A 121896-nucleotide genomic window follows, 5' to 3' on the forward strand; every position below is an offset into this window, starting at 1 on the left:
AAACACCAGGGAGAAGTAAACAGAAACTGGCGAACTAGGTTGGTTAGTTCCCCAGCTACAGCAGTTCACTAACTAGTCCTGCCAATAGTCACTACATCACCACCCTTCTGGCCCCACCTATTTTGCGTGGCAGATGCCTCTTTGTGGTGTGAGCCACAGCTGAGATTACCGCTGCCACAGCAAAAAAACGTTGGGAGCCGTAAAAGCAAAATAATACAGTGAAAAAAGCTCAGACGCTCGGTAGAGTTGGGGGGATCCATGGTCTGTGGGCTCGTCAATTCAAGTGACCCCTTGAATATTACACATATTATCAAAAATGTATCTTTTTGGTACTGGTACCACAACTCAGATGTCATATATGCTCTAGTATCAAAAAATTTAAAACAATACCCAGCTTTACCCATACTGTGTCATTTGATTCTGTATGTTACTACCGGAGTAACTGCTGTGCCATAAGCTCCAGAAAGAAAAGTCACACCAAACCAACTCGACAAACTCAAATGAGGTGCATAAACATCATACAGCGTCACCTGCGCTGGTTTCAGGCTGTTCACATGTAAATATTTTGTTTTACATAGCTGTCTGTATTTTCGCCTATCAGTTAATGTGTCCTTGCTGATATCAGACCAGACAGGCTTGAAAGTAATGATGCTAAATTATTCTGCTTCATTATCATTTTATAGCCCCGATCAAACCAAAGTGTATTAGTCTGTCATCAATAATAGATGTGAGACTGCAAATATAACCAAATCCAGTTGCTCACTTTGTCTGCAGCAGTTCATTAGGCAGGAGGAGAGAGAGCTGCAGTCTGGTACGATGAAAGCCTGAATGACCTTAGCCACTTTTGTGGAGGATAAAAAGGCTTAATTTTGGAGATACTGTATCTGTCTAGTTAAAAGAAAAACTAGGCACTTTTGGCCTACTTAGCAAAACTTAGATAACTGTCAACACTCATCGATAAATTTTAGTCCCTGCTTTTACTTATCTATATATCTTTATATATACTGAAACCAGTAATAGATCTGGGAGTTAATCACGGGTGCTCTGAGATTACTGCTGCCACTGAAAAAAAGTGAACTATTTCACATTTCTTTTGTTACATGGGACACAATTTTGAGGGACACTGCGCATACAAAAAGGCTTTATTGTCAGATGAGGTTTAATCATCGGGCTGAATATATAAAGTGGGAATCAGTGACATGAGGAACAATGAGAAGGGACGTTTTGATTATAGATTGTGTGATTATGTAGAGTTCGTACAGTGAGAGGAGGCTGAGGCGTAAAACCTGAGCCGTACAGAATTTAAATTAAAATGTCGGACTCTATTGCCTCTATTCCGCATCTGTGGCCATACGAGCCATAGCAAAGACTGTCTTTAGGTGTAAAAAGGATTCAAGCTGGTGTTAAAAAGTAACTGGTTGCTATAGTGTTTTGACTCTAAAAAGATATATTTGGCAAAACACCTTCCTTTGTTAACAGGCTTAGTTACCAGGAGTAAAAGAAGCACACGGTTTTTATAAAGCATAGTTTACAACATAGATGCTGCATTCTGCATTTCCATTAAGTTATTCTCCCATTCATTGACAATGCAGCAATTCTATATTTAACATTTTTATCATCTCTCTAGTTTATGGTTTTAATAGAGACATGCCTCTGTTGATTCATGGACTCAAATACTGGGATTTGAAAACCCATTTAAACCAAATACTTGTATATGTTTAGTAATTATTAACTGTTAAAATGAGACGTTATATTTTAGCCCACAAACACTCGTAGCAAGCAGACTACACATCGCTAGACTCCTCGTGATTTTTAATAATTACATAATCCACAGACTGCTTTTTTTTCCTGGAGACTTCTTCTCTCGGGGATGAATGAAAAGAAGTGCTAAGGAGTACACTGGAATGCCCACAAGATCAGCTTTTCATTGAAAACCAAGGAGAGCTGGCGAAACACCTGGCTCAGACAACACTGACCATCGAGTCTAAACAACACGTGGACAGGTATGCACTAGAGCTGAAACAAGTAGTCGATTATGGTAATCGATCGGTTGATCCACAGAAAAATAATCGCCAACTATTTTGATAATCGAACAATAATTTAAGCAATTTTTCAATCAAAAATACCAAAATTCTCAGTTTTTTATAAATGGAAACTGAATATTTTCTTGTTTTGGACTGTTGGTCAGACAAAACACGACATGTGAATACGTCACTTTTGACTTCTGGAAATTGTAACATGCATTTTTCACTATTGTCTCACATTTCATAAACCAAACAAGTAATTGTTCAAATAAAAACGTACTTTCTACTCCTACAATGCACTTATTTAACAGCTATCATTACTAGTAAGCAGGAAGATTAATATTTAAAAAAAATATGCTAAACATATAAAATATGTTGCATTGTTATATTGTTAATTTAACTATCCAGCTACATAAGTAGTGAAAAATAGCTCCAATCTCACTATCAACTGCATTAAAATGCTGCTTTAATGTTAATGCATCAGCGATAATAATCCCATGATGTAATATGTAATAATGTAACACTGACATTCAGCCATTCTGTATGCATGTCAGTACACACAAGTACGTTTACTTTTAATACTTGAGGTACATTTTTCTGGTAATATCTACTTACTTACTCTTTACCTAAACTTTGATTGCAAGACTTTTAAATATCATGAAGTGTTTTTACACTGTTGCATTGTTGCAAGGATCTGAATATATTCCTCCACCACTGTAGCATCGTTCAAGCTAAACAGCAACAGCCATGTAACAACAATGTAACTCTTCACAGCACAGAAATGCGGGTTTATTTCTAATGTTTCACTTGCTTCTAAAAAAAAAAAAAAAAAGGGAGACCAAACTCAAGACATTGGCACATAAATCCGAATAAGTGACATTAAATCTTATTGCAACATGGCTGTGGACTCGAGGGCACAACCCAGTTTAAAAGGGGTCCTTTGACATGACCTAGGCAGACATGGAGCGTCTCCTTTCCGCCGCAGAAGTGCTTCCGATCAGCTGCTGCTGCTGCTGCTGCTGATACTGAAACACGCAGCGAGAGGAAACTTTGGCAATGACGGTGGACGTGGTGGATGCTGCTGGAAATCCTGAGCCAGCCTCGTTTTGATAGTGTGTGTTTGCGTGTGTGTGTGTGCGTGTGTGTGTGTGTGTGTGTGTGTGTGCGTGTGTGCGTCTTGGGACGGTGCAGCTGCGTACTCACGCCCTGGTCTTGGGGAAGCCCATGGACAGAAGCACGTCCAGAGTGGACCCATGTTTGACGGTGCTTGGCCGGCTCTGGCGCTGCCTCCGCGGGGTCACTTTGGCATACAGTTCCTCTTTAGCTGCCATAACTCACTGCTCCATCGGTATGTCAGGTCCTCGGCTCCTCTGGCGTATTTTTCATTTATTTAAAAAGAAATATAAATAAATAAAAAGCAGGAAGGAATCGTCAGACTCTTTAGACCGGGGTGACTTGTGTTGAGCGGAAGCACGTAGAAACCAGCATTTTGTCGGGTTCGGGAAACGCGCTGGGCTGGATCAAGCTGCCTCCTGACGGCTCGCACATGAAGGGGTCAGCCATGGGAAGTCACTTCTGCTCTCACAGCCGTGCCCCTGATTCACGGTCCCCGGCCGAGGTGAGCATGTCCGGTTCCTGCTCGCCCCTCGCCTCCGGCCCGCTGAATGAAGAACAAGATTCGCCTATATGAGCTTCCTCTTCACACGATGTCTTATTTATGAATGGATCCTGAGTGAGCGGGGCTTCAGCCTGTAGAGGGTTGACGCTCCAACTGCGCGGCCCCTTTTGTTAAAGGGCCACTGCACCGTTTGTGAGAGGACAAGAACCCGGACGACTGTGTGGCTGAACTGAGAGTAACGCAGTCTCCACGGTTTGACGTGCGGTGGCTACGCTTGGGCACCCAAACTAATCAGATCAGTGGAGGCAGTATAGAGCTGGGTGTCGGGGTAGGGGTGGATAGTGGAAAAGGTCGGTCACACTTCCTGTCTGGAAAAGTGGGTGTCGACACTCCCCGCATGCGCAGTGCACAGCGCACGCCATCATCAGTTGCCATAGAAACTTAAGGGCAGCACACTTAGTAAACCTATCTACTCCTTAATTTTGTAGTTTTTGTTTCATTAAGATACATATTTACGCCTAAATTTAAGCGTATGCATCTTATTTTGACATGTGGCGAGATCACAGACTTACTGCCCATAACTGGAAACTATAACTGGAAACTAGTGATATTGATGATTTAAAAAAAATAGCCTTTGGTAATTAAACGATCACCAGCCCATCAGGCTCAGGAATTGGGACTCATGTAGACCATGAAAGGCTGGGAGGGCTTATACAGCACTGTGCAAAAGTTTGGGGCAGTAAAAGTAAAGTGAGGATGCTTTAAAAAGTAATGCCATGAATCAAGGTACTCAGCAGGTAGGTTGTTCCACTCATCTTGTAGAAGTTGCCACAGTTCTTCTGTGGACTTAGGCTGTCTCAGTGTCTGCCGTCTCTTCATGTGGGCTAATTCCAGACTGACTCCTTGATGCTGAGGGCAGGGCTCTGCGGAGGTCAAACCATCTATTGCAGGACTCCCTGTTCCTCTTGTCGCTGAAGATAGTTCTTTATGACTTTGGCTGTATGTTTGGGCTTGTCGTCATGCTGCAGTATATTCAGACACCTCCCTGATGGTATCTGTGATGGATAAGGATCTAAAAATTGAGCGTGCCTAAAACTTTTCCTCTGTACTGTATTTTTTATCTTGATAGAAATGTAAAGATAAATTCACTATATCAACATTTGTTCTAAACTTCCAAATTTCAGGGTTTCTCCATCACAGGTGACTAGAAGTGTGTGTAACCAAAGTGTGTGTAAAAAGGTGGATGTAAGTTTCTCAATTCTGTTATTTTTTTTATACTTTGCGTTGTATTCACGATGTCTTAATACTAGTCCATACACCAAATGGGCACAAAGGGATTTTAGGGATGTGTACCGTGTCGAAAGGGGCTCCAGGGAAAATCTAGATGATGTATTTTACTTGGAGCCAGACTGCTGCTGATGCACGTGCGTCCGTATGCTTCATGCCCTTCATTGGATCATTACTGTTGGAGTGGTTTATGCCTTTTCTGCATGATTGTGCAATAGTATTTTACTGACGTAACAGAAGAGTACAGTGTTCGGAGAGCTAATGAGGCTGTTCACTGGAGTAGTCAAGTTTCAGTGATGAATAATATACTCTGTTTTTCTTGGATCCTTAGTCCTTAGTCAATTTGGCAGTAGGCCAAGCTCACCTCTAATTTTCTAATTTACAGCCAGTGACCTTGTCATAAAATCAGCTTGTGTCATTAACATGACACACCCTCAAAAAAAGAAAAACAAAAGTAGCAAAGACAAGCAACGTCTACTGAGGCTTTACAGTGTTTATGCAAAGCTGAATATTAACTTGTTGACACAAAAGAGTAGACTCAACTTAACAACTAGTTTTATTAACCAATATATAAAGCAAAGTTACAATCATCAGTTCTAAAATGTCAACAAAGGTTAGGAAATGTAGAAAACGTACAGTGTTTCCCAATTTAAATATTGTACCTGATAGATTACAGAAGCTCATGATATGTACTGATGTCAGACCTTATAAAAAAAAAACACCGATTCACATGACCTGAGATTTTGCGGATGTTAAACATAACAAATGATACAAAATCAATGTCTGTAATCATTTTAGCGTCTGGAGGTAGACAACAGGACTAATATTAGGACCATCACATCAGGACAGTTTGGGGAGTTAGTGATTATGATAAGACTCCACATGAAGCTTACAAACATGCTGGAAATCATCTAAAAACTTTAAAAAATTAATTGTTTGCTGATGACATTAATTTCGCCATTGAACTCTCAGCCTACACCCCCTTAAAGATCAACGCATGAGCTCTGCCATTGTGCACCTACAATGTTAATGTCATATAAACAGTCTCTACGATAGCCGCAAATGAAGCCAGTTAGTGTAAGGAAGCTCTGTGACAACTACTCCTGGTTTTTAAATTGTTCTAAATTACAAAACGTAAAATTATTTAATGTTATTTACAGGTAAGTACACCTTAATAAACCTTAACAGAAAAATAATATTTTACAACAGTTTGTGCTTTGTTTAAAAAAAGAAAAAAAGAAAAAGACAGACACAGACAGAGAGAGTTGCACTGGAGGAAATTAAGGTGATGGGTCAATAAACTCTAGAGTTTTGAAAAGTTCTATCAAGAGACAGCATTTGCAGAGAAAATAGTGTCTATCGTACTCATGTGTTAAAATCCCTTGCGAAGAAAATAACTGAATACATTTATATACCCAGATGTAGTTCCAAGTAGCAGCAGAGCGAATATCTGTACTCCATTTGACTCGTTGTTTTTACATACAGATGCATAATTTGAACCAAAGAGAAAAAAAAGTTATTTCATTAGGAGGCAGACAAAATCAGAAACACAGAATCACACACTCCAATTACGCTAAATGGTTCAGTAGTCGTCACAGCTCATTGTAGTAAAAAAAAAAACCAAAAAACTATTAACATATGAAAGAAGTCTCATTACCTATCTGTAGTAAAATTTTAAATAGAAATCCATCAGGAGAAAAAACACGCTGACAGAACTTTAAAACTCAATGCCTTTTCCTGTAGTGACATCTGTTTGCAGACTATACCACGAATGATGACTTCTGTTTGAAATCCCCCTGAAGACAAACACATCCAATAAACATGATCAAAATCTAAATAAACTCCCTTGACCGTGATATAAAGCTTTAGGCATAACAACTATACTATAAAGTTGAGAACAGGCAGGTTCATACTTACATCTTCATCTTCACCACCATACAATGATGGGGGCTGGTAGACCACGTTGGGCTTTGGTTTGCTGCAAGGAAAAAAAAATTTATAAAAGGGGGAAAAAAAACGTTGAGATAGTGACAAAGATAGTAGACCGGTTTATTGTTGATCTGCTTAAATCTGAAAATATAAAAAAGAAAATCCTCTTACCTTTCACTCTTCTCTGTAAAAGGAAAAGGAAACATCATCAGTATGATAAAGTACTTGGTATATATGTACATACTGTATGTGCCTAGTGTTGGTGTGTTCAGACCGGATTCAGACTAAGTTGTGACTGTGAGAAGAAGTATGAATTTTGATGGAAATTACTGCAATCAAGCACTAAGTATTCGAAAATAACTTAATAGTCCACATGGGTTGTGCGTCACAGTCGCCAAATCAGCAGGCCAGATAAGTTATTAATCTCACGTTGTTTTTGGAACACTGACATGCACCTGCCCCCATCACCCCGCGCAGTATCTTTGCCTCAAATCTTTTCCTCTCTACGACCTCCCTTCAGCTCCCCCTCACCCCCCTAGAAAACCTATATATAGGCAATAACTTCCATGTTAGAAAATTAAAACAAAACAATCTTGCCCTTTCAAATTTTTTTACTGCTGCCTGGGTCTGGACTATGTGCTGCTTATGATGAAAGCCATTTTTGTCTTTCAGTTTAATTTGAATTAATTTAATGCCCAACAAGCTGACTATTCAGGGGTCCAAGGTTTCTGGAAATGTCAACACTGAGTATGAGAATATTGATGATCACAATAAATGCCATGACTTTAATATACAGTAGAAAACTCACTGGGAAGGTATCCTTTCTTGTTGGCATACCAAATGCCAAAAACCAGTAGGCCCAGAAGCAACAGAGCCACAATTACCCCAGCAACAATTCCTCCTGTGTTTGGGTCACCTTAAAGGAAACATCACATGTTGAGGTTCGTTAGCTGAATCAGTCATACATCATGGTGTGGTAAACTAGTAAATTTTCATGAAATTATTAAAACTGGAAAGTTAAACTGGAAAACCGTTCCAGCACCCAAATTACTGAAAGATAATTGAAAATGAAGGTTGTATCTTTATGATGAAATTCTGATTATATACTCCTTTGATGCCAAGCAGCTTACTGCTCTCTAAGGGCATGCAGCCCACTACACCAGCTACCACTGGTTGAATAAATAACCTTATTTTAAGGTCAAAGAAAAGGTCATCAGTTCAGACTAAAGCATGCTTTTGAAATTAGAGTGAAGAGCACTTACGGACATCCATTTTCAAGGCTATACAGCGCTGAGGAGGACCAGCATCATTGGAAGCGACACAGTAGTACTGCCCTGAGTCCATCTTGGTTACTGAGGGAAACTCCTGAGGGAGCAAGACGGGGCACATTTTTAATTTTAAAAGCCACAACTGTCACAGTAAAGATGGTGCAAAGTAATGAGTTGTAGCTGACCAGGTTGCCATTCTCTTGGTTTATCCTGTAGGTGGCATTTTTGAAGCCAGAAATCTTGTTAGGCTCGAGGGGCAGCGGGATGCCATCTTTGTACCAAAGGTATTTGGGAGGAGGGGAGCCAACGCTGTCATGGCAGGACAGGAGGGCATTCCTGCCTGTCGTCACCGAGGAGGGGGCCCTACACAAAGGCTGACCTGGAGGAACTGCGGGGTATACACACAACATCCAGTTTTCAGCTGCTCTACTCATATACAGTACAACACAGCCTCCATTACAGCACGTAAACTTAAGATCTAAGAAGAAGTTTACTTTGGAGTATCAGTAATTTTATGGTGGCGATGTGAGTCTGGGTTGGGTAGAAATGGAGAGATGTGTTTTCAGAGTGTGAGTTTAAAAAAAAGGCCCTTACCCAGAACAGTCACGTTCACCTTGACTTCCCCATACTGGCTGTTGCCAGACACCTCACAGTCGTACGCTCCATTATCATTACGGGTCATTTTGGAGAATCTCAGATTGCTGCCGTACATCGTCACTCGGTTGGAATATGACGCTGTGGAAAAGTTGCTGCATTACGTAACATACACGAAAGCATTCAGAAAGCACAGATTTCTGCCAAAGCTGCTTCCTCTTCTAGAACTGTTCATTAAACACAAAACGTTTAGAAACTTTCAATATGAATCTGCATCATCAAACACACAGCGACAGGCCGTCATGCAATCATCAAATGAATTATTGACATTTAAAACTTGCTACTGCCATCAAATTTTGCAGAATCGCTTTAGGCTGATGTGCACGTGTCAACTAATTTTACAACTGCACAATGGATTTAGGAATTGCGACATGTTCTTTCATACAATATGAGTTTTTGGAATTTTGCATACACTTATTGTGAAACAGTACAGAAATATTAGAAAACTTCTTTGGGAGGTTCATTTAAGACTCGTTGAGATACTTTATGTAGAAGTGTTTTGAAAAAATATTTAAAAAATAGTGGAAAATATGAATGCATGAGCAATGCCTACAAGGATAGATACTGGGTGAGCTGACGTACTTTCCACCGAACTTCATTAAAATCTTTTAAAGTTTTTGAAATGTCCTGCTAACAAAAAGAGAGACTGAAAAGAAGATCAAAAACAAAACTTCCTTGGTGGAGGTAAAAGAAAAAAAAGCTAGCATTTTTTAACATGTTACACACACAGAAAAAGAACTGTTCATCTACTTACTTGTTGGTTTCCCATCAAAGACCACATATGTCTGTGAGCCTTTTAAGTCCCTAAATTTCCACTCAACTCTGGCTTTTGAACCAAAGTCAGCTGAATAAGCACATGTAAGGTCAGTCCCTGAAATAACAGAAATAACACAGTTCACAGTAAACCTGAGAAGAACACACCACTATACTGTGAAGGCTTCCACAATTATTATAATTATTATTGTTGTTATTATTATATTATGAAATAAAAATGGCTCTCTTAGGCCATCAGAGATATAAATCACAGGTATACTTAACTCAAGTGATAAGACATTAAAGATAACTTCAACAAAATGAAAAAATAATCACAGAACTTCTGCTCAGCTATGTGGATACGTATGTGTAATCTACCATTTTTAGAAAGATGTTCCCCAAACTACTCAACGATTTGTAAAATTTAACTTGTATGTTTCCCTGTTTTTTGTATTTTAGGCATTTTAAGTAAACTGGATTGTATCTGCAGTAAGAGGTTACAGCATAACAACACAGCCTTAGCCATGCACTGGCTAATAAGCACCTCCTCAAAAATATAACTATAATCTGGCTCCGACAGCTAGAGAAATGCCACGTGGTGGCCATAGGAGCTGTGACTGGCTGGTCTGGGTTGCTTGTCTTTTCTTCTACAAGTTTTCGATGCCAGCGGAGAGCTTTGATTGTGAAGCATAAGTACACCAAATTGGGAAAAAAAATGCTGGGTTACTATATATTCCTCTCTGCAGTTACACACATCTCCCAAAGCAACCACTGCAATCGTCGCAATGACCGCGAACATCGTTCTTTGTCACTAAATGATATCCAACAGTGAACCACAAATCAATTCCTATGCCGGTGACTCCTACTGCAGGACCACCGTACATGACACACAAGTAGAATTCCACCTTTATGCGCTGAATATATTTTTTGTTTAAAAACTTCTGGGATTTAAAATGATTGTAAGATTGTGCAAATCACTGATAAAATTGTTTATTCCCTGGCAAAATAAACAAACAATTAGAAATTGATTTCTATTTCTAGGACTCACCTTCATTCTCTTTCACCCTCACATTTGGAGTTGTGGTAGTGACTGAAAAGCCCCTTACACCTAGACACACAGACATGAACATAAAATAGGTAATAAGACTTTGAATAATGCGTCCTTGAATTTAGTGAGCTGTAATTAGTGGAATATATAAACATTATCTACATACTGTACGCACAAGAGACAGGCAAAGGGAAAACATTTTATACACAATATACAGTATATGCAGGAATAATAAACACAGCATGACTTGGCTCAGTCATTGTTTGAGATTACTTATGATGTAATATTGCCTCTAAAGACCTAAGTGACAGACACTCACCACCACATTTCTTAAAATGGTGCTATGCCTAAACTCTCACTTCCTTTATGTAACGCTAAGGCGTTAAGTCTTATCAGAGGTTATTTTAATACTTGATTCTTTTTTTTTTGGCATTTTGAAGAAAAACTCTTCATATTCCACGATAGTAAATTAGATATGTGAATGAATAACGACAGAATACTTAATTTAAGGCAATTTGAACAAGTCAGTTTGGCTTATGAGAAATTATTACGTGCAGTTTTTATTACTTTCTTACATTTTATAGACTGAATGATTGATCGATTAATCAAAAAATAAGTGGCATATGAATCATTATGAAAAAAATTCATTAGTTGCTGCCCTACAAACCAGATTTTACATCACTATCTAACTGTACTGTGCTTTTTCAAGGTTAAAAGATCTACCACTGTGCTATCAATTAATGAAAGGGTATGATGGAAGCTCATCATCCCCACAGAAGCAGTTCACAAAACTGATAAAGCAAAGATAAACTTAAAAGTAGTGAGATCATACACACAAGCCTTTAGGGTGTGGCTCTGCTCAGCCAGAAAACTTCCGGTGAAACCGTCAACTGTCTGGCTGAAACTGGGTCATTTCAGACACAGGAGTGCTGACACCAGACCCAGGTGACTGAATCATTAATGCATATGGTGACCAGCCTGTCTGTCACACCGTTTATGCATCTATTACACCACTCTACATTACATTACACCGATATTTACGTCATTACTTTAAGTTTATGGGAGTTGGACCATCCAACTACCACCTTGTTGTCTGACAAGCCATAGAGAGGCATCAACTACTGAGAACAACAGCAGGAGCCAGTTAATCATCAACTGTGTGCAAAGTCTGTCACTGTACAGGTCACCCAGCTTACTACAAATCGAAAATAGAAATAGAGCAAGTTGATCATTCAAATTTTCAGATGACATTTTTATGTAGGTACTTTATTGACAGCAGACTTCCACAAACCCTGCACACATTTCTCACAGGTGGTGTCAGCTGAGATAAGGCAGCACAGTCACAGTTTTGCTTTGGTAGAGAGATAGACCTCCAGTGTAAAATGAAACCAGAGCACCCCATGACTTCCTTGTTTGCATACTTGGCGGGTTTCAGGGTTGGGGAGATAAATGTCTTTTAAGGTAAGGCGAATATGTGCAGTTTAGAAAGCCACAGGAAATAACTTTAAAGCCAGACAGTAAAATGTCTCTGTTCAGCGCAGCAACTTTGAAGAGGCCTGCCAATAAGCTGCATAGTACAGGTTCATACAGCATGCTGCAGGTGCATCGATGAGAAAGACAAACAGTAATTTCACAATGTTTTCTCTGAAAATCCTTACACTGCTGCAAGTCAAGATTGTAGATTTAATGCTGCAAATTTATAGCGATGACGTAATTTTGTCTGTAGTATTACTGAAACAGTGCATTACATTTTAAAATATGACCTTGTCAATAACCAGGACAATATCTGCGGTTACATAATGGTTCAAATAATGGTTCATCCCTCCAAACAAATTTAATTCAAACACCTTGCTCATATGATGAGCGGCAGCTGGTTTTGTGAACATAAAGAGCTCACAAAGTCAGAGAGCATATCTTTTTTCATTGAAAATATCTCACAACTTGCAGACTACAAAAGAAATCCTTTTTTTACTGTCACTAATATCAACTTCAACTTATTACCAACCTCCTGAACTCATGTAAATAGAACAGTTTCGGGAGAAGGCCAACATTTGTGCTTCCTGGAAGAAGCCCCGGGCTTCATTTAGGGATAGTAACAACGCAACTGCTAACAGTGGTAGCAGTGCTAATAATGGTAAGCTATTTAGCTACCATTATTATAATTTTATTTATGGTTTTTTTGTGATTGTTGAGCTAAAACAGTGAAACAGTAAAGCCTCTGAAACGTTGTTTGTCCTCAAACTATAATAACTTTTTTTTTTGCCAAAATCACTCACCTGTGGCTACGTGAAAGAACAAAGCCACCGAAACCAACCCGCTGACAAACATGGTCGGTCCTTGCTTCGGCACACGACGCTGCCCCTCTTCAATAATACTCCCGTGAAAACGAGCAGAACTGGCACACAGACCTCCCTCGCGTCGAACAAACACCCGGTCTCCGATTTTCCCCCAACTTTTGGTTGACTGTATGGACGCTCCTAGCTGGAACAACCGACGGCTCTCACCTGAGGAGTCGGCACAGGTGTCAACACACTCGGCGACTTCCGGTAATAGGTTCACTCTCGGGTACCCGGGTGGCGTCAGAGTGGAAAAGCAGGTCTGACGGAAACGAACGTCTCCCAAAGCACATTCACGCCATTAGAAAACAGCCTCGGGACGGGTTGGGGTCAGGCCCCAACTCTCTCAGCTGGAGCTGTGCCGTGACACTGCTTTTCCTTTCGTGCCTTTAACCATGGGTTAACATCTTTCAGTTCCCTCTTCACTCTTGGCATAATGTGCGCCAGGATATCAGAAAAGAATTTTTTTTTTTCGTTTCTGTCCCTCTGTGAATTGCCTATTTTCTGTCATAGGCACATCACGTTTTTTTTTTTTAATTTTATCTAATTTCTCATCGATATTACAGCAGAATAGAAACAATCAAACCAACTATGAAACTAGCAGCCACCTTAAGTGGAAATAGGGCGACTTCTTAAAATGTTTCTTAAAACGCTGCGATAAATAAGATCATATCGATTCAGCCATACCATTAGAAACCAAAAATAATAAGCCAATATCCCACGATGATTACTGTGAGAACAAAATTCCTTGAGGCATATTAAGGGGGAATTTTATAATGATTATTAATCAGTGACAACATATCAGACATTAATGGCAATGCATACTGTTTTTATTTTTTTTCATTTATTATTTTATTTTTAAGGTATATGAAGCCTAATAATATAATTATAATTAGTGTTTCAAGTTCAAATTTCTTATACAGAATAAGACTGGGGAAAAAGCTGAAACTTGAAACAACAACTTTGTTCGAACCAGTGATCATAGACACAACAGATACTGCGGACAAATACAAACAAGTGCAACATTGCGTATCAAAGGTTCCGTAAACTTGACTTTGGTGGTTTTGCAATCTGTTACACCTCAGCTGGTTAAACATTACGCTTCAGTGCACTCTGGGTCTGTTTCTTCTCAGTTTATGAGTTATGACTTTGTACATAAATAGTGATGCAGGATGTAATTTAATTTCTACAAAGTAGTCAGCATAGAGCAGATATACAGTATTTCCAAAATCGGCATAGGCTATAGTATGTTTATTTTCTATGCATGTAAATTGCATTAATTCAACTGAAAGGCTAACAGCAATAATGTAAAAACATTACCACCTTATCACCTGTCATCTTCAAGATAAGGTTCAAGAGATACGAGTTTGAAAGAGAAACAGTTTTGCTTTTCCTTGTAGTCCTCTGGAATACAAGGTAACACACAGGTAGTATATCTTCAAAACCAAACAGCAGTACATTATTCTGTATTATTATCATGTATATTGATATTATTACACTCATTCATTCAAGCGCTCTTGAATGAATGTGCATGATTAGGCAACATGTTGACTCAAGTGTGTGAGGACTTGCTCTACTGTGTGCACAATGTGGAATTAGTCTCAAGGAAAATGTAGTTTTAACTTGACTACACACATTTACGGTCGTTGTGCTTACACCTCAGCTAGACAAAATATGTTCACTCTTCATCTTTAAATTCTGTCTGTAGGTTTATAATTACACTATGTGGGCAACAGTATGATTGCATTTCATGATTTGGCCTTGGCCCCTCATTTTCCATTGAGGGAAATCATATTGCTACGACACACAATGATATTTTAGACATTAGTATACTTCCTACTTTGTGGGACCAGGTTTTGGAAAGGCCCTTTCCTGTTTTAACATGATAATGCCCCCACAGTGAAGTCCGTACAAAAATGCTTCTCCCAGTCTGGTTCAGAACTTGACTGGCCAGCACAGAGCCCTAGTGTTGGCAGTTGTAGCAGCAAATTAATGCCCGTGGCTTTGGAATGGTAGGTGTAATGTTAACGCATTCACATACTTTATTTGGCTGTCAACATACTTTTGGCAATACGGTGTATCTATGGATGCCAGGGTGTCAGGTAAATCCAAGAAACTACAGAAGCATACGCAAATAGGGATAGAACTGTTACACTGGAAGTGCTCCCAGATGCTGGAGGGGGTGATGGGCTGGATTTGGATAAACGGCAACATTATACCTGATACTTTTGCTTATGTAGCCTAACCCTTTATTAAATTTTGAAAATTTTTTCGGAGATTTGTATGTATTTTTTGTTGCATTTGCTGCATTTCTGGGTCTGCAGCACGTTTCCCTTAATGTTTGTGCTTTCTCTCTTGCATGTGCTTTGTTCTTAGGGGGACACCGACTGTTCATCCCAAAACTACCTGCTCAAACAAGATACTCTCCTTTGCTGTTTTTAAACTCCGGTATTTCTTCATAACCGTAAACCCTGGAATCAATCACTTTCAATCACTTTTGTGGCACTTTCCAGTACCCTCTGCAGGAGATCACCAGCACCTTCAGGAAAAAGCAACTCAAGACACGCATGAAAGACTTCATGCACAAACACATTTAATTTACATTATATTTGTCTTTGAAAAAAAATTGCTCAACACTCGGTTCCACGTTTCATTTTGGTTGGTCTTATTAATCGAGCGTTGATTCGTCTAAATTTCAGTTCAGGTTTATTGTCATTATACAGTACATAGTACAGAAGTGCTTTTCAGTGCATTTAAATGATTGTGCACTGGCTACACACCACCTACTCAACTAAACTATATACATGAGTAAAAATCATTCACATTATCAAAGAAAACATTGCACCAAAAAAAGCATATTCAATGCAAATTTATAAATAGGACTCCATGTGTCAGTGTGGGTCAGACTTAAAGTCTTTAGAGACATACTGTTTATTCATGAGCCTTGGCTGAACACGCATCATGTGTCTCACAAGTGAAAGGCAAAGTAAACACCGAGTTTGTGTTTCAGTTTTCCTTGTCACAATGGTCGCAAGCTTTTATACAGTCTCCTCAGAATAGAATAGAATAGAATAGAGACTTTACTGCTCATGCATGCATCACTAATCAGTCAAAAACAGTTTGAATGTTTTTGTTTCTCTGCTTATCATTAGATTAAACCCTGCCAAAGCTAAAGGTGCTGCCCTGCCCACTTCTTATCGACAGATACGACACAATCTCCCTCTAGAGGACTCCTCAACCTCCCCTCATCGTTAGGCAGCCAAGGAGAGACACGGGGGACAGATTTCAGTAAGGCAAATTAGATTGCTTACCTTAAGGAGCGATGAAACTCAGCAGTAATGTCACGCTGTGGAGTGCAACGTTGCATCGCTGTTGAGCTGGGAAAATTAATATTGCTAGAAGGTATAGCAAAAGCAGTTTTATCTCTTTGTAAAGTCCCTCCTATTTGCAGTTTTTCCTGTCTAGTTATTAAGACTGGAGGCTAAAGCTCAATTTCTTTCATTACATTGAATAAAATCACTAAAATGATTGAACAGTCACATTCATGCTTTTTGTTCATCTTCCTATTAAGCAAGTCTTTGCGAAATGAATCCAGATCCAAAAGATTTGTACCGTACATTTCAACAACTGATTACATGTGTGAGAGCTGTAGAATATAATGTGTATGCAGTAGTGCCTGTGCTTAGTATTGGGGGCATGATGCTGAGTATGTAGGTCTGTGACATACAAAAATACAGCAAATATTGTACATAGATTCAGTTCAACTCATTGCACTTTGTGCATACACACAACGTGTGGGAAGGCCAATAGCAGTCAACAGATGATTATGGGTGCAGTGTTAACGTATACAGCAGTTTGGCGCCTTGTTCACAGCCAGTGAATTTCCAGCAGCATAGGAAGTGTCATCAAGGTCAGCAGTAGGCCACTGCAGCTTTGTAATATGACACTCCACGCGGAGCAGGGGAGGAGGAGCTCTGCAATTAGAAAAAATAATGCAAGTTCAGAAGGAGGAGAATTTTGTTTGGGAGGCCACTCAAATGTTTTTGTTTTTTTTTTGTGTGTAAAATAACAGGATGGGCACAGCTGTGGTAAACAATGTCCGTGAGCTTACTTTTCTCAAACACTGAGGTTTTGGATGCTGTGGCTGAGTCGGCCTGTTTGATGTTGCAGGTGAAGTTGGACTCTCCGTTGGGCAGGTTTTTAAACAGCAGGCGACAGTTGTTGCCGGGAAAGATGCGGACTTTGGCACGGTTCTTGAAGGGGGCATGCTGCTCCTCATCTGGATCGGTGGTGTCAAGGAGTCTTATCCCCTGTGTGTACTTGCAGAATGCTTCTGGTGACTCAGCGGGAAGTGCATATTTGCAATCCATCCTGAGGTGGTGCTCATCTATTGAGCAGTAGGTCAACTGAATCACCTTCTGGGCTGATGCAAAGCCTATGTACGGTATAACACGAGTAGATGATCAGATATTTACCACATCCATTAAAAACACATCATCAATGTCCGAAACTCACTTAGATGAGAAAAATATTCAAGATGAAAGGAAAAAAATGAGCAAATATTAGAAAAATATCCTCTATTAACATCATGTAAACCATAAATGATCTTACCAAAGAGTAAAATTGTGGTAAGGAAGAACATTCTTCCAACTTTCCTGAAAACAAAACAAAACGATATCGAAAAAAACAGAGTCAGAGCAAACTCAAACCAGGAAATTACTATTCAGCAGAACCAAACAGCTAGGCTTTTAAATTTGCTTCATGATCCTTACATTATCGAGGTTACTAGCAAATAAAGCTGACTATGCTGTAAAAAGTGGGGTCAGATTTCAGACATGAATACCAGACTTCTGCAGCTCTTATGCAAACCCACAGAGGTTGCTATAGAAAAGTCACTGTGCCATGATACTGAATCACTGAGAACAGACTAAAGCCTCACTGTTTACGCCGCAAAGAGATGAACTGCAAACTTCACTGGTAAATTGCCAACATTGACGTATTTCTGTGCTTAACGTCACTCGAGAACACGGGTTGATTATTTAAGAAAATACGTAAAGCAGTCCAGCAGTGTTTTGTTTGCTTGATGCAAACCTACTCTCGCCTTCATTCATAGATTTGCTGTAGTGCTGACTCCAGAGTTTAACCAAAGATTTCATTAGGAATGAAAGAAAGAAGACCATTCCATATGACATGGTGAAATATTTTATCCTAGCTCCGATTCAGCATATAATAGTATATGAATCCTTCTCACCTTGTCTGATGATGTTTGAGCTTTCCTCAGGGCTATGCAGTGTGATGCCAGGGGTAGATACAGTAGAGGTCGACTTATAGAAGAAACATAGGAGAGAGGGAGGGGGACAGAGAGAGAAGGGAGGGGGAAGAGAGAAGGCGGGAGAAAATGCTGCTCCAGTGGACTTTGTGGACATCGCTCAGTATTGTATGGGGATTTTTATTGATTTTCACCGTCCGTTTTACCAGAGGACAGAGGATCCTGTGTCAGTACACAAACTTCTGGCCACGTATCAGAAGACTGAGTTCAGGCTGCTGAATGAGAAAGAAAAAGGAAATGCTGTGATGAGGGTTTGATCAGCTGAAACCCCTCAGCATCTGTTCTACATTTCCTCATTCAGTGCTCAAGTAATAACTTTCAGCCGTTTCTCAGCTGCTTTTACCAACACACATTCTAATATATATATTTTATACACAAACGTTTAGAAAATTCAATTAAGATTTGTTATACTCCATTTAAATCTGATTAAAATAAAAAAAAAACACATCAAGGACAAAAAAAAAAAATAGCACACAGGATGATACAACATGTGTTTGAGTATTCTACTTATAGGCTTATCATTAACAACTACATTAATATGATACAGAAGCAGTAAAGGTGCCACAATTAGACTACTGAGGGGGCTATGCTGAAGCCACAACTGATCTATTGTAAGTTCCCCCTAAATTTGAAAAGGCATTGTTTTGTTTCCACCTTGGACTTCCCCTGCGCTAAGATGACGCTTTTCTCAGCCAAAAACCGAGCTTTACAAAAAACTGGTCGGACGCTGCTTGGCAGTAAGAAGAAGAAGAAGACTGATTTCAACTACAGATGGAACTGATCCGTCTGTATTTATGTTACATTTCGTAAGCAACTTTTATTCAAACAAGCAGCTGTAATGACCAGCTGTTGTTTGTGACTGAAGTAGGATGGAGTACAGATCTGAGGTGTTTTTTGTATGGATTTTTTACATTCAAAATGAATGAAAATGTTGGCTTTTTAACTAAACTAAGAATCTACAGCCATGCTAGCGGCTCTGTAAGGCTGCAGGCTATAGGCACAACAGTGCTTTGAGCTGAATGCCAACGTCAGCATGATAGCATGTGCAAAATGATAATGATAATATGCAGATGTTAGGTAATGTTTATAAACCGTCTCACTTTATCATGTTAGTGTGCTAATATTTCATAATTAGCACTAAATACAAAGTACCACTGAGGCTGATGGGAATAGTTTTACAAGTATTTGGTCATGAACCAAAGTGTATCTATAGCAAATTTCACCAATCTGTTGTTTAAATGTTTACAGTAACTCAACTCCACAAAACCACCTCATGGAGGTTCTAGATGAAAAGACCAAAGTCACGTTTTCACCCGGGTCCACAAATGTCCGTACAAGATCGCACGGCAGTCCAACTCGTAGTTGTTGAGATTTTTCAGACTGGACCAAAGTGATGGACCCGCCATCTAAGCGACATTGCCATTCCTAGAGCCACGCTGCTAGCACGGCAAAACATTTGCTGTAGCATCATTGTCTGGTAACTCACAAGTCTAACTCGGCAACCCACTGAACTAGTACCTGTCACATACAAACTGAAACCCAGTGAAGAGCTACAGAAAACACGGTAGGCGTTTTACTACCAGTATGATACCACACAACACCACAACCCACTTTGAAAACAGACATATTTGACCACACTCTTAGCAGTAGAACACAAATTCCATTTATTCAAGTAGTGAGTTGAAAACTAAGGGGAGTCAGTAATCAGCCTGGCAATGCTAGTCAACAAAGATGTACATAGCCACTGCTGCCAGATTCCTAATATTCAGTAGCACTGTAAATGTTGCTCTAAATATTAACTTCTGTGGCAATGTAAAATGATATAACATTGGCTTATATGGCATACAAAACATTAAGAACAGCTAGGATTTCTTTCCGTTAAATCCACTGAGCTAGACCAACGGTATCGTCTGCATCCACTGTATCCTCCTCACCCTCTTCACACTGCTCATCCATTGGGTCAAGGTCCTTCCGAAACCAACTGACCATACTGAAGCACTCTCCCTGGACACTGGCAGAAGTGTTGCGAAGGTCTCTAAAAGGTTAAAACCAGAGCAGGCAATGAAAGCAGAGGAAAGTTAGCACTTTACACTGTGTTTTATCAAATATATTAACAAAACAAATTTTTACAGTTTTGTCTCCTCCCTTTTGACTGTCAGAAGCAGAGAGAGCAAGTGTAGTGATCCCTGCCAAAAGTGTTCATTAGAGATTCTGGTGTGATCCCGGCTGCTCCTCTGCCTGCTGCTGGTACACTGCAGATGAAACACAGAGCCAGCACCTATTCCACTTCAATGATGTACACCATACCATGAGGACCATACTACCATTGTACTATCAAACTGCACCAAGTATTGATTAAGTCACTGGCTTTCAAAGCCCTGATTTGTACTCTTTTCCAATATTTTTGTCTTAAGGTCCATAAAAAAACTGTAGTTTCATGTTACATAAGCAATCCAAGTTTGTGTGTTTATTTTCTAGTATCTCTCGTACCCTTTGTGATCATTACTATTAACATTGTGTCTGATATGGCATGTTTTGGGGTAATTTAATTCTCCTTTCCTGTGCTTATCAGGCTGGCCTACGAGTGGTCGTCATTAGACACTGTGTAGTCCACACGCATCTGTCACAAAATATTTGTCATATTTAGATCCTAAAATTAAAAAAAAAAAAAAAAAAAAAAATATATATATATATATATATATATAATAGGTAGGTCCTCAATATCTTAAAATTTTGCATTTGAAAGAAGTTTTCACCATAAAAGGGTTGACCAACATGAATATTTTAATAATGCTTAATTTCCCCACAAAGCTTCATATTTGTAAAAAAAATATAAATGTTTTTTGAGGGAAAATGCTTTTATTCTGAGGGAAACGACAGTCTTACCACAGACTGTATGGTCCAGAGCAGTAATAACTAATGCCCTTGATCAAGTATCAACTCATACACTGCAACTGCACTGTTTTTGCCTTATTTCACTACCACACAGTGAGCAGGAACACTGGAAAAGGGGCCCTCTCTATCCCCCGTACATCACACCTGGGACACTTAGCTATACTACCACTAAATTACTGTTTAAATGGTATGTTACATAATGCAATTCCTATTCTGACACCTTTTTTCAACTGATTAATAATTAAAAATCTAATGTATTTTGAATAACAGTGTCATTGGTGTATTTAAGTTGTTTTTAGCCAGTACACTTTTGCACTACAGTGCAGGGGTAACCCATAATTGCTGTAACAGTAGAAATGTTTCTACCAACCAGGGCCATTTTGAAAACATCTCTAATTATTGCCATAACATTTTTGCATTTATTTTATATGAATTTTTATCATACAAAATAACAGCATTTTTCTTCATTAGCTTCCATCCCATTTTTCATTTTAAAATATATGTGCACATACTGGATATGAGTATCCATGTGTCACTGTATAACAATACCAAAATACATGCACCACACAGGACACAGCTCTTTAAATTTGATATTTGTGCTTAATATATATTATATGGCTATTTTTAACGTAAGAATAGTATTTTTTACGTCAGCTTGTTATGCGTCCCAGTGACCCAAAATACAGTGTACAGACACTGCATGAGTGTAGTCTCATCTGTAGTTTGTGTTGGGCTGCAGGCTAAAGAGCACATCCAGGCCCTGCTATTATTTCACTAGTGGGATACAGTAATATACAGTGTAGTTTGCACTTTGTGTCTGTATGCAGATTAAAGGCTTCTTGTGTTTTTCTGCTTTAATCACTGATGGTATTCTGTGGCTGCATGTTCCACTCTCTCATGTTGTACCATATTGAACTTTGCCAGGTAATAACGTGGGGGGAAGGTTATTACCAGTCTCCATGGAGCCGCACCTGATTGTCACGGCCTGCGGTTGTCTCAGTGTGGGTTCAAATCCTCTCATTGAACATTGGTCCTATTGTTCCTCTTTATCACAATTTTCAATTTTCACCACTGTAAATAAATTAAAGTAAAAGAAAAGAAAACGCATCAGTTAATTCTATGTACTTTCTAATAGGTGCTGGGTGGGTATTAGGGTACTGTGTGGTACTAGGCAAATAGAAGATTGTAGATTTGTTTGTCTTTGGTACTGCCTGCTATATGTATGCATCACAGACAAGCAAAACAGTAGTAACACAATAACTGGGTCCTAACTGAATTTCTATTTTATTTTTCCATCATTTTGTGAGGCTGAGCTGCTTAGAATTATTTGCAAAGACGTACTTTTAATGCAAATATTTTTATTTTTTATTTTATTGTTTTCGTAATTTACCACCAAAACTATACTAGATGCTACATAAAAACCACTGAAACAAACGAAGGAAATGCACAATAAAAGTTTCATGTTTTCTCTGTACAAGTCACTGGTGGTCATTCACAATTTAAAAAAAATCCCCGGCTTCAACTAAAAGTAAAAAAAAAATCTGTTTTTTTTTTTTTCAAGTCAACAGAAAATTCTGTTTAAATACACTACAGTGCATTTTCACATGTGCGACCTCTAAACTACAGAAAAAGAAAATTTTGCAGAAGGATCACATCAGCGTTTGCAGGTCACAGTTATTGCTCTGTCTCTAATGCAGCTCCACGGGCCTCAGATGAACGAGTGGTATGGCCAAATGGCTGGTAAAAAAATTCAGGTCTGAGAAAGACGACTAGACTCAAACTTTGAGGTGTGCAGGTGTGGGTGTGTTGTCCATGCGCCTCACACAGGCCTGCACCTTTCTTTTACACTACCTGCCAACCGAAAACCTTGGGGGCGTTGTCCTCTTTGCGATGGTGATTCCAGCTTTTGTCCTGCAGAGGGAGCTCTTCTTTTTCACCACAACGACGGCTGCCCCGATGAACAGACATGTGGGTGAGAGTGGGGGTAGTAGGAAAGGTAAATTGATTGGTTGCTTGCCATTATCTATATAAAAACAAAAAGACATCTACATCTCAGAACAGTGTCAAAAGACTAAAGTTAAAGTCGTTCCCTATAGGAACCTCAATATAAACACTTTACAGTCTCATTAAGCTCGAGTCACACATGAGAGGTCAACGAGCGTGAAATCCGGTAACTCCAAATCCCCCTGCTTCTGGATCCCTGCTCTGGGAACAGTGCATTGAATTTTTTTTTTGTTTTTTTTGTTTGTTTGCCCCCCCCGGATAACATCTGTCAGCCGCTATGTACGCGCGTGTCTGAGTGAGAACGTACGGAGCGAGAACCGTATCCCAGTCAAAGGGCCAGCACTGCAGATGCTGACGCTGATGCTGCTCTGCACAGCGGCACACCGGCGCAGCTCGACCTCGAGACAGGGACCAAATATCAGGTAAGACCTGGCTCTCTCATCTGCAGGCTTGAAAAAAAAGAAAAGAAAAGAAAAGGTTTTCAGATGGGTTCTGCATGTGTCAGAAAGATGTCCGCATGGCTGCCCCGCTCTTTCGCCTGCGGTAAGGACGAAAAGTGCGCATCTACAGAGAAGGGAGCTCGGCAGTTCGCTGCAGTGCAAGGACACTGCATGGGCGTAGTCCTGTCCGCATTTGGGCTGCAGGGAGAACAGCACATCCAGGCCCCGCCACAGTGGCCACATATATGGTGCAGCCTGTGCCTATAGTTTGCGCACAGTAGGCTGTTTACTTCGTGTCTCTACCGATTATAAGATCATTCTGTTCTTCTGCTTTACTCGCTGACGGTATTCTGGGGCTGCGTCTTCGACTTTCTCACGTTGTCCCGTGTTGAACTCTGCCAGGTAATAACGTGCTGTGAAGGTTATTGTTCTGATCGGATAGACACAAATCACCATGGAGCTGCACCTGTTCGCCATGGCCTGTCTCCTCTTTGGCAGGATCAGGATAACGCATCAAACCCACAGTATGTGTGACTCTGTATCCTTGTCATTGTTTATTGTCAGACTGGCATGTCACTGTTACATTTACTGAAGACACATGTGTTTGTCATTTGACTGGTCGACTCGTTGCAAAAACAGACATTTAGTAAACGAAGTAAAAATACCTGTGTTGTGATCTGGGATCAGGCCCAGTTTTAAAATATGAAAGTTGAATAATAATGCAGCAAAGGTGTCATTACCCAGTTTCACCACAGAGATTATTAAAGTTGGATTATGTAATCCAAATGTAGAAGTTTAACAAATAAAGATAAAGGGATGTAGTTACTTTCAACCTAAGTTAAACTTTTACACTGAATTGAATGGAAGATGGGAAGGTGTTGAAATGAGTAGCGACTGTAGGTTACATCCCAAAAGCTCTGTATTAGCTCCAGTGCCATCACCCTCTTGGACTTTTTCATGTTCATTCTCTTAACATGTGGATTTTCTTTTCTTCTCTTTTCCTTCCTTTTCTATCTGGCATCATCTCATTGATCATGAGAAAAATACTCAGGTTAAAATGAAAAAAAATATCTGCAAAGCCCTAGGATAATAACATACCGTTAATAAAACATAAAATAATTTAATCTAATAATTTGAGAAACTATTAAAGCTCAACTCATTATTATGAAATGTTATTTCTCATTTTATTTAGTTTTATAGTTCATTTTCATTTTATAATAAAGGAATTTTTATTTCAAAATGCACTTTTTTCAGAAGTCTGTTTTTATTTCACAATGTCCCTTTTTATGCCCATACATTTTTATTTCTTATACCTACCTGGCTGGCTAACCAGCAAGGCCGGGGTTGTGATCTTGGTCATCGAAGTGAAGCGACAGCGCTAACAGCTAACGTGAGCTGACACCCCGGCAGCATTTTGATTTTAAAGATGATCCTCAGAGAAAGACACACAACTCTGTGAAGATGAAAAAAACAGACAGACTTCTTCTGCAGGTGATCAAGCTGACAAGAGCTAGCTATCAGTGTTAATAACACTGACTCTTCACTTTGATGCTGAGAGATAATCCACGCTCACAAACTGGCCTAGCTATTTAGCCGGCAAGGCAGGTAGCGCAACAGCAGAGTTTTAATAATTGCTCCAATTATTTCACAAATCGATGGATTATATACATTATATTTTACACATTTCATTCATATATTATTACATTCATAATATATAATAATGCATTATATATTATTTAATAATGACTCTTATTTACTTTACATTGTTTGCTTTGGGGTTCCTTAAGTGCCTTTTTTAAAAACAACAATATTAATGTTTGTGAGAGGCCGAGTCAGCATCCAGATCTGAACACAATCAGGTGTGTTCACTGCTGATTCTTGTGCAACTCGACAGAGCATGAGCTGTTTTGCATAAAACATTTAAGCAAAAAAATCCTGTGTCCGATCCTCAAAACTGATACAAACCTATCCTCATAATAAATTCAAGACTTTCACACAACCGCCACGTATGTCTCTACTAAATACTGACTGAAGATACTGTGTAGCTCTGGCTTTCGATTAGGATCATTGTCCTGTTGGAAAATGAATCTTCTCCCATATTACAGTTCTGTTGCAGACTGAAACAAAATTTTATCCAGGATTCCTTAAGTATTTTGCGCCATTCATTCCACAATGAAAAAGAAAAAGAAACTGTAATACCATATACTTTTGTGTATTACAAGTCTAACTGTTACTTTATGGCCATACGGTAGTAGTGATTCACATCCCGTTTGAATCTCTTTCAGTGAGCTCAGTGTTTACGTTTCTGTTCACTCCACGTGGGCCTCAGATGTTTCCATGTCTAACTTACCTGGAGCGAAATGTCAGGGTAGACTGTGAGTTTCCACCCACCAACCAGGTCCCTGGGCCCTACTGTGAGTATCGGCAGGACAGCCGGCTGGTGGGCAGCACCTACCCCAACCCCGTCATCTACGTGCCCACTGAGGACCGCAGGAGGAGCAATGTCAGCCTGGTCACCCCCACACTGTGCCGCCTCACCTGGGCCCCAATGGCTGATGAGAAGCCTTACACCTACACCTGCAGAGTTTACCAGGGCAACAGCTGGAAAGAGAACAGCATGGCTGTGCATCACAGTGAGTGGAATTGACTTGCTATGTGTCTCTCTCTTCCCTCTGAACACCAGTAGAAACAATAACTGAACTCACATTCTGCTCTTTTGCAGGGACCCTGCCAATCTGCTCTGCAATCAGTGTTATGTTCAAATCTGCACCATGGCTTTTGTCCCTGGTGATGTCACTTCCTGTGGCTGTGGGTCTTCTGAGTCCATGAACTCTCACTTTCACAGGGTAAAAACTCAGTGGACACATTTACATGATTTTTGACTTACACTGGTTTGACGGTTGGTGGTTGAAACCATGTGGGACGATTGTGTTTTCTATAATTTTATTCTTTAGGCAGAGAGTAGAAGCCATGAAATAGATAAGACTGAATTAAATCAACCTCTCATTGAGCACTGGACTACCGTTTAAAAATGTATCTTTGAGGCGTGAAAGATTTTATGTAACAGACCTCATTCTCACCAATGTATTGTGAACACCATTGTTTCACAATGCTAAAGAAAGGAGACAGAAATCATGGTGATATCAAATTATACACAGTGTAAGCAAAGGCAGCGGTGAATAGTGTTTATTTTCTATTATAATGGCTATTAAAGAGCAGATTACAGAGAGCCTTTTGAACTGTTGTCTCAATCAGGTCTCCCTTGTAAATAAGATCCATTGGGACCAATCTATATTCAAACAATCATTTCATTAATGTCCAGATGAATATTAATTTTATGGTTTTGTATTTTTTTTAACAAATACAGATGCTTCTAATAGATTTATATTGCATCTCACTGCTGTGCTGAACACAAATGCGGTTGATTATACTGTATATAATGACATTAAAAATGGAGATGTTCCCTCACCATTTAGATCTGTTGCTCCTGCAACTTACAGTTGTATGATAAAGAGCGAAAGAACGAAAACACTGCAGCTTTTTGTCTGTCAGTTCTCCCCCTTTTTTAAAAATTTGGATTGTGTTATGTTAACGTCTCACCACTAGGTATTCAGAAGGATATTATAGCTTTTGAGTAATAGTAACGAATATCTCTATGGCTTTCCTGCTTGCAATGCAAACCTCAGACACCTTTAATTAGTACCTTTAAATAGAATTAAAACGTAATCTTTACACTGAACCCCATGTAAGGTTCACCTGGTTATAAAACAGCAGCTCAAATAAAACCGGTTTTTACCGATGGGCAGCAATAGGACAAATCCTTAACATGATTGGGATTATTTTTCTTTACTTGACGACCGTTTGAACTAGACTCTAAGGTCAGTGCACGATGTTTCACTCAGTGCTTTGATGCTAATCTGTCCACCAGCCTAAAAAGACATGTAAATGTGTGACTGTTTTAACTGTTTGCAAAGACTGCTTAATAATGCAGATGAGGTGGGGATTTTAGCTCTGCAGCTGAGTAACAACTGAGGGACATACAATGCCAAGATAGTATAAATTGAGAATAAGAGGTGGTGGAACTGTAATGTTTTGCACAGCAAATATTCACTGTAATAATCCTGGCGTGTTAAAATTACACAATGCTCTCCTCCTGTACAAGTACGCATGTGTTAATGTACACAGTATGTGTGTAGTATGAAAAGATATAGTAACAATTACGTGTTTTTTCAAAGCTGCTTCCATTTGAATGTTTTATGTTTACAGTATATACGCCTTTCAAACTGTTTGAATACACACATTTAGGGGCTTAGCAGGTTCTCTTTATGCTGCTTACTTAATTCAACCTTGATGCTTTTTTTTTTTTACTTCGATGTCACATTTAGAACTATAATTGTGTCTGCAGTGTATTTCTTTCTTATGTTGACTTCATTTTCTAATGCAAAGCTCAGTATCATTTGCACAATAGAACTTGTGATAAAGATTTCCTTATATTTTTCAAATTGACAAGTCGGCTCATTTCGTTTATTTTACTCGATTACCAAATGAGTACTAAATGCTTTAGCAAAACTATGGTAACAAATAAAGGTTATGCACAATAAAAGTTCCCTCTGTCTTCTCTTGTTATTGTTCAAGACAATCAAAATACGTAAAAATATTTTATATAAATAAAATATATTCAAATATGTGCAGCAGCATCAAAAAGACTGGAATAAGAAAAGAATCACACTTGAATCCCCAAACCACAGTATTCCTCTGTCCCTAATGCTGCCATAATAGAGTGAGGGGCAACTCGTCCAGGGTGCGTCCTACCTCTAGTGCATGATGGGTTAGAATCCAGTCGCACGGATCATGAAAACAACAGCCAAATCAGTATAAAATAATGAAAAGCTCTAAAACCTTGAGCTTTTGAAGCCCATGCTGGTCTGAAGCTCTGATTATGTATCTAGGATACATCACACACACACTTCCCTTTTACACTAGATGTCACCAAAACATCCGGTTGCTGTATTTGTCCTTTTTGTGGTGGTGCTTCCAGTTTTTGTCCTGCAGAGGGAACTCTTGCTCTGCACCAACGTTTGACAGTCCCCTGAAAACAATCCGTGCGTTCATGGTACTGAGGTTATACAAATGAGTCCCCATGTGCATCAGGATCTACAGGTCTCTTTGACATAACAGGAAAAAAAAACAGGTGTCAATGATATTAATAATGACTACATGATATTCAGTTCCAGGGTGCTGATATTGTTGACTCCTGATTTAATAGAACATTTAAACTGAAAAAAGCCACAATTAATATACATAGACATTAATGCATCAGAACCATTATTAATCATATTATCAATTGTAAATGATAAATGTAACATTGTGAATGGGGTCATTATGTATAACAAGCGATTTTAGTTTTGATACTTTAAAGGTGCTGTATGTAAGTTTTTGCTATCGCCACATAGCCAACATTAGCATTAACAGTAGTTTATTTCCCAAGAGCTTCAGCCGTTGTGTTTACCAGACAAGAGACATGCTAACTCCAGTAGAAGAAAAGAAGTGATAGAAACAGAAGCCAAAACAAGAGTCAACATTGTTCTTGCTTTCCACCGCTGGAGGCAGCTCTTGAGGAATAAAGGAATGAAGTTTGATGCTGAACTCGTAACATTTCTCCTTGACTGGTAAGTAAACAACTGTTAATGCTAACGTTGGATGTATTGATAACAAAAACTTACATATAGCCCCTTTCAAGTACTTTTTTCTGACCATACTTCTCTACTTATGTGTAAGTATGTGTAATTTCATGACTTGTAATGGAGTATTTTTACACTGTAGTATAGCTGCTTTTCACCTCAGGAAAGATTTCAATATTTCTTTGATCACTGCACAAAAATCCGACTATGCACTGTGAGAAAGGCCTATTACAGAAATGCAGTAGAATATCAATTCTCGGATTACTGTGAAGATAATCATGCACGTCACAGAAGGCTGAAACCAGCTTAGTTCATTTCTCTCAACATGTTTTTAAGCAGAAATCCAGATCAAGCAAGGAAAACTCCTCCTGTTTTGTAGTAGCCCTCAAGCAGCACAATGCTTGATGTTTGCCAATATGACACAATTTCACTCTCCGTTTGTCTTTCGTATGCACACACAGATGCTTCCAGAGTATTCATAAAACTAGGTAGAATTTCATGTTAGTTTCGAGAACTACATTCATGGTGATTAAATCCCACCAGTGGGTTTATACATTTTTAAATTTAATGAGGGAAATGAAGGCTGCAATTGTTGGGGAACTCAACGTGCATGAAAAGGGAAATACCCAATGGACTCTGGATAAGCAGTTCTACAAACTAGACGTAATTCATATTGATGCAGAGCTGAGGCTTTTAAAATGTTTTCCTTTAATGGGGCATGTGTATGAAGTGACAGTGTGACATACACTGGTGGTTGGTCACACTGTAAATTCTGCGTGTATTTGATCAGACACCTTTCTGGTGTCTCAGTCTTGTAAGGGGTCACATTTTAATCATTATCCAATTGCGATTGTTCACACAGGAGTGAAGCTAAAAGGGTGGAAATGGACAAAAGTTAAAGAAATGGGGCCCGTAAGAGAGAAAAGGTATCACATTTAGTTATTTTTGGCAGCTTTCTCAAAACTGTGCTGCATAAGCAAAAATCTGTCACTAACGGTAAAGACGTGAAGAATAACAAAAACTGATGCTGAAGTCACTTCCTGTGATAATAAGCATACTGCAGTTCAGAGAAACCGGTGGAAATATTTTCTGCATGGAAATGCCATGAGCTCTACCAAAGAACAAATAAAAATTTTGTGCTTGGCTTCCTGTCTTTATAAATAACCTTCAACTTTACTTCATCGCCAACAAACAAAAAAAAACTTTCAAGATAAACTGTGTGCTTTTCCTGCAGTTTGTTAATGAATGGAACAAAATTAAGTGTAAGCTATAATAACGTAGATGAATGCTCAGCCCTAACAGTTTAATGGGGTACTTCGACATTTTACTATGTCTCAGGAGGAAGCTGAAGGTTATCTTGGATTGCATTTGAGACTCATAAACTTGTGAAATTCTTCGGGTGTGGAGACATGAGCCTTAACCTGGCATGGGTGGTCTAATGAATATTTTGTTTAGTTGCATTATGGGAAATGTAGGATCCAGTGTAGGGACTACACTGCTTAACCACTTTTCACACTGACACAGTTTGGATCAATATTGCGCTGACCAAATACTTGGTTAACTTTTCCCAGTACCAATGGGTTGTTTTGACCCACTATTAGTGTTTTTATATTACTGTTGGGTTATTTACCCATAATAAAATATGAGTATCTTGACCCACAGTTAGAGAAGGCAACAAGCTGAAGTTTTACTTTAAAACTCTCATAAAATAATAATTAATTGTACAAAACAATGTGTATATGACATTCAAAACAACAAAGGACAGACATGTTATTAGTAAAAAAAATAGTTACATGTCAGTTTAAAAAGAGCCGGAATAGATTATAACAGTTCATATCCATACATTATTTTAGTTTGAGTAAATAACCCAACAGTTATAAATGAAATTACATTAACCCAGTTATTTAAATCTGTGTCTGAAGAGTCCCCGAACATTAAGAGAGAAAAAAAAATGCAATCTACCATCTTATCAACCATCTTCACCCTCTCAAAAGTTCTTCTGCTGCTTGTGGCTGAGGACCAAACTAAACATGCTGTAGCTTCCTGACGAAACAGCATTTTATTGGGGCAGTTTTTGAAATTGCAAGCATGCAATTCTGTCAGGATTCAGTCACCCCAAGCCAAGATCCAGCCCTGAGCCACAGGTAACCAGAGTTGTTTGCACCCATACACCTCACCAGATTTTCTCTGTTTCCTGTTCCAAGCAGTATGTGATTTTACTGATCAACAGGCTGCTGCCAGGTTAACCTCATCATGAACTGATGTTTATCTTCGCCTCCCTCTGAGAGATACAGAGATGTATTGCTGCTCTGACGCTGGGTGTGCATGTGCATACTGTGTTTTATATTAGCAAAGCCAGTGACCCAGGCCACGTAATTTCCTAGCTTTGTGCCTGGGCTACACAGATAAATTAGACTGGCCTCATCTTGCTGTGCAGCCCCTCCAGGCCACCGCCCCCCTTTGGGGGAAACTACTGAACAAAGGTCCACCTTTTTATACAAGCATGGCAGGAATAATGTAATTCAGCTCTGAGGTGCATTAAACAAACATTCATCTTCCACTCCATGCCAATGTTAATAGAGGCTCTGCTGCTTTTTCAATGAGTCAATTAGGCGCAACAAGAGCACAGCAAAACACCTTTAAACCAAATCTGTGTCGTGAGGTAATGTTTGCGTAACAAAAAGTAAATCTTTTTATCTTGTATGTGTTGTGCTGCAGAAACACCTCTACATTCAGTCTCAAAAACAAATGTGCATAATTAGTTGAATAAGTGATTAGTGATATATTAGTGATAAATTACAGCCATTAGTGACATTTTGAGAAAAATGCTATTTCTTGCTAAGAGTTAGATTACACAATTGATACCGCTACAGCCATGAGATGCTTAGCTTAGCTTAAAGACTGACAACAGAGGGAAACAGCTAGCCTGGCTCTGGTCAAAGTTAAAAAAAAAACCTCAAAGGCTAACTAATCAACACGTTATATCTTATTTGTTTAACTTGTTCATGAATAGAACTGTAAAGATGAACAATTTGTGGCTTCATGGGGACTTGCTAGTAAGCACATTTTTTGACCTTTAGACAGAAAGCCAGGCTAGCTGTTTCCCCCTGCTTCCAGTCTTTATGCTAAGCTAAGCTAATCGTCTCCCAGATCTAGTTTTGTAATTGATGGACGGATATGAAAATGGTATCAATCTTCTCATGTTTGTTCATACAGAAAATGAAGCCAATTTTCGTGTTGTATCATTTGCACAAATTTAAACTGCTTCACTGCCAATATACACTCACAAAACACTTTATGAGGAACACCTGTTCACCTGCTTATTCATACAATTATCCAATTACCCAGTTAGGTGGAACCGTGCAATCCATAAAATCATGCAGATACAGGTCAGGAGTTTCAGTTAATGTTCACATCAAGCATCATAATGCGGTAAAAATGTGATCTCATTGACTGTGACCGTGGCATGATTGTTGGTGCCAGATAGGCTGGCTTGAGTATTTCTGAAAACTGCTGATCTCCTGGGATTTTCATGCACAACAGTCTCTACAGTTTACTGAGAATGGAGCAAAAAACAAAAAACATCCAGTGAGCAGCAGTTCTGTGGATGGAAACACCTTGTCAATGAGAAAGGTCAGAGGAGAATGAGAAAGGTGTGGGAAAGGTTTTCTTCAAACACTTTGGGCTCCTTAATACCAATCAGTCATGGATTGAATCCCACAGCCTCTCTGAGTATCGTTGCTGACCATTTTTGTCCCTTTATCGCCACAATTTACCATCTTCTAATGGCTACTTCCAAGTCTATGCACCAAGTTACAAAGCAAAAGTCATCTCAAACTGGTTTCATGAACATGACAGTGAGTTCAGTAAATTCAGTGGCCTCCCATGTCACCTCATCTGAATCCAATAGAAAACCTTTGGGTTGTGGTAGAATGGGAGATTGGCAGCATGAATGTGCAGCTGACGGATCTGCAGAAATGATGATCATGTCAACATGGACCAGAATCCCAAAGGAATGTTTCCAACATATTTTGGAATCCACGTTATGAAGAACTGCAGCTGAGCTGAGAGCAAAGGGAGGCCCTTTATATATATATATATATATATATATATATATATATATATATATATATATATATATATATATATATACCAGTTTTAATGTTGTGGTACCCATGTATACCTCCAATATACCAACTCTACAGTCATTAGCTGTAAGCTAGCTAAAAACAGACATACCAAATCCATTGTTTGGGAGTGTTTCTGAGTGTGTTTGTGTCACAGCTGAACATTTTACTGATCACAGAACTCACCAGAAACTCCACTTCTCTATGTTCTTCCAATCTCTCTTCTTTTTCTTCTCTTCTCTGTATGTTTTATGAAGCAGATTCATAAAGGCCTGGGATACATGTTTTGTTCAACATTAAACATTTCTGCCATCTCTAAAATTTGCCTGGTGCTTTGTCTGAACACAAAGTAATTCTTGGCAAGAGAACAAAAAAAAAAAAGACTATTTCCCAAAACATTAAACTACTTCTGTAAACGTCTCATACTTGATCTTTGGTGTAAGTTGAGAAAGTAGTTCATATGTAGGCTATGTTAATGTGGATGTTTTGTAACCAGTGAGGCTAAAAAGATGTGCCACAGTCAAACAAATAAGTGAGAGCGGACGTCCCCACTCAGCTACCCACCTAGTTTCTCTTAACACACTTTATTGACCAGTCAAGCAGGAGAGGTGACCCGATGGTTCTAGAAAAAACAACCACTTAGGCAGTATATTTGTGATCTGCCTCCCTGCTGTTGAACGGCTCTCATAGTGTGATTGCATGTGCAGATGTGTGGGCTGTGTTATTATTAAGAGAACACATTTGAGAACGAGTGATGGAAGAAGAATGCAAGTCCATGTTTTTGAATTACTCAAAATGACATAAAACGAATATTTATTCATGACAGGAAGGCCTTTGAGATGTGCTGCTGTGTGTACTGAGACTGACTGTCAGTACTGATAAAGAATAGATCTTTCATTGACAAAAAAAATGTGTAATAATCGCTGAATAAAGTGAATATTGATGGTTTATTATCTATTATCTAAATGATTATGATCTTTTAATTGATTCTGCTATTAAACTGATTTACAAAGTTGCAGACACTGAACACTGCTCCTTTACACACAAGACTCCTACTGTAGCTGTAACATGGCCTATTTTCATAGAGGAAATAAACCTGCTGTCTGTCTCATCAAGTTTATCATGTTTGAAAGAGGCCAAAGTGTCAAAAAATGTTGAGGTACTTTAATGACCCGCTTCCCCTGTTTTTCCATTTGGTATTTCATTATGATATGCTTGCATATTTTTTTAGCTCAATCATTTACAATTTGTTGACATTTGCTGCCATAAAAGTTTTTATCAGTTATATACACACACACAGACACACACACACACACACACATATATACACAGTATATTTACAGTATATATTTTTTTTATATATATATAAAAATCAATTAAACATATTTCATCAAATATCTGCATAGAGACTGCAAAGACAAGTGAGGAGGCTATGACAGCAACTTTTTGTCCTGACTCTGAGTGTGGCCACTTGCAACAGGTACAAACACCTTAAGATGTGGCTGGATGACATATATATGACATTGTTTGTTTGTTTGAAGCATACTGACGCCTTAAGAGACCCTCAATCTGTTCTAATGGTTTCCATTTAAATTAATTAGGAAATGTTTAGACACACCTGTTAAGGCCCCAACTGCATGAACCCAGGTCACAGCTCATTCAATGCCAGTTAGCCAAGAAACTGTAGCGACTCAGTTAGTTACTGTAGGAAGGAATGAAAATGTGCCCTGATAGTGATCAAAAGTCACTGAGAACTTTAAGCTGGAGGCCTGCCCTGGGCCAGTAACCTGGAAACTGTCTGTAGGCAGTCTGTTAGAGATACAGTATGTTTTTGTTAGCTAATATAATGTGAGTCAACAATAACATATTTCATTCATTTATTGAACTTCCCACAAGTAAATGCTCAGATGTCATTTACGATTAACAATCGCATGACTCACTGGTTTACTTTTATTGCAGAAAGGCTTGCGCACACACATATTTATACAAGCTTTGAAAGCAAATGATGCTAGATAGTTCAAGGATTTAACAATGATCAAATCACCAGCCTTAATGAGCGTGTCTTTGTCAGAACTGAACTGAAGTAAAAATTAGGTTTGGTGGTGTTCTTGGTGTTAAATTTGACTTCCCGGGTGATAAATTTATCAAAGCCTACAGTGAGATATGATATCTGCATTGGTGACTCATACAGTAACTGTCTCGCTCACACATTGGAGGAAACATTTTCTAAAGGCAGCTCAAATACAAATACAACAGAAGAATGTGATGTTCCATGCATAAGACTCATATGACCTTGAATTGCTACTGACCTGTGACATCTGGCATGACCTCTGAAGATCTGGATCTGGAGAGCATGTGGGCTGCATACTGTATGTGCTTAATGAGGGGTGTTTATCCGGCACAAGTCCTCATTCCTCACCACCAGCCTCATTGTTTAAGAAGCTCTATGGCACTGGGGCTGCATACAGTAATGACTTCAAGTCATGCTAAGTCAAGCTGATTTTAAGAGTTACGGTCTTGGTTCTCCCAAAACCCACTATACAAGCAGTAATGAAATTCCGACAGGCTCAGACTGAGGTAAGAGTTGAGGACATGTGACATTACTTGGCATAATTTTACCTTATAACGCTATTATGATATAGACACACAAATGCAACTCTGTTTTTCTTCCTTTAATTGCAAGTTCACATGGTGATTTATGCATTGGAATGGGTTACATAGAAAAAACTGCATTGTTTCAAAAACACCTGGATGTGGATATCAAAGACAAAATAAGACATTCTGTTTTTCCTGAAAATAATTTTGCACATAAGTAGGTGTCATCACTTGTGTAACATCAAATATAACATATAAAAATGCATTATACTGTTTTTCATAATGAAATGTAAAAGGCTCAAGTACTTCTTAAAGTTTAATCTCATTTGTGCAAGGTAGCTATGTTGACCCATTATTAAAATGCTCCCATCACATATTTATTTTTAATAGACTTCAATAATTATAGAAGCAGTATTTTATGCCAAAGCATAATTAAATTATTTTTATTGAATTTCTTTCATTGATTTTTGACTGAACAGACTATGTGATATCATGGGATGGCATATAAATAGCACAGCACGTTTCAGGATATTTCGTGTATCATGTCTATGCATTTTAAGTTTTTTGCGTGTGATCTAGCGCCATTTAGGCTACGGTTAGAGGGAAGTTTAGGGGCTAGTCAATTAAGATATGACGTGGCATTAAATGACAGGCAAAAAGCAAAAAATGCGTAGTGATAACATAACAAATGACTTAAGAAATTGACGTGTTATTCACACGCCATACCAGGTTGGAACAAATTAATACAAATTTTTTAAAAATACTTTCAAAATGTATAATTTTACACAATTCATGTTTAATTTAAAACTTTTGCTGTGCTGTTACATAGCATTTACTATAAACTAATGGCTATAATCCTCAGGCACAACAAAACATTAGAAATGCAAAGACAGACAAAAAGGTCCAAATGTAACTGGTTTCAGCATTAATCAAATACAAAAAAAGAATAAAGAAAAAAAATGCAAAAAGCAATGTGTGTCAGAAATGAAGATGAATTCAATACATTACTCACTGAGGAAAATGGCAGGAAAAATCCCTTCAACACTTCAGAGGTAAAATATTTTGAGGTATGAGTGTTCATATATTTATTGATATAGGTTGGACTGAAATATGTAAACAACCATTTCTAACACAATCATACATAAGAGTACAATATTTCAGTACAATTCTTAAAAGTCATTTAAAACCTTCATATACAAAAATGTACTACTAAAGAAAATAATATGTACATTATTTCGTCTGCGAGACCATGTAGGCACAGTGAATTGGAACACTTTCTTTGAAATATGTTTGCTAGAGTAGAAAACTCTTCGGTGCATAAAAACTGTAGCTAAAGTTTGAAGACCAACATCCATTTCCAGTCAGTTTAGAATTTCATCACTTCCACCTGCTCCTGCTCCCCCTGTATCACACAACATTATTCAGGTGAATATCTCCACATTTCCCAAAATGTCCCTTTTTCAGAAAGTGATTTAAAAAAAACAACTTTGATTTTAACTTGATTGCCATGCCTTTTCAATTTATCCGAAGCAGTTTTGAACTGTTTTTCATAAATTCAGGCATAATAGAATTTCCTAAAGCCACAGAGGTTCATGTAATCATAGAGAGAGTTGGGAGGTTTTCCCAAGTTACATATATAATTAATGAGTCAAATAAGGCAAAATAACATGCTGAGGACCATTATTCTTGCTAGGTGTTCCCCAACACTCACATTTTCTAAACAGCCCTTAATTATTACATGAAAACACCATTAATGTAACAGGGAGCTTTCACATAGTGGATTTCTCTACATTAGTTGAGACTAATATGGACTCTCAGTAAACTGTTTTTAGAAGTCAGCATTTGTAATGTATCTGCAATTTCTTTCTTCGATATTACTTTGATGCAGCATAACAATATCATGTAACTCAAATACAGTATATACATTGTACACAGCATAGGCACACATATTTTTACAAGCATACAAAGTACAAAGCAAGAGTCCAACAGCTACAATTAGAATAAAAACATAAATAAATATTTCCATACAGTATACGATTGGTGAGTTAATTTCAGTCCGAGATGCAGCTTGTCTCACAGTCTTTATTGGCATTTATGATGAGCAGATATGGCTGTTATTTGACTTGAGCCCTCAGTTTGGCAGCACTGTACCATGACAGGTGTCAGGAAATATTTAAGATGTGTTTAGGCCAATCAGAATATTATCAGGATTCACTGGTCTTTGTTTCATAATCTGCCATGTGGTGTGGTCCAGAGGTCTATTACTAGTCATATCCTTTTGTTACTGTACATTTCCTCTGGATTATTTCATTCACTATTTTAATAATGTTAATATGGTTAACTATGCAGACGATACACTGCTTTATCTATCATTTAAGCCTAATGATCTAGAACATCAGATTTGGCAGTTTTTTGTATCTGCTAGAACATATCATATCATGAGATTTCAGTGCCATTGTCAAACCATACATGAAATTTTAAGCAATGGACCAAAAACCACTGCTTAATGAGTAAAGTCAAACTCGGTTTGGAAAGATACTGTATATCTATGCTGTTATCACTCTCTGAATATGCATATGCTGCTGTGTTGGCCATGTATTAATCCAGTCCTGGCTCCATTCACCAGATTATACCAGACTGTCCACAAATCATACGTTGTGAGAAATTTCTTAACATCTTCTTTGTCAGGCACTCTGATACTGCATTCTGTCTTATGTAATATACCGCACTGTATATTTTAATATACCATGAATCAGCAAAAATAAACAAATTTATACATATTTCCAGATTTTGACAGGCAATCGTAAACAAGACATGTCTGCAAATGCAGATTTGTCTCTTTTTCAGTTTATCTCTTAAAATGTCTTGAAGCATCTTCGATGCTGTTATATATGACAACAGTTGTGGCTGTTGTGTCTTATTTCAGTGTCTGGATCTGATTAATAACCTTCTTTTGTAATACCATACACTGTTATACACAGAGCTGCAACTCAAAATGTAATATTTTTGAACATGACTTTGTGTCAGATGCTCTGTGGAGAGTGATTGTGGCCGCTTCTTTGAATTTGCATTTTCCAGTCTCTGAATGAAGGTGAGCAGTGGCACGATGCTGAGAAAACCTGTGAGGGAGAACGGAAAATGTTCAGGGATAATAAACATTCGGAGGACATTCAATTTGTTGAAAGTTTAAATAATTGTACTAACTGCCAGACTAATTGTCTGTCTCACTTGTTTGTGATCCACCGTGCATCCTAGCCTGACACCCAGCTGTGCGTGGTGGTCTTCACCCTCTGGGGAATCCCATGAGGCCCAGCTGCAGGGTCAAAGTTAAAGTCCAGTGCCCCACCATCCATGAGGGTGTCATGGAGGACAGACTCCATGTCACATTCAAACCTCTCAATGGACATGTTATCCAGGTCACTGGGCAGCCGCTCTTGATGATGACTGTGTGGGTGACCTGCGTTAAGTCCCCTGTAACCGTTGCTTCTGCCGTAGATTGATGAGACATCATTAGTGTGCGTTGGGTGTTCCCGGGGCAGCTGCATGTATGTCCTCAGGCTGGTCATTCGAGGAGGGGCCCCTGAAAGACTAGTCAGGTTAGTCAGTGGGATCATGTTACAGCTATTCAAATCTCTTGAGGTTGAAGGACGCTGGCTATGTATAGTTTGTAGATTTACATGAGGAACTGGGTGACTCCGAGGAGGATTCATCATTTTTACTCCACTATGAGCTCCCAAATGGCTCTGGCTGCTGTAAGTGGGCATTGGGCAACCTCCCCTCCCAACATGAGATACCAGTGTATCCCTAGAGGGCATCATGTCCCTATGGGCATCTGCATCTGAGGTCAGCAACTCTTTGAGGAGGCCAGCAGAGCAGATATACTGGTTCTCATAAGCCCCAAAGCCTGGCTTGGTCTCCGGCAGAGCCTGCATAGGAGCAGGGGAGAGGGAGTTCATCCTCACTTGGCCATACATGCACTTTCGGTAGTCCTGCTGTGAGTGTGTGGTCAAGCCAGATGAGCTGTAGTGGCCACTCTGAAGCATGGCAGCATTTGAGGAATGTGAGGAGTCAGAACCCAGCGGGGGATTTTTAGGAGACAGTAGGTTTAGGTTATCCAGCAGACTCTCCATAACGTTCTCTGAACCATGTTGTCCCAAGGATCCAGCCACCTCAGACAGACTGGGCAGGGTGGAGGTTATCTTGGTCCCCGGCGCTCCAGGATACATCATGTGGCCATCAGACTCCCCCAAGTCATCCTGTTCAGAAGGGAAAGGTGAATGGTGACCACTCAGAGTGCTGGCATCAGAGCTGGTACGCGTCCTAAAGGAGCTCCAGGTTTCAAAGTCCTCGTTACTGTGGGAGTTTGGGCTTCCCAGCCAGTTAGAGTACTGGGAACCAGGGCTGCCAGCTCCTCCCTCAACCCCTTCTTGCAGAGCCATCTGGGCAGAGAAAAACATAAAAACCTTACATAGGCTGCAATACAAATACCAGTGTATTATTAACTTACACTAAAATTAACTTAGATTCAGCAGGATTGTGATGATAGACATTAATGATACGAGTATTGTGTTAATAAAAGGAACTCTACCTTTTTCTTTGTTGCCCTTCCTCTGCTCTTGGCAAGCTTACTGTTGTTGTCCATGGAGGCAGCTCTGCGTCGAGGTGACTTTCCATTCTTTCCCCCTTCTGGGTTCAGCATCCACCAGGAGCTTTTTCCGGTTCCTTCATTCTGTATACGCACAAACCGGCTATGCAGGGACAGGTTGTGTCTGATGGAGTTCTGGATAGGAAAAGAGTGAATCATTTGTAAATTGTTTGTGGACGTAACAGTTCTGTGTAGCCTACAATGCAGCTACAGGCATACAAAAAAAAATTAGGTCAGATTATTTTTGGTATTGGGCAACAACCTTACAAAAGACCAACTATTCCAGTGCATCTATTAAATGCTGCTTTAAGGTTTGAAAGACATGCGGTTCAAATAAATGCTGACATCCGGGTGCAAAAAAGAAGCAGTGGTCAGTTATCCCTGCTTGCTTTTCAATGGGAATTAAATGAGAATGTGTTTCGTCTTGTTGGGAAAACGGTGATGAACAACAAGTATGCATACATCCATATCCTCTGCTAACAATATTATGTCTACTAAGATTTTTCTATTCCTGTCGCACGCTCTCCAGGCTCTGAAATGGTTCACTTTGGTATGAGGGGGCGAGGGATGGATGGAATATGTGGTATAATTTATTTTACACTAAATAAACATTTGGTACCCTTGCAAAACAGATGACAACACAGACAAAACAAGAAAGAGGGTGATTTTAGGAGACACAATACAGAAAAAATTAAATCAGAATCACCAAAGATGTATCCAACATTATCTGTGTCTCATCTCAAACCCAGGGTCCTAGTTTGACAACTACACTACTGAAAGAGCTAATTCAGACTGTATTTCTTTGGTTTTACCCAAATTGCTCCTTTTTTTTGTATGTGGTCACATTTTTCCTTGCGCTAACACATATACACCTAAAGTCTCATTCAGTCCGTTTCTCTAATGCTATGTTTTGAACCCTAAAAAGGATGCAGAGGCACCTCTTGCGGTAATTCTTTAAGGAAGAAAAACAACGATGGTTGAGGAATAGTTAGACGGTCACACAGGACACAGACGTACTGTATTGCTTGGTCTCCCTGGACAAAATCTTCCTAATATGCAACTCAGGGCTGTGCTGGATGGAGGGTACAATAAAAGACCAAAGAGCAACACAAGATGAACTCGCAGGGAATTTCCCCTCAATACCCATGTGAACCCAAAAGCAGCTCCCTGCAGTTAGTAAAGCCAGATGTCCCCAACCACAGGATTCAACAGGGATATACAAAGCATGGAGATAAAGACACTCACATTCAAAACAACAGACAGATTGTCTGAGCTTGCCTCTGAAACGTTGGTCTTGGGCTGGGGTTAGGCTTTCAGCAGATGCATTCAGTGCTTATTAATCGTGACAATATGACTCATATGATAAAATTATATCTTATTAAATTTTGATTTTTTTACTGAATTATTTATTTTTAGAATATTAATTCTTATAACTTACTAATGGAAAAAACACCAGTAGTTGAAGAAATATTTCATATTAAGGATGGCTCTGTAAAGTACATTTTAAAAAAATATAGCATTTTAGGTGACTGCACGACAAAGACCAGAATTACACTTAAAATATTTTTAGAAACAGAGCAAACTTAAAACTATTTAGAGTAATATTTGGATGACTGTCCCCATACAAAGGCACTGGACCACACCAAGTTCAACCTCAAGCTATACATCAACAGTAGCCTTCTGAAGCCTGATCCTAAGAGTGGAAGCAGTGGGCTGTGCACGAATGAGAAATTTTAACTGGAAAAGAAAGCAAAGTGAGGTTACAGAGTTCGAAGTGAGGATGGGGAGGGTGGTAGAGTGAGATGTTTTTGCCGGCAGAGGTGGGGTCAATGAGTTCACTGTGTGCTGAACATGAGCTCCTCAGCCGGCGCTGACAGAGACATGCAAACAGGTTGGAGGAAGCAGGAGCAGAGAGAGGAGGAGAAGCATCAGATGTGAGGTGCTGGGTCGGACCGTCTGATCTCTGACTCACCACAACAGAACACCCCCCACACCCCTACCCCTTCCACTGACGTCTAAATGAGGCTTCCTGTGTCAGAGGACATCCTGCACATGCAGGTTTGAGAAACTTGAGGTGGAGTTAACATACCCTGCCACAAAATGCAATGCTTACTCTGACTTGTGTTCATTTACTTCATGACCTTTTCTCCCCATTTTCTCTCTTTCTATATGATCTCAATCTGTAACTGAAGACAGGAAATTAGTCATTAGTGGAGGACCTGAGATCTGTGCTGCACAGACTAAGTCTGTAAACCAACTTTGAAGCTACTAACCAAATGACATGTCTTGCTCACACAAGGGCCAAGATCACTGATGATATGCAAATGTCTACAGCCTCTGATTAGTGCCAACAATAGATCATGGGCTGCATGACTGGGCCCTGGGAAGGGGCATTCCCTACTCGGCCTGGGATAATCCTTGTCTGAGACAGACCTCACCTCAGCCCAAAGAGAACAAAAGACATCCCCTGGCTCACTATTTCATGAGGTGCCCCACTCACACATTATTTCTCTGAAAGCCTGACCCAAGGTGCCCTATACGTTTTACTGTTGCTAAACTTCTTTATAAAACATATTGTTATGGCCTTCACTTTTAACCAACTTTGAAGTATGTGCACCTGCAGCTGCATGACAGCTCATCTGAGCGAGGGGCTTTAAGAAATCTATATGATCTTCAATATCCTCTCTTAGCAACCAGTGCAGCTCCCAGGCACAGATTATGGAGGGCCGTAAGTGTCGTACATGTTTAAGAGAGAAGATCTATTGAGTAGTTAGAGCAGTGATCCAACACAAGCTTGTACAAGGGCTAAGATGCATTACATATAGTATATGTCATTACAATATTGCATTACATTATATTACATTATTGTAATATAATTCAGCTTTGCCTTTGCTCTTTACTGCTCTTGGCTTGAGGACAAAAAAAATTTGCATAGTGTTTGTGTGTGAGGGTGGTCATGTCAGTTGATTTTTGTGTGCTTAAAATTTATTTTCAACATCAATTCAGCATCATTCCTAGCTTTGCAGCAACCAAAGATCTCTTTAGATTCTTGCTACTAGCCTTTAATAAATATTATGCGCTAAGGAAATATATTGCTCTCTGTCCCATAAAAAAGAAAGAAACATTTCCTGCTGCATGTTGTACAGAATGATGCTGCATCTGACATAAACTGGCGCTACACTGAAGAATATATGAGTTTTAATGTCATACTGGTCCTAGGTCATCTGGTGCAAGGATGCCTGACATGGGAAAAGTCTTTCTGCTTGCGACAAAATCTATTTTCAGTTTGCCCACAGAGGGGCCATATGTTGGGCAGCTCAGATACATGGTTGCACTTAGAAGACCTGCATTAGATTATGGAGACTCTCCACCATCTTACGACTATTCCAATGTACCCGATGATCTCTTAATTGTGTGTGATCAGTATCATCAAGACAAACTGCTGCAGCATGAAGTGACTCCTCCTACTGGACTTCAAAACAATCAAATTGACACAGCTGCTGTTTCTTGTGTAGTGAAGCATGAGGCTTGCAGTAACGGTCACAGGATAAGTAAACAAACAAGGCCCAGTTGCAGGGACAGGTGCAGCCTCAGTGAAAGTGGCCTCACTTGCAATTGGTGCAAACATTTTACATTCAGCACCAGACAAAACCACACACAGCACAGAGGATCTCCCAGGAGGCTGACTGCTGGAGACCAGCAACTTCTCAAATCAGTAACTCAATGACGGAGTCTGATATTTAGTTAGTGATGAAAGATTGGAGACTTACTTTAAATTTACATTTACTACATGCAGCTACAGTTATGACAAAAATATTAAATGGGACTATGTCACTTTTTAGATAGGAACTGACATTATTTTTCCTCTTATAAGTAAAGAGTTGAAATGCTAAGCAATAAAAATACAGCCTTGCTCATTTCAGCACGATCAGAGGTTTTGCTGTGAAAGTCTTCCTTGGTCTGCTATGACCAGTACCTTATGGTGGCTAATGGTGGCAAGCTTTAGATACTTCTGTGTGTTAGTGACATTACCAAATCACTTTGCTGACATTAGAACCTTTATATACTTCTATAACATTTCAACGGTTTTATCGCAAAAAGAAAACAAGAGGTAAACACATCAAGTTTATTGAAATGTTCATCTGTAACATACCAGAACAAGTAACATTAAAACAAGCAAAGAAGACAGCAAACTAATTTAGTAATATCAATTACTCAAAAATGTCTGCTAAAGTTTGCTAACATTAGCTAATATTAGCTACAATTAGCCACTGGTAATACCAGACCGAGTAAGGCTGTGGCCGCAAATCCCCTAAGTGTAAGGTTCAATTTATTGCTCATGAGTTCATTTGTAAGAATAAGAATGTAGTATTTCTTTTTTTTTTTCTTTTTCAATTTTTTTCTTTTCTTACTTCCAATCAGGGCTTCATTGACCTCAGCAATGGGTTCAACCGCTCTCAAAGCATTGTTGAAATGCTTCTGCCCTAAGGTTTTTAAACAAAAGTTGTAAAGAATGAGGAAAAACGTGAAACAATTGTACATAAATCAAAATCCCATTAATGGTGAAATAAGGAAGTATGCTAATCTCTTTGGCTGCCATTAACCACAAAGAGTTCAGCTGCGGCAAACATCTTGTCCAGTTTGTTGACTACGTCAACGTGTTGGCTGGGTCTTCGGCCATGTAGGAAATAAATGGACTTCTGTTAACTAGCTGATTGTGTAGCTCACACTGTTGGTGCCAAAAGTGACTTCCTATTAGTGTTGGACGATGTGTCTGTAATCGGTATCAAAGTATTAATGATTATTTTTCCAATAGCGATATACTGTATATGTTCAGTGTGTTCCACTAGTATACATTACATCAGACAAAACTCCTTTCACATAAAACAAAAACTTGAATATCTAATTTTTTAAGGGATGGCACAAATGGTATACCAGCTGCTATGTTACCAGCTGCTAAATTTTAAAAAAAGTAAAAATCATGTAATTTGCAAAGATAATTTGTTGTAAAGGTAAATAACTTGGTAATCTTGTGAGACAAGCGTTAACACTGCTTGACCTAGTATGTATATGGGCAACAACACATTGCTTCTTTATCTTATACTGAATGATGGCTTTATCAGGTCACAGGGTCCAAAAATAAATCGAATCTTTAATAACTAGTGTCATACAGTACTACTACCACTGCAGAGCAGTCAGATATCTGGTGTAAATAAGAGAATAAGAGAGCACAGCACTTGCAGAGATTACAGTGAAAGGACAAGCCACTTCCTGACAGTGCCTTCCTGTGCACCCCCCTCTCCCCCCTATTTCTAGTCTGACCCAAGAAGCGCAAGTGGAGTTGAAAATGAGCATGGGACCTAGGTTTTCTGTTACAGGTCGGTAAAAAGGCGAGCACTGCTGCAGAAGGGGAAGAACCCACGCAGCTCAGAGTGGAGACCATGTCGCCTCTTCATGGCTCCAGGCACAATGCAGACTACTTCATTAACACTGAGCATCAAACTGAGTGACCCACTTCTGCAATGCCTTCAAAGTGAGACTGTGAAAGGGAATGGAGAGCTTTGTGTTAGGAGTTCAGGTTTAGGTAAACAAGGAGAGGGCAAATACAAACTATAGACACAGTTAAACATCCTCACGTGACATGCTATTGATTACAAAAAAAAAAATACACACAATCCTGCTTAAATGATGCTTAAATATTCAGAAATACCAAGGTGATTAGAAACTTAATCTCTAATCTTTGTCAGACTGATCTTTAGACTGAAACACATTCTCACATTTTACAGGCTAAAAAGGCCAACTCGTTTTCTACAGGATTGGACACTAATCTCAATCACTTTTGACCCCGTTTTCTTTTTTCGTACAATATTTCTTTGCCTCCCGCAGCACCCATGTCCTTTATATTTTGAATAATGGCTGTGAGGCCAGGTTCTTTTTGTGAACATAATATAGAGGGGGATTATTATCCTGCACAGGCTGGAGGACAATGCAGAAACCCACATGCCACAGATTCCACAGACTCACACATGTGTAGACAGCAGACTGTACACAGGCCTCAGCCCACTGCCAGCCAGTCAGCTGACTGTTTCCCTCCTTCCCTCAAGCCACAGTCGCTCCACTTTGAAAGCCCCTGCCCCAAGCCTCCCTTTCTTCATGGGGTTACTAGAAGCATTCAGTGGGCCTCTTAAGTTCACGGCGGCCTCCCTTTTTAACCTTGTGATCCCAAGACAAATAACTGGCAGTGATTAAGGTTTTTTTTTTCTTGCCTCTTTTAGTAGCTGTTGTCTCTTTTCAGCCCTGTGTCCCCAGACTGAGTTCATAAACCAATAATTACCAACTTCTTTGAAGATAATTCATTTTAAAATTGAACATTCACTCTATTAAAAAATGTAAAGTAAAACTAAATATTTTATAGAATTTCATTTTTATTATGATTTTATAGACTGCCTTGAAAGGTCTCCAGCCTGGCTAGCAACTCTGTGAGGCTATACTTATAAGCGCAGTAGTGCTTTGAGCTAAATGCTAACGTCAGCATGCTAACATGCTCACAATGACAATGCTAATATGCTGTTTAGCAGCTGTAATGTTTACCATGTTCATAACTTAGGTTTGCTGCATTTAGCATCCTAACAATTACTAATAAGCACTATGCGTAAAGTACATCTGATGCTGATGTGAATGTCATTACTTTTACAGGTATTTAGGTTGGTTGTATTATACAAACTGGATACCAGACTCAGCAACAGCAGCTATTAATTTTATTGAAGCCACATAAGCCAAAAGAAGTTGGCTTCTGTGCTGTGCAGCCCACTGAACATGCGCATTAGCATTTCTGCTGCTGACCTGACTTCCTGCTCAGCCCATAGATTTTACATCGGGATGACATCAAACACTGTAAAATAACTTTTTCTAGGGTCTGGGAAAGTTTTGCAAATATACAACCCTCAATGACTAAAAACTTGTAATACAAAGAATAATTATCAATAATAAAAATGACTGTCCTGTCATCAGTTTTACAGACATCTTTTTTATAATGGTGGTCTATGGGGAAAATCCTTTTTGAGTCCCAGGGGATTTTTTTCTTTACAGTACTGCAAGTGGCCACTTGGACAAATAAGCAGCATTTCATATCAAACCATCCGATAGTTATCGAAACATTTCACTCAAAATCACAAATGTAAATGTGAACCTCATAGAGGAAAAGTCAGGGAATCAGCAAAGTCAATTGGTTTCAGCCTCTGGGGACCATGAGTGCCGATGCAAAATTTCATGGCAAATCATTCAGTACTTGTTGAGATGTTTCAGTCTGGACCAAGGTAGAGGACCAACAGAGAAACTGACAGACCAACATTGCCATTCCTAGATCCATGTTACTGGCGTGGCAAAAATATAGCTTACTTAATTTGGCTTTAGTTCTAGCTACTGACAGACCCGTGGTAGTAATTGAGAGGTCATGTTTACCTTAAATCTACATAATACTTGTATATCCTGCATATATAAACTATAGTAACTCTTTTTTGGCCAAATAACTTCAGACACTTTAGGAAATTGGATCAAAGTCAGTGTAGGTACAACTGAAGTCACTGGACGGCAAATTTCAATTCATGGCACCATTACTCAGTACGTGACCATTACCTTAGATTTTCATGGAACTTGTACTCAACCGGGGCTGCAGGATGGTATGCATTTTGTTAATCCTGCAGTTCAACTAGTGGGCACTTTCATCAGCTGTCTCTTGATCTGGGGGATGTTGTTCAAGTGGACAGAGCAAGCATTTCCACTTAGCAGCTCAGCTCATCCTGAATAAATACTTTCAGTGTTATTTGTCACTAATTTCCACAGTGGACATATGCAAACATTAGGCACCAGCACAATCAACAGGCTACTGATTTGTAGTGTTGGGGCCCCCATCACATCCATGTTAGATGATATAGAAAGATAAACTCTTTCATAACAGGCAGCCTTTGCACACATTACTGCAGGCTGCAACCAAAACTTTCCATTCATCCATTAAGCACTGGTGTATAAATACCCAAACTGCCTTAGACCGGTGCAGCACTACAAACCAATGGCTTTTACACACTTCATAACCTTTGAAAAGTTAAAAAAGGTAGATAAAATACTTTCTCACTATTTACATATTTTGAAATGAATACCTCAGAACATCACAGCCAGTTAAACTCAGGCGTGCTACTTCCTGTTCCATTATATAAGGTCACAGTTCACTGAGAAAAACACTGGCAGTACCAGTTAGATGGTAAAGTACCTCATGTTCTGCACACCGCCACTCATACACCCATCAATATCCCAGGGGAACCAGTCCTCCCAGTTGGTAGGGGCCCTCTCTTGTGGCAAAGGCATTGTGATCACTAAGCTGCTTCACAATTTTTGGAGGGAAAACAAAAACAATTTCCCTGACATGAGGGAGACAGGAAATTCTAGCAGCACCAGCCTCGCCCCCATCCTGCCCTCCACCCATCTTCAGTTTTCTAGGTGGAGCTGTATAATCACTGAGGTTCAAATTCAATACCCCCACCCACCATGAGGTCTCTGGCGTATCTGTCATTACAATCAGGGTTCATGCTCATGCATGTGAATTCGAAAGTAAACACAAAGACCAGGATGCAGGCTGGGGATTTCTTTTACCGTATGGTGGGAATGGAAATGGAATAAAATGACTTAATGTAGAATTAGATGCCCAAACATGGTCCATATATGGTCTCTCCCATTGGTAACTTCTCTTTTTCCAGCCACGCTGACCTTCATGTTTTGCAGGGCGGGGATGTTAACACATGGCACTGTTTTCCATCTACTTGGCAGGAAATGCATCATAGTTCATTGTGGGGGGACTGTCGTTTTTTTAACAGGAAAGTCTAAAAATAACTAGTAGCCGGTGGTTCCGAGGCCCAGTGAGCATGCCAACATTTAGAAATGCGTAGGTAGATTGAAGTAGAGATGTGTTGATTTAATATTAAAGATAAACAGTTTGGAGCTGTTGTTTTTGATGAAAAAGGTGTTTGCAGTTTTATTGGATAGCACTCAGTGAACAGAGGAAAAGAATTAACGAGGAGTAAGAGATTATCAGCTGGATTCACACTGATGTCAGTACATGATATGTGCTCAGCCACTGTGGCACTTCAAAACTACTGAACAACTGCAGTACATGGTACAGAGTGCCTATATCAATCCCTTTTTCCTATAACATCTAATTGAGTAGATGCTCTCTATATTAATTTAGCAGTAAATCGGGATTCATCTATTATTTTTCCAAAGATGTATTCAACAAATTTGGCAAATAAGATGTTTATGTACATATACTGTAGTGATGTCTAAACAATAAGATTAATATATGGTCTATCTAAATAGGGTAGGAGGCTTTTTTTCAAATTTGTGCCATCAATAGTTTAAAAACTATTTCATTCCCAGTCTACCAGAAGGTCATAGGTCAGGATTACATGGACCCCAAGCACTCTCAAGCTAAATGGTGATCAAAGGATGGAAAATTATGCAAGTTAACAGTCATGTAGATTGTGCTTCAAATAGATTAAGTCACCAGCAACCCCAGAAAATCATTATCATTAGAAAATCATTATCATTAGATAGCAGTACCTTATGTTGCACCATCACTTAAGAGGTCCTCTGTAAGTGATGCACTCAAAAGAAATTCTAGACTGGGGCTTCAAACTGAAAAACATTGAAAAATTCTTAAGCAATATAGAATATGTATGTTATTCAAAAAGCTGCAGGGCTCAGTCCCATAGCTTACACAGCTTGGTGCTATATAACATTGGACTTAAAAGTGAAAAGTCTGTAATTCACCAAATTCTCTGGGTTTCTCTTGAACTAACACAAACACCTTCAGCAAAAGGCCTGAGAGAGGGCACAAAAGGAAGCGATAGGATAAAGAGCAGCAATCCCTTTCTCCAAGCTGTAGCATCCGCTGAGGAAACTCTAGAAGACAGGAACACAAAGACATGAGCGCAGAGCTCAGGAATGGAGGATGTTTGACGTTGTTCCCAGCATCCCCTTCTCCCACCCCCTTCCCCTCCACCACACTCCCCAACACTGATTGAGCTGTTTGTGTCGCCTCCTGTTATTGTCGTGTTAGCGCCGATCAGTTACTCCACGCTGCCTCCCTGGCAAAAATCTGTCTGCATTCCCACAAGCCAGTGCGCCTATATTTAAGAAAGTGCAGTAGAAGAATTGCAGAAAGAGTAAGAAAAGGAGGAGAGGGAGGTTCACCAGAGCCTTAAGTCGTAATACAAGCTGTGATCAAGCTTCCACATGGGGGTGTTTAACAATGGAAACTATATTTGATTGAGGTTCGCAAAGGCATTTCCTGACATAACCTCAAAATTACATCTCACCAGGATGCAGGGGTTACAGGAAGGGCTGCAAGTTGAAGTTTGAATTTGACTCAGATTTTGTTTTGTGAAGGTTTTAATTAGCGTCTGCTTTGGGTGCATCTGTGAATTTCTCTGTCTGCTTTTGTCCTATGTTAATTTCTTTCCTTCATGGCTAACTTCAACTCACCGGTTGAAGTTAGCCAGGAATCAAGACCTGGATTAACATGTTTGTGCGGGCATTAGGCAAATGTTTTTCCAACTTGTCCCTTGTACTAAATAGTTCCAATACTTTTCCAGTCCGGAAAACACAGCTTTCAAATTTCAGGACTTTACCAGGGTTTCCATGACTGTTGAAATGCTGCATAGACCATGACTCAGTGTGTTTTGCGGTAATACTGAAAAGACTGTTCCCGCTAAGGTTTGTTCAGGACTAGGAAAAGGCATACCAGAAAATCCGTGCTGATCTGCATCCTGTGTGATTTCAACAATCACTCAGTCAAGCCTCCAACACCTAGTTGACAGGTGTACAAGAAAACTGATGTGCCCATTCTCCATACTAAACATGTTACCAACCATTATTTTTGAAGTGCACTACTTCAGGGCTACATAGAGAGAAATATTCTCAGGCAGATGTATGGGATGTTTACATTCACACATGCTGGCTGGTGCTCGGCTGCTTTAGAACTGTATGTTTCCTCACTGATACAGCAGAGGGGCGTCTGCTACCACTGACAGAGGAGACCACTCCGAAACGTCAAAGTTTACCGAGATGTCAAAGTTGAGCGGCCAAATTTAAGAGTAACCGTTGTACATTTTGGAAACCATGTTCATGGTTCATTTTTTAACCTTATTACACAAGAAGAAATATTATACTTTCTCTCCCAGATGGGGAAATGGGCAAAATTATACGAATTACTTTCCTATTATTCTTATTATTCATTTTTAATGTATGACCATCACCACCACTGAATGTGCACTCCATATGAACCTGAAATAAGTGGTTTAAAATTAAAAACCAGTATGAAAAAATGGCATCTGCAGATCCCTGACTGGAGCAAAGCGTAGATCAATATCTGGTAGAGGCGACAGGTTGATTTGAGTACGTTTTTAATAAATCACCGCGCAAAACCAAGTACTTTTCTGTGCTGCCTGCGGACATAATGAGTGTAAAGTAATCTTAAGGATGCAGCCCTTACTGCATTACCGCTTTCCCAAACCAAGCTAACATACTGTTGTGTAGATGTAATATAGGTCAGAGAGGTGTTGATGCACTCTCTCTGTGAGGGTTCATTTTCTCAGTCATGTCCGACTGACCACATTGCACCTCATATCATCTTTTATTAATCCCTATATTTCCTATAATAGAAAGGTACTCAGCAGAGCTTGATGGAGACGTGCGGTGTTTAGAATCTGCATACTACTTGATTCACGAAATCCCCAACATTTATAGAACATTGCCCTCTCTATCACCATAATGTGCAAAAAGTGTTAAAAGGTCATCAGTGCAGCCAGACACTAACGAAGATCTGACATGAAAATGTTTGTCTTTTGGTCTCTGCACTTTTTCCTCTTTCTGCATATTAAGAAAAAGCAGATCAGGGATCAGTAACTGAGTCTTTTGAACAGAATTGTGCAGATGTGCTTCTGAATGCATTCAAAGACACTTAGAACCTACATTCACAATATATATGTATATCCAAACTTAAGATTGTGTTGGTGTCTTTAGTTTTGATTTGATTGGTGCGCCAAGAGTAAAAGGAGTTAAAAGATACAACCATCAGACCATCTCAGGTTCATCCTCAACAACTGGACGTTTACGTGCGCGCGCATCCACACAGACAATAAGCCCTCGCGTGCACGCTGACACTCACCTTCCAGCCCGCGGAGCTATTACTGTCTCCTTTATCCTTGAAGTAAGGCACACTTTTCACCATCCAGTCGTAAATCTGAGACAGGGTCAGCCTCTTCTCAGGTGAGCTGTCTATCGCCTTGGTAATCAGGTCAGCATACGACATGTTCCCCCAGGCGTTGCGACGAGACGAACTGTGGCCGCTCTTCCTCTGGCCGGAGCTGCCCAGGGGTGCGACGCCAGGAGGAGGCACCTGTTGCTGAGGCGGCAGCTGCGGACCCGGGAGCTGCTGCTGCTGCTGCTGCTGCTGCTGCTGAAGATGATGGTGGTGGTGATGGTGATGCAGATGCACACAGCTTCCGTCCCGACACTGAAAATCACCACAGGCCACATGCGGTTTCTGCTCTGCGTACTCCTCGTAGTCCTCCTCTAACAATCCGAGGTTACTGATGAACTCTGTGTTTCCTCCCGGCTCCTGCTGCACCGACGGTGCCGGGGAGGATGTGTTGGAGCCGGCCGGGTCGATGAGCTCCGGCCGGGGCAGCGGCCAAGTGCACGATCGCGGGCGAGAGAGAGGCTCAAAGTCCGGGTCTATTTCGACCGGCTGTGTCTGTGGTGGCGGTACCTCAGCCATGTCGGGGTCAAGCCGGCGTTAACTGTCACATAGACACTCACATAAAAAAAAGATATAAATAAATGAGAGAAAAATCACACGGGTAAAAAATAAAATAAAATAAAATAAAATGTTTCCTTCACACAGCAGATTCCAGTACTAGGCCAGACCAGATAAGAGAGGTCTGTAATTTTAAAGTCAGAGAACTGTTTTGTTCAAGGTCTTCACCGAGGTTCACACCTTCCTGCACCGACTCGATGCAACTCTCGAGTCTGCCGCTCTGTCAGTGTTAACTAGTAGTTCGGAGTTGGTGCTGCCTTCAGGGCCCACTCGCAGGTTCCATCTTCCGGTTTCACAACTTGACTGCGCATTCAAGTGTTCTCTTTGGTTGGAAATCATGCCTAAAGTGACCCGGTTTGAAATCAAATATGCATTAAATGTGTCATTTATTTCTTTCACATTTGCAGTCGATCTTAAAATCATTTATTTGGCTATCGTCAATTTGCAAATATTTATACGGGTCGCGGACGGTATGAGTTTGACCAGTGACCAATCATTATTAAATGCGGCTGTGTTCTTTCCACCACCTCAATCCCACCATGTCTTATTCAACTGTCATTGCAAATTACTTTCTGTGGTAAATCCAACGCGTTCTGGCGGCACCTAAATGCACCTTCGATGTAGAGGAACATGCAGACTTCCTCTAGGACTCCGAGAGATACAGTACCCACCTGTACCACCAGAGAAAGGTTTTTCTGACTAGCCAACCTTGTCCCCTTGTGCTTTCCATCGTCAGAATCTCGTAAAATCGTAAAACAGGTGTTTTTTTTTTGTGTGTAGCCAGGTGTTTTCCACAAATTGTCTCATTTCCACGAACAGTCCAGCCAACAGTTGGTGTTTTTGGCCTGTCACTTAGGATTCATATCCAAAACATTGCCATTACTTTACGAACTTTTATGACTCCTCTGTCTTTATAGGTTGGTCAGTCATATCCAGTTTTATGATACTAGTTAATACAATTACTGCATCACATTACTGCAATACAGCCTTGTTGGAAATCCTCGCTTTATATGGGGCCATAGCTGTCAATAGCGCCATCTAGTGGGTTACTTGCAGAAATTTCTGAGCATAACCAGGTGTCTTTCCACACGAACACATTTTTTGTACCTTATACGGTCCACACATACAAGTAAAGAAGTGTTGCCAACATCTTATCATGCCAATCCCGGCTGTGTTTAAGGAAAAGTGAACAAAATGTGGAAATGAGGCACTTTAAAATGTCAAGCTCTCAGTTTCCACACATGCTAAGACAATAGATTGCAAAGGGTGTTTTTAGAACAGAAGGAATCTGTGTAGTACATTGTTAGCATGTTTTTTTTTTTTTTTTTTTAAACTTTAAAAGCACTTCCCTTGCAAAGGACACAAGGTTCAAGGTCTAATTACTCTCCTACTGTAACCAAGATCTGGGGTCCTACATGCTGCTGTAGTTATACTGAATTCACAGCCTGCCTGGAAAAACACCATTAATCATGATCACAACTGTTTGCATGACTTCTGACACTATAAGAATACAAAAAATATTTTGATTAAACCTATTTTCTTTGAATGTGAAGGTCTTTATCTATCCATCAAACTTGGCAGTGTGCTGTTGTTTTTTTAAAGCAACCTAATCTGCAAACATGCCTCTATACAAAACTAAAGCTTTTTGTCATTTTTTTTTAATCAAGTTAAGTAGTATAATTCAGTTTTTTTAAAATTACTTAATACACCCGTGTATCACAAAAACTACTGCTTTGACATGACTGCTGAAATTGTTTCTGTAACAAATCTGGTATCCCAGACACTGAAAATCAAAATGTCTCTAACTGCGACTGTGGCACCTCACTCGTGACACATTAGTCAGTTAACTGTCTGCTTTAGCACTGGACTATGCAAATACAATGTGAACAAATGATCAGTGGCAGACGTGGTTGACTGAAATAAGCAAAAAGCCATGACATATCTTTGCTGCTTTATATTGTTTGTATATCTTGTACAAGCACTTGTATCAGCAACATGTCACTTCCTTCCTGCAGTCTTCCTCCATCATGCCACAAACCAGTGTTGAAGTGATTAAACAGTGGTTCTATGGTCTGATCAACATTTTACAAACAGTAGATACTGTACAATGGTTGACACTGTGACGCAGACTTTATGCAAATCCACACTAATAGGCCTCCTGGAAGAGTTTTTCTACTGTAACCTGTTAATCTGGGTAAAGATAATCATGGTTGCAAGGCCCCACCCTGAAAATGGGTATTGCTTATATGTGTTCAAATTCAACAAATGTTGAAAAAATATTTAATTGTCCTAAGCTTAGTTGAGGTAAACATCAGCCTCCTTGAGGATGTCTTCTTTTTGGTGGAAGTAGTCTCTAAACCAGGAAATGTGTTCCCTCTTCTGCTGGACCGTCAGGTAGGGGTTTCTGGACAGACCGGCCACCACGAGCTCCATGAAGTGACGCACTGGTCCCTGACGGGGAAAGCCCTCCTTCAAGTGTTTCTCTAAGAAGATATGCTCATGGAACGGGACACTGGCTTCCTCCTCCAGGCCTGACAGAAGAGCAAGAAGACACTTTCAGCGTGTCTCTTGGCCAAACTTCATTTTTTCCATCTCTATATACTGAACACAAACACAGCATTCATTACTCACCGGCTTCATTGTTGATTGGGTACTGCCACATTTTACCCTCTTTGGTCCACTGGATCATTTCCTCATACCCATTGCGGGGTATTTGGTTGATTGACAGAGACAACTGATTAGCAAAGTCCATGTCCCATAAAGTTGGCCGTGCTGAAAATGTGACAACAGCATTATTAGCAAATGTGCCAATAGTGTTTAAACCAAGAGATTTTGCAAGATGACTTAACACACCCTAGAAATATCTTATGGGACCAGAAAAAATCTATACAAATAACACCATAAATTGTCCACTCTCAGCAAAGACAGTCAATAATTAATAGCAGACTTTATAAAGAAAAATTGAAATTCATTATTACCAACTGTTGATTCAACTGCATCTCCATCAGTAGTGGGGGAGAAGATGTTAAGTCTTTTCCCTCTGAACAAGTTCCTCCTAAAAAATAAAACAAGTATAAAACACACAGTCCATCTCCTAAAACTACCTGAGTAAAGATGTGATGAAAGTATTTACCTTCTCAGAACACCGTCCAGCTCAGCAGTGATTCCTCTGTCCTGTGTGTACCCTCGCCCGTCATCATCAAACTGGATCTGATTAGCTGGCCGAGCATTCTGTCGGTTGGGATTCTTTCCTACCTTCATGTCAGCGATAATTACGCTGAGAAAATATTGTTGGAGTAATGTTTATTAGGTGGGAATGAAGCCTTTTATTTTTCCGTTATCCAGACTGATACCAAAAAAGAAATGTCCCATTCTGATTTAAAATATTCATTCGATTAACATTATTATACTGGAGACATGTACACACGACTCCAGGACACATACCCGAGGTTGTTCATGTCCCCTTTCTTCTGAGCCTCAGTGATGGCCTCGTGCTCCCTCAACTGCCTCAGCAGCTCAGACTCGGCCTGGGTGCGGTTAGGCAGAGTGGAGGCAGCAGCAGACGCAGCTGCAACCAGTTCAGAATCCAGTGTCTCACTGAAAAACACAATGCGCGCAGGCTGGAATCAGTAGATGAAGAGGGACTAAAGCCTCTGATATCCTCCCAAGACAAGGATGTACAATAAATGACACATTTTACAGGTACAAACTGCGAGTCAAACCCCCCTCTCACCTCTGTGATGAAGCCTCCACTGTAGCCTCCTGAAACATACTGATGGTGCTCTCCATAGTAGCTGGCTTTGATTTGGGGGTAGGCTCATAATTTTGTTTCGCTTTCATGATTTTGAGCTTCCTTTTATTTGTAACTTCCACCTTCATGGCTCCCAGAAGGTCAAGGAGACTCTCCTTCCCACTCTTGGCTGCATCAGTCTTTACTTGTTTCGGCTTTGCCACATTCTGTTCAATTTTGACATCCATCTGCTGCTGCATAGCACTTCCATCATCTGTCCTTTGTTCGGCCATCTTGATGACTTTGCTTTCATCTTCAGCTTTCTGTGTAGCCATAGCTGGACTCTCTGTTGGGTCCGCCTTTTCATCTGCATTTGTTTTCTCATCGTGATTAGGGAGGACAACATCGTCTTTCTTCTCACAAAGATTAACTGAACTTGTGCTGATTGCTTTGACTCCATCTCCATTTGCAACCCTTAAGAGCAAAAAACAGTTAATAATCATACGGGTTTGAATCAGAAAGGATCACATAACTTTGAATAATAATAATAATATTATTCCAATATTCAATATTAAAACATGACAATTATTATTAGGGCGGGCAATGCTGTCTTTAAATAGCATCATTATATGACAGGTAGTTTTCAAAAAATGATATTCTTTGTAATGTAATAAAACACTTCATACTTTCTTATTATTTTCAACACCAGACAAACTACATATCATTGAACTGTGTGTGTTTGATTGAGACGGTGAAATGATTTTATTGTGTTATCCCTTTTGCTGTTAACAGCTTCTTGAGTTGGTTTACAGTTAGAGTTTTTGGAACTAACTCATCCACAGTGAAGCCCGCAGCAACAATGCTTTTGTTTTCTGTCATGCTTATTGCTGCTGTACACAGTCGTGATGTAAATATGCATAAACTCATTGCATAATATTGTTAATACCCTGATGAATAACAAATTCTTATCACATTCAAAATGATTCCAGTATTATCATCAACAATATGGTACGGTGCGCCCCTAAAAGGGGACTTAAATTTAGTCTACAGAGGGAGTCAGAAATAACTTTTCCAGATTACAGCAGTTTCAGGAGCACTACCTGTAAACCTGTAAAAACAGTGGGGGAAAGAGATTAGAGGAGCAACATATGATTTTGTTTTGAAAACCTCCTCTCTGACCAAATAATACAATCTGCTTCTAAATCTCCTGATTAGGGCTGCTACTATCGGTTGTTTATATAATTGATTAACCTGCCATTATTTTTTTGATTAATCATTGTGTTTTAAAATAATAATAAAAAAAATCCCTCAGGCCAAGCCAACATCCTGAAAGGTCTTGTTTTGGCTACTACTGATTACACTGTGATCACCCACTGAAGCACTTTGCAATAATAAAAAGACTTGTGCTGTTCCGACAAAAGAAACAATATATTCATCATCTTACAAAACAGGCTGTGAGCCATGGCGTGAAGTATAGACCACTGTAGCTAAGATAAGCTTAGAATATAAAACATGAATGTCTGTCATTAGGATGTGAAGTTTCCCTGTCTGGGGTGGATGAAACAATCTTCTTCAGATTCATAGCAGCTGTACGTTTTTACACAGGTTACCATGGAAACGACCTGCCAGTGATGCACTTGAGCCACTCGAAGAAATGTCAATCAACATGCCCCACCCACCAGTGCAGGTTAAGCAAACTAATACCTAACTGTCCCTCCCTCAGCTTTTATGGAAACAAGTAACACTCAAGCTTTTTCGACTGTACGGAGTCAGCTTTTTCTCCATTAAAAATGCGTCACTAAATAGCAAGTGGCAGTAATTAGCAGACGTTCATTAGTCACTCTGAGTATGATCATGTGTCCCGTTCGGTCTCAGACTCCACTCACCTGAAAACTGAAGCCTTGTCGCATTTAGCTAGCAACTCATAGACACCGACTGAAGAACTTCGAGCCGTGTAAACAGTCCGGAATATAAATCTATACATGGTTGCTTCTTGCAATGTCCTTCCACGTTCCTGACATTTGTCTCTGTTGTTGCAACATAAGGTCACCCCCTTGAAATCGAGGATAACATTGGTTCCGAGGTCTTTTTTGTAAAGGGACGGTACAGTACTTTTCGTAGGGAAACTGACATTTAATTATTAGTTATAATGTAAGACTCTTTAATTGTGGCATTGAATATTTTCCAATTTAAAACACACGTCCTTAACTGATTATTGCTAAGTTACATATCAAGAATCTTGAGGCGGTCACTCTACTGTGTAAAGTCCTTAATTGTGGTCTCGCGATATCGCAACCGGAACGTGACTCAAAATGGCGACTCAACACAAGCGCTAATTCACGAACGGAGGTCCCAGCCGTGAATTAGTTAGTTATTTATATCAAGAGATGGATATTAATACAGAAGAATTAGCTTTGCGAAATAATTATTGCTGCAAATCTCATAATTGACTGTTTTTATTCCTATAAGTTCCTGTTTGAACTGAGAAAGGAGAAGACAACTTCTCACAGGTAAAAACGTCAACGGAAGCTAAGTTACTAGCATGCAAGCTAACATACGGCAAATCTAGCCTACTGCAAGTTAATATAAAAGAAATTTGCGGTCGCTAAAAAGCTGAACATTAACGCTTAAAATTATTTTGCAATGAAGTTGTTGCGTTTGAATAACTATACTTTTAATGTGGCTTGTGTGTTGCGTGTAGCTTGGTTGTTATTCCGTCAGAGTGGTTAACCCGCTTTCTGTGTAACTCTGTGTTTGTTTACACACAAGAAGTATGTATTAAAAGTGTTTATTTTTTTCATGTTTTATAACACCGAATCAGAGCTGATGTTATCAGGATTTGTTTCTCTAATTACAGAAAGGACTGTTTTTTTGTCAGTTTCTATACATTAATCTATAGTAAGTGAAGATATAAAACTTTTAAGCCTGCCCCTTAAGTCATTTAATTGAGACATCTTCTGCAGAAATCACAGCCTTCAGACTATGCGACTAGGACCGTGTTAGCTTTGCATATCTTGACACTCTTTTGCAATATTGCTTCCTTATCAAGTTGCATGATTGATTACGTCCTGATACAAATACAGTTGTATTCCAAACGTGAACTGTGATTTGGTCTAGACATGACCGGTCCCAGACATAAACATTATTGTTTTTAAACCATTCCTTACAGCTTTGGCTTTATGTTTGCGGTCGATTTCCCTTTGGATTCATGTTACCATATACCTGCATGCCTTCCGGGGCATGTTAGAGAATAATCCCATTGCATGATGCTTCTACCACCCGGCTTCATTGTGAGGATATTGTGTTTTGCTGATGTGCTGTTTTTAGCCTAAGCCAAATAAAACTTTTGATACTGATGGCCAAAAACTGTAGTTTTGTTCCCATCAGACCATAGAACCGAGTTGAACGTTGTGTATTTGAGTTTTCCTATGTGCTCTGTCAAACACTAGCTGAGATGTCGAATAAGATCCTTTTAACATTGACTTACTTTTTATCACTGTCCCCCAAAGCTGCAGTTCAACACTCAGCCATGGGAAGATGTAGCTCCCTCCGTAATAATATTGGCCTCCTTAGTGGTGTTCCCTCCACTGTGTCATTGTTGAAAAATATCTAAATGATGGGCTGCAATTAGACATCCTCTTTCTCATATTTACATTGGAGGAAAGGGGACTAATGACGCACTGCAAATTTACTTTCAGCTTAATTATATCTATAGAAATAGACTATAGGCTGTACATAATATTAGCTAAACCATCACATAACTAGGGTGATTAATTTTCATATCAGCAAATCTGCCAGTTATTTTTTCAGCTAATCAGTTAATCATTTTGTCTATAAAATGTTAGTAAGTAGTGAAAAATGGCAATTATAAGTTGCCACAGTTGAAAGAGAAGTGACATTTTTTGCTTAAACAATGACTAAAACGATTATAAGAATTGATAGTCGATCAACTAATTGATAAAACTTTTCATCTCTATACATAAGGATCAAGTTTGTCAATAATATGTCACTATGTTAAGATTAGTACTTCAGACCCACTGAGTGTCTATTATTGACAGTGAGTCATTCAAATTTTGTACAACTGAAAATTTGATATCAAAAAAATTGAGGCCGTGGAGAAAAACCCTCCTGAATAAGTATAATGCATCTGTGTGAACTTGAGTTTGTGTGTACAGGTGAGAGGTGATATTCACAGACCTGTGTACTTTGTTAGCCATGGCAGAGGAACGACGGCAGAAGCAGTGTTCGGTCATCCTGCCCACAGAGTCCATGAAGGCCATGGCAGAGTCTGTTGGAGTAGGGCAGTTACAGGAGGAGAGCTGCGTAGCCATAAGTGAAGAGGTCAGCTACAGAATAAAAGAAATTGCACAGGTAAATCAAGGATGAACAAAGCAGATTTTTTGGTTTGTGGGTCTGTAAATTGCTCTGAAACCACATTTTTGAATGTCTTAGTTTATGTCATATCTGATTTATGAGCTTTATATTTAAAATCTCTGCAATCTCTTTCTTTTCTCCCTTTAACACAGGATGCTCTCAAATTCATGCATCATGGGAAGAGACGTAAATTAACCACCAGTGACATAGATAATGCTCTCAAACTAAAAAATGTGGAGGTAAGAGAGAACTTGTACACTTAAACTATAGAAGACTGTTTTTTTTTTTAAAGCCTTATTAAAACCACTTATTTATTTGACATTATTTGAAGGAAAGCATGAAGTAGATCTTTTGCTCTGGTATCTTTCTAACTTCTGCGTTCTAAGTAAATTCCTCTTGTTACAGCCCCTGTATGGGTTCCAGTCGCAAGATTTTATCCCTTTTCGTTTTGCAAGTGGTGGTGGAAGAGAGCTTCATTTCTATGAGGAAAGGGAAGTCGACCTCAGTGACATTATAAACACGCCGCTCCCCAGAGTTCCACTAGATGTGTCTCTCAAAGGTACCCAGATAAACAGTATTTACATTCCAGGATATTGCATTGTCTTGTTTTGACTGTATGGTTTGTATGCTCATACATCACACTTTTCTGTTTATCCATAGCCCACTGGTTAAGTATTGAGGGGGTACAGCCTGCTATTCCAGAAAATCCACCACCAGGTAAGCACCGTCGTAAATTTTCTTCTCTCAAAACAAAAAAAAAATATCTGAAGGACAAACTTAGCATTATATTTTATTTATTATGTTTAGCACCAAAAGAGCAACAAAAGGCTGAATCTACAGAGCCCCTCAAAGTCATCAAACCTGGTCAGGAGGAGGAAGCTACAATTCAAGGCAAGAGTCAGGGGGCAACGGCTGCTGATGGCAAAGGTCAGTATCTTGTGTTATATTAAAATCTTTGTTTTCTTCTCCTGTGCCCCTACATTGCTTCCTAACTCCCTCCCTAATCATGTATGGTTATGTTTGTGTCTTATCTTTCAGGAAAGGAGAAGGGTCTAATAAGGTTGAAGCCACGAAGCACTCATGAACTGTCGGTGGAACAGCAGCTCTACTACAAGGAGATCACAGAAGCGTGTGTTGGCTCCTGTGAAGCTAAGAGAGCTGTAAGTCCTGCCCATCTGTCCTTATATGTTGTTTTATTTTATACATGCTGAGTAATAATGTGATTACTTTTTCTCATTTTGTTTTTGACAAGAAATTACATAGTGGATTTAATCAATCACCTAATAAAGTAATGGCAACACTTTGCAGCTAAAAGGAGATTGTCAGTGCAATTACAGAATTACGACAAATTTTTAGTTTATTGTTTTAATCTTGTTTGTGTCACTTTTGTTTGATACATTTTTTTCTCATGCTTCATTCAGGAAGCTCTGCAGAGTATTGCCACAGATCCTGGACTGTATCAGATGCTTCCAAGATTCAGCACATTTATTTCTGAAGGAGTGAGCATCTTTTCTGACTTCTTCTAATGTTCTAAAACATTACTTACCTCACATTAAATAGCTATTCATGTCTCTACTAAAAGTACTGACTTAATGCTATTCTCAAAGGTTCGTGTAAATGTGGTGCAAAACAACTTGGCACTGCTGATTTATCTAATGCGGATGGTCAAAGCTCTAATGGACAACCCCACCTTGTATTTGGAGAAATATGTGAGTGAAGAAAAAAAAACAAATTGTTGTATTATGATTTTGAAGGGTGTAATCTCAACAAGTACTTTTATTTTAATATATTTTTTCTATCTGTATTTGTAGCTGCATGAGCTCATCCCAGCTGTGGTGACGTGCATTGTGAGTAAGCAGCTGTGTTTGCGACCAGATGCTGACAACCACTGGGCTTTACGAGACTTTGCTGCTCGCCTCATGGCCCAAAGTTGTAAAACCTTCAGTACTACGACCAACAACATCCAGTCCCGTATTACCAAGACTTTTACTAAGGTGGGTTTTTGAGTTGGCCAAAAATATTGAGGTAAAGGCAAGTTTTGTTAATTGAGCGCAAACATACAAATACATAGTTTGAGTAACCAACTTAACATGACCTCCATGAAAACCAGATATTATTCTGGTCATGTAGTTAATGTCTTTAGTTATCTGAAACTTGAATGATTTTATAAATTAAATTTTTACATTTTTTAAGTTTCCTGGGCCAAAAAATGGTAAAACAAACACTCACTGAGAGAGGGTTTTTTTCTTTTTTCTTTTTTTTTTTCTTTTTTATAAATACTGTATGTTTTAGGGTAATTAAATTCAAGGAAGATAAATGTTAGCCTTGAATTTGAGTTTGACACCTCTGTTTTAAAAAAACACCTCACATACTAAACCAGACTGATGTCCTTCCTCAGAGTTGGTTGGATGAAAAAACCCAGTGGACGACACGCTACGGCTGCATCGCTGGACTTGCTGAACTGGGACCTGATGTGAGTGTGACTCTGTTTTCCTTGAGTCTTTTATAATTTTCCCACTTTCCGATTGGCACCAATATCCTGTTTTTATCCTCTGTAGGTGATTAAGACGTTGATCCTTCCTCGGCTTGCTGTAGAGGGTGCTCGCATCAAAGCAGTGATGGAAGGACCGGTGGTCTCCAATATTGATAAGATAGGAGCTGACCATGTTCAAAGCCTTTTACTGGTAATAAATAATGTACTACGAATTCTTCTCATTAATTTGCATTTAAAAGTAGACAGCTTCAGTCAAGGCATTTCACAAAAACATGACATTTATCTTTAATTGTATCTTAATTTGTATAGGACCAGTACTTAATTTTCATATAGACAAAATGTGTTTTTGTTTTCAAAGAAACACTGTGCTAGTGTTATTGCCAAGATACGACCTCAGCCTGACAACATGGAGCAGTATCGGGCAGACTACGGTTACCTCGGACCCATGCTTTGCTCCCATGTAGTGAAAGCCAGGACTCAAGCAGCACTGCAAGCTCAACAAGTCAACAGAACCACATTAACAATCACACAGGTACAGTTAATACTGATAATATGATAAATAAGTATGAATAAAAGTGTAAAAGTTCGGAGGAAGTTTTAGAAAAGACAAGAATAAAAGAATAAGATGTCACGAAGAACCTGATTATATTATATATCAATTAGGCATCAATCTTACAGTTCATGTGAAGCAGTGCAGTATGACACATGTAAGTAAACCAGCAACCAGTGGTTCAATAATGAACGATGACTTTCTCTTGCAGCCTCGTCCCACTCTCTCAGTCTCACAAAGTGGGTTAAGTGGCTCGACAGGGCCTCGCACTCCCAGCATCATTAAGGTCCCAAGCTCCCTCACCCTGATGTCCCCTCGACCAGGGACCCCATCACAGCCATCTCCCCCGGCAACAAAGTTCATTGTCATGGCAACCAGTGCAGGGGCCGCCTCAACTCAACAGGTACTTTGATTTTTCAGTTTTACCCTCATCGAAATGTTGCTGTACAGCGCAGCGGGAAATCTCCACAGGGTACTTCAGATGCCTATATTGATAAGATGATATGATGAAAATATAACTTTTTTAATATACTTAACCGTTTTATTGGCATCTTAACAAAACAGCTATAATAACAATGTAAGCATAATCAGTGATGCCATCTTATAATGGAATATATATAATTTATTGCAATGTAAAAGCAACTAACAAAAAAGCATGAATAAAAATGACTGAACATAGACGTGCAAAATATACAATTTTTATTAAGTGTTATCGGTGTGAACCTTCACAGGTCTCAAATTTAACTTGATGGGATTTACTGAAACCCTTCTCTGTAAAATTCACAACTCCTGAGAGTATGAATTTACAGCTCCCTTTGTGTCTTCCCTTTAGGTAATCACCCTCAGCTCTTCCCAGTCAGCTTCACCAGTAACTAGCACTGTTCCCAGTGCCACTTCAACTTTGCAGCCTTTGGTAAAACTGGAGTCTGGCAGTGGCGCTGGACTGACAGGTTCACGACCTCTGCAGAAATACATAGTGGTATCTCTGCCATCGTCTGCCTCTTCTTCTTTGGAGCCTAAGAGCTCTGTGCTACCAACCTCAATTTCCTCAACCCCACTAGAAGCAGGGATGAAGATAGAACGGTCCGAGTCTCCTGGAGCGAGCACACAGTCGCCACACTGAGACTTGTATAGGTAGTGGAGATTTTTACCATGTTGGTGCAGCTGAACACACAAGGAGGTTTGTTTGGGCTGAACTTTAAGGGTTATACTCTGGAGTGGTATGAAGGGGAATATCTGAAATCTTGACTGATGAAGAGCAAATCTGACCAGACATTGTAAATATGTTAATGCCCAAGAAAACTGAGGTCAGTCTGTGAGTTCTGTAATGTTTCACCTAATATTCTAATTGATTTGATGTTCTTTTTTTACTCTAAAATAAATCAGATTTTGTATGAATTCTTTTATCCGATTTGTGTTTTTTATGTTTTTATTATAATATAGAATATTATAAGCATAGCTATGTTATTTAAACTGATTATTTCAGACCCTCTTGTCTACATTCGCTAACTTTTTTTTTTTCTGTTTTCAGAGGGAATTTGAATAGATATTTCAAAACTCCCATCAAATCAGTGAAAAAAAAAGTTTGCTGTAGATATCTAACACATTTTTTTCTTCAGAGGTCTTGGTGCAAGTTTATTTGGAAGCTAAAATAATGGTAACTTTTCAAACAAACTGCTGCTACATTTTTCTTTGCAACTTGAAGTTTATATCCCATTGGTATAAAAGCTCAAACAAAGGAAAAAAAATTTATACAGGAAGTTTTATTTTTTTTATTATACAGGAAGTTATTCATGTAAAAGTAGCAATACTACAGTGTAAAAATACTCCTACAATACAAGTAAAACTTCTTGTAGTAGTACACATTGTAATCTGCGGTTTCGTGTGAAACTTGCCAGCGTGTTATTGATTTAAGTACAAATTTTCATTCAATTTTAAAAACTTCACCATAGTATACATTTATATGCACGTTTTAATTGATTGGCCTTTTACTTTGAAAGTAGAATGCATCGGAACCGCTTCCTGTGTCGTGGAGTAAACCCGGTAACATTTGTGATTCGGGTTTTGACCTAGACAGGTGGACTGTAAGCAAAGAAAGTCGAAACTTTTTTTTTTTTTGCTGCTGTGGATATGGATTTCAAAATACGTGCTGCAACAAAAGAAGACTGCAAAGAAATATCAAGAATGATAATGGTGAGTTATTGTCACCGGTATGAACTATGAAGCTAGCAAACTCCTCTACAATGTTGCTTCACAATGAAAACATGTAATATCCATTAGCTTAATAGATTAACTTAATTTAACTATTACATTCCCTTTGGTATAACTGTATAACAAATGACAGGCTACATCTACATTTACACATAACGTGCCTTTTTTCAGGAGTTGGCAGTTTATGAAAAAATGCCCGACCAAGTGAAGATATCACATGAAGGTAATTTTGCCCTTGCCTAATACATTATTGATATATAAACAGTATATAGTTAAACAAAACATAGAGAGACACTAAATCCCATTATCCAGCATAGAACTTTTTCAAAGCAGACATTTTGACTTGTCATAGCAGGTGGGATAAATAACATTTAATGATGGCTCGGTGTGTCCCAGTAAGCTGGGTGAGCTAACCCACAACAGCAGGACCTCCCCAGCCCTTATTAATGTTATTAAATGAACCTGTGCGTTTCAAACTGTGTGCTTTTTTTTTTTTTTTTTTTTTTTTCGAGTGTAACGGTGGTTTTGTTATTCATGTGCTGGCCCAACAGTTTAGTGACACACACTGCTAACAGCAATACGCTCACTAACTACACGCAGCTCTAGTCCTTTTTCACGGCAGGCATTTTGAGCAGGAAACACTCAGGTGATTCACTAATTAACAATGCACCAGTTTCATTATAAGTGTCCCAGGGAGCCATACCAGCGAGGCATCGTGTACAGAGCCTGGCAAAACCTAATGGTCTAACCTATTACAAATGTTTATATGTAAACCTGTGTTTTTCCTGCTAAGATATATCAATATCCGCTCTGAAAAAGTTGGATAGTACAACCACGGGAATCAACAGAAGTATTACTGGCTTTGTATTTGTTGTCTGACAGTCTTTGAATAGTATAATGTGCAGTGTGCAAACAGTTATTGTAGAGCAGTGAAGGCTTTGCAATCAGACATGGTATAATAATAATAATTGGAGTGCACTGATCAGTAACAGTAATGACACTACAGTCAGTTTGATAAGCAGGACCAGAGGTGAGCGGCAGTGCTGAAACTTCAGTAGGATAGGAACGCAGCCCTGAGGGAAAATTTTTTAAAATGCGGTTATGTGGGTTGGCAGGATTGATGGCAGTTCTTCTTACTTCCTACTTCCTACTTCCTACATCATTTATCATGCGAGATTAGTTCCTGTTTGAATTACACTTAATAGTATCAGTCTCTCTCCTCAAACTGTATCTTAAGATGTAATTTTCTTGAGTACCAAGTATCTCTTTAGAAAGCAGTGATTAACTTATATACAGCAGGTCTGTACATGGTATTACTGATCTTTAAAATACACACAGTAGATTTAATGGTATATTGTGGAGTTTTTGAACACTAGTGGCACTGTAGAACAATGTTTTGAGGAGCAGGTCCTCGATTCGTTTGCATCTTGTTTTTTTTTTTGTTTTTTTACCAGCATGCTCACAAGTAAGTCTCTCAGCACAAGCACAAGCATGACACCATACACAATTCTGCTGACTCAAGATCATTTATATCAAGTGCTGGTGGTGGTGTAATATGGAATATGGGTAGCAATGTGCAAATAAGAGACGAATACAGGAAGACTCTAAGCTGATGAAGGTTTGAAACATTCAGGACATGGCTTTGCAAATGTTTTATGAGGCATTCAACATGTTTTACAATTAAACAGCTGAATTGGGATAAAACCTGCAGATTTAGATGTAAAATTTTGAGATATACACTGGAAGGATGTGATCCACAGCTGGAGTAATGTCATTTCTTTTACAACCTGTTGCTTGCCTAATGGAATATTTTGTAGCAATGTCACCATGTGCCTGGAACTTAGCTGTTATTATTAGGTAAGATCCAAGTTGTAAAACTTTGAATTATTTGTAAAGTGTCTTAAGTATTAATATTTTTAATGTGTCTTTTGGGTGAGGATGAATACTAATATAACTTTTAGTGGAAAGAGCTGGGTAAGTGATCTGTCTTGTTTTAGAACTGGAGTGTGACGGTTTCTGCCAGCATCCCTTCTTTGAATGCCTCATTGCAGAAGTACCCGAGGAGCATAAATCAAAAGACGGTAAAGTGTGGCCGTTTATCAAGGCCTTTCGATTGTAGTCTTCCTTGTCAGCTGGTTTTGAACTTGTCGGCATGTTACGCAGATAATACAAGGTCTGTGCCCTTGCTGTTTAGATATGTTGATATAGTGTCCACCAAATCATGACTGTTCATGTGCCGCCTCATAAATCAACAGTGTCAGGTGTAGTACCTCTATTCCTTCTCACAGTTGAAACTGAAGGTAGGTAAGGGGTTGTTGCACTCGAGAAGAAAATCATAATCCTTGCTCAGTGACAGAGCAAATACGACTCAATGAATAGAATTTTCCTAGATTAGTGGTTACAGCTCACTGCACCACACCACACACACACACACACACACGCACACAGTCAATGTTAAATTGATTCAATTGTCGATTTTTGTCAGAAGTTAAAATTTACATCTATTTGCCCTATAAGCATTAATGGTCTGTCAGATTATTAACAAACCATGGACGTGTGTGTAGTTTAATGATGTTATGTGGACCCCGGACATGAAATGAAGTCACCATTTTTTATTCAAGACACAAGTGCAATTATATACCATATTTATAGAGATTCTCATTTTTCTGGTGTTCTTCCTGTTTATCTTTTTGATGGATTGTGTCTTCTGTCCATTTAGGATTCACAGTTGTTGGATACGCCCTTTACTTTTACTCTTACAGTACATGGAAGGGACGGTCAGTTTATTTGGAGGATCTATATGTGATGCCAGAATTCAGAGGTAAAATATGTGTTACAGTGTTTTAAACAAAGCTTATATAAAAATGTATAAAATGTGTTTTCTTGTGAATTGTTTCCTTACTTGTTATCTCTGAATCTCATTCTCTTTATATGTATATACAGCAATTAATAATCTATTTCATAAATGTTTTGCCCCCGAGTAAAAATATTTTCAACCACATGATTTTTTTAAAAATGATATCCTCTGCAGGAAATGGCATTGGCAAGGGTTTACTCAGCAAAGTTGCTGAGGTAAGAATGATTTTGTTAACTATTTGCGCATCATTTTATTTATAGTTGTGGTGTAGTAGCTCATAAAAGGTATGAAAATGTATTTTTAAAATTTCTTGTCAACTTTAAGCAGTTTGAAAGTATTGTTGATTCTTGTGTAAGACCAACTGTCCTGTGTGATGGAGTGGTAACGATGCATTAACTAAAGGACTGTTTTTTTTGCTCAGATTGGGAAAAAGAAGCACTGTGTGCGGTTACAGTTGTCCGTGTTGAACTGGAATACTCCTGCTCAAGATTTTTATGCTGCTAAAGGAGCTCAGGACCTCACTGTCAATGAAGGCTGGCACTGTATACGTTTTGATGGACAGGACCTGGACAATTTAGCAGATGAAGCACCTAAAGATTAGTAGTTTTCCAATGAACACGTGTGCTATTTCTTGTCGGTTTGTTTTCTTTTTGTTTTCTACTATAAACATTCATTGTAATACAATGCCAACATAAGCTTGTTTGTAATGATTTATCTCTACCTAGTCTTTGTCCTAATTTAACAGACTTATGTCTTAATTTAAAGTCAAACACATTTACTAGGACTTACATATGATTTATAAATATGACTAACTATCTGCATGAGCTAGTCTAAAAGTAGGAAGTCAGAGGCAGCCCGATTTGTTGTTTGTTCTTGGAAGATGTCCCTCTCTTGAAAATGGTCCATCTTTGATGAGTTCCATGTTAGGTGAAAAAGTACATGATATAATTTGTCAACTCTGAGAAGTGTGTGTGGGCCATCAGGGAATGCCATGGGCCATAGATTCAGTTCTCTGTTGGTTAATGGAGTCAAAGGAAATGGGTTATATAGCTTGGTGGATGATGTGCAACAGGCTGTGTAACCCAAAACTCCTTTATTTGAACATGAGAACTGGTGTTACTGTTTTATTACTAATATTGCTCAACAGCTCTGTTCATCACTCTTTGATGGAAAGCATAATCTTGCATTAACATGCTCATGATTTGGTACTTTCACTGAAAATGATATTTATTTTGTGTATAAAAAATGCTCAAATCCACAGGAACATATGTAAAATTACCCATGAGAAAACTGTGTAACATTACATTTGAAATATACACATGCGGAAAAAGGTTAAAATACAAAAAACCATGGGCCATACTTTCAGTTCTATGTTTACAATTGTTTCAACCCTGTTATCCAGGTGTTCTGGTTCAGAAGTGGGAATCAAAATCACACAGGGTGAAATCCCTGGTGTACAGCAGCTATTACTAGTCACAGTTGCAGGTTAAAAATGACAAATTTCCTTGATGACTACTGCACAGTCAAAGGCACAGAATGAGATCTACTTCTTATTGTGGCTATAAAACTGGAATATGCCAATGTATGGAATCTGAATATGTTGCAGAGTAACAAGATGTGTTTTATGAAACTGTCGTAGCTCTCATCTTTCTCGACCAGAAAACCTGCAGCAGGTTTAAGATACGTGGATATAAGAAACAATTACATATAACATACATTTCTATAGACATGAGCAAAAACAATTAATTGTTGAACAGTTTAAGGTTATCTGAAGATTAAATATTGGTTAGCCTGGAGCAAGTTAGTATGGGAAAATACAGTATATGTTGGAATACTGAAGCAATTTTCATGGTATATAAACATTACAAATTGCTATGAATCAAATATGCATTCTTAAAAGGTTTAGAATAGATAAAGCCAATAAATCCCCAAATCAAATCAAGGTTACTGCTATTAAACTACTATATAATGATCATAAATCTTTAAGTGTTTTCCTTTGTAAATGCTGCCCTCTCATAGCACATTCAGAATGGTAAATGCTGTTCATTTTCTCTTAAATTAATCAGTCTGGTGAATTTAATCCAACTCACTGGCTTTCTTTCCTATGCAATAACAATCAGACATACGCATTTCTTCCGTAGTTGCTTGGCACAGACCGAGACGTTGCCATACTCGACAGCACTTGTCCTCTGGAAGATTGTTGGAATGGATATGGTCTAAAATACAAAAGACGTGTTGAAGTTAGGAGAATATAAACCAATTCTCCTATACCCAGTGGATTAATATCAGCAACAGGTACTCACATTTTTTCATTGGGTGTTTTGACTTTGCAAGCACACATCAGGCATGAACCTCCACAAATGGCAAGTATGGCTGAAGACCAGCCAATATACAGGCCCTCTCCAATCTCATACCTGTGATGTAAGAACATTTAACATATTTTTCCAAGTATTATCATTTAATCCATGGTAAACATAATTTTGTGCCATTCAGATTTTGTTCCACTAATTTTAACTCAATGAATTATTGATGCAGATTGTATTGACTTACTTAATCCCTTGAAAAAGCTGGTCAAAGAACTCGTGTGTGATATTAGCTGCATACCAAGATATAGCAATCATGGTGCAAATCCCTATAAAACACAAAACATTGTTTAGACAGCTGGGCCGTTTTTTAAGTGGGACTTTAATTTGAATAAACTTTCATTATGTTTTCTACAATTCTACAGGCTACATAACTATATTGAATAAGGGTGGAAAATAGGTCTTGTTGACAACAGTCAAATTCTGCGTATTCCGGCACCTCACCGGCTCCGACTGTTTTTGTCTTTTGTTTTTGAGATTACCTGTCTCCTCTTGCTGCATCACTTTTTGTATTTTATATAGTTTGACCTATACGAACAACCCACAGACCTTTGGTAAAGGTAGGTTTTTGTTTATCAGCAGGTTCATTAGAGTAGGGATAACCTTTTGAACTGGTGACCCATTCTCTGATAGCTTGTCTTCTGTACACACAGTTTGGATTACCAGACATGTTTACCTCTCTAGGTGTTCTGTGTAAAGATGTGGTTTGATTCTTTTTTTACACTAATTTCTCATGGGTCAAAATACTTGTAGAGACTATATTTTTGGTCTTCTAAGATAGGGTCCGGGGACTGCCCATTTTCATCTTCATTTTTAAAGTCATTTTAAAGTACCATAAACCCAAGGCCTTTCTTCATTTCACACTGGAACTTGTTTGAAAATGGCCTCTGACCAAACCTTTTCTCGCGCTTTTTTTTTTTTTTTTTTTTGCTACATAACTGTTACATCCATCCTAATGTCTTTACCCTGTAGTAAAAAGAAAACTCCTCCAATTGCAGCAATCCTCCCCTTCAGGACGTAGTTTTCTCCTCCTATTTTTGAGCACTGCATTCCTGTAAGAGTTGCCACGAGCCCAAACGTCCCAAACACAATGGCAGCAATCATCAGTGCCCGGGAAGCCTGAATGTACCCTGTGTGTGGACATAAAAAAAAATATAATAATGCACCTTGCTGGAACTAATGCGTTTCCCTAAAACAACATTAAATTTAATGCAAGCATTTGAAATGTCACTGTTGTAAGAAACTCTGTAGTTTCAGTGAAAAGATTCTCACTGAAAGGGGAGCAAATAGGCTTGATTTCTGACTAATGTGTTAACCCTTTCAATCTCCCATCTTATCAAAACAGAAATATTTAAATGTACATTTGAACGAGAGAGTATATTTTTGCCTGTGATGAGAGGGATTGACAAAAAATTCAACACCAAGACTGGGGCTGGGCATCCAATGGCAGTACTTTTGAAGTATTCACCAAAATTACTATATGATAAAGGAAAGTCTGCCATTTGACTGTGGTTGATACCAAGAAAGCGTTTAGAGTTTCATGTGATAGACTGTACTTTTCTGCTGTATCATTTTGAAAAAATCTTCAGGGTAAATATATTTAAATTTATATATTTATTATATATTTTCAGTGCTAACTAAAGAGGTAGTTGTGGCCAAAGTAGTTAACAAGTAGTTAAAAGGCAGTTTTGTTAGTTGAAAAACCCTTTAATTTATATTAGTTCTTAAGAATCTGTTTAAAGTTTTATTATTTTATGAGTATGTATTTTCGTCGGGGTTCACTGTGGTTGTGCTCACTTATCCTCTCTTATCATGTCTTAAATTATATTACCCCTATTTAATACTGATTATAGCAAGTGCAGTAGAAAGCTCCTGACAGTTTTTAAAGTTACTCCAAGTTCACGTTTAAATCAAGTGGATGTAGAAGAAAACAAGCAAAAAAGAGTAACCAGTTCTCTATTGTTGGATTGGATACAGTTAATGTTTCAAGTTCAAACTATTTTATTGTACATTACATGGTCACTCCTTTACAGACTGGAAATGATCTACAATATATTTTTGCTCTTTTGTTTTTTAAATGCTCTGTTACAAAAGCGTTTTTCCCTACACAACGTTTATACTAAGGTGCTTGAAGAGTAAAGTCTTTCTTGTTTGCTACATTACAGACTTCAAAAAGTCATTCCTTCAGTGGGTGGATTGGTATTTAAGCCTGATAAGTAGTCGTCAATACTAATAAAACAATTGCTGTGTTGGCCACATACCATTAAGTGCGAGCAAAGATGGAAAATCCCGGCAGTTGTGAACTCCTGTAGAGTCAGTTGCACAGGACATCCATAGGTTTTCATAGATGGTTGATGTGGTGATAACGTTACCGTCCACTGTAGAAACCCTCCAGTATCGATTAGGAAGGGCAACCCCAACCATCAGCCAGCCCAGAAAGCCCAGGAAGAAGGCAAAAGCTTCCACTATCGCATTCATATTTCCTTGTTTCTTCTCTCCAACCCGTGTCGAGTTATCCAAAGACAGAAACACTTTATTCAAATGTTGACTCTCGAAGCTATCTTCTTGCCCAAACGTGCGGTTTTGTTGGCCCCACAGTCTCAGTGTGCCAGACCAGTTCCCTGCAACCCCCGAGCTAAGATGCTACAGAAAACTACAAATCAATGATTGATTCCAAATAGCCCACTTATGATTTCCCCTATTATTCTCAAGTCTATTGAACCTTTTCAAAGGCTCCAAATGTTTACCCAACCTAAAGGGTAACAGAGAGGTGAAGTCCAGCCTTCAAATCGGCTTACTAACGTCTATAGACTTAATGCTATTTGTCACCTTTTGGCATTTTCTTTTGAACACTATGTCAATAATATCAAAGTGTTATTGATGGGGATTCAAGTCCCGTTTTGGCCTATCACTTCACCCTGTGTCTAGGGGATGATAGGAAAGTTGAAGGCACTGAGGGGTGAGGGTGCATCACTACATACTGACCTGAAGATGACCAGATTTACTGCCCGACCGATAAACCTGCCTATCTGACAACTGAGCCCAAAAGACTTGTCTTCATTTGTTAACAAATGTAAATCTGTTCATTGTCTGGCTTTTATCACCATGGTGATGAAGTACCACTGCAGCCTTTTGGTCACCAGACAAAAAACACATGACCTAAAACTTTACACTAGACCACATGGTTTAGACTTCAGAACTAACTAAATAAATAAATAAGCAAAAAGTTTGTTTGAGCTACTTTAAGTCCGCCCAATGTCAAATTTATGGACATTTATGAACTCATACAGTAGTTTGTAATGGTGCTGTGCTGAATTACAATATAGCTTTAGGTGTACAGTCTCATCTGTACAATTTAGTGATAATCTTATAGCTCTATCATAATGTTCGCAAGGTTTCTGAGTTTTTTCTTTTTTAATCGAGACTGTGCACCTAAAAATATAATCTAATCCACTACAATCTATATCTTTAGAAGAATTGTAGATTCAACTCTTATACAGCCTCAACAAAAATAAACGATAAAAGCTTCACAAATTTTACAGAGCTATTGTACTGGATTTCACAGCTGCTGCATTTTGTCAAAATCCTGTAGATTACAGAACTACTAATACGTATTGAAATATCGTGTATATATATATATATATATATATATGTGTGTTTTTTGTTAAGAATGGTCTATCTTAATGGGTTATCTAATAATTTGGAATTTCAAAGAAGAAAACCACGTGCCTTAATCAGTCAAAGAATATAAAGGTGCATTTCTCTCAGTACGACAATACAGATTATAAAATGCATACTCAGCTATTACACACAGCTGAGTATGCATTAATCAGAGAAAAACAGAAAGACTACATAATAATGTGAAAAATATCAATAGAAGCCCAAGCAATTTGTTAATAATTACCACTAACAGTCACATTTTTTTTTTTTTTTTAAGAGCAGATTTGAATTAAGTGACTTCTCTAGGATCCTGTAATGTATAACTTTAGGATCATAAATACGCCATTAGACAATTAATTCTTCTACTTTTACGTACCTGGGAGCGCAAAAAGGGATGGAAAGTCACGACAGTTATAGATCCCCGTTGAATCACTAGCACAAGACATCCATAGGTTTTCATAGATTGTGGAGGTCGTAATTACGCTGCCATCTGTAGTAGATTCTTTCCAATACTGATCTTCTAGTGATATAAAAATCAATACCCAGCCTACAAAACCTAGAAAAAGTGCTATAACCTCGATGAATTCTTTCATCTTGAAGCTAGCTTTCTATTAATAATTAGCAAAACTGAATAGATATTGCCTCTGTCAGGAGCTCTATTCACAGCTTCTGTATCTGATATTCATTTTGGGAGTGTGAGAACTGAGTCAGGATTTTTTTCCTCATGCACTCAAACCTGGACTAATTTGAACATTGATTTGTTGGCTGTAGCTACATTATAAGTCTGCTATTCCCGCCCAAAATTGATGACATTTCACGTGCCTGGCACATTACCATAAAAATATAGGTATACAATGAGGTTTTTTTCTCTCTTTTGATTGGCCGTGGAGGTAGAGATAATCACTGGTAAAACACAGTATTAAATTCATGAGCCAAAAAGTTTAAAGGGCTGGAGTCATTTGGCACTGATTGCTTTGACTTGCTTTTGAAGCTTCTGCAGGAGACAGTTAACATAGAAATTCACTTTTTTGTAATAGTAGTAGTAGTGTTTTAAGAAGCCTCTCAAGAGCACTGTAGTGATAATTGCAAACTGTAACTACAGGCAGGATGAAATAAGTCAATCAGATTTAATGGTGTGGTGAATAATTCGGAAATGACTTATTGAAGTGATATTCATGTCTCACTGCAGGTGTGCTCTGTGTGTATCCTTTTTTGGTTGCGCACATCAACTTGTCCTCCTGCCCGTGTCCCTTTTTGAGGAACTGGTAGCTTCTGATTTTTGAGAGGTGATTTCAAGTTGAGTGAGCAAATACTTATGGGGAAATACTGAAAAGAGGGCAGAGCAGTCACTGAAAGCTGGGAAAAAAGTGGTTGGTGGGTGATTTATTGAAGGCAGAAAGTGTCTATTTTAGTACTGGTTAAGCATTAACGAGTCTTCAACGGCACAAAAGATGCGTTGAAATTCTTGCTCTTTGTAAATACATTTTTTTTGTATAGATTTAACAATGATGTCCTTTTGAATTGTGTTTACATAGTACAGTGGTGTCAACTAAAAGAAGCTGGACAAAGGCCAGGTTGTTCTAGCACACCCTTATTATTAATTGGTGGTCTGTATACATTAGAGAACATATGGAAGTGTGCAAAAGTGTACCGATGTACATACAGTACAATTTTATATTTACACTTTTAGACTACTGCATAAACCTGCTCAGTACTCAGTGGGGATGACTTTTAAAAGCAAAGATGTTTATACTTTGTTTGCTCAAGCAATTCTTTGTTTAGATGAAACCTCAAACTCATAATTTACAGTCTGTATCTTATCAAATGTGAATTCTCTTTTGCTAACAGGTAATCAGAGACACAGTTCAAAGTACTGTCATATACTTACAGTATTGAACAGATAATGAGGCTTTAACTCATAATCTTTTGTCTGTTAATATTTTATTTCCTTGCCCTTCCCTCAGTCAGCTGAAATATTTATTCAGTTGTGTCCGCGTTGACCTCCCTGCTTAAAGGGAAAGTTCACTTAAAACAAACCTGAAGTGGCTTTTGGTTTTCATCCTCTGACACTGGCTGTGGCCAAGAGACAACACTGGCATTAAGGTCCGTTAGGAACTGATTTTAGACACATCATCTACTTAACAAAGAGCAAATACATGTTTTTATTGTGATTACAATAATGTTCAATTTTTCAGTGATTCATTTCTAAATATCAAGTCAATTCATGAGCAAACTAGTTGTAGCTGACTGTTCAGAGGACCCTCTTTAAAGAATTATTATTATAATTTGGTATAACATTTTTAACATTTGATGTGTTAATCTACTGTGTATTACCTGGTCATAAATATGTGGTACATTTTCACAGAGGGGTTGGATCTTGAAAAAGTTGCATTTTGTCCCATTCGACAGAAAAATGTGAGGTATTATTATTATTATTATTATTATGGTTAATCTGCCTTAATTAGTAGGTCAGTGTTTGCAGGTGAACACTCAAGTTCCCATGAATACTCTAGTAAAATTTTTAAAATTTTTTATATCACTTATGTGTATGTGACAAAGAGAGCGAATACACTCACTTTATTTTTTTCTGAAATTACTTTAGCTATCCTTAAAATCTATTCATGTGACCTCTTCTATGTGACTATAAGAGCAGCAGCAGCAGTGAAGCGATTGACCACGTACTCACGATGCTGCACAACGTCAGCAACAATACCTGCGGTTAGGTACAAAAATGATAATGATCAGTAACAGAAAGAGTCTTGGTTGTTGATGACTCTAATAATTTAAAAATAATCAAACAAACCTTAGTGCAAATCTCCACTGAGCTAAATTTAGATTCGGATTCATGTGTGGGTTCAGTAATGTGCTTTCAATAAAAGCTGTTTAAATAATGTGATCTTTGTATAACTTTGAACAATCAGTATTTGTTTGCTGTATGTGACAGAGTTTCGGTGAGGTCACTGCTTCAGTGCCTGGTCTTATTATTCAATACGCACGATAGCTAAGATCACAGCTGTCTGTGTCTGTGTGTCCGTCACTCTCTCTCAACGACACACATGTACACAGAGAAGCTTGAAAAATCATTTCTTTGCATGGCAGACCATTACGTAGTTGCCGGGCTTGTGTAATGCAGCATTTCATGTGATTTACAAGATATTTACTAGCGGTATGGTTCTGTGGATGACAGTTTTGGATTCTCATGAAATTTTGTACAGACATACATGGTCCTCTGAGGATGAATAATAACTCCGGTGCTCTTGTTTGCAACAACTATTGGATGGATTGTCATTATACTTCCTACAGATATCCATGTCTCCCTCAGGATGAATTGTGATAACTTTAGTGAACTCTTAACTTTCCATCTAGTGCACCAAGAGGTCAAAAATTTAAATTTGTCCTGTACTTTGATGTATGACCTAATACCTACAAACTGATGTTCCCATCAGCCTCGGCTGTACTGCTAAATTAGCAAATATTGGCTTGTTACCACACATTAAACTATTTTGTGATGTAAATTCTCCATCAAAAACCAAGCACTGGCTATTTGGCTCTAGATTAGACATTTCAAAGTAAATGTCTAACTCTCTTGATACAACAGAGTAAAATAGGGGGGTCACAATTAATTTGTTTATAATTCAGTTTCTCCATTGAAAATGTTGCTGCCTTCACATCAGTAGGATACATTTTGAAGTCACAGATACTATGAATGTGATGACTGATGTCCAGCATCTTTTAGCAGAAACTTTGAAGATGAAAATAAGGTCTACTCCCAGTGGTTGGAGCATAACTATTTTTGGATTTTGTGCCATTATGTTTAAGTACAATGGTCATTCTTCAGATTCAAAGTTGAATTTATCTGGGAGACATTTGAATATGATGTTACATTCACTTTTACTGCTGGATTGTTCTTAATGTTACTTTACAATTCATTTTTAAGGTCAGATCAACAATGTGCCATTGTTTAACAAGTTATTCTAACCTTAAACAGGTGTGGTTTTGATTTCAGTTATTATTTGACCAAAACAGAAATTTGTAGTATTGTTACATCACGTCAGTTTTGTATATGATATAGAAAATGTGGTTTTACCGTGGTTTGATATGCAGGCTGGTTTATGCATTTATAAAGTTACAGTTTCAACCTAGCATGATAATAAAAACTTTGATTTTTGCTGGAACTTGAATTCATTGTCAAGTTTGCTCGAGGTCATTTTCAAATTTTCATATCGTCAGAGTAGGTTATGGATCAATAATTGATGTAAACAGATAACTGAGTCTAACTGAGATCAGTATCTGTTTTTTTAAGACGGAGCTGGGAACAAGAAAACATGTATAACACAAGACACACAAGCACAATTCAAATACACATTAATGGATACAATATTGAGAGTTCAAAATCAGAGAATACAGTTACAAGTAACATTTATAGGGTCTTGGCAAAAATGTTTTAAAATTTTCAAATATAGTTTTTTAAATTTCAACATCTTTGTCATTCTTTTTTCAACCAGCATAGTCTTACTCAGTTTTTCTCAGTTAAGACTATCCTACCTTTTGCAATTTATGACAAGTACAATTTATTATTTTAATTTTTCTTCTGTTTTCTTTTTTTGTCTTTTCTGTTTGTTGAGAGCCTAATACAAACACACCGATGTGGCCAGTAAAGCCACAGAAAGGAGAACCAACACATACATTTGTGCTTTGCAAAATTTTATTAATTGCTTTTAACTCGTATATCTACAGTGTTTGCCCTAATAATAATCTAAAGGTTATTCGTTAAATAACAAATAAAGAAAGAGTAATTACATAACATTACAATGACAAAATAGCGGCTTCACTTTGATCCGAATCATTTATGTTAGATAAACATTGCATGTGCTTTCTATACAAAATAGTTTTTATTCAATTTGTCTGTATTTACCAAAAGAAAATAAGTCAGTTATTAGTGAAACTGTATTTATAGTGTTACATAATATTTAAACTGTGTAATATTTCACAATGCTGCCTCTTTTACAGTAAATATACTATAAATATTACATATATATATATATATATATATATATGATGTATACACAGGAGTAAATAGCACCAATTGAGCACATACTAAATTTAGTATTAGTATTTAATTACAACATATTGTCATTTAAATTTTTAGTAGTTAAATTGCAATAGATATTCCTTCCTCTGCTCTGTTGCCATCTGTTGCTCTAACTCAAAGCAGCACACATCCCCCACCTTTGGCTGCCACGTAGTTTGGGTCGAGGTCATTTGGCAGCTTGCCGCCCTCTCCCCAGATATTCAGCTCCCCAAACACACCTGTCTCAATCATCTCCTCCTGCCAGGGGATTGGGACGTTGCCAGAAGCAAAGTCATTGTAGAACTCGTTGTCCTTGTTATCCAGGACCAAACCTTTGATTGTGCTGAAGGCACCCACATCGTCGATATCTTTGGCATAGACCATTCTTGGATCGGGGACAAACGGTGGAGGTAGCATGCCTTCAGATGAAACAGAGACGACATAAACAAATTAGAGTATGAGGAGTACCTGTTATTTTTACATTTTGCCCCCTTTTGTCCCATCCATATCTGGAGTTTCGTAAGGCTTGGAATTCCCTCTTTAGTCCCCACCTGCTTCCAGACGGCCCCAGTTAATCTCTTTGAGGAAGGGCTGATTCTTGAGCTCTGTGCAATCATTATTTTTGAACCCGAGACGTTGCGCTGGGTCTTTTGCCATCAGGCCTTCACAAAAATCCTTGCACTCTTTGCTAAAGTTAGGTGTATATGAAACTGGATCGTTCAGGATTCTGCGAGCTACCTCTTCATTCTCGACCTGAAAAAAGATACAAACATTTTGTATATATGATTTTGCCACAGAGAATTGGCAGTGGACAACAGCCAAGAGAAGAACTGAGGATATTTTTGCCCATAAAAGTCACCTGATTCTGTTCTACATATGTTTGGTACCTTCTCTCCCCGTACTCTAAAGGGCCCTTTAGCAGCAATCATCTCATACAGGGTGACTCCCAGAGTAAAATAGTCCACTGTGTAGTCATACTCCTTCTTCTGGAGCAGCTCTGGAGCCATGAAACCTATATTTATCAATAAAATGATTTCACACACAATAGACTGCTTAGAAAAACATGGTCGACATATTGGTACAGATGATTTTTTTCACAGAAACATTGACCTGGATCATAGCATCTCCTCTGCCCTGGATCAAATCCAGTATTTTAATTATTGGATTCGTTCACTTACCTGGAGTCCCAGCATATCCAGTAGTTTTGTCTTTTCCTGGTGGAAGTTCAACAGCCAGACCCAAATCTGACAGGCGGACGTGTCCTGAGTGACAAGACTTTGATTAGTGGCATTAATAGAATGACTGAATAATGCTTAATAAGGTCTGTCTGACTGGGTTAATTTTCATAAAATATATTTTTTCTGTTTTTAAAATGTTTCCCTCCTTTTCCCCTGAACTGCACTCATGGAATATGAGTGCAAAACAGGTTACCACGGTGATTTACTCTGGTTAGAAGTGAGCCAGCGTCATAGGTCAAGCCGAAGTTGGCTGGTTAACCCACCAATCTTGCTTTGTGATAAGGCCCCAGAGACTGCAGCTGCGTAAAATGATGAGGAGGAAATGGCTCACCTGCATCATCCAGCAGTACGTTCTCTGGTTTCAGGTCCCTGTAGATGATCCTGTGCTGATGAAGGTGCTCCAGCCCACAGATGATCTGAGCTGTATAGAAACATGCTCTCTTCTCATTGAAACCAGGATTTTTTTCATCCACATTATACATATGAAACCTGTGAGAGCGGGGAGGATGTAATTGTGTTATCTGAGGCCTCTGTGGTAGCAAGACAAGTAGAGGAGAGAAGAGAAGCTACTCAGGACTCCTCAAGTTATTCTCTGACTTACAGCATGACCAACCTGAGAGCTTACTCTGTATATTAGCTGTGACGTTTATCTACCCTAGGCTGATTAGTAGAGATGAGAAGGGTAAAATACTATTCCCATGTTGTTAAATACAGAAAGCCGTATGTAACATGTTTGTGTTTTAAAGGCATAGTGTTCAGGTCATTCCATCGATTTCACTGTGTGTAAAGCTGTATTTGGTGTTTAGAGCACCTGAGGTCTCCACCGTTCATGATGGTCATAACGAGGCAGAGGTCTGTCTTGGTCTGGAAAGCGTAAGCCAGTGTCACGATGAAGCGACTGTGTACTTTTGCAAGGATGCGCTTCTCCACAATTGCTCCCTAAACAGAAAAAATCATCGGAAGATGATTAGTCCAACAGAACCAGGAATGTACAATGTCAAAAATAAAAGCCCTTTGCAAACCTACTGTACAGACATGCTGGTATTTCACCTGATAGGAGCTCTTCTGAGTACCCTTATTCTTCTGACTAGTCAAACACAGGTCCTCCCATTAGTGACAGATCTATGGCCCTGATGTAGCCCTTTTTGACATCAGACATTTTGACATGTCAAAGTAGGAAAAGTGCAGCAGCAACATAATTTTATTCATAGCGGTCGTCTTTAACTTAGGTGTTAGGGGTTAAGGTGTGCATTTCTAAGAGCCTGGTGTTTTGAATGCTCACTCTCTGGCGTGGCATACTCAAGGAGTGGCAAACTAAGTGCCATGATGAGCCTCAGTCTGCCGGTTTTCTTTCCAGCCTGTCACCTCAGCAGGTGACGTTAATCAGTTGGAGTTTACGGTCAGTTTGAAAACCTGCATACTGTTGGTTCCCCATGACACATGATAGCCCCTGGTGGTACTTTAAGATGGAAATGAGCATTCATTAATGTTATTAGTTCCATTGGTGCTATAGGAAATAGGTCTATTCATCAGCCTTAACACCTGTTTAGGTGTGCAAGGTCTTACACAGACTGTAGCTTGTTTAATTGAGTGGACGATCTTAAGAACTTCTGGCATGACTTTGTTTTTTCTATAAACACTGTCTTTCTGTGTTTAGTGTATATACTGTTCATCATAATGTATAATGGTATGAAGTAAGACTGACTGTAGTAGGTTACTGCCACTGATCCTTAAGTTTATAATTGTCCCTGTGGCAAGGCCCACATAACTGTACTAGTATTTATACCTCAACAATTACAAGTTCATCATCCACTGATGCTTTTAAAAACAGTGGGCTTCATTTTAGTGAACTGCCTCTGTGTGTGGCCCCAAGCTGCTTTTTGAGGTCTTTAAGAGAGTCACAAGCTTCTTTGCATTGAGCTGTTGTGATAAAAACGAAACCTCTGCGTTCCGTGGGGCATATTCTCTGACAGTCTTTCTTTCTTATTTCCTACTGTGGGTCATTATGAGGTTGCCAGTAGAAGGAGCTCACTTTGTGTTATAACCCTTTTGTTTGACACTATGAATGGCTGTGGGTAGGACATTAGATGCTTCATGAGTGCTTTACCTCGTAGCCTTTGCGTTTTTTCAGCCTCTTTTTCTCCAGCTTCTTGTTGGCATACATTTTGCCTGTTGCCTTAGCCTGGCAAGCAAACACTTCCCCAAAGCCACCTTTACCCAGGACCCTGAAGTCCATGAACCACTCCTCATCAACAGGCTGGCTCTCCAACCATTTGAACTGAACATAACGCAGGAAGTACATGCTGTTCTTGAAGCCACCTATGGCCTTCTTCTCAAGGTGTTTGAGCAGCTGCTTCTCGCTCTCTTTAAACAGGTCACCATGGATGTTCTTGAAGTCTTCCTTAACTTGACTGATGGCCTTCTCCTCCAGGAAGCTGCAAAAATTCTTTGAAGCAGACTCATAGTACTTATTGACTATTTTTTGGGCCTTCTGCGCTCTTTCCTTCTCTTGGCATATGTTGTAGTCTTCCATGTCTTTCCACAGGTCTCCAGCATTTTTATGTGTTGCGTCGCTCTCCAGAAACTGTTGGAACAGACGCTTGCCGATGGGTTGTTTGACACACATGCTGTCAAAGGTTGTGTCTATAGTTGCCTTCATGTGTTCACAATCTCTGATGTGAGGGAGTTTCAGCCTGGCACGCATCTTCTTATCACGCATGGAGACTGCCGCAGCTCCGTCCACGCTGCCACGGGCGGACACATAGGCAGAGTTTGCCACCACTGTCTCCAAACCACCAATGTCCATGGCTGCACCTGTGTCTGTGGCACACACAAAACCGAGAAAAAAGAAAAAATTCTCCAGTTTGCTTCCAGCAGTTGGTTTTACAATGTAACCATCATTTGTTGTGCTAGTTACCGCTTCTAATTTCCTTCTATTTCCATATTATGAGGGCCATAAAGCTTCATCAAGTCCATAACACCAGGACTGGAACTCCTATAATATTCACTGTACAGTCTATGAGTTTTTGTTCTGATGAAAATTCATAATGGGTTTTTAAAGGAACCTCTTCAGTCATTATGGCCAATGAGACTCTTTACCAGAAGATCTGATGATAGCAGTCTTTACATTTTCATCTTTTGGGGATGCATTTTCATTAAATCTGTCATCACATTGTATCCTTAATGTCTTTACTCGGATTTTTCTTTTATTGTCTTTCACAGTTAAAACACATTCAATTACTCTTTGTCCAAAATGCCATAGACTGAAAGAGGCTGATTGATTTTCTTTTCTTGTTATACTTGAATATGGTGTTATTCTCATGTTATTATAGTGTATGTAATCATTCATCAATATTGGGTGCATTCCACGGGTTATTTTGTTTGATCATGTGCTTTGTCAGTCTACTAGTTTCCTTGGGTGTGCCTCATGTACAGAGCCTTTCTCTGTGCACTTACTGGTTGAGAGAGTGATAATGATTGCATAATAACTTTTTCTAGATACTAGATACAAAATATTAAAGGTGAAGAAAGAAGAACGTTGTGATATGCTGCACTCTGCTGTTCAAAAGACAAAAGTTGCTGAAGAGGGCTTTTTATTTCAGAAGCCACAGGCAGAGCATGAAATTAGGCTTGTGTGTACTTGCATGTGTGCACTCTCATGAAAGGTAAAGGATTTGGGTAGCTGAAAGCCCAGGAAGGAGAGCATTGCCTCAAACTGGGGAGCCCAATTTTTTTTTCGCTTCCTCAGCCTGGTTCCCTTCTGTCTTTTCCATTCTGCACATCAACTCCCCGATGTTACAAACTACTAACGGTCGAGTTCCCTTTTTGATCATATACTGTAGACAGAAGAAATGTCGTAATTTATTTGACCTACTGTCTGGGGAATTCTCGTCATCTTTTGTATTAGATTTCTCTTCATATTATTGAGCAATGGTGAAAGAAAAGGGACTTTTAGAAAGAAACTTATGCTTGTTAACCCTGAAGGACTGAAACCAAAATATGGAAGTATAAGAGTGTTAAAAACATAACCACTACATCTCTACTGGAATATCTCAATATGATCTCATAATGCATGTTGGGCCCTTCATGTGCAGATCATGGCATTTATGTTGAAAAATACACCTCCCTGCAACAAAATGGGACAAGAAACATAAAGTGTTTTAAGTCTTTCTGGGTGTGAATTTCATTTGTATAAGCTGCTCTCTCTTGACTTGGTACATCTGGTACCGAAAGTGATACTGTTGGCTGTGTAGGATCTTTCCCGACTCTGCATAATCCAATTAACACTGACTCTTGATACCAGATAGATGCAAATAGAACAAATAGATGATTGACCTCATTGTAAATCAACCTACATTTTTAGAAATGCTCTTAAATGTGTTTAAATAGGTGGAAGTCTCAAACAAAAGTGATGATCTCATCACGTATAAAATGTTTTTGTTGGTCCTTGTGGACTTAAGTGGAGCTTTTACAATATAAAAAGCAAGCCACCTTTATATGATTTGATCTTGATTGAGGGAATATTTAATGTAAGATTTTATAGTAAAAGCAATAAATGATGTCAGCAGGCTCCAAAGTACGTTCTACTTAAAAAGACAGTATTTTTGATACCATTTACAGTATAATAAATAGTGACGTAACAGCACTCACCTTACTTTCTTTGCTGTAGCAGGCAGTCAAATGAGGACTTAAATGCAATAAATTAAATCCAGCTTGGTAATATCCAACATATATTTTCTTCTCTTCTTTGCTCCCTTTTCTTCCATCAGCCAGAACAAATAGGAATCGTCTCTCTCCGCTCAGTCTTTGAAAGGTTGTGTCCAGGGTGTGTTGGAAAGGTTGGGGCTTCAGGTCGAGGTTTACTCTGCACCTGAAATCCTACTTGGTGGTTTATTGGCTGGTGAGGATTACACCCTGACATTACTGGAGGGAGCAACTTGGCAGAAGCTATTAGTGTAACTCAGCAGCAGCAGTGATTACTGATGAGGACTCCTGTTCTAACTAGTTCATTTAACTGTTAAATACAGAATTCATGCTTTTCATTTCAAGGACAGCACATTTCATATAAAGAAGGGCAAAAAATATGAACGTTGACTCTTAATTAATAATATTCTTAATTGATATTTTTCCTATTTTCCTTGTCCAAGCTGCTATGTTTCGAATCATACCGATGAGCAATAACGAAGGCTGAGATACACGGCAAAGTAAAATCACCACAATTTTGACTTTGTTTTTGCCACACAGTCTGTTGACTGACAGTCCAGTTCAGAAGCAGGCTGCACATTGAAAGTGGATTATCTCCCGTAGGTGTCTAAGAGCACAACGCTGCTATCACAAGTGGTAACATGATCTTTGAACTGTTGCACGTCTGTATGAGCTTAAATGTATGAGAAAATACCGTTTACATTCATCGTGGATGTTGCATGTGAATCCAGAACTTTACAAAAGTATTCATACGTGCACGAGCAAAGGAGAAAGAAATTATGTGGGTACATTTCAGGTGAGAGGGTTTAGTGGGTGGTTAAGGAAAGGGAGAAGAGGGATTTAGATTATGTAGCTAAAGAGGAAGGAAACGGTGCCAAACAGCGACCAAACTATACCAGAGCACCTGTTTAAGGTGGTGTTTGTAATGACAAACACAAAGATGCTTGCATTAGCAATTAGCTGCTGGAAATAGGCAATGAAATTATGTGTGGAAAAGAAGGGGAAATTCACAGAAGCCAATATGCAAAGGCTGCTGCACTGCCATGCTGTGGTTTGCACAGGCAGACTAACACATACTGAGTCTCCTAGGAAGTCATTTGCGGTATTTTACAGATCCTTATTTGCAACAGAGTTTCGGTCTGTGTAACACTCAACTCAGAATGATGTACTCTTAATTTTTAGCTTCAAAATGTAACAAAGTTAATCCTACATTCTTACAGGGTAGAAGACATGATTGCGACTGTAATTCTCTTCATCAGTTTAGTGTGTCTGTGCCATATCAACCACAAAAACTTTGTTTTTATTCAAAACACTAAAACTTATCTCAATCACTGGTAAGTGAAATCATCTAAATACATTAAACTGACCACTGATAACATTACTGTAAACAAACATTTACACTACTGTAACAGAAGATCAATACATGGCAACATTCTGACAGTAGTCAATAGGCAAGAAATATAGCATTTCTTTTTCAATTTTTTCCCCATACATTTCAAATGTATGGCAGTGAATGGTGGTGAAGTAATTATGTTGCAATACCAATCATGTTATGACAATCATGTCAAAGTGAGAGGAAAACGTTGACAAACAAATGTTGCACTGATTCATTGTGATCTGTGCACTTAGTAATAAGCACAGAAACGTGTGCTAATATAAGGTGTCTGTATTCTGAGGACTGAACATGTGATTAAGAGTTTTTAATTTTGCACGAACATTCAGCCTCTTGTGTTTAAGTTTAAGAATTTATCAAGTCAGTCTGGCTCGTTGCATTAAGAGTTTTGCACATTCGAGACTCTGTTGTGAGAGATGAGCCAAGGTGATCGTAAAATACTGTAGAACGTATTGATGTGTGCAGATTGTAAAAAGTTAAAAAAGAAAATAATTAAATGGTGTGACGGAGAACTATGGAAAGAAGGTTTTTTTTCAAAGTGGAAACATCATTTCCAAAATCACACCTACCTGAGGCATTTCCAGTCATATAGAGAGAATCCCCTCAAGATTACACTCAGGTGTAGATAAATAAATCTATCAGTGTTCACATTACTTTAAAATGATTCCACATTTAACATGTAAAAGAAATGATCTGCTCCACATGCACACCTGACTGAGTTTCAATTAACTAACAAAGTTCTAAACGTTCCAACATCAGAAACTGTCAGGAAAATTAGGATTTTGGGCCAGACAGGACTATTGTACAATATTCTGTGCATAGAAAGGCACATTTATTTTGAAAGAAAAACAGATTGAGCAAAGGTAAGACAACACCAAACAAACAGGTGGCTCAGCAGAAGAAACCTTTGAACCAAAACATAAAATGTAGTCCTATTCAGGCCTGTTTAAGCCCCTTTTCCTGTCCTGTGCTTTAGGCTGGAGCTGTTCAAAAGACCCTGAGCATAAATCCTATTTAAAGAGGGCAGAGGCGAAACAGATTTTACTCTCTCGTCTAATCCAGCTCAGTGACGAAGAACAAACCCACCCAGACAGGGAGATTAGTCTGTAGCTCAATGATACTGATACCTGCATAGATCTAACTGCTGCCCCTTCATCTGACAAGTCAAAAGCTGAGATCCCAGAAATAGTGTCACTACACCTTAATCACCTGCAAAGAAATCAATATCAAACATCATCCCCTTGTACTTGTACTTCCACCATTGTGCTGCTACAATTTTATCATTCTCAAATGATTTCACTAAATAATGACGTGTTGGTCTTTTACTATGCTTTTAAGGCGAGTGTATAATCTTTTCCTGTTAATTCGGTGTAAAGTAAAAGTCCCATTACGTTCGCAGACACACTGGAGCTGTCAAGTTGTCAGTGATCCTGAGCTGAGCTGTAACTGCTCTTCAGATGATTAAACAGAGATGTGGTTAAAAACAGCACTGGAAGTCACTGTGGTCCCTCAGACAATAATCTCTAATTGATCTGCCCTGCTGACCCAGTATTTACCTAATAGCAATACTGATGAATGTGTGTCAAATAGATATAGATAGATAGAGATAGATTGAAAAACGTGTGAGATTTTGCTTTTATAAATTGACTGTGCGAAAATGAAAGCATGTTATCATTGTTATTATTATTTAATAGTTAATAGTGTTGAAAGAGAAACTCTGCATTACAGCCTTATTGAACAACCTGCCGTCCACTAAAAGAGGATAGAAACCAGTCTCTCCCACTGACGTACCGGTCCCATCCCTGGATCTATAAGAAGAACTGGATATGCTGCGGCAACATGGCCGCCCATTCTTTTATTTTTCAACCAGCCATCCATCGGAACCGCCCTTAACAAATCCAGGGTTAGAGAGCCGTTCTCATTGGCTGAGAACATGAGCCTGTGGTACCGATCTCCAAGATGAGATGTTCAGGGGACGGATAACCTGCGCGGCCAATGCTTTAAAATTATATTAAAAAAAAAACTTAATATCGCCATTATTCTTTCAGTTACCCCATGTGAATGATTATATTTATCTGACGTGCAATTTTGATGTTAAATTCATTCATATATTTCCCTTCGTGAAAAAACTCGCATTCGTCACTCTGTCATAACAGGTTTCTAGCTAAATGAAGTTAGTGTGTTACATTTACGGGGCAAGCCGTGGTTCTTTCTGGCAGGTTTAACAATTTCTTAGAAATTCTTTAGCTATTGGTTACGAGGTGAAAGGGAAATATCGCTATTAGTCGGTGTGCTGTTGGTAATCAAATTCGATGCATTACAGATTAGACAGACAAATAGTCCTGACAACAACCACAATGGAAAACAATACCACTCAAAATTGTTACAAATCAAATATAATAACAAAATTATAAAATATATACATAAGAAGAAATGGACTGACTACAAGCCTGTACTAGTTTCTGCCTTGAATCTATTGAATAAAACATCACAATTTGTGGGGATGAACAGACAACTCACATTTACCAAGTGGTTTGTCGGAATTACGAGTTTACGAGGAGCTCGTGAAATGCTCCCATGTCTGCGCATTGGTATACCTCACTGTGTTGTGTGTGTTGTGTGTGTGTGTGTGTGTGTGTGTGTGTGTGTGTGGGGTTTGTACTGCATGTGGGAGGAGGAAATCCTGCTCAACAGAGAGCCGCTGGTATGAGGGACAGGTTGGACTGGCAGCAGGCTTGAACTCCACATCTGTCCTCCCTCCGGACGGTCGCGATGGATTTCGTGCTGAGCGGAGCGGCGGCCTGCGGAGCGTGTCTGTTCACCAACCCGCTTGAGGTCGTCAAAACGCGAATGCAGCTGCAGGGAGAGCTCCAGAGCCGGGGCACCTACCAGGTTTACTATCGCAACGTGTTCCACGCTTTCTACACCATCGGTAAGGTGGACGGACTGGCCGGCTTACAGAAAGGACTGGCGCCCGGGCTGGTTTATCAGTTTTTTATGAATGGAGTCAGACTCGGCTCGTACGCCATCATTGAGTCCGCCGGTTACATACACACCAATGGAAGAGTCAGCGCGCTCAAAACCACGTTCGCAGGTGCCGTGGCTGGGGTGGTGGGGGCCGTGATGGGCAGCCCCATATACTTGGTCAGTAGCTGGGTTAAGTTTAGGCTGAGCAGGCTTGGCTTCATATTTCTTTGTATTGTTACATGAGCTGTGACATTTCAAGGTGAGCTGTCACATGTAACAGTGGAGAAAAAGTCAACACTGGTTCCCTCTTCTGACAGGTGAAGACTCATCTGCAGAGTCAGTCTACCTCCTCTATTGCGGTTGGACATCAGTATAAACACCAGGTAAGGTAACAGCACAGTCTTGAATATGAGTGGCAGGCATCACCAGTTTCCTCATGGGTTCCTCCTCTTCCTGCCAGGGGATGGTCCACGCTCTGGCAGCCATCTACAGGGAGCATGGCATTCTGGGACTGTGGAGGGGCTCCAGTGCTGCTGTACCGAGGGTCAGCGTGGGGTCAGCCGCTCAGCTCTCCACCTTCTCCGCCTCCAAGGAGCTTGTGATTGACCTGCAGGTCAGAATATGGCTCGCTGAGGTTTGATCCTGACATTCAAGTCGTCTAAATTCAGCGGTGATGATTGGGAACAGGCTGACAGGAGGAATCTTGTTTCCCCAGGATCACACCATGAATGCGTGTCTTTTGCATGACCACACTGTCCAAAAATAAACATCACGGTTTTTATCACTTTATTTATTGCTTAACTGAGGTAGGACTGCTATGGCTCTAATTATATTCAAAGCAAAAATGCCAAAAATGAGCAGGTTTGAGCTTCTAAAACGTTAAGATTTGCTGCTTTTGTCTCATATGATAGTAAACTGAATACCTTTGGGTTTAGGACTGTTGGTCTGATAAAACAAGCAGTCTGGGGAAACTACAAAGGGCATTTTTTTCACTATTTGCAGATATGGTCTAGAGTCTATATTGTCCTAGATTTCCTCAGTTAAACAATTATGTGAGAAAATAATCACTAGATTCATTGATCATAAAATAATCATTAGTTACAGCCCTAAATTCAGAGATGCCGGATTGAGAAGAGATAAATTGGATTCGGTGGCTGTGTACGGATTACAAAAGCAGTCATTGTTGCACTGACAAAGAGCTAGGCATCGCACTCTTTTGGAATAGAAATTCGACACCCTTCAATGGCCTCCCCTGCCTGGCAAAATGAGGCTTACACAACTAGTGCACATGTTCACTGGGAGCAACTGGCAGCTGATCCAGCCCTAGTTCAAAAAATTGAACTTTTATACTAAATGCCAGAACCCCATTTGTTTAATGAACAGTGTTGTATTCATTTGTCCAGCAGAAATGTTCAGAAAAGAATCCCAACAACCGTGTGTACAATTTTCCTGGACTACTTACTTCACTTCCCAGACTTCCTCTTAACTGTTTTAACTGGTTGGTGGGTGAGTGAGGGTGGAGGTGGACTCCGTTCACACCTCCCAGCATCCCAGGCAACACTACCACTGCCTCTCGCATAAGCTGCAATTAAAAGACCCTCAAAGAGGTAAAGGGTGTTGCTGCTGCTGGGTTGTCTGTTCATTGTTTTAATGCTGTATGACTATTCTTACAAAGCGCGACACACATTTCCTCTTCTTTTCAAACTAAAGCTTTCTCTTATATCCTTTTGTGTCGTAAAACAGCAGGTTTGCACAGCAAACAGCTTTGCCTGTAGCTACTGGAGAGCGTGTGTGTGACATAGGCACTGAAAATAGAACCATTCCTCTGTTTCGCTGAATGTGGGAGATGATGACCAGTTAAAATTAGACATGGCGGCACACATGGTGGTACCCTGATGATGACATACTGGTCTAGTATCACTGCACTGGAGCGAAAAGCGTGCTACATCCTGTCAATCCTCACTCGCTGTCCGAGCGTGTGTTCTCCGTCTTCCTTTTTGAGGTTGGTGCCTCATAACATTGTTTTTTTCTTTTTCCCAAGGTTTTCTCAAAGGACAGCTGGTTGGTGGCCCTGAGCGCCGGCATGATCAGCAGCGTGGTGGTGGTTTTGGCTATGACACCTTTTGACGTGGTGAGCACACGGCTCTACAACCAGCCCGTGGACCATCTGGGCAAGGTGAGGAGACAGACCAATATGTTGAACTTACAATTCTGAAGATTTTAATGAAAATAAAACTTGTAGATGTGCAATGCTAAATGGGTGCAGTATTGTTTTAAGGATTGTAATAGATACAGTAGGCAGAAACTGATCACAAAGGGAAGCTCGAACACTCATCGCATCCAGCTAGGACATTGAGTTGACCGGATTGTCATTTTCTCCTCTTTAAGGGGCGGCTTTATAAAGGATTCGCTGACTGCTTTTCCAAGACGCTGAGGAAGGAGAGCTTGACGGGACTCTACAAAGGCTTGGGAGCCTCTTATTTCCGGCTCGGTCCACACACCATTCTGTCTTTGTTCTTCTGGGATGAACTGCGCAAACTGTACCACCAGTTCAGATAGCACCAGGGACAAGGAGACTTGGAAATGGGTAACTCATTAAGCTCTGAGTGCATAGGCTAAATGAGTCTTCCTTTCTTGAATTTACTATTATGAGGTGAAAGTAAAACCAGAAAGGCTCTCCTTTCTTAATGGGAAAGAGAAAGAGCAAAGATAATGTTTTACACTCCAATAAGAAAACACATTATTACGGTCAAAGTCCACTAGAAAGGAAGGTGAAAATGTCAAAACTGCAGTCAAGATCTCTGAACAGTTCTGTCTGACAGATATCATAACTGCTCTTGCTTGGGTTAGTTTTAGTAACATATGTGCTACCCACACAGGAGCTTAGAGAATAACACAATGAACTTCATATACAGTATACCGTATGCCCACCAGGGTATATACACCAAACATCATGGCCTTTTAATAGCTATTAAACCTTTCGGTTACATCATTCCAAAAGGTATAAAACAGTCTGCACTGGGAACAACTTTGTACCTTCTGGACAAAGCATCAGATCTGGCCCACACAGTTTGTGTAAATGAATGGATTGTGCCAACAGCCACAACAGTGGCACATAAACTCTAATATGGAATGATGGGTACAAATTGGCCAGGTGGCAGCTGCTTCGAGCTTTGCTAACATAGGTAATAGTCTAAGCTAGCATATTCAAAGGGAAACATGTTGGCATGGCGATACAGTCTCATCAGACATGCGTATAGAAGTAGCACTGATGAAAATGCGATGGTAACACAAACCTGCAACAGCCTTGTGCTAGCAGGAGGAGACACAGAGTGGCAACAGAAGTAAGAATTCTGTGGATGAGTGATTTCCTGTCAGCAACGTTGCCTTCAAGGTAGCAATTGTGGTTAAAAACAAAGATGACCTGCTGATCACTGAGTTGGAACAAACTCTTGTCATGGAACCAAAATTTGTTCAAACCCACAGAACTTTAATTTAATTTCTAGTACTCCTACTCGGTGTAAACGTGGTATAGTTTAAAAAAATCACTGGAATAAACTGATACAGAATATATATGACAGTATGAAGTATGGTGATTTCGCCATCCTTAAATGGAAAAAAGGGAAAAACTGTTTTTAAAATTGTTAAAAAGCAGCTCCAGGACAAAGATTTCCATTCATGAAGGACAGCATCTATAGCAGTCAATAATCCCTCTGAAGTTCGCTCTTCGGTGTCCACAAAAGAAAGAAAAATCTCTACTGAGGACATAGTTTGGACTTCATGCAAACCAAAATTCCAGTGAAATTACTAGAACAGGCAAATTAACTTTTAATGAATGTTTGCCGTGCACCTTAGGCTGTTGTGATATTCAAAAAAATGAGCTGTTACACTCATTACATATCTAAGGGACTTTTTTAAAAAGAGACTACTCCCATTTAAGTGATTGAAATAGTACAGTTTTCATTAGTCATTGATTAAACCAGAATAAAAATGAATCTTTCGTGCTATAAAGGCAAAAATTAGAATATGTCATGTTAACACGTAGCAAAGTTGCTCTCGGCATCTGCTTGATTAGACTAACTCCACAGATTTTCTGCACATTAATAGTTTGAAACTTTTAAATTGTGCTCCATTATTGCTTATTTCATTCTACAGTTGCCTTCAGTATATGTATTAGTGAATATTGCACATATCCATCATTCTGACCTGAGACCAGCGTACTGACGTGTGTACAAATACTATTCAGGGCATCTTCATTGTCAAAATTATTTATTTATGTTTTTTTTGTAGGGACAGATATATAAACCTACAGTAATAAGTGACTAGACTGTCATACAGCATTTCACTATAGCCTGAGCTAATTGCTTACGCTTGGACTGGCTTTTCTTAAATAAAAAATATAAAGTGCAATGAAAATACAAAATCAAACCCAAAAAATAAATAAATACAGTGAAATTAGATTACGATTAGATTACACAATGTCTCCTCAAACACTGCAATAAAACTGCATTTTACAGCTCGTCATGGATTTTTCCTCAAGTAACCAGAATCACTGAGAGGTTTCACTGTGATACTGAGCACCTTAGGAGACTAGACTAGACTACCTTAGACATTTTTAGGTTTTTTCAAAATTTACGAATGTAATGTTTTCATAACTACAAAAATCTCTTTTCCATAGCTACATAGCGACTGTTTCTTTTATATATTATATTACTATTAATCAAATTAAGACTGTAATACATTTAGAAAACTAAAGTAGTTGAATTTAAGTTAATGTATTTTAAGTTCTCTATACTGCTGGCGTTAGCATATTCATTTGCGTCCAAACTGCTGTTCCTCTTGTCTCTATGATCCTCAGCTGTAATATCCAGTACTTATAGACTGTGTCAGACCTTTATATAGGGTCATCCTGTCCTACAAATATTTCTATTTCTAGTTTTTTTTTTGTTCAGATCACTGTCCAGGGTTGCCAGCTCCTCTCTCAAGATCAAGAAAACTTTCAATTAAGAGTTATTATAAGTTAGGAAACTCATTTTTGTTGGAGGTATATACATTATGGGATACTTGAGCTACTTTGAAAAACTATTTTGATAAATATTTAAGGAACTTTATATGACAACTGTGTTATCAGTCATTAATATTTACAGTTTGTGTATTTTTAAGCATTGACAGACATTGTTAATCTTATGTCAGTGTGTTGTTATGGCCTTTGAAAAGTACTCGAGTTCAATACTGAGGAGTTTTTTGTCAAACACTTAAATGAATCATCATTGACAGTCTTGAAATATGTAGGTATTCCCATAAGGTCAGCCTGAGCATACATCACAGTATAGGTTTACAGCCAAAGTAAAGGCTGTTCCTCTGACTCCAGCTGCTCACTGTCTTTTCGTGTAAAAGTACCAGACCATTTTAATTGTGTGCAGTTACTTATGGTTCTGTCATGCCTGTACAGTTTAAGCCCAGAAGTCAAATTGTATTGGGTGGACACAGCTGGTAACAGTTTGAACTCTGAAATGATACACAACTGCTCTCTAGTGTGTGAGCCAGATTGGATGCTTGCGTTAAAGTGAACGATACTCTGCCAAGTGTCAAGAATTTAATAATACATCATTAGTTATTAACGGTTTCAATAGTTACTGATCATCTTTTAACATGACAGCACAACATGTTTGTCCTGACACGTGTAGTAAATGCACTGGAGCTAGAGGAACACGTCTGTCAACCCAATTTCCGTAACAGAAGAGAGGAGACTAATGCTACATGAGATTATTCTTTGTGTCATGAAGCTGAAGCTGTGTTCTTCATATATAAGGAATATTACTACAGCAGGGGTTGCCATTTTTATACTTCTAAATCACCTTTGTCTTCTCTGTGTAATGACACACATTAATGTGGTTAGTTTTCATATGTCTGTTAGTATATACATTTTTGGTTTTATCTTGCAGGGTAACATTAATCCAAGTTAACTAGGACACTACTGAAATATCAGCTATACTATATATTTCACACTCTGACAAAACAATTATCATGATTAAGGTAGATCAGAGCATAATAGTCTTTCCAAGACCAAATTATTAGACAAAGAAAGTTTTCTGTGAAATAATAGCTCACGCAAGTCTGACCATAGATGATTCCTGTTGAACAAACTTTGTGCCAAACCTCGTGTCATTTGTTTAGTTCACATCAAGCCAGCTGAACAATTTTTGGTGGTTCAGACACCAAAAGATATTAAAAACACCAAACTTTACTGGCTGATGAATCCTTAAAACAAAAACCACTAATTGTTTTTTGTTTTAATAGTATTGGTCTTTTCTAGCCAATTACCGGCTAGGAAGACCCCTCAGTCAGATTTTATGCAAGGGTGAAAAACATCAACAGTAACGTCTGATTCTTAACATGCCATTATGATAAAGCCATTTTTGTGAAGGTAATCTGTGCTGTGAATTGAATGGAAACCTGTTAACAGTGGTCTACAAAGACCATAAACGGAACAGTTACTGGTTAGTTAATACATTTTTGGGTCCTGAGCAATTCAAAACTCTAAAATTGTAGAGGGAGTTTGTGGAGGGACTGATGATATTGTCAAATAGGTGTAAAAACTGTTAAATGCAGTTTTGATACTTTTGTTTGGAAATTGCTCAGCGCCGTTGCAGATGGTACCAATGGATAGTCTCTTGATGACTTGTGTGCTGTACCATAAAACGTTTGGCAGTTGAACTAAGAGTTGAGAAATGTCATTGATTGTACATGCAACTGCTTGGTAATGTGTCACGAATGTATAACAAAATGTATTCCTATTATGGACAGCCAATATTTTTGTGTAATGAAAATGAAGAGCAAATAAATGATTACACTTCTTAGTGATGGACGTTGTGGTGTTACTTACCTTGTTTTGTATAGGCTGAGTTATGTACGAGACAAGAAAGTTGCTAATGTTCTATCGTATTATACTCAGCCTTTACTACTAGTGTGTTGCATATTTTAATGTTGCTTCAAGGTTTTGACCTCACAGAGCTGAGCAGCTGGTGACTATAGGTTAATTTCCGCATCAGGTTTCCCAAGTATTACAACAATCTTCCCCATATGTTAAATATTGAGCAACAGATAATTTTCCCACCAGCCCATGGAACTGAAGAACAGAAAGTGCTGGACTCCGTTTTTACATGCATGATGCATTTATGATATGACCTCACACAATTTTAAAGTTCATCATTTTGCAGCATCCAGAATAATTTGAAGGGAACAAATAATTATGGAAACAGACAAGGTAAAAATAGTTATGAAATGTCAAGGGTAATTAATTATCTATTTTTAACAAGACTGCTTACCACAGAGAAAACATGAAACAAGAATAATAGCAAGTCTGTGAGGTCGTTTTGGTCACAGGCGGTGCTTTGAGATAAATGCTAACATCATCCTGCTAACATGCCCGTTTAGCAGGTAAATGTTTTCCATGTTCACTTTAGTGTTGCATGTTGGTATGCTAACACTTGCTAATCAGCACTAAACACAAAGTGTAGCTGGGGCTGATGGGAATAGTTTTGGATCTATATCTATATAACTGTGGCTGTATATAGAGAGATATATAGATATAGATATATAGATATATATATTCACTGATTTTATTTCTTTATTTTCCTTTTTCCTTTTGGACTACTGAGACCTGCTTCTCTGAGATGACTCTCTTACAGGTTTCCTTACACTAGGCATGTCTGGTGCCTGGGGCATATGTTAAACTGCCAATAATGTGTTATAACTGCCAGCTTAGCACCGTGTCAGTGCTGTGCTTTCAATAGCTAAAGAGGTCATACAGAAGGTTAGGTGTGTCACACTGCAAACATAACTCCCAGAGGCAAATATACCAGGAGGAGAATTTTATGTACACCCAGTTAAAAAACACTTTTTTACATGATGGTGACCGAAGGTGACAGCTGTGAATTCCTTAGGCTTTCACTCACAAATACCTGTATTCTGTGGCAACACCTTATTTTATTACTGAATGCTCGAGACAAAAATTCACAGTATCATTAAAATTAGTTCACAGTGCAGTTCAACAGGTATTTAAGTAAGAAAATCCATAAAATATAAATATAAAACCCTACATGTATTGTTGCGTTCTGTTGGATGGAAACAAGTATCTGCCATAACAAACAAGGTCAATGTGTCTTTGTTGCACAGGTGCAGCCACAGTCATCTGAGAGATTCTTGGCAGAATCTGAGCAACACTTTCATAAGGGGAAAAACACTTAAAGTTGTTGTACTTAATGATTTAGATTTTTTTCTACAAAATGTAGTCACGATCATTTTTAAAGGGGTGGTAAGAGGAATAATGAATCATTTTATTTGATGCAAAATACAAAAATCAGAAGCTACCACAGAAATTCCAATCATCCGACAGTAATGTCCTGAGAGAACCTCTGTTATAATTTGGTGCTATATAAATAAAACTGACTTGACTTGACATGAACGTTCTCCCAGTCAGCAGTGCGATTACTACTCCTCTGTGGTGAGAAGCTAATCAGTGACATTACCTGATTAGCTTCTCCTCTGTGGTTCCTCCAACCACAGAGGAGAAGCTAATCAGTGACATTACGCTTGTGCGTTTTCTCATGCCTGCTGCATGACTGTACTTACTTAAGTTTTAAAACCCGTATGTGCATTAGAAATGTCTGCCTAGATGTGGACTGTCAGTCAGTTTGTACTTGGATTGAAAGCAGTAAACTGTGGCTTCTGAATATTCTAGTGAACCCAAATTGACAAACAATGACAGAGCCACAAGGAAACTTTAAATACACCCAAAAACTGAAGGTTTTATTTTGAAAGTCACCTACTGCTTCCATTGAATTCTGTTCCCCCTGAGAGTGAAAGAATTCCTATCCTCATCACTAGATGGCGACAAAACTTTTTTGTTTTAAATTCTTGCAATAATAGGAAACAAACTGTAAAACTGAAATTTAAAAACGCACAAAGCTATTAAACAGCATGACATTGCGAGTTCTCATTTACACAGACACACAGCACATAACTTGCTTCAAAGTAGATCTGAGTGTAGCACAAAGGCATATTAGTACATAAAAACACTGTAAACATGTACTGCTACTTCAGCACTGTGTTTGAGTTCCTGATATGCCAACATCTGGCACAGAATCACAAAGCCCTTCTTCAATGACAGAGAAGATTTGCATATGATGTGATTTGCCTCCATCCTCCCCCTCTACTCGCTCTTCTTTTCACTGGGGGTACTGCTCCTGTAGCAGAGGACCTGGGCCAGGATGACACAGCTGAGACAGGCTGACAGCAGCTGTGACAGAGTAGCCCATGAGCTTCCTGCCTCCTATACACAAAGTTTGCAGCAGTCTCAGTTAGCAAAGGCAACAATAACAGATTAGAGTAATGTAAAATATGCAGTTGTGTGGCTGACTGCATACCTGTAGAGAAACAAAGACAACACCCAGAGATCCTGCCCACGTTAGTAACACAGACAGTGTCGATAGCTGGCCCGTGTGGCCATTACAGTAGTTAGTTCCAGCCTGGAGAACCTGGAAACGACAAATCGGACAAATAAATTCACTCTCCTCTGATAAATGTGCACAGTTACTTCACAGTTCAAGTTCATGGATCTTAATAATCATAGAGCAGCTCGGAAATTGAGCTGGACAGACAAGTTGAGCCACTGTGTTGCGACCTTGCTTCCGATTAAAGCTGCCAAACTGGAGGCCTGAATCACTGAGACGACTGCTGCAGCAGCGTAGGAGCCCAGGAGGAACATTACACCGCTGTACGCCAAGAGGAACAGCATTCCTGCCACACACACATTAACAAGATGATATTACATCTATAAGATGGTGGAGGATTGAGAAACACTTGTTATCAAAAATGTATATACCGACAATTACACAGAAAAATCAAGAGGTATCTAGTCATCTAAATTAAAACAGCTGTCTGTCAGTGTGTTCTAAGTGCAGTGTTGTAATTTCTCTTCCAACAAAAGGTTGCTGTGAGAAGTTTATGAGTCGAGTAGTAACAAACACCACAAGGTGGCGCTCCAGGAAAGCACTGACCAAATATGGAACAGGATGATTGTGTTCAGCACTGACTGAATGACAGTGGGACCACAAACAAGCATTTTAGTACAATGTTTTCACACACACACCCAGCGTTTTTTTTCAGTTACTCAGATATAATATACTCCTTGCAGGATATTCTGGGCCATTTCAAATTACTCAGAGGTGATTCATTATAGAAGCAGTCGTGACTATTGCCACAACCTGATTTTTATTTTATTACTACATGTTCTCCATCTGTTCTTTGTAAAGCTGTTTAACAAAACAGCTTTAAGCATGTCGTAGCTTTGTCTAGATATAACTTATCCTAACCTACTTCAAAACTTCATGCTTCCTAAATTTAATTACAGCGCCGATCTCTGGATATCTAGTAGTTCCATCAGTCTGAGAAAACATTTGTCGGAGCAAGGAGTTTAATGAAATCATGGCTGGTACCAAGTGCTCAATTTTAAGTTTTATGGGCTTGGGGCTAAGAGCCACAGGGAAGGTGAGAGATGGACTAACACATTATTGGTTTTGGTCTTTCTTTTCATGTGATTTGTTGACAATAATATACATATATTATTGTCAACAAATCACATATCACATATATCTCTATATATAGATATATATATACACACACATGTATATAATGACACCAGCTGTATCCTGAAACTGATATTCAGAATGTATATTTGCAGAATTTGCAGATATCTTTGCTAACCTCTGAGAGTATCACCACGATAACGCAGGATGAGGAAGACAATCGCAGCTGTCTGGGCCAACGTGAAGAGCCTCTCAGCCCAGGCACTGTGGAGCAGTTCAAGTTAAACACATGTAAGTACACATGTATAATAAGAGACACATACTGTCAGCTGAGAAACAGAAAAACACCCTCTACTCAGAGAATGAAAACTCTGCAGTGTATGGATATAAATGCCAAGGTCTTGGAACTTGTGACGAGGATTAATCTTTTATACATTTACTGAAAGGATGGCCACCAAGGGGCTTGTGCAAATGGCTCACTTCTGCAGCCAGTGAGTCACACATTCTTAAGGCATGAACAAACTGAGAAAACAACTGGAAAAACATGATTTAAGCTTAAACATGTTATTAACATTACTGTAGTTCCCAGCATCACAGAAATGGAGAATGGAGTAACAGACAAAAGTCAATCAGCTGCTTTCCTGAGGACAAAAACCCCTTGTTGATGACAGATGTTGGAGAAAAGCGGCAAGACACAGGAAGGTACCAAAAAGCTCAGCTATAGTGAATCATGATCACCAAAACTAAAAAATTGGAAGAATTAAACCAACAGTGCTTAGGCTGACAAATGCTGCTTTTTGAAGTGACAACACTTTGTTTACTCCAACTATCTGCCTCTGCAGAATCTACAGCTCAAATCAATAAGAACTGGGAGGTGTGCAACATGATTGTGAAGCTAAACCTTTGACACAGATGCCACTTGATGACTCAAGTGGCATATGTCTGATATCGGTGATTCAGCATGGGCCTGTGGCTTGAAGAAGGCAACAAAGGGTTGCTACCCTTGTTTGATCAAACAGTACCCGCAGTAACAAATCAACCACTGAGTGTATGACATGGTCTTTGACTTATGTAACACCCGGTTTTCAAATACATACAAGAGTGGGACGCTGTTGGCCATGGCGTACAAGACAGGACATGAGAATGCATAAAGTTGCAGCAGGACAGAGGGCAGACTCAGGCCGTCTGCGCTTCCTCTCCACAGTATCTTCAGCAGCTGAGGTAACTGTGCTGCAGGGAGACAGCGGACAAGGAGGCGAGGATGAAGGAGGTGCAAAATCATTAAAGGTTTGGGGGTTGCACACACAGCAAATTAGCAATCAACATGTAAACAACAACAAATAAGACATTGCAGTTACCCACATAAAGGAGCTGTTAGTTACCATGTCAATCAGTCTGAGGCTGAGCAGCTGCCAGTGACACTAAAACCAACTAGCTTCCTACTTACAACTCCTCCAAAACACACAATATGGAAAAATAACTTACTAGCCAGTTAACAGTGCACCTGCATTTCCCATGAACATGTGAATACACATGCGTTTCTGCATAGACATCAATTTAATGCTGTGGTTTGGTGACATGATCACGTGTCCTCATGTTGTCGTGGTTATCTACACTACAGCACCAGAGCACTTTAAATCCTAATGTGACCATTGTGTCAAAAATATCCAATCAATGAAAACTGAATTCAGCACTATACTTTCAACAGACGTTAGTGAAATAATGTGAGTGATGAAGTTGGGAGTTGTATGATATTTTTCTGTTGTGGTCTTCTTTAAAAGCTCCCATGTGAGTATGTCGGGGTGGGGTTGGGGTCAGTTAGGTGTTAATGTCCTCCTGCAGCTTTCGTGATTACATCAGCTGGGTTTGGGCTGAGGAGAGATCTTACCCAGGAATGTGTCCAGTAACATCCAAAACCCGGCACTTCTGTTCAGTACAAACCTCAGGCACGGCACTGTGGCATAAACGGAAAATGTTAAAACAGTCAGGCCGCAACAGATGTTCAACGCGGCCAACGCCTATGGCTTGATAACACAGGGAGACGCCAGTTGTTTGCCCAAAATCGGATTTCGTAAAAGACTAACGGAAATAACAGCCCGTGTGGACCACATAACATTAATGTTTTCGGTTACAAAAGCAGTCCGCAGTGTCTTATTCTAGGCGGGAGAGGCGACAACATCCTCCACCACCCGCCCCCGCGTCGGGCAAAGCTGCGCACGTTTCTCGCGCCGTTTCACCCGCTCACTCCGAGGTCCGAGTCTCACCGTGCAAGTGAAAGTTGACGAAAATCTCCTCGTAGCATTTTTTGGGCATTACATAGGTAACCAGGAACTCCTTGACGGGAGACGTGGCCATGTTCAGTCAGCCGTAGCCAAGAGTGATCCTCTGGTTCAAAGGTTCCCCAATATTTACAGACCATAGGGGGAACAGGGCCCGGATAGATAACTTCTACCTCTGAAGGTCTGCCTGAGGGTATTTGTGGTCCGGAAGTCCACGGCTACACAAATAAAGTCACTTAGTCTTCTCACTCCTCGTTGGAAAAGTATCATTTCCCATTTTTATGTTTTTTTTTTTTTAAATTATTATTCATTTGTGTCTGGTACGTTTTTTATTTTTCAGAAAAAAACGTTAAATTACCATGCAAAATTATTTAAAATATATCTACACCCTCTCCCTCGATGAAAAATAGAGAATGCAGTTGCTTCCGAAAGTAGTCAGACCCCTTCATTTTGCACTCTTTAGTATATTGTTTATTTTGATTTGATTTTAAATGGCTAAATCAATCCACACTCAGTAACCAAAAATGACAAAGTGAAAACATGCTTTTAGAGATGTTTGCAAATTTGTTAAAAATCAAAAACTGAAATCTCTCATATACAAAAGCATTTCAGACCCTTTGCTGTGGCACTCCAAACTGTAGTCAGGTGCATCTTCTTTGCTTTAATTATCCTTCAGATGTGTCCAGAAATTGATTAGAGTCCACCTGAAACTGAATGGATTGGACATAGTTTAGAAAGGCAAACACATGTCTAAATAAGGTCCCACTATTCACACAGCATGTCAGAAAAAAACCAAACCATGAAATACAAGGACCTCTTTGTAGACCTCTGAGATAAAACTGTGTGGCAAAGCATAGATCAGGGCAAGAGTATAAAGCCATTTCTAAAGCTCTGAGTGTTCCCGGGAGCACAGTGGCCTCAATAACTGTGAAAGAAGAAGAAGAAGAAAAAGAAGTTCGGAAACACCAGGACTCTTAGTTGGCCATCCAGCCAAACTGAGTAACCGAGCAAGAAGGGCCTTGATCAGGGAGTTGACCAATAACCCATTGGTCACTCTAACAGAGCTTCAGACATCCTCTGCAGAGATGAGAGAACCTGCCGGAAGGACAACAGCAGCACTCCTTCAATCAGGACTTTATGGTAGAGCAGCTGGACTGAAGCCACTTTGAGTAAAAGGCACAGGACAGCCTGCTTAGAGTTTTTCAAACGGCATTGAAAGGACTTTGAGAGCACGAGGGAAAATATTAGCTGCTCTGATGAGACAAAAATTGCGCTATTTGGGTAGAGCTCCAAGCACTGCTCATCCCCTGGCTAAGACCATCCCTAAGGTGAAGCATGGTGGTGGCCAAATCGTAGTGTTGGGGGGCTTCTCAGTGACAGGGACAGGGAGACTGGTCAGAATTGAGGGAAGATCTTCTCCAGAATTGTGTCTCGAAACAATCCTTTTTCCGAGTTCCGCAGACAGTTCCTTCACATCATGGCTTAGTTTTTGCTTTTATATGCATTGGCAGCTGTGAAACCTTATATAGACAGGTGTGTCCCTTTCCAAATCATGTCCAGTCAATTGAATTTACCACATGTGGACTCCAATCAAAGTCCAATTTGAATTCCAACTCCAATTTCAAGTATCATAAACCTATAATACATAAACAGACCACTTCCATCAACAATTATTTGGCATTAAATAGTTAAGTAGTGACTTTTTTATTGGAGAGAAATTGGCAATTAGGTTTCACATAAATAAGACAATTTCCATGTTTTCATGAGCTTGCATCCCTACTTTGGCAATAGTAAAGACAATTTAATAGGTTTCACAGTGACTGAAGACCTTGATTGTCTCCTAGTGTAATACATAAATTCAAAACATTGCGTAAAAATTAAAAAACTTGAACAAATTTAAAGTTTCGATTTTTCTGCTAATTTTCTGCTAGTACTAATCCTGCTGGATTAAAACCACTCACGGCAGGTACAATTTACACAAAAAGTTACTTAACGACACATAACAAAGTACATGTAATTTACCACACTACACTTACCAATTCAAGTCTATTATTAATCACCTAGTTACAACTCCCACCCAAGTTCACCATCAATAGTATTCAGCTGCCAGTGAAAATATATTTCTCTTTTCCTCAGGTTCAAGTGAAACTTCTCTTTTCAGAAAACAGGAAGGATTCGAGCTAAGACCTACTGAACGAGAGGTTTCACAGCAGTTAATTTCCTCTCTGACAACATGTGTACTGGAAGATGTTCCCGTTGCATTGCTGTTACTCTGTACCCATTAGTGGTCATATCCATCATCTGTAACATTGTGTTGTCCTTTCCTGGTGGGGACATCAAGTATGCCAAAGATGGACATATTACTGAGGAGGTGAAATATATGGGGGGACTCGTAGGAGGGGGTTTAATGGTGAGTTGTCTTTTCTCTAGCCCGTTACTGACGGGTTTGACTCTGGACTAAAAACCACTACATCTTGTCTCTGAAATGTAATGTGCAGCCTCAGGTAAAACTGTATATTGTTTTTTTTTTTTATTGGTTTGCAGTGGTCATCTCGCCTGTTCTGAGTCCTAATTTTTTGCTTCAGTGATCAGGATCTGTGATTTTCCTAATCTAGCAACACGTGAAATCAAACGCAGTCTCATCACATACCAGACATTTTGATATATGATAATCTCGTGGGGCACATTTCATCCCAACTGAAACAAAGTCTCTAATTTTTAACGACAAGTCTGGCACAGTTTGAAAAGGAAGTCGACAAAACCTGACTGAAGACTGACTCCTGCAAAATTTTTCAAGTGCAGAATTGTTTCAACTAAACTTATGAACTATTTTGAACATATTTGCTGCTGATGCTGCATTTCATTTCCTGTCATTACAGGTGTTGGTCCCAGCTCTTTACAACCACTTGACTGGACAACAGGGGTGCTGTGGGAATCGCTGCGGGGTGAGTTAGTGAGAAGCAGACATTTCAGATGCTCAGTAAATGATAAAGGAAAAAGTCAGCAAGCTAGTAAGAGCACCTTGAGTTAACATTATTTTGTCAAACTATTATGAGCTGTCACACAAATTCAAGTGTTTAATGGCTGCCAGTCAAGCTGAAAATGACTCAGAAAAAAAAAAAAAAGGAAAAATGCTGCGTAGTGCTGCATCACCGCTGCACAACATTTAGGTTGTCTTGAAAAATAAGATTTATTTATAAGTTCAAGACCTGTGCAACAGGCTTACTAAAATGGGTTTTAAATTCACAACACTACTGATATATATTATTATTTGAAAATATTTTGAAATGAAATTGAGAACAGTATTTCCATTAGTTTGCTTTTTTTTTTAAGGGTTATTAGTGATACCACTGTCTGATGTCACATGCAATATGACAATAGAGCTTATACAGTAAATTCTATGTAATATTTACAAAGGCTAAATTAAAACAAATCAGTGAAAGAAAGGGAAATACTTACTCTATACTTACTGTATCACAGTTTAATGAAAAACATGTTAAAAAGACAAATATTTAATCGTTGTCTTTAATTCTTTTAAGCTGTAGATGTATACATAGAAAGGAAATACATATAACAATGTGTATTTTATTTCACTTAATTTCTCTCTTTAAGTATGTTATTTTTTGGCATTTTAAATCTTTCATAATACACAGGCGAGAACCTGCTTTTGAAATAGAAAACTCTAAGTAAATGCAGTACGGTAGAAAAGAAGAATGTGAGGAAGATGATAAGAGGTACAAATTTCTTTAAACTCACAAATAATTAACTCATCATTAACTTTAAAAAAATGTTGGAAGTAGGAGGGCAACATATGAAGCAAGGCCAAGAATTTAGTGTTACCACACTATGTCTAAAACTGCAATAAAAATATTTCTGACTTTCAATTCTCATTTAATTTCTACAAATGTTCTTATCAATTGTACTTGCTGCAGCGGTTGCGGCTAGTGCCCTGTACAGTTTCTATGTGGCAGTGCCTGGTCTGGGTTATGGGCCCCTCTGCAAAGTCAGTGAGACATGGACAACACCTTTTAAAAACAGGTGACAGACATCATTTTCTGATGACTTTAATTAACATTATGAAGTTCTGGTCATTTATAAGCCTCATCTTTTACATAGTAATTGGACCTACCTGACTGACTTTAAGTCCTGGAAAAAATGCACTGAGCCCAAGAACGTGGTGCAGTTCAACATCAGACTGTTCATTACTCTGATGGCAACCAGCTGCCTGCAGCTGATTCTCTGTGCCATTCAGATGATCAACGGGCTCTTTGGCTGCCTGTGTGGAACCTGCAGTGACAAAGAGGTAAAGAGGAAGAGGTCATACTTCACTTTTTGATGTTGTCAGGATATCTGAATCCAGACGTTTCTTGCATAAGTTGTGTAATTTGAGAGAAACTTAACTTCAGTTCCATTCTCTTTTATCTTATTCCGTTTTATCTTCATTTGTTTGCTTTTGAACTCACATGAACCGTAAGTTTCTGGTCAGGAGGGCTCTGATCGTCTGCACTCATCCTAAGTGTTGAAAGGTGCTCCCGGCCGGAGGCTAAGATTCGCGTTCCTGGCTGCATCTGCATAAAACACGTTTTGAAATTGTTGTTGTCTCTGATAACAAATGTTTATGTTTTTATCGTAGTGTATTTCAAGCTGCTTCACGCTGCAATGTGTTAAGGAATTCTGTGAGAAATTTTAAAAACGATTCATGCTAATTGTATGGTCAACTTTAAATAAACTGGTTTAAAATATAAGCTGCTGATCCACTGCTACATTCCTGTGTTGTGTTTCATACTTTATATTCATATTTTCCTCTTTGTGCATTGTAGTCAATAATAAATACCTGGGTTCCCTCAAGAGGTTGCTACTAAAATTAATTACAGGTCAAAGTTCTTCTCCAATGAAACATGTTACATAGATTATATTACTACAATAAACATCACTCAATACTTTATCAGCACATATACTGATATGACGGTTTCAGTGATATTTAAATTTACTGTTGAACATCTGGCTCTGATCCACTGGTAGGAAATATATTACACATCAAAGTAGCTTCTACCGTATATGGCGGTTACAATATGACGTAATGATTTTTCCAGGTATGGCTTTAAAAGAAAGTGGCGGGCAGCCCCTCAGGGACCCTATGGGCAGACTGCTTAGGGAGAGAAAAGGCTAAATCTGTCTGCTCGGCTCTGAATGGTCCAAAGTCTATGTTAAATGAGAGAATAAGAAAATAAATACCTTTAGATTTCCTCCTCTAAATATCTTGTATTATCATTATCACAGCAAGTTTTCAATGAATAAGAACATGAGATACACTTGAAATCAAAAAAAAGGACATCATTTTTAAGTTACTCTGGTTGTGAACCTTAAATAAGTGATGGTGGTTGTGTATAGTATTAAATAGAAAATGGATTAAAACATTACTATCCTTCATTGGAGGAAGGGAACTCCTAGTCACTGGTAAGCTTTGCAGTTAACACTGCTTCACTCGAGCATTGCCAGGAAACAACACGTGTCTTGGGAAGCATGACCTCCTCCTATGTTTTTCAATTTAATGCTACAATGTGGAAGCAACTGCAGTCAGATGCTTACTCCTGTAGCCTGCCCAGTCAGTGTTTAACTACAAACAATGGGTAGATGTCAATGACACATTGTTCTTGCTCCAGTTAACAAGCTGCCACAGGTCTAAAGTCCAATCGTGCTGTGATCCTGGAGTCACAATGTCTCTCACACTAAATCTTTTCTTTCTAAATGACAATTTAGTAGCACTTAATATTAATATATTACAGCAACATAAAAGAAACTGACATTTAACTACCATGAGCATTTTTGGAAACCTGATCACTAAAAGCTAAGCATAAGTATTTAATAGTAATGTGACCCTCAACATGTCTGACTCAGATGACCTGACATTTTTAACCAAAAAAAATGTGCATCTACATATTATCTCTAATAACTCAACAAAACAAGCACTGTCTCTCAGAGATCCCATGGAATGAGTCACGTTTACTTCGGCAGCCTATGCCAGGCTCTGTTTGTCCATGTTATCATGCCTTTACACCTCCCACACTCTGACATCACTCCGGTTTGCGCTACCAGTGAAAATGCATTCCCCCCCTGGGTCACTATCAAGTGAGAATTGACTTTTCAGAAAACAGGAAGGATTCGAGCTAAGACCTACTGAACGAGAGGTTTCACAGCAGTTAATTTCCTCTCTGACAACATGTGTACTGGAAGATGTTCCCGTTGCATTGCTGTTACTCTGTACCCATTAGTGGTCATATCCATCATCTGTAACATTGTGTTGTTCTTTCCTGGTGGGGACATCAAGTATGCCAAAGATGGACATATTACTGAGGAGGTGAAATATATGGGGGGACTCGTAGGAGGGGGTTTAATGGTGAGTTGTCTTTTCTCTAGCCCGTTACTGACGGGTTTGACTCTGGACTAAAAACCACTACATCTTGTCTCTGAAATGTAATGTGCAGCCTCAGGTAAAACTGTATATTGTTTTTTTTTTATTGGTTTGCAGTGGTCATCTCGCCTGTTTTGAGACTATGGCCAGCATTATACTCTCACGAGACACATCTAAATCTGACGGAAGCAAAGTCTTAAACTTCTAATGAGTTTAGCGCAATTTGAGGAGGAATTCTGACTGGCGACTGACTTCTAAACCGTCTCTTTATCATACTCTACAAGCTTTGAGTTATCAGGATTAAGTGAAAATGCTGAATTATTTTGAGTAAAGGGGAATTACAATTAACTACTGTCGACCCATCTGTCCTGCTACAGGTGTTGATCCCAGCACTTTACATCCACTTGACTGGACAACAGGGGTGCTGTGGGAATCGCTGCGGGGTGAGTTAGTCAGAACTACAAATTAGAATACCGAGCAAAAGATGATGGCTGCCTTCAAGTATGAATGATTAACAAAATAAACCAGACACCATATAAGAAAACATACACTTCTCCAGCTGACTACCTAAAATATTAAGTAAATTTAAATAGTGTAAATTGTAACGAAACAGTTCAATTCTACATAAGCAGTGGAAATACAAATAGTTGATGGAAAGACAAGTGATGGCAAAGCGTTAATAACACATTGAAATAAGACTTCAAAAATGTCTTTAGTAGTTTTATCTTTCAACCGTCTTCTGCAAAGTCACATTTAAGCTAAATTCCAGTGTTTAATGGAGGCCAGTCACACTGAGTTTACAACTTAGTAAATGAAACAGATCAATAACGCATGGTGTTGAAACATTAAACCATAAGTTACATCTCTGAAAGATTAGACACACTGTAATAAATCACAAAACCATCAGAACAACAGTACGGCTCTCTCGTGATCGAAAAAGATCATTTATAAGTTCAAGATATGTGCAAAAGGATTATTGAAATGTGTTTTAACTGTCACATAAACCAGGACTTTTTTAAAAAACCATCAAGATTAGAACTGTATTCCTTTGTGTGTAATGGGCTGTTTTTCTTCATGTTGTTAAGCAGTTATGATAAACTGATGCCAAGCGTAGTTGGAGTATGACAACAGCAGCACGGTCAAAAAAAGTATGAACCTTCTTCAGAAATAGAAAACAATTTCCGATGGAAGGATGTGAAATGTGTTTATGCCAGTTTCATTTATCGTTGGTGTGGGGAAAACCAAAACCCAGACTGGCAGAGTAAATGTAACGAGTGTTCGAGGTAAAACCAATGTCGGTGGACAATTGAGAGCCTGTTCCTCTTTCAACTCACACAGTAAATACTCCATTCATCAATAGCACAGGAAAATGTTAAGAATAGGATGAGGGTAAGAATGAGCATGTCTCAAACTCCAACAGAAAGTTTTCTGACCTCGGATTATTATTTCACCTCCGCAGATGTTCTTATCAATTGCATTCGCTGCAGTGGGTGTGGCTGGTGCCCTATACAGTTTGACTGTGGCAGTGCTCGGTTTGAAGAATGGGCCCCTCTGCAAGACCAAAGTGATTTGGGAAACACCTTTGGAATTCAGGTGACACGCAAGAGTAACTTTCTGATGACAACGTGAGAGTTTCTAAAGACCTGATTGCTCATAAGCCTTTTCTTTCGCGTAGTGACAACAGTTACCTGACTGATGACACATGGAGGGGGGAATGCACAGAGCCTAAGGACATTGTGCAGTTCAACACGGGATTGTTTGGCACTCTGCTGGCCACCAGCTGCCTGCAGCTGATTCTCTGTGCCATTCAGATGATCAACGGGCTCTTTGGCTGCCTGTGTGGAACCTGCAGTGACAAAGGGGTAAGATGGGAACAGGTGGATATGAGAACACCACCAGTATTCAATGTTAATGTAAATCTTAGTTTAGAGATTTCTCAAATAAATTGTGAAGTTTCAGTGAATTTTAACTCAGATTATTTGTGTGTGTGTGTGTGTGTTTTTTTTTTTTGACTTACAGCCACTGTGAATTCCTGAGAGTTGACTGGCGCTCCCTGCTGGAAGACTGAGGATAGCCTTCCTGAATGTATTTGCATAAAATATTCACTGAGATATTGTGGTTGTCTGTATTTGACAACAGATATTTTTGTGTGTATGTCACGATTCTTCATACCCTGTTAAATAAACCAACACAGAAATCGGAATATATTGCAATTTACTAAGGTATGTTGTGAAAATGGTGCAGTATTAGAAGTAATTGTGTTGTGTTTTGTGTTGTGTTTCATTATATTTATCGTTTCACAATAATATCAATAATAACCTTTAATATATTGTAATTTACAATCAAAAGTAAGTGCCTTCAAAAGATATCTTGTAAAATAAAATACATGACAAAGTTCGTCTTCACTGACACCTTTAATGTACGTTGTATTACTACAATTGGATTAATATCTATACAAATATTTAAGTGTCATCTCAAATTGCCTACATTTTCTGAATAAAATATCTACATTTCTCAATTGAAATTACAGGAATATGACTGAGAATAGTGGTAAGTAGTTGCCAACTACTTAGCACTGGAAAAAAAATTCCAGCACAACGAATGCAGTGTGCAAATGGCACAGTAGATGAGGCAGCTGATATTTTCTCATTGACATAATGATAAAAAGGTTATACAACAAGAAAGGCAAAATGTAGTGACGAAAAGCCAAACATGGGTCCAAAAAGAGTGGAGACTTAATAATAATAATAATAATAATAATAATAATAATGCTCATCATCATCACAACAGGAGTATAATATAACATGGTGAAACAAAGTCAGTCAGTATGACACCCTCAGTTTGAGATGTACACAACACGGTGACTTCTTACTAGCTACTGTTCATCATTGGGTAGTGATATGAAAATTTGTAGGCTCAACTTTAAAAAACTTGCTGGTTGTGTCTGTAGCTTCTTTCCGGCAGATGAAACCTATAAGACTTCAGTCAACACTGTTTGAGAAGTAAAGCTGCTCGATGTGAAATGTAAGCAAATGCTTTAGGATATTTTTTTTTTAGCAGATTTGCATTTTTTGTGAGCACACCGAGACAAACCAGCGTATGATCCAAAACTGAGATGCATACTTTGCTCTGAAAATGTAAATAATTCCACAATTGAAAAGACGTCATCACAGCATATTTAAGGCAACTTAAATGAATTTATATATGCCACTTCACATTTTTAAATAAAATTTTCATGCAATGAGCTCAAGTAAGGTTTTAAGATTTTGTGCATTTAAAATAACCTTGCAACCTAATGGATTACTTCTCCTACTCATGACTGGCAGACACAAATATTTCTGTGCGGATACTACTTAGTTGAGGTAGACATAAAATAAGAAACTGGAGTACTGACATTCCCTCATAAAGAGGCTGGTTGATGTTGCTAAGTACGGTCCTTCTTGTGTTTTTCTCATATACTGTATGATGCATTTTTGGAGTGTTAAAAATAAAGAATATTCAGATCTAAAAATAAATTCATATCAGGTTTTAAAAGATGTAAACGCTCTGTCAAAGGTGTTTTTTAAGTTCAAAAGACAGAGTGTGTCAGTTTTTACGTTAGTTTAACAAAAGCAGGAAATGGCAAAAACCAGATCCTACACATAGTAAGCTTCAAAGCTTCAACTGGTGTTCTGATGAGGTTATATGGTTATAACACCAGTTCACCGCTCATTCATTCTTTTGTGCGTATGGGCCCCTTTAGCTGTCAAATTGCTTCATCATGAGCTTCCGGCTGGCCTCATAACCCAGGAACAGTGCCCCGTTAGCAGGGAAAGTGCGGACCATGGTGGGGGTAAGACCAGAGTAGAGTGCCCTCACACCTAAACACATGAAACAGCAAACATTACAGTCTCATTGATAAATGAAACAAAGAATGCTTTCACCGGCAAATCTGGACACACAACATCCCTGCTAAGATGATAAAATCAAAGTAAAGATAAAACCCCACTCCTGCCTACCTTCACTACGTGCGATGGTCATGAAGGTTTTCAAAAACCCTGCTTGTTTGCCCATCATAGACATGACTTGGATCCGAGACTTGACACAGTCCATAGGATAGACCACCAGCCACAGACATGCCCCTCCGAAACCACCGCTGAACACAATCGGAGCCACACCTTCAACATACACAGTAACGCCCATTAGATGCTAACTTAGTGATACTGTACATTAAATATGTGAATATGAATAAAGAGGAAACATTTTTTAGGTGGGTAATAAATCTTCATTCATAACTGCTAAGCCTAATTTCAACTGTAACATTAGTAACCAATTGTAGTGGCAGAAATTTTAAAGAAAAATTCCTACATACTGCACACTATATAATTTATCTGTGAATACATTTGTGGTAAACTGTTCTAATTTACTACTACATAAACTACGTCTTCTAACTCTACTGGTGATTGACTTCCTGATTTCCAAAAAGCATCAGCAATGCAATAAAAAACAAAAATATCTTGCTCTTTGATTCTGAGGAGACATTTGTAGTTGATGCTTTCAGCAGAGGGCAAATGTTTTCTGCTCTGTGGTAGTGCAGTGGGAATATTTTTCCCGTACCTATGTCATCTTTGTCACATTTCAAGTAGTCTGCAAAGGCGGTGCGGCAGAGCTCGTAGGCACCGAAGAAGCAGAAGTAACCAGGGACCTCTCTGGCTATGGTGGTGGTCAGGCCCTGGAAGAAGCCGAGCGGCCCCTCATTCCTCATAATGGACTTCACCACTGACCACACTGTGCTACAGCCAGATCAGAGGGACATATGGCTCGGTAAGTGCATACACAATACAAAGTTCATTGCAGATTAATATGCTTCCCCGAAGAAGAAGAAAAAATTCTTTATGCACTTGATTGCATTAAAGGGGTAATGTGTATGTATTTTAATTTACATTCAAAAATTAAATAATTTTATCAACATAATGTGAAGAATAAGATTTGACATTATAATACTAATAATCATAATATGATAACTTTATTTATATAGCACTTTTTCAAAACAACTGTTACAAAGTGCTTCACAAAGAAGGACAAATAAAGGTAGCAGGACAAAAACAAAGCGCATTTCCTTGTACCTCAAGATACGGTTGGACACCTCAACTTTCTCGTCATATGCTGCCCCCTATTTGTTTGGAGTATGAATTCAGCAGTTGATCCGTTCTTACACGTTGCCCCTTAAATGAAACACTAGCTCATAAAATATTACTACTTTATCTTTAATAGACTACTAAAAAAGTGTAAAAAGGTTAAGTGATGGAGATTAGCATTAGATATGAAATGTTGAGCTGTAGCAACCAAAAAAATAATAATTTAATGGAAGTTATACAGAAATATTTAAACAAATATTTAGACATAATTAAGGTTGGATTTATTTTCAGGTTAGCAAAATATCCAGATTTCATAACTTTCACAAAAACTGGAAAACAGAAGAGCAAATAAGTGATCTACAGTATGTGACCAAAAAAATGACCTTTAGTTCTTTGAATGTCAGTCTTTTGAGTTTTAGGTCTTAAATATTAAAGTTACAGTGTGCGTACATTTTGGTTAAACCCTAAGATCAGTATATTCTCTTTGAATTTGCATATTGGCAGATTAGCCGTATTAAATAAATTGCTCTTCATATAAACCAAGTCATTTTTTCAGCACAATTTAAGATAGAAGATATTAACCATTGCAATCAAAATATTTGAGTAATGTAAGACTAAACAGCCTTTACAATGTTATCCAAAAATGTGTGGCTATTTAGAATCCGCTTACTTCTGGCTCTTAGCTATCCTGCCTGATGCCTCCATTTCATACATGGCTTGCAGCCGACACTTGACAAGCTCGGTGGGGCAGAGTACTAGCGAGGAGAAGATGGATGCTACTGAGCCAGCACAGGCTTTCTGCATGTCACTAACAGAAAAGGAAGGATGAACAGAACACAGTTAGAGATCTGACATTTACTAAAATGTGTTAAGAAGAACGACAGCTTGGCTAACATCACCCTACCTCAGCACAGCTTCACTGTGCAGTCCAGCTGTGAAGCGGATGACCTGCTGGCAGAAGCCGTAGCTCATGAAGAGCACAGAGTTCTCTGCAATGTTGGCCATCAGTGCCGGCGTGGTGCCCTGGTAGAGACCACGAAGACCCACTTGTTTGTAGGTGGACACAACGCAGTGGATGAAACCCCGGTACAGTGTAGGAAAGGTCTGCATCTTGACCTTTGCTGTGTCCAGAGGTTGCCCACTGAAGACACATGCAGCTCCCCCTTGGAGGAAGACAGTGAGAAAACTGTAAAAAACAAGTGGTCCATACACAGACAGGGTAAACAAACGTTAAAAAGAATAGCTGTTACACAAACTACAGGTAAATCAAAGGTTGTGCTCCATATGCGCTGTGGAGAGAGATAAGAATCATAGAGGGCTTTACAGAGGGCTGCGCTCCACTGAGCAGTATAAACAGTCAATAGAAACCCAGAGAGACACAAGCCGGAAAAAGACAGGAGTCATCAAAATGCCCTGCTAGTGTAGACATAGCTACTGAGTCATTTGGTAAAGTAGTAGCAAGACTGTGTGATTATTTCATAGATATTAAATACTGCGCATGCTGTACAATGTGATAGTGTTTGTTTACTGTTTTTGAGAGACAAGGATCTGTAGTTACCTATGGCTCCTGCAGAGAGGTCAATGATGGCCTGGACGACCGGGTGTGGGGCCATGGTGTCCAAAAACTTGTCAGAACAGGTTTCTCTTTCTCTCAACTACCTAGAAAAAAACAAAACAAATAAACAAACAAACAAAAAAAACACATAATGACACTTTACCCCTCTCTCTAACCCAGCTCACAACTTACACTGCTACATCTCATTAGACAACATTAATCACTATATATAACTTGTCCCCTCTAATACTCCCCAGAGACAGTTAATATGCATGTATTTCACCAGCAGGGTCTGAGCTCAGGACAGGCAGCAGCAACTGGGTTACAAAGTTCTCTACAATAAAACCTGCCCTCATTTGTAGCAACAGTAATTATTTACAGTAAGCTGGAAATGGCTATGAATGGAAAAAGAATATGTCATTTTTATTGTAATGCAAGGGGAGACGTAACTTTACAGCTGAAATCACAACTGTAAAATAATACATGACAAGTTTGCATTAACAGCAACTGGACATCTGTGGAGTCCTTCTGGGTGAAGATGACAAGCACAGTTTTCTTGTATTTTATTTTGTCATTTCCAATATTTTCTTTCCTAAAACAATATCGGCTGTGTCTTTCCACTTCCACTAAACTCAAATATCAGTAGCAGTATTTCCACTGTAAACGACACCGTCGGGCTTCTGCCCCTGCTAATGTAACATAGGTACTCTGTTACTATCAGGACAGGCATTTCTGCATTTAAAGGTTACCGCCACAGGGTGACAATATTCTATTCTTTGAAAAGATATTAAACATCTTTTAATTATCAAATTGGCTGAAGGACACATGTGACCTTTCACCCTCATTTATGGATATATAGTGAGAGTAAAACGTCAAACAAGGTTTCCCTTTGAGGGGTAACTTATATTGCTAATACACTACAGAAGTTCTGAAGTTTTAAAACACCCAAATTTTATGGAAATTTAAGCAGCATAAGACCAGTGAATAACCTTAAAGGACACAAAGGTAAGCAGTAAACTGCCCAATGTAAAAAAAAAAAAAAAAAAAAAACATTTAGGTCACCAAAAACCTCAAAACTAAGTTTCATAGAATGAAGGCTTTTTTCAGGGATTAAGAAGTTGGTTAATTTACAGCTTCCCTGCAGCAATGGATGTAAATGAAACATTGAGTAGTGCTATATGTTGCTGTCAGAATGGTGAGAAGGAGACAAGTAACAGGAGGACAGACTGGTTGGTCAGGGGTTCATCCTTCGGCAAGATAATGGCCCAAAACAGCAGAAGAAAAGGACCAGACGGTGGCTTTACACGAGGGAAGACCAGCACCGTCTCCAGACTTAAACCCCATGGAGCTGGTTTGGTATGAACTGGACAGAAGGGGAAAGCAGAGCAACCTGCAAGTGCAACACATTTGTGGGAGCTTCTGCAACAGTGTTGGGATCAAACTTTCCAAACACCGTTTCATCTCCGTCGTCGAGAGAACACCACGAGTGTGTTCAAATCCTTATTATTTACTTGTTCTATGCTTTAATTTCAGAGCACACGGAGACATTACACTATGTTAATTTCAGTAACTGGAAAATGGAGATGTTCTAAAAGTTTTGACCCGTAGTGTATGTAGCAACAATATACTAACAACACTCACAAGTGACTAAACGATGGCCGAAACAGGTCGAAAGTTTCAGGTTTCTATATAACCAGTGCAAACGGTTATACAAACCTCACAGGAGGGCAAGATGTTCAGAGTGTCGCTGCTGGCGAGGTTAACGTTACAGACGCCACCGTTAACCCAGTGAGCTGCTGACCGAAGCTAGCGTCGTCCACGGGTGACTGCATGCTAACTGACACCACCAGGCCGAGCATCCAATGTTTATCTTAATGTAATCTCGTTCGTATCTACCCCTGTGTCCACTCGCTGCGGTCAATGAATGGATCGGCCATCAGTGATAATGGTGTGAAGGAGGGGGTCAGTCTAGAGGTTGTTGCGTGATAGGAGGAGCTCCCACTCTGCTCGCAATTTCACGTACCAAAAGCGCCTTCGCGTCACGAGTCTATTAAACTCTGCTCTTAATGTACATTTCCATATCGTAGAATTGTACATTCTACACTATGCATTAACTATTACAAATAGTAATCTTAGTGAAGCCAATTAAGAATCACGACTTAATGAGTTTCCACGCAAAATTACACATTTACTAAATGTGTGTACTGTTAGGAAGAATTAGAAAAAAAAAAAATGTTTTCTTTATCCTTTTTTCCCCCATTTTGCCTCCATTGGATAATACTGCAGTACCTGTTGTATAAAAAGAAAGATACAGATACTTCTTCCTCTTTGCGTTTTATAGCCAGTTGATAAAAGATACAGATAAAATTTCAAATACAATAGAGATAGAGCCAGACCGAGTCATCAATTCAATTTAAGATCTATGACATAAAGCGGTGTTAACGTTAAAACGTCCGGTTCACTTCTTCTTCTTTTTTTTCTCTCTTCTTTTTCTTCTTCTTCCTCTGATTCTTCGAGTTTTAATGGCGGTTACCAAACCAGCTTTATGCGCATTACCGCCGCCTCGTGGACTGGAGTGTGGAACAGTCGCTTGGCAGAAAAAAAATCTTTCTATTATTCCTGTTACTCTTAAAGGTGCTATATGTAAGATTTTGCAATCACTACATAGCCAACTTTAGCATTAACAACTGTTGACTTACCAGTCTAGAAGAAATGTTGCAAAGTGATAGAAATAGTGTGTGAAGTGAGAAATAGTCATATAGGTGATAGAAATAGTAATAGAAATACAAAAAAAACAAAAGCTTTTGCTTCCTTTCTTCTACTGAAGTTAGCATGCTAACCAGCTAGCCCCGGGTAGTCCCATCTCTTAATACTACTCTGCAATAGTCTCTCGTCAGTGCAGAATGAGAGGATGAAGAAGTAGCGTTGCCCAGAGGGCATATTCTAGCCTCGTGTCTCGTAACGCAACGATGACTGAAGCTCTTGGCAAGCAATCTTTATCAGCACCACCACCCACTTCCCAGCAAGAAACCATGTGTGGTGACAGAGAAATACATATAGCACCTTTAAGTAATGTCTTTCCTAGAAGATTCCCCAATGTAATATTGCGTTTTCCATCATTTAGTACCGACATTAAATCTCTTCTTTCTTCATTATATCTGTTGCAATCTATCAATACATGTCAGAATGTTTTTGGTTTATGGACTGTTTGATTTAAACCTGTATGTCTCAGACGGGCAATGACCAACTCTTCCTTTGGGCTCCTGCCCCATATTCCACCAGTGCCTACATGATTTTGAATACTGTAAAAGTGTCCTCCTGTGTGTATTAAGTCCCAGTATTCTTGCCAGGTTTTGTCCATGTAATACTTTAAAATAGTTTTAACCTCTGCTTCACTTAACAGTACTTGTACTGTATGTCAGTTAACTGTAGTTTTAAAGATTGTTTGGCCTTCTCATTTCATTCCACCCTTACATGAGCAGGAACCCAAAGGAAGGAGATATCCAATCCCCTATAATGTAGCCTGAGTTGCACATTGAAGATTTCATAAACAATATCCTTCATGAATGACAACTTTCGAAGACTTAATGCTTGAAAGCTATCAGAAGAGATTACAACACTGGGTTGGTTATTTTCTTCCACCCATTGTAATGCTAACAATATTCAGCTTCGAGTAATTCAGCTGTGTACACTGAAAGATGGTCTGATACTCTCTCTCTCACTGCTACATCACACTGAGGGATGAAGAATGCAGCACCTGTGTTTCCAGGCTCTGTTGAACCACCTGTAAATATGAATATCCTGTGTTGCTGTTGGTTTTGTACCATTGTCCACTTGCAAACCGGTTTAGGTTTCTCTCTTGATTTTTGCTGCACACTTGTATCTATGGAGGGCTTAATGGATCTCCAAGGACATATAGCTGATGATGGAACAGTGGGGCTTTGCTTTAGCCTACATTTTGCGCCTTAGCATTCCCTATCCACCCAAAGCTGTACAGGCTGGACTTTTAATGCTCCTAACACTCCTGTAAAATGGCCTTCATAAACTTGACCCTTCTAATTTGTAAAGGCATTTCCCCCATTTCAACCTGCATTGCAGATACTGGTGATGTTTTCTATGCTCCACTACAAGTTCAAAGAGCCTGCGCCTGTTTGACATCAAGCTTTTTAAGACTGGCTTCTGTTGCAGACATATAAGCTTTGCATCCACAATCTAGGACTGCTCTCATAAGAGCCCAATAAATATTTAATAAAAATGTCCTGTTTGCTCCCCAATCTTGCCCTGACAGACATTGCAGTATATTGTGGATCTTTTTGCACTACTTTTTCAGTTTGTCAATATGATGACACCTGGTTAGCTTTTCATCAAACAGAACTCCAAGAGATCTAACCACCTTAAGCAGATGGAGTACTTATCCATATAATTTCACAGGTACTAATTTATGGTGTTTAACGAAGAATATGACTTGTGATTTTGCAATTGACAGTTTAAATCCCCATTTCCACCTTGTCTATTGCAGCATGCATTTTGTTTTTTAAATACTCCGTAATTTGATCCCTGACCCAAAGCGCCCTGTCATTGGCATATAGAGATTTTTCTAAATATTGTTTAAAAAATCCCGTTCAAATATGTAATTCATTTATATGTTATTTAACAGTGGACTGCACACACTATCCTGTTGGGTATCCTGTGGTTTTTCCACACCTAATTTATTAAGTTTGATAAGGAGTCCCTCTTTCCCTAGTATGTCATAGTCTTTTTCGACATTGTTACAACCTCGCGTTGGTCTAGGGGAAAGGGGAGTAACATAAAACTAGATGAAGGATTTGAG

General features: G+C 39.0%; 13 protein-coding genes across 26 annotated transcripts in view; 5 read left to right on the top strand and 8 right to left on the bottom strand.

The window, feature by feature from the left end:
* Positions 1-3986, bottom strand: part of ubash3ba (ubiquitin associated and SH3 domain containing Ba) — a 93599-nt gene extending 89613 nt beyond the window's left edge. For 6 of the 7 annotated variants that reach the window (XM_040149997.1, XM_040150000.1, XM_040149999.1 and 3 more), the window contains exon 1: positions 3228-3986. In XM_040149997.1, coding sequence (XP_040005931.1) covers positions 3228-3355 — 128 coding nt within the window. In that variant the 5' untranslated portion in view covers positions 3356-3986. Of the gene's footprint in view, positions 1-3223 lie in introns of all 7 variants that reach the window. The other variant, XM_040150001.1, reaches the window with a different exon arrangement.
* Positions 3987-5467: 1481 nt separating this feature from the next.
* On the bottom strand, positions 5468-13292 carry f11r.1 (F11 receptor, tandem duplicate 1). The gene is made up of 10 exons (XM_040149534.1): positions 12858-13292; positions 10582-10641; positions 9535-9651; positions 8721-8861; positions 8312-8514; positions 8121-8223; positions 7667-7774; positions 7030-7042; positions 6847-6907; positions 5468-6725 (listed from the first exon to the last, which is right to left on the bottom strand). The coding sequence occupies exons 1-10, from the start codon at positions 12907-12909 to the stop codon at positions 6690-6692; spliced, it is 894 nt and encodes a 297-aa protein (XP_040005468.1). The 5' UTR covers positions 12910-13292; the 3' UTR covers positions 5468-6689.
* A 22783-nt stretch (positions 13293-36075) lies between these two features.
* On the bottom strand, positions 36076-53696 carry LOC120802771 (forkhead box protein O1-A-like). Its single transcript, XM_040150908.1, has 4 exons — positions 52851-53696; positions 40577-40768; positions 39217-40427; positions 36076-39107 (listed from the first exon to the last, which is right to left on the bottom strand). The coding sequence occupies exons 1-3, from the start codon at positions 53460-53462 to the stop codon at positions 39240-39242; spliced, it is 1992 nt and encodes a 663-aa protein (XP_040006842.1). The 5' UTR covers positions 53463-53696; the 3' UTR covers positions 36076-39107; positions 39217-39239.
* A 1744-nt stretch (positions 53697-55440) lies between these two features.
* On the bottom strand, positions 55441-59488 carry mrps31 (mitochondrial ribosomal protein S31). Its single transcript, XM_040150035.1, has 7 exons — positions 59118-59488; positions 57235-57705; positions 56946-57098; positions 56635-56778; positions 56480-56556; positions 56133-56273; positions 55441-56032 (listed from the first exon to the last, which is right to left on the bottom strand). The coding sequence occupies exons 1-7, from the start codon at positions 59213-59215 to the stop codon at positions 55797-55799; spliced, it is 1320 nt and encodes a 439-aa protein (XP_040005969.1). The 5' UTR covers positions 59216-59488; the 3' UTR covers positions 55441-55796.
* Positions 59489-59518: 30 nt separating this feature from the next.
* On the top strand, positions 59519-66055 carry taf6 (TAF6 RNA polymerase II, TATA box binding protein (TBP)-associated factor). Its single transcript, XM_040150034.1, has 16 exons — positions 59519-59597; positions 59701-59741; positions 61445-61602; positions 61758-61844; positions 62011-62164; positions 62266-62322; positions 62413-62532; positions 62644-62765; positions 63027-63104; positions 63213-63314; positions 63417-63599; positions 64004-64078; positions 64164-64289; positions 64458-64631; positions 64861-65052; positions 65482-66055. The coding sequence occupies exons 3-16, from the start codon at positions 61447-61449 to the stop codon at positions 65770-65772; spliced, it is 1917 nt and encodes a 638-aa protein (XP_040005968.1). The 5' UTR covers positions 59519-59597; positions 59701-59741; positions 61445-61446; the 3' UTR covers positions 65773-66055.
* Positions 66056-66663: 608 nt separating this feature from the next.
* Positions 66664-71670, top strand: sat2b (spermidine/spermine N1-acetyltransferase family member 2b). 2 transcript variants are annotated; one of them, XM_040150038.1, is made up of 6 exons: positions 66664-66842; positions 67032-67083; positions 68858-68941; positions 69580-69681; positions 69892-69932; positions 70139-71670. In XM_040150038.1, exons 1-6 carry the CDS (start codon positions 66780-66782, stop codon positions 70316-70318), a joined length of 522 nt encoding a protein of 173 aa, XP_040005972.1. In that variant the 5' UTR covers positions 66664-66779; the 3' UTR covers positions 70319-71670. The 2 variants fall into 2 exon arrangements, with proteins under 2 accessions (XP_040005972.1, XP_040005973.1); XM_040150039.1 differs by lacking the exon at positions 68858-68941.
* Positions 71671-71833: 163 nt separating this feature from the next.
* On the bottom strand, positions 71834-74558 carry LOC120802334 (claudin-15-like). The gene is made up of 5 exons (XM_040150037.1): positions 74342-74558; positions 73046-73210; positions 72268-72349; positions 72021-72131; positions 71834-71933 (listed from the first exon to the last, which is right to left on the bottom strand). Exons 1-5 carry the CDS (start codon positions 74556-74558, stop codon positions 71834-71836), a joined length of 675 nt encoding a protein of 224 aa, XP_040005971.1.
* A 6388-nt stretch (positions 74559-80946) lies between these two features.
* grk1b (G protein-coupled receptor kinase 1 b) lies at positions 80947-84855 on the bottom strand. The gene is made up of 7 exons (XM_040150712.1): positions 84157-84855; positions 82861-82988; positions 82381-82538; positions 81990-82073; positions 81699-81823; positions 81363-81564; positions 80947-81230 (listed from the first exon to the last, which is right to left on the bottom strand). The coding sequence occupies exons 1-7, from the start codon at positions 84853-84855 to the stop codon at positions 80947-80949; spliced, it is 1680 nt and encodes a 559-aa protein (XP_040006646.1).
* A 5998-nt stretch (positions 84856-90853) lies between these two features.
* Positions 90854-93778, top strand: slc25a35 (solute carrier family 25 member 35). Its single transcript, XM_040150937.1, has 5 exons — positions 90854-91290; positions 91431-91496; positions 91574-91726; positions 93155-93289; positions 93502-93778. Exons 1-5 carry the CDS (start codon positions 90919-90921, stop codon positions 93670-93672), a joined length of 897 nt encoding a protein of 298 aa, XP_040006871.1. The 5' UTR covers positions 90854-90918; the 3' UTR covers positions 93673-93778.
* A 5213-nt stretch (positions 93779-98991) lies between these two features.
* LOC120802427 (mannose-P-dolichol utilization defect 1 protein-like) lies at positions 98992-108231 on the bottom strand. Of its 5 annotated transcripts, none has more exons than XR_005709227.1 (8): positions 103967-104163; positions 103591-103656; positions 102800-102932; positions 101881-101966; positions 100799-100914; positions 100542-100652; positions 99707-100447; positions 98992-99644 (listed from the first exon to the last, which is right to left on the bottom strand). XR_005709227.1 is itself a non-coding variant. In XM_040150242.1 (8 exons), exons 2-8 carry the CDS (start codon positions 104630-104632, stop codon positions 100328-100330), a joined length of 669 nt encoding a protein of 222 aa, XP_040006176.1. In that variant the 5' UTR covers positions 104633-104691; positions 108111-108208; the 3' UTR covers positions 98992-100327. The 5 variants fall into 5 exon arrangements, 4 of the variants coding, with proteins under 4 accessions (XP_040006176.1, XP_040006178.1, XP_040006174.1 ...); XM_040150242.1 differs by lacking the exon at positions 103967-104163 and adding exons at positions 104596-104691; positions 108111-108208 and having other exon boundaries at positions 98992-100447; XM_040150244.1 differs by lacking the exon at positions 103967-104163 and adding an exon at positions 108111-108231 and having other exon boundaries at positions 98992-100447.
* Positions 106215-108695, top strand: LOC120802889 (transmembrane 4 L6 family member 4-like). The gene is made up of 6 exons (XM_040151071.1): positions 106215-106218; positions 106353-106391; positions 106861-106926; positions 107914-108019; positions 108098-108284; positions 108457-108695. Exons 1-6 carry the CDS (start codon positions 106215-106217, stop codon positions 108502-108504), a joined length of 450 nt encoding a protein of 149 aa, XP_040007005.1. The 3' UTR covers positions 108505-108695.
* A 1381-nt stretch (positions 108696-110076) lies between these two features.
* On the top strand, positions 110077-112683 carry tm4sf21a (transmembrane 4 L six family member 21a). The gene is made up of 5 exons (XM_040150245.1): positions 110077-110378; positions 110771-110836; positions 111853-111986; positions 112069-112255; positions 112413-112683. The coding sequence occupies exons 1-5, from the start codon at positions 110202-110204 to the stop codon at positions 112419-112421; spliced, it is 573 nt and encodes a 190-aa protein (XP_040006179.1). The 5' UTR covers positions 110077-110201; the 3' UTR covers positions 112422-112683.
* An 832-nt stretch (positions 112684-113515) lies between these two features.
* slc25a15b (solute carrier family 25 member 15b) lies at positions 113516-119466 on the bottom strand. 3 transcript variants are annotated; one of them, XM_040150237.1, is made up of 8 exons: positions 118867-119466; positions 118782-118834; positions 117069-117165; positions 116415-116673; positions 116181-116318; positions 114990-115165; positions 114392-114550; positions 113516-114253 (listed from the first exon to the last, which is right to left on the bottom strand). In XM_040150237.1, exons 1-8 carry the CDS (start codon positions 118922-118924, stop codon positions 114132-114134), a joined length of 1062 nt encoding a protein of 353 aa, XP_040006171.1. In that variant the 5' UTR covers positions 118925-119466; the 3' UTR covers positions 113516-114131. The 3 variants fall into 3 exon arrangements, with proteins under 3 accessions (XP_040006171.1, XP_040006173.1, XP_040006172.1); XM_040150239.1 differs by lacking the exon at positions 118782-118834 and having other exon boundaries at positions 117069-117169; XM_040150238.1 differs by having other exon boundaries at positions 113518-114253; positions 117069-117169; positions 118782-119213.
* Between the last annotated feature and the right edge of the window lie 2430 nt (positions 119467-121896).

The sequence above is a fragment of the Xiphias gladius genome, chromosome 17 (genome assembly GCF_016859285.1).
Source record: "Xiphias gladius isolate SHS-SW01 ecotype Sanya breed wild chromosome 17, ASM1685928v1, whole genome shotgun sequence".
NCBI lineage: Eukaryota > Metazoa > Chordata > Actinopteri > Istiophoriformes > Xiphiidae > Xiphias > Xiphias gladius.

What these genes read in the sequence shown, in the direction of transcription:
- f11r.1 (XM_040149534.1), bottom strand. Translation starts at nt 12,909, where the DNA reads ATGTTTGTCAGCGGGTTGGTTTCGGTGGCTTTGTTCTTTCACGTAGCC. An exon ending in GTTCTTTCACGTAGCCACAG is followed by an intron (nt 10,642 to 12,857) that starts GTGAGTGATTTT and finishes CTGTGTGTCTAG; the next exon opens with GTGTAAGGGGCTTTTCAGTC. An exon ending in CTTTGATGGGAAACCAACAA is followed by an intron (nt 8,862 to 9,534) that starts GTAAGTAGATGA and finishes ACTTTTCCACAG; the next exon opens with CGTCATATTCCAACCGAGTG.
- LOC120802771 (XM_040150908.1), bottom strand. Translation starts at nt 53,462, where the DNA reads ATGGCTGAGGTACCGCCACCACAGACACAGCCGGTCGAAATAGACCCG. An exon ending in ATAGCTCCGCGGGCTGGAAG is followed by an intron (nt 40,769 to 52,850) that starts GTGAGTGTCAGC and finishes TTTCCTATCCAG; the next exon opens with AACTCCATCAGACACAACCT. An exon ending in GAAGGGCAACAAAGAAAAAG is followed by an intron (nt 40,428 to 40,576) that starts GTAGAGTTCCTT and finishes TTCTCTGCCCAG; the next exon opens with ATGGCTCTGCAAGAAGGGGT.
- mrps31 (XM_040150035.1), bottom strand. Translation starts at nt 59,215, where the DNA reads ATGTATAGATTTATATTCCGGACTGTTTACACGGCTCGAAGTTCTTCA. An exon ending in GGGGACATGAACAACCTCGG is followed by an intron (nt 56,779 to 56,945) that starts GTATGTGTCCTG and finishes ATATTTTCTCAG; the next exon opens with CGTAATTATCGCTGACATGA. An exon ending in CTGGACGGTGTTCTGAGAAG is followed by an intron (nt 56,557 to 56,634) that starts GTAAATACTTTC and finishes TTTATTTTTTAG; the next exon opens with GAGGAACTTGTTCAGAGGGA.
- taf6 (XM_040150034.1), top strand. Translation starts at nt 61,447, where the DNA reads ATGGCAGAGGAACGACGGCAGAAGCAGTGTTCGGTCATCCTGCCCACA. An exon ending in TCCAGAAAATCCACCACCAG is followed by an intron (nt 62,323 to 62,412) that starts GTAAGCACCGTC and finishes TATTATGTTTAG; the next exon opens with CACCAAAAGAGCAACAAAAG. An exon ending in CCACATTAACAATCACACAG is followed by an intron (nt 64,632 to 64,860) that starts GTACAGTTAATA and finishes TTTCTCTTGCAG; the next exon opens with CCTCGTCCCACTCTCTCAGT.
- sat2b (XM_040150038.1), top strand. Translation starts at nt 66,780, where the DNA reads ATGGATTTCAAAATACGTGCTGCAACAAAAGAAGACTGCAAAGAAATA. An exon ending in AAATATCAAGAATGATAATG is followed by an intron (nt 66,843 to 67,031) that starts GTGAGTTATTGT and finishes GCCTTTTTTCAG; the next exon opens with GAGTTGGCAGTTTATGAAAA. An exon ending in TGTGATGCCAGAATTCAGAG is followed by an intron (nt 69,682 to 69,891) that starts GTAAAATATGTG and finishes TATCCTCTGCAG; the next exon opens with GAAATGGCATTGGCAAGGGT.
- LOC120802334 (XM_040150037.1), bottom strand. Translation starts at nt 74,558, where the DNA reads ATGAATGCGATAGTGGAAGCTTTTGCCTTCTTCCTGGGCTTTCTGGGC. An exon ending in ATCTTTGCTCGCACTTAATG is followed by an intron (nt 73,211 to 74,341) that starts GTATGTGGCCAA and finishes GTCCACACACAG; the next exon opens with GGTACATTCAGGCTTCCCGG. An exon ending in AAAACACCCAATGAAAAAAT is followed by an intron (nt 71,934 to 72,020) that starts GTGAGTACCTGT and finishes TTTGTATTTTAG; the next exon opens with ACCATATCCATTCCAACAAT.
- grk1b (XM_040150712.1), bottom strand. Translation starts at nt 84,855, where the DNA reads ATGGACATTGGTGGTTTGGAGACAGTGGTGGCAAACTCTGCCTATGTG. An exon ending in CGTACTGCTGGATGATGCAG is followed by an intron (nt 82,074 to 82,380) that starts GTGAGCCATTTC and finishes CTTGTCACTCAG; the next exon opens with GACACGTCCGCCTGTCAGAT. An exon ending in TTAGAGTACGGGGAGAGAAG is followed by an intron (nt 81,565 to 81,698) that starts GTACCAAACATA and finishes ATCTTTTTTCAG; the next exon opens with GTCGAGAATGAAGAGGTAGC.
- slc25a35 (XM_040150937.1), top strand. Translation starts at nt 90,919, where the DNA reads ATGGATTTCGTGCTGAGCGGAGCGGCGGCCTGCGGAGCGTGTCTGTTC. An exon ending in TGGGCAGCCCCATATACTTG is followed by an intron (nt 91,291 to 91,430) that starts GTCAGTAGCTGG and finishes CTCTTCTGACAG; the next exon opens with GTGAAGACTCATCTGCAGAG. An exon ending in CCGTGGACCATCTGGGCAAG is followed by an intron (nt 93,290 to 93,501) that starts GTGAGGAGACAG and finishes CTCCTCTTTAAG; the next exon opens with GGGCGGCTTTATAAAGGATT.
- LOC120802427 (XM_040150240.1), bottom strand. Translation starts at nt 104,057, where the DNA reads ATGGCCACGTCTCCCGTCAAGGAGTTCCTGGTTACCTATGTAATGCCC. An exon ending in GTTACTGGACACATTCCTGG is followed by an intron (nt 102,933 to 103,590) that starts GTAAGATCTCTC and finishes GTCTCCCTGCAG; the next exon opens with CACAGTTACCTCAGCTGCTG. An exon ending in GCCAACAGCGTCCCACTCTT is followed by an intron (nt 101,967 to 102,799) that starts GTATGTATTTGA and finishes ACTGCTCCACAG; the next exon opens with TGCCTGGGCTGAGAGGCTCT.
- LOC120802889 (XM_040151071.1), top strand. An exon ending in TCGTAGGAGGGGGTTTAATG is followed by an intron (nt 106,392 to 106,860) that starts GTGAGTTGTCTT and finishes CTGTCATTACAG; the next exon opens with GTGTTGGTCCCAGCTCTTTA. An exon ending in GCTGTGGGAATCGCTGCGGG is followed by an intron (nt 106,927 to 107,913) that starts GTGAGTTAGTGA and finishes TACTTGCTGCAG; the next exon opens with CGGTTGCGGCTAGTGCCCTG.
- tm4sf21a (XM_040150245.1), top strand. Translation starts at nt 110,202, where the DNA reads ATGTGTACTGGAAGATGTTCCCGTTGCATTGCTGTTACTCTGTACCCA. An exon ending in GCTGTGGGAATCGCTGCGGG is followed by an intron (nt 110,837 to 111,852) that starts GTGAGTTAGTCA and finishes TCACCTCCGCAG; the next exon opens with ATGTTCTTATCAATTGCATT. An exon ending in GAAACACCTTTGGAATTCAG is followed by an intron (nt 111,987 to 112,068) that starts GTGACACGCAAG and finishes TCTTTCGCGTAG; the next exon opens with TGACAACAGTTACCTGACTG.
- slc25a15b (XM_040150237.1), bottom strand. Translation starts at nt 118,924, where the DNA reads ATGCTCGGCCTGGTGGTGTCAGTTAGCATGCAGTCACCCGTGGACGAC. An exon ending in CGTGGACGACGCTAGCTTCG is followed by an intron (nt 118,835 to 118,866) that starts GTCAGCAGCTCA and finishes ACGGTGGCGTCT; the next exon opens with GTAACGTTAACCTCGCCAGC. An exon ending in ATGTGACAAAGATGACATAG is followed by an intron (nt 114,551 to 114,989) that starts GTACGGGAAAAA and finishes TGTATGTTGAAG; the next exon opens with GTGTGGCTCCGATTGTGTTC.